This window comes from Dermacentor variabilis, chromosome 3 (assembly GCF_050947875.1).
Source record: "Dermacentor variabilis isolate Ectoservices chromosome 3, ASM5094787v1, whole genome shotgun sequence".
Lineage (NCBI taxonomy): Eukaryota > Metazoa > Arthropoda > Arachnida > Ixodida > Ixodidae > Dermacentor > Dermacentor variabilis.
The window spans coordinates 44,171,536-44,314,250 of NC_134570.1; the positions used below are offsets into that span (position 1 = coordinate 44,171,536).

Below are 142,715 nucleotides of genomic sequence, written 5' to 3' on the forward strand. Positions count from 1 at the left end.
TTTGCGCGAGTTGGTTTTCCTGCAGAAATTCAATCAGATCAGGGCACAGTGTTTACTAGCGCTTTGACGACAACTTTTCTCGAAAGGTGTGGGGTAAAGCTGTTACACAGCTCAGTGTACCACCCACAGTCGAATTCCGTTGAGAAGCTCCACTCCGTCATGAAGCGCGTGTTGAGAGCCTTGTGTTTTGAACATCAAACTGACTGGGAGCTGTGTCTGCCTGGGGTGATGTTTGCGTTAAGAACCGCGCCGCATGCGGCTACGGGGTTTTCGCCAGCTGAACTGGTGTACGGTCGCTCGCTTCGATCTCCGCTTCGCATGCTTCGAGAATCATGGGAAGGTAGGGGCGACGACCCAGTCGTGGTGGAGTACGTGCTTAAGCTCCTCGAACGCTTAAGAAGGGCACAGGAGTTGTCAGGTGAAGCAATGGCAGAGGCCCAGCAGAGGGCCAAGGTTTATTATGATCGGACAGCCAGGGCCCGTCGTTTTGAGGTTGGCGATGAGGTCATGATATTGCGCACATCGCTAAACAACAAACTAGACGTGCAGTGGGAGGGCCCAGCACGAATTGTTCAGAAACTGTCGGACGTTAACTACGTGGTAAGTCTGCCAGGAAAGCGGAAAGCACAGCAAGTTTACCACTGTAATCTGCTCAAACCTTATAGACAAAGGGAAGCAGTGGTGTGCCTGATGGTAAACGTTCCTGAAGAGCTTCCGGTCGAGCTTCCGGGACTAGGCTCAGTGACGAACAGGGAAGACACCGGTCAAGTCATTAGTGACCTTATCAGTAAAGCACCGCTGTCGCCCGAGCAGAAAACCGAACTACACCAGCTATTACAAGAGTTTCAGGGTCTGTTCTCTGAGAGGCCTGGTAGGACTTCTGTACTTACTCATGATATAGAACTTACCTCCACAGAGCCAGTACGATCCAAGGCGTATCGGGTGTCACCCCGCCAGAGCGATATTATGGAGGCTGAGGTAAAGAAAATGCTACAGCTCGGTGTTATTGAGGCAGGTGAGAGTGATTATACCTCCCCTTTGATTTTAGTTGAGGTACCGGGCAAGGAACCTCGTCCTTGCGTCGACTACCGCAGGCTTAATTCCATCACTAAGGATCAAATTTATCCGATCCCTAACATCGAGGAGCGCCTTGAGAAAGTTAGTAGCGCTCAGTTTATTTCCACCCTAGATCTTGTCAGGGGTTATTGGCAGGTTCCACTTACAGAAGAGGCTAGTAGGTATGCGGCGTTCATTTCACCAATGGGAACATTCCGTCCTAAAGTGTTGAGTTTTGGTTTGAAGAACGCGCCATACTGTTTTTCAAGCCTCATGGATAAAGTGTTGCGGGGACAGCAAGAATTCGCTTTACCGTATCTAGACGACGTAGCGATATTCTCCGCATCCTGGTCGGAGCATATGACACACTTGCGGGCAGTGCTAACCCGCCTGCGCGAAGCGGGCTTGACAGTCAAGGCTCCTAAGTGCCAGTTAGCACAGGCCGAGGTTGTCTACCTCGGTCACATGATTGGTCAGGGTCGTCGCCGCCCCTCTGAAATAAAAGTGGCCGCTGTGCGAGACTTTCCGCAACCGCGCACCAAGACCGATATTCGGTCGTTCTTGGGTGTCGCCGGCTACTATCAGAGGTACATCCCTAGGTACTCTGATATCGCGGCTCCCCTGACGGATGCTCTAAGAAAAACAGAGCCTCAAACAGTCGTCTGGGACGAGACAAAGGAAAGAGCTTTTAGCGCCCTAAAGAGTGCCCTAACAAGCCAGCCTGTGCTACGATCGCCAGACTATACAAAAGGGTTCATTGTTCAGTGCGATGCTAGTGAGCGAGGCATGGGCGTTGTACTGTGCCAACGGGAAAATGGAGAAGTAGAACACCCCGTCCTGTATGCTAGTCGTAAGCTGACCAGTCGTGAGCAGGCGTATAGCGCCACCGAGAAAGAGTGTGCATGTCTCGTGTGGGCCGTTCAGAAATTGTCATGCTATCTAGCCGGCTCGAGGTTTATCATTGAGACGGATCACTGCCCTCTCCAATGGCTGCAGACCATCTCTCCCAAAAATGGCCGCCTCCTGCGCTGGAGCCTCGCTTTACAACAATATTCCTTTGAGGTGCGTTACAAAAAGGGGAGTCTCAACGGTAACGCCGATGGCTTAAGTCGAAGCCCCTAACGTAGGAATCAGCCTCAAAATTGTTTGTTACTGATGTTTTCTTCCTGAGGCAGGATTTTTTTTTTAACATATTGCTTTTGTTTAGTGTTTCAAAGTGATGATATGCTTTCTAGTGCAATTTTTCAATTTGTGGACGCGTTCTGAGTGATGCTAGACTACTGTAAGGAACTAGGCAGTGGTATAAAAAGGGGAAAGAGCCTGGCAGGGCTTAGTGAGGGTTGTGCCGTGCTTGCTGACTGAGCGGTTGAGTTTTCAGCGTAGTTCTAACGCTTGCCGGGAACGAGAACAAAAATGTGAACTCTCCCGAAGTCACTTTGCAGTGCCCCGTGCGAACCTGAACAAGAGAACGAGGCTTTCTCTGTGCGCTGCGCTCAAGAAACGTCGAGGGACGCCCGACTTCGGTTATGAGCATCATCGAGCGACATCCCTCCGGACAGCGGATGCAGTCCCCTGTCCATCGGGATCTCCTTCCCCCGGCGGGGCGGTCTGTTGCGTTTCGCCTGCGACACGTGGTTTTGCCGGCGCGTCTGCGGCGGGGCGGCAGACATTTTGGCCCGATCGTCGTCGCCGCAACACTCATCGCCAGGTGTTTCCAGGCGCGTCTGCGGCGATGCGACCGCCTAGGGATCCTCCTCGCATTCCAGTCATTGTGCCCGAAACAGGCGATGCCAAAGCAGGGATCTCATTCCAGTTATTGGGCCCGAAACAGGCGATGCCAAAGCAGGGATCTCGTTCCAGTCATTGTGCCCGAAACAGGCGATGCCAAAGCAGGGATCTCATTCCAGTTATTGGGCCCGAAACAGGCGATGCCAAAGCAGGGATCTCGTTCCAGTCATTGTGTCCGACCGGCAGCGCCACGACAGGGTGCTACGAGATCGTGCGCAGCGCCACGACCAGGTGCTACGAGATCGTGCGCAGCGCCACGACCAGGTGCTACGAGATCGTGCGCAGCGCCACGACAGGGTGCTACGAGATCGTGCGCAGCGCTACGACAGTGTGCGTCACCATTAGCCCATTGTACATTCACGTGCTCGTCTTTTGAGGGGTTCCTTCTTGCCCTCAACTGCGAGAGTATAAAAACAGCTGCCCCCGGACGCCAAAAGGAGGGCTCCGATTTCTTCTGTTGAGTGAAGTGCTCTCCCGTCTCTCTACTTCGGTCAAACCTGACCACCAACTCTTTGCGATGTTAAAATAAACAAGTTGTTTCGTTGTTACCAGTCGACTCATGCTTTGCCGGGACCTTCGGATGCTTGCAGTTGTACCCCAGGCCGCCAGGCCAACGCTACCCTTGGGGCTTGCGACCCAGGTACAACCACGGGCGTCAGCGCCGAGTTCCCAACAGATCGTACCAGCAGTCCGATCCCAAACATCATGTTAACCTGTGCGAGCGTGACACCGTGCTTGTTAATTTAGTTAGTAAGCGAATGTTTACAAGTTTGTGCAGCCGATAAATCTACTATCCTTACTTCGTGTAGCTGCCTACTAATTTGCTATCGCAATCGACGCTTCGTCTTTCGGGCGAAACTGCGACTTTTCCACCGATTATTTAAAGTGGCTCTTGCAAGTTGCTAATCTAGACCGCTGACCAGTTCACGGAGCGTTAACTGGTCAGCAATCCAGATAACCATCAGCTTTAAATCACAGCGCTTCTATACGGGGCTGGCTCGATAAATATATGGGCACTCCATTACAGTTTGCTGAGTTGTCTCGGGACTTTTGTTGCAGCAGGCATATGCTTCGTCCTGTTGCAGAAGTTAGTGTCACCTAGCACCACTCACGGCCATGGCGGCACATGTGGAACATGCAGCACGGCTTCTGAGATTTGCGTGCAATCTTGGAGGCCATGCAGGCAGTGTCACAGAGGCTGCAGCCTCAATAAGCTTCTTTTTTCTATAGTCTTTTACCTATGATAGAGCCATAGGTGTTGGTGTCCTTGAGGTAGAAGATGCACACGAACTGCGGGAAGAGGAGCACGTACACCACGTCCGAGCACAGTGTCCACAGTTCGAACACCGAATGCACCGACAGCGCCAGGTAGGTGGCCGAGGCGCCGATCAAGCAGACCGCGATTCGCAGAATAAAGGCCACCTCCGTCTCGGACGCCTGCACGAAGAAGGAACACCGCAAAGTTCACGACAGGCGTGGGCAAAATACTTCAGATGGCGACCTGCATCAGCTACGCGCACTGGCCAGGTGGCGTCGAGGCTGTTTCAGCTTCCTACGAGTGCTAGCTGTCCACGCCAGCCGCTTGGACTTCGATGGAAATGAGACGACACTAAACGGCAACTGACGCGCGCCCGTTTCATGGTAACCTGGTAAGCGAAGCGTTGCCCTACCCACGGTAGCGTCAGAAAGCATTGTGGGGACTTGGGGAATTCGACGCGCCATTGCGCGGGCGCATTTCACCCATGCTCTGCAATCCTTAAGCCACGCCGTCCTCGCTCCGAACCAGTTGTCAGCGGTGTCGCTCCACTCGCGATGGTTCGCGGTGAGGGCGGAGCTAGTGACGTCACGAAGGGGCCCCTGGTGGCTACTGCCGTGACGGTGGCGGCTCTCTTTCTCCTTGGGACGGCGCCCGGTACGTACATGCTTCCAAGCCCCCCGGCCAGTCAACCCGGGTTGAGGGGGGCAACCGGGGTCAATGTATCGAATGATGCTGGGTTGATGAGTACACGAAAGCTCATGGACGCGGCGCCTTCAAAGGTGCCAAGTCCTCTTCGCATCTGACAACGGCTCCTCTCGTCCGCCAACACCTTTGTGACTAGGACTGAGCTCACGCACGGTGCCTTTGCCCGTGCGGGGAGCGCGTACTGTACCTCGTGTTGATCCTATCCCGACGCTAAGCCGAAGAACGGGTGCCTAGTGCTCGCGCGAGGTCGCACCACGCCGAGCCGCACTTATCGGAGGCCAAAGCCACAGGAGATTGCCCGAGCTCTCGCGAGTTGGCCCATCGGTTATCGTGAGAGCAAGTAGCATAGCCGCCGGGACTTTTCCTAGCGGCGTGTCCCCGCTTGAGCCTGTGCTCTCGCAGCGACGTGCTACAGGCGCCCCTGACTGTATTTTCGCCCTTGGTGCGGGACCCCTTTGGTTCCCCGCCATCCCGGGACCGGACGTTCGTGCACTGTCGGGTGCCGTTGGTGACAATAAACTGTTTCCGTCTACTTACGGCAATACTGTATTCTTGCGTGCGTCGCTCGGTATCCCCTTGTGGCCTGAGCTTGCGCGCGCAGCGGTGCTAGACAGAGAGAAACTTTTATTGACAAACGATTTACGTGCAGTGGTCGGAGACCCTTTAGTCCAAGGCCCCGCTGGCCTCGGCGGCCCGCTTGACCTGTCGGATGAAGGACTGTTGTCCCGCCAGGTCTGAGCTGGTTAGCTGTGCCTCCCATTGCTCCATTGTGTGGTGTGTTTTATCAAACGGGTGCGATTCACAATCCCAAGTAATGTGTTGTAGTGTTGGTATGCCACCGCACCACGGGCAGTCGGGCCTGTAGCGAGTGGGGAACATGGCATTCTGTAATTGAGGCTGACGCGGCCCTGTGGCTTGCCAAGCTCGATCCCGCGGTGGTCGGTACTCCTGTGAGACCCTAAGACCTCACAGCATTCAGCATGCGACAGAGAGTTGATATGACATCAATGTTTGTACCAGAGTCCTTCTAGGCGAAATTTTATAAAGGGAAAATGAGACGTCCACCGAAACGTAGCTAAGTGCTAAAAAAAAAGCCCGACGGGTTCTGTATGGGTTTCCTTTGTCTCAATTTCCCTTTATTAATTACTTTTCTCCACCTTGCGGGTTTCCGCAGAACTGTTAGGTCAAACTCTTGCCTTTACTGCGAGTTGTTGACAAATTCGACTTGGCCCTGCCATCTTCTAGCCGCCTGGTTAGCTCAAATAGTAGAGCGACTGCCCCGGAATGGCGGTGGTCCCGGGTTCGAGTCCCGGACCAGGACGAATTTTTCTTCAACTGCGAGGCTTTTCTTTAGAGGAACCCGTATGGGTTTCCTTTGTATACCAATTGCTATGTCTGGGTGGATGTCTCATTTTGCCTCAATTACTTCTCTCCACCTTGCGGGTTTCCGCAGAACTGTTACGTGCACAGTCTACATTCCACAAATGTGGAATTGTCTGTTGGCTTCGTATGTGCTTGAGTCTGCAGACGAGCGTGACACGGGCGTCAGCAGCTGATCTACGCCTGCGCTGTGAGCTACGTCATGCTCGTCCGCGGCATTCTGTCTGTCGGGTGAATCCAGCTCATTCGCAAGACTCACGTAAAATTGGCTGCATAAAATTGGTTGTGTATCAGTTGTCTCCACGTTGATTTCCTTGCGTTACCACGCAGATTGAGTGGTGACTGTAAGAACCCATCAGCAGCAGTCATTTCTTTAAGCTCACTGCAGGACGAAGGCTTCTGCCTGCGATCTTCAATTACACCTGTCTTGCGCTCGCCCATTCCAACTTTTGCCTGTAAATTTCGTAATTTTATCACCTCACCTAGTTTTCTGCCGTCCTCGACTGCGCTTCCCTTTACTTGGTACCCATTCTGTAACTGTAATAGTCCACCGGTCATCTACCCTACGCACCTACCGGCTATCTACCCTACCCCTGCCTAGCAGTATATTTTTTTCTCCTAATGACAGCTAGGCTATCGACTATTCCCGTTTGCTCCCTGATCCACACCGCTCTTTTTACATCTGTTAATGTTGCCCCTAACATTTCTCGCTCCCTCGCTTTTTGTGCAGTCGTTAACATGTTTTCGGGCTTCATTGTTAACTTCCAAGTTTCTGCCCCATAGGTTAGCACTGGTAGAATGCATTCATTGTACACCTTTCTTCTCAACTATAGTGGTAAGCTTCCAGTCACGATCTGACAATGTCTGTCGTATGCACTACAACCCATTTTACTTCCTCTGTAAATTTTCTTCTCATGATCAGGATCCCCTGCGAGAAATCGACCTAGATAAACGTGCTCCTGTACAGACTCTATAGGGCTGACTGGCGATCCTGAATTCTTGTTCCCTTGCCAGGCTACTGAACATTATCTTTGTCTTCTGCATATTAACCTTCACCCCACTCTTACACTTTCTCAGTTAAGGTCCTCAATCATTTGTTATAATTCGTCCCCAGTGTTTATGAACAGGACAATGTCATCTGCAAACCGAAGGTTGCTGTGATATTCACCGTTGATCCTCACTCCTACGCCTTTCCAGTCTGATAACTTGAATACTTCTTCTATAGCATGAAGAACGTGAATAGCATTCGGGATATTTCGCCTCCTTGCCTGATCCCTTTCATGATAGGCAGATTTCTACTTTGCTTGTGAAACCTAGTTCACTGACGCCCAAGCTCGTGTCCAATCCCCACATATGAGACATACGAGGAAATAATAAATGGTGTCATTACAAAGCATGCTAACCTGTATGAGTACATATTAAAGTCGGTATATTAAAAAGAAAAATACGGATTTCCGTAGCTCTTAAAAGTATATAGATCAAAATAATGTAACGGCTGTTATTTTTTTGCGCTTCATTAGATTACGTACTACAGCCCGCCGCCTACGCTATCACTAGAATTGACTGGTTGTGAGCAGCAGATGATAAGAAATGAAGCAATAGAATCGAGCAAAAGATACGGTAGATTCACATTCTTTAACGTACATGCACTAAATCCACGGTACATAAACGTGTTAGCGTTTATTTTCCTAAACAGACTGGTGGGCTATATTTGTATTGCACGTTAATGTTTTTAGCGCAAAGAAACGCACGACAAGAGAGAAGGCAGACAGGAAGCGGCGCTAGTGACCCGTGCGCCTTCTCTCGTGCCGTGCGTTTCTTTGCGCTAAAAATATTATGATTCTTCTGCATCAGAATGTGACCGCCGCTGTCGGGGAATCGAACCCCTCCAGCTCGTGCCGAGGACGCCATGGCTGCTGTGAGCCACTGGGGTCAGGTAATCGAACGAGAAGAACCGCTACGTTGTTATGGCCCAGCTTTGAATCATTCTTTCTTTTAAGATTTGCTTTTATGGCGGTTTGCATTTTGGCATAGCTTTGGTACCGTGTAATGCATAAACACTGCATGTGATTACACGTTGAATAGGATGAAAATAAACACAACTGCGCAATCACGTTTCGTTGTATAGCATTTAATTAACCGCGTCACGTACATTCTAACATGTGCGCTAGATCTACATATTTTTTGTTGCAATTGTACACGTAATGCCTTGAACTGGCGTATTGCTTTCGGTTGGACAATATATTTTCCGATAAAGCGATTGATTGATTGATTGATTGATTGATTGATTGATTGATTGATTGATTGATTGATTGATTGATTGATTGATTGATTGATCAAAAGATGCGAGCGGGACGTGGCGCAGCCGGAGAATTGAACAACGCACGTCCGGCCGTATGAGCACGTGGTAGACGTTCTTGGTGACCATGGCGGAGGCACTGAACATGGACGAGTCGGCGGACGACATGACGGCCGCCGTGATGCCCAGCATGCCCATGATGGAGACCACGGACGGAGTCAGGTAGCGGATCGACTGCGGCAACACGCTGGACTTGTCGCTCAGCTGCCACGGGCCCGGGTAGCCCACTGCCGTGAAGTCTGCGCCAGAGCATGCGTGCGCGCGCATACCGTCGTGAGTAGGCGTAGAATTTGCTACCTGCAAGCTCCCTAATGGGACACTAAAGGGGAAAGTATATTGGAGCTGCGTTAGTAATTTACTACTCCATCTGTTATACTGAAAAAAGAAAGACCACCCCTTCCCCTACCGGAAAATGGGGGTAAGCGAATCTTGCCCTGCGCACACCTGACCTAGTCAAGTGTTCGACGAAAACTCGTCTGGCGAGGAAACATATTGGTGCCGAGAAAACGAGCACTCGCCAAGAATGAAAGAAAGATAAAGAACAGACATTTCGAGCCCCGTACGGCCGGTTCCCTTGCTTATATGGGCCCGTACGAGTCCCATGCTTATATCTCCATTGTGCTTATATCTTCATTGTGATTATATCTTCATTGTGTTCAAGGGACCCGTATGGGGCCCGAAACGTCTGTTCTTTATTTTTCTAACATTCTTGGCGAGTGCACGTTTTCTTGGCACTAGTACACCTGACCTTCATCACGGGTAAGTAACCCACAGGTAACGGTGACAGATTGCTTCGGTCTCACGCTCCCTTAACTCGGTGTCTTCTTCACGTTGCTGTCGGATTGTCTGGGCTCGGGCGGCTCTAACGGCTGGATCGGCACGACGACGGTGAGCTCTCTCACGGGCGAGTTTTAGCCGCCGCTCGTCGAAGACTGCCTGTTCCTATGAGAACGCATAACCCGAGGCGGTCCCATCCGTTTTCGAAAACTGAACGGAAACGAAGCCGGCGCAGAGCGCGATACCCTTTCCGCCCTTTCCCTCCCCGGCGGAAGCAAAACGGCTGTGATTGCGCGCGTGGCATGGCATTGTGATTGGCTGGTTGCGCGCGTGGCATGAGCGCGCGCCTATGCAGCTAGAAACCTTGCTAATGACTCAGGCTCCGGCGACGGCGCAACTGTCAACTCATCAAACCACCCTTTCTCGCAGCTGCTTTGCTCTGGGAGCAACTGGTTTTTTTTTTGCGTGACCACAACAACGCCAGCGAAACTTGTGAGCCAATACAACCTTCGCTTGGAAAGCCCCTCTTACCCCGAAGTGGGAAAAGACGCAAAAGCGAAGGACAGGTGACGACGCCGCCTTGAAGTTGCCGCACCAACAAATCGTGACGTCACGGATATTGAATGCGTCTGCTGGAGCCTATAGTTAATCCTTCATCGGTAAAAAGGGACATCCATCTTTTTTTTCTAGGAGAGGCAAGGACTGCAGTTTCAGAAAATCTTACAGAGCCACAGCAGCCCAAATGCGGCAGAATACTTGTGAAATCCGTGCTGTCACACCGACATACCGGCATCGAGGTTTCGGCGCGAAATTAACAAAAAGAGAAACGTAACATTGCCCATCATTTTTTCTTCTGATGATGATCGTAAATTGTCGCAAAATTAACGAGAACAGAGTTTTCAAAGAATACTTTATCACAGTCGATAACTGATTTATTCTTCCTTGTTACTGGCTCCTTCAGAGGCGGACTACAACGAAATAGTAGACCGCGTAAAGAATGGTAGTATCGGACAGTTTAGATATGGAACAGCCGCCGTTTGAAATTTTACGCATGCACACTACAAGTGGGCGGGCTGCGAAAATTTCTCACAAATAATCACCAACTCATGGCCGAATGCTAAATGTTGTTGCCGCCTCGTAGATAGAAATCAACATATACTTTATCGGTATGGCAATAAAGCAAAACATCAACATAACAAAAATAGTAACAAAACATCGCTAATACGAGGGGAAAATCCTACCCCCTAAAAAAGAAACTGTTTCCGAAAGAAAATATTTGTATTTAGAAAAAAAGCTAGTTCCTTTCAAAACAATATCGATCGGCGTCAACACACATGTCCGACCATTTCTCCCACTGTTCGAAGCAACTCATGGCGACCCAAGTCAACGCCGCCGCATTCAGACACCCTGCGCGCTGTGGTTATCCCCGCTTCCGCGTCGTGCGCAGTGCTAGCGCCGCCGCATGCGCACACCTTTTAGAATAACGGACTCACCGCATATACTCGCGCCAATAACAGCTCTAAAATAACGCGACAAAGAAGACGAAGCATACACGAAACAGCCACTGCGGTATAATCAGCCCTCTCCATCTGCTATCAGCAATTACTGCGTACTTGTCGTCCTAGCTGCTGCTCCGATGATCAGCGGTGGCAAGGCCATGAAGACGCATCCTAGGGCGGCCGCATAGGAAAGCACCACGGCGTCGAAGTCGCTCTTGCAGCCCAGTATGCATTGAAAATAGACCTGTCCGGGCGAGACCATCATGTCAAAATTGTGAGGCTTGAAGGTGTGCTGAAGAGAGCTGCCAAATCCATATATGTACACTGTCCAGTGCACTTTGATAATTCTGTTTCTGCATTTATTAGACGAGAAAGAATCTCTTGTAAGCGGAAGAAACTATTGTTTCTGTTTCAATGTTGCGCAATGAATTTTTTCGTTAATTCGTTAGCGAATAGGCCAGAGAAAACTTCAAAAGCGGCTCATTTAAAGAAGTCTCAGTTTCGCCCGAAAGGCGAAGCATCGATTGCTATAGAAAATTGGTGGACGGTTATGCGAAATAATTATAGTAGTTTTACCGGCCGTGTAGATTCGTAAGCATTCGCTTACTAACTAAATTCACAAGCATTATGTCACGCGCGCACAGGCCAACATAAACACATCTCCCTCGATGAGCGCGGACACTCGGTGTTAAAATGCTGGCGTGAGGAAGAGCGGCAGCAGCAGCGAGCGAATTGACCTTCGTGCTGCCTCTCGCTTCAACGCGAATTATGCGGCGAGAACACAGCGCACACGAAGGTATCAGCCCTCGGCCCACTTATAGAGTCTGCCCTCATCGCACATTGCTTTCAAGATAGGGCCCGTGTGGCCAGGCTCAGCCGCGCCATATTTAGCCGACGCCGGAGTACACCTCCCTGCTCTCCCTGTGCTTCCCACGCGGTGGAAGACGGCGCGCTTCCTCCCCGCCTTGCTCCTTTGCGAGAGAGAGCAAGTCGCCATTCTGGACTCACTCTCGCACGCTTTCGCTACAATATATGGCGCGCGGCAACGGTGTTATCGCAGTTGGCCTTGACACGGAACATCACGCCGACGCCGACGGCGGAAATGCGCCTTGAGTGTCCATATGATTGCTATCTCAATGAAAGATGATAAAACTGCTTTACTGATTACAAGCAGAGCATATAGTTGGTCTTTCGTACCACTCGCTTGAACGTGCACGACCTTCGCCGTTCGTGCCAAAGAGCCAAACGCAGGCAGCCAAAGGATCGACAGTCGGCTCCGAGGCACAGGTGAGCCCTGCTCCGGAGATCGGCATCACTGACCGAGGGCGCAGGATCCGCGTGTCTCCTCACAACAGAATTCTAGCTAACGGTGTGGCCACACAGTTCTCACATTTTGCCCGGAGCGCCTATGCTGCAATGCTGACAGGAGAACAGTGCCTTTCTTAACGTTCCCTTAGGGGAGACACATCCCTTTCCCTATTCTTTTTCAAGCTTCCCGTTTATATTGCGAGCTGTTTTCCTTGTTCATACAAGCTGGTGATGTTTCCAGTCGGTGGGTATGCTGCATAAGCGCTGCGTGCTCATTCTTCACAATTGTGTAGCTGTTTGAGCGAGTTCTTGCTTTCATATGGTTAGCGTGCGATAAACAAGGACAAATAAAAAAAGGAGAGAGAAATGGAGCATACACGTAACGTTAACTTTCAACTGAACTTTTATTAACGTATACCTCGCTACATATTGTATCTAGGATATACGGTCGCCGCGCATGCTCACCGCATTCCCATTCCTAACCAAAAATTCAAATTTTTCAAGTTCTTGTTCAAGCTCATGTGTCCTTGTTCCTCTCTTCTTTGTTCTTGTTTATCGTGTGCGACGCATATGAAGTACCCATTATTCCTCGACACCTGGTACATCACCCATTCGTGCCTGTTGGATCGGTAAAGTGAACAACACATTTCTTCAGGTGTGGCGAGATGGCTTCTTTTGAGAGACTCCTATTCTGCATTCCTGACTTGCCACTGGCTTTGCAGTCATATTTAGTGCGATTTACCATTTAGCCTCCTCCTTACCCACCTGCCACGGGATGCCTCCGAGAGCGGTCATAAGAAAGGCGTCGAACAGCTGGCCGGCGTCCGCCATCGGAATGTGGACGAGCAATTCGGTCTCAGGACCGGTCACAGTTCCCACGCCGCGGCCTTTCAGGACGTACGGCACGCACGCCCACTGCGGCATCAGTAGACACAACGGCACGCATGTAAAATCATGTCAGTGGTCATTAGATCATTTCTTTTACAGCGAAGCTGTTAGCTTCTATAGTTGGTCAGGATTTTTCGTCGACTCGCGCTCAGCCAAAAACAGTACTGCCACCTAGCGGCTACGACCACTCAAACAAACCTTAAACGGCAGCTGGAAAAAGGGCTTTATCTATGAGTTTCCGCGTAAAAGATTTATGTTTTATAACATATTCGAATTACAATCCGAAGCCATCACGTCTGCAGCTTGTGCGTAAGTCGTACCTCACAAATTTTCTGACGCAATGTACGTTGAAAATTTCAATAAATTCAGTAAGGCACTTGCGCTTGGCGGAGAGCCTATAAGAATGAGGTACACTTCCGCACACGTGCGTGCGCGCGTGACGTACGTGGCGCACAGTGTACATGCCCTTGACGCGTGGGCGCTCTGTACGTTGCATCTGTCGCACAGCGTGCGCTGCCACGGTAATCGACATTATGGCAAACACTGTCCAGAAAGAGTGCCGCCACCTAGCGGCCGCGCCCACTCAGACAGCCCTCGAACGGCAGCTAGAAGCTAGAAAAGGGGGGAGGGGGATGACGCCACTAGACAGCTCACCTGCCGTTGGTGGCGTGTGGATTGACGTCAATCGGAGCAACCCAATGGCAGATAGGTAGGCCTCGTATACGTAACTAGACAGCGCACCTGCCGTTGGTGGCGTGTGGATTGACGTCAATCGGAGCAACCCAATGGCAGATAGGTAGGCCTCGTATACGTAGGTCTGCCGAAGAGCAGCGTGAGCCTTACAAGCAGCGGCGTGCTGCCAGCCCCGAGGAACTACGTGCGCAAGGGGCCGAGCATGTAATCTCGTCCAAGTGGCGGTACTTGTCTAACGTCGGTTGTGCTTGTCTAACGTAGGCAACAGCTTCGCTGTACATCCGCTTTCACGGGGTGAAACGGAGGCGGATTTTTTAAAATCATATTTACGTAAGTAGTTTGAGTATACCGTGCATGAGCATTAAAAATCTCCCTTAACTATGAGTACAAACGCTTCAAATGGCGTATTCTCTGCTTTGCGTGACTTTCGAAGTACTCTTTCAAAGCGAGCCCATTGATTGATTACCGCGAACGACTTGAGCTCAAACGGTCTGCTATGCCTTTGTCACGAACGCACCGTGAAAAAGACATTATTCTTTACCAGGAATACTGCCGTGGTGCATAGCTGGAGGACGTCGGTGTAGGCGATGGAGAAGTGGCCTCCCAGCCCGGTGTAAAAGAATATGGTCGTCGCGGCAATGACGATGAAGAGTTGCGAGTCCACTTCCAACATGGCGTCCGCCGTGTCACCTGCGGCGCCGAACACGCGAGGTTACGTACCGTTACGCAGTGTCACGCACACAGGCGATACTTTAGGGCGTAAACCTCACAATAGTCAGCAATGATCGCTCGAAGACCTAACCTTTGACATTTGTTTTCGTTTTTAGTCTGGCGAATAGCGTCGGTGTTATCCGAAGACTGCGCGAGCATACGCTGCGGTGTTACTGAGTGTTGCATAAAATAGGAGTGGCAGGTATGCGTGACACTTCAAGCTAAACCAACAGCCGATTTGTCACAAAAGGTTGTATTTCGCAGAGGGTTCAGTTTAATACGACCGGTTGCGACCATTCCTTGCGTTCTTGATCGTAATAGAAACTAAGTGTGCGTCGCCTGCGGTGACGCTTTGTAAATAAATTGTTGATTAAAGCCCCATTTCACAAGAGCGGTTACAGATGGCGCCACCTTCTCGTATTCAGTAGAAAGAATTTAATTTATAAAGATAAGGAGGGAAAATATAGAATTCACTAATACATGCCGTTGACATTTCATCGGTAATATACAGGTTAGCAATGCAGGCGATTGCATTAAAGCTGCAGCAAGGGTGGGCTGAAAATAAGTGGCACATTGGGAGAACTTCAGAATGGCTTCAGAATCGGTAGGCGTCCGGATGATTACGTATTTGTTCTTACTCCCTGTATTGAAATATCCGGAGGAGAAATGAGACTCTTAAATGCGAGTTTTTTAGACATTACTGGAGCACATGACAACGTAGACTGCAACATTTTGTGGGAAACTTGAAACAGGGCCGCAACCCACAACATATGATGGGATATTCTCGAAGAAGGCGTGGGAAACGACTGTTACAGCCTTTGAGAGAGATTTAACTAGAAAATACAGTTTGCGTTGAATTGGAAGGGATGAGGAGCGAGAAGAATGCGCTCATATCAACAAAGGACTGAGGCAGGGGTGCCCTTTATCCCCAATGCTATTTATGGTGTCATGGGGAGGAGGAAAAGGGCGCTGGAGGGAATATCGGGTTTAATATCTCAGACAGGCAGGTATAGTAGTACAGCAGCAGCTTCCAGGTTTGTTTTATGCTGACGACACTGTGCTGCTTGGTAACAGGCAAATTTATACGCAACATCTGGATAAGATTCGGGGATAGGAACGTGAGAATTTAGCATCGATATATAGGGTTAGAAAATCAGGTTTTATGACATTCAATAAAAAGTGTGAGTAGGCAGTGTCAACACAGGTCCAGGAAATACCTCAGGTAAAAGAATACAAATACCTTGACATATGAATAAACAAAGGATATAGATATATGGAAACACAGGAAGAAACAATAATAGCAAAGGGGAAGAGAAATGCGGCCATAACGAAACACAGAGCGCTATGGAGCTTCAATACTCGTAAGTATGCGGCGATCCGAGGTACGTGAAAATGTATAATGGTTCCAGGAATTACATTTGAAAATGCGTTTCTTTGCTTGAAGTCAGGGGTGCAATCAGGACTCAATGGCAACCAAAAGTCAGTGGGACGCCTAGCAAAGTGCACTCACGGGAACACTACAAATGAAGCTGTGCAGGGTGATATGGGCTGGACAAGTTTTGAAGTGAGGGAAGCTGCGAGTAAAATTCATTGTGAAGAACGACTGAGGAATATGGAAGAAAGTAAATGGGCTGGGAGAGTGTTCAGGTATATTTATGGGGAAAACATTGACTCACATTACAGGAAAAGAACAACGAAGCTTACCAGCAAGTATGCGACCGGTATAGTAAGCAGCATGGCAACAAAGAATGTCAAACGCAAAGTCAGAGAGGCTGGACGATCTCATGGTTTGTGGCAATTGAAAAGAAACCTGCTATCAGTAACAACCTAAGAGTAATAAAAACTCAGAGAAGCTCGTCACTTTTTGAAGCGAGATAAGGATGCCCTAAAACACGTAGTTATAAAGCGAGGTACACCAAGGAAGAAAAAGCATGTGCTTGCTGTGGTGAAGCTAGGGAAAAGACGGAGCATGTTGTGATTGGAATGTAAAGATATCTGCATAGCGATAGATTTAGGCTCCTCCGGCCTCCTTGAATCCCTTCGGTTCAGGGATAGCAGGGGTAAAGTAAATCTCCGAAATAAAGAGTAGTAAGAGGGGATTCGAGGTTTGATGGCAGAAGAGGAGGGAGACCACAAACAACGGGGGCGTGCAAAAACAAAGTTCCCAATAGTGGTTAAAAAAATTTGGTGCTGGGAATTGCTTGCGTACACAATTCTAGTTCATGAGGTGGTCTGCTCGAAGCGGCGGATATTACTTGCACAAGATATTGAAATACATAATCGACAAATTAACAGACATTCACTAAATAGATTTTTAACTAATTACCTTATGGCCCATGTTACAATTTACATATTGTGGCCATGGAATTCGCAAGGCGGATCCATTTGAAACGAATTCTCAGGAGTACACCAGTTCTGATATATTAATTCCAGAACTTTGCGAAAAAATGCGTAGGCGTTTCAGTTACTTTTGTGCTTAAATGCATACAACGACGTTTTGTTAAGAAGGTAACTGAAATGTCAATGCATTTCTCCGCAAAGTTCGGGAATTACTATCTCGAAACTGGTGTCATACTGAGAATTCGTTCCAAGTGGATCCGCCTTGCGAACTCCACGGCTACAATTTGTAAATTGCAACATGGACCCTATGGTAATTAGATTAAATCTAATTAGTAAATGTTTGTTAATTAGTTGATTATGTATTTCAATTTTTTGTGCAAGTAATGTCCACCTGTTCGAGTAGACCAGCTCATGAACTAGAATTGTGCTGTCAGCAAGCTTTAAAAATTTTTGAAAGTTCGCTGAAACACCCCGTATATACCGAGTGAACGTTTCTGCAGATCCAGTGATTTATAAGGATTCGAAATGAACGGGCTACGTGCGAAACCTCTACTTACTTCGAAAGTTCCGGCAACTGTCCGGCCTTCGGCAGAAGGCAGGACTCCGGGCCGGTTAAAACATCGTCAGAGTGGGTCAAGAAAGAAAAAACCTAACTTATCGTCAGGGAGGGTTAAAAGTTTACAGTTTTATGGAAACAGGGGTCGTACACGGCAGCAGCAGCGCCACATGTTGTAACACAGTACTTTCCTGAATCACAACGCATTAGAAAAGTTTTTGCATTGCGGCATAAATAAAATTATATCTATTATGGGCTAGTAATTTTTCCCATCAACGCCTTCGTGACAGAAGATAGGCAGGACATAACATTTCTGTGCTTGGCCTCCGAGATTGCAAAGGCACGATTCGGGATGTCGCGGTTTTGTGCATGGCCTCTGAGACTGGGCAGCACGCGTTGTCTTGTCTATGCGTCTACGGTGTCCCGATGCTTCGCAACACATGTTTTTGTGCTTATAGCACACATCACTAATAATTACCACACTTGTATTAGATATTTGTCTTACGCATTTTACAGTGACTAAGGTTTTAGTTTTCTTTACCGCCATAATACATCTACTATTAGGAATGTATTACAATGGGTACATTTTCATTTACCCATTCAAAACTCATATGTCTACTTGCACGGCGCTTTTGGGCCATGGGCCATCCCTGACCTTTGCGCAAATAAAAAAAAAAAAAAAGAAACAGCGATTATTACCGATACTCCCTAATGCGAAACATGAGCGCAGCTGTATACGTATTTTCATTTCGCGATATGTTGACTGGCGCGGACAATCTGTCTCGTGCTCCACGTTGCAAACGGAGCGAAGTGTGGCACGACTGCCTCGCTAGTCGGGAAATCGCGAGAAGCAGCGGGTGAGTGACGCGTGCGCGCGATTCACAGCAGCCGCCGTCGACTGACCTCCCAGACCAGTGTATCGGATTGGAACAAAAACGAAAAAAAAAACCCCTATATTTTCGACCGGAAGCAAATCGTAACCAGAACGTTATCTATTATTTTGTTTCACAGGGAAATAAATATTTTTGATCGGTTTTCGGTTCAAGGGGAAAGTCGGCAATCCGAAACAACCGACGTCAGGTAACGTCCGATTTGGCGCGTATCTCAGGGGCCCGCATAAGCGCGTATACCTCGGGCAGGGACAGTGCGAGTGGTAGCCGGGCGAGCACTCCACTAATCTTAGCCTGCCACTCGGTGCAATAGCAGATCGGCATCGTAGCGAAACCCAAGGATAGCGCGCCGAAGAGCCTATAGTTTCGTTTTCTACGGGTGCAACGATTTGTTACCGAAGCTTTATCGTTCGCCTAGGTTCGTTTTATCGGAACAATGGTCTCGCATTTCGGCGAGTACACTCGATGACCCGCTGCTTCTGCGATCATGCTCAGTACCTCGAGTCAAGGCACTGTGCATGACCTCAGAATTAATTATTCACTTATAGTGAAAAATAAATACTGCGTTTTTATCGGTATTTTGCTTCGAAGATTTTTTGCAAGCGAACTAAAACCGTTATGAACCGTTACGGATTATTCTTGTTTTTCGTCCCAGAGCAGGACCGGAGGGAAACATTTTTCAGTGGAACAAATTTAAACAATAACGAAAAACATTTCGTTCTGACACCCTGTCCCAGACGACGCTCGCTACTCTGGCGCCATCTCGTAGCCGTCGTCGCCGCGCAATACGCTTTTCTTCTCACGGTCTCGCCATACCCTCCTCTCCGCTTTTCTCCTCGCGTCTTTCATCCACCGCTACGCTCCGCGCTCGCTTTCATCTTTCGCTGTGCTCGCTCACTCGGTTACGCCACCGCCTCCGACGCCGACGCACGCCGCGAGAACGGGTCGCATAGGAGCTGCGCTCAAAAACCACACGTCGTCATCGTCACGCGTGTTTCGTGAACACGCATACGGAGAAGCTACAGCTGTCGAGCCCAACGATGTCCAACATCGGTGCGTGCAGAGCCCAGACCCTCGATCAACGTTCCTGCTCACCCAGCGCGGCCAACATGGCGGCCGTCCACAATACCTCGCCGCACACGGCCGGCAGGCACAGCAGCAGCCCCATCCAGCGGCCGTACAGCTCCTGGAACGGGTCGAGCATCGTCACCGCGTTCGTCGTCCTCATCTTTTGCGCGAAGAAGAAGCCGCCTGCGATCACAAGGCGCGCATGCGCGGCCTTTGGTATAGACGAAAACTTGGCATCCATATTGCAATATACACGACGGTCACAATTCTTTTTTTTTTTACGTAGCGACCCGTACGTGTTCGTGATGAAAAAAAAAGTAACAAAGAACATTCCAAATTGATGATTTCGTCCTGGTATTGCAGTAGAACTCCGCACTACCGCTTTTGCGGGACGGTCACTCGACCAACTGAGATAATTAGGTGCTTAGCATGAATTGTCTTAGGCAAGTTAGTTGATATTCGGTGAAGCCATTGTATGGAGCAGTTAGAACAAACAAAAAGATCAGAGGACCTGGCACCAAGGCCGCTATGCGTAACACCCGTGGTGTTCGATCCTCTGTTCTTTGTGTTTGTTTTAATTGCGCTACAATACAATGCATGACTTCACCAATTGGGTGTTTAGCAGACTACTAAAAAAACTCGAAGCCCAGGAACGCGCACTGAGTAATCAATTACGTATTTGGTTGCTTATACACACTTTCTCACGATCTTGCGATGTACCTTGCGCTTACAGTCGCTTACATTACTTCGCTCCCTTATTTTTTTCTCCTCAACCGATTATAACAACTTCAGACACTACTGCGCCATACTTCCGATATCCAGGAAGTACGATATATCCCTGGCCGATTGAATTCAATGACAAGGTAGGTGAATGCGAGAGCAGGGCGCGAGTAAGAGCATCAAGAAATGTCAAGGTTTCTGGGCTAAAGCTTCACGCACAGAAAAAAAAAGAAAAAAAAAAAGACATGCTTTTTTTGTCCGGTATTCTTTCACCTTCCTTTCCATTGTCACGTTTCTCTTTCGCTCGAGAATTTCTTTTTCAGACATTTAGTTTTCTTTTCTTTTTTTCCCCTCCCCTTTCTTCCGTTCGCTGTTTCCTTCTTCCTTCCTTCTCTTTTTCATTTCCCCCCCCTCTTTTTTTTACGCTTGAGTACCAGGCCTTCCAACATATACAATGAACGAATTCCCTACTTTTCTTGCGTTATTTCATGCTCCTTTTCTCTCTTGGGTGTCGACAAGAAATGTCACCAGACGGTACGCGATCTACACGCGAAACCTTCGCAAAGCCAGCAGCACGCCGCGATGACGTCTTCGCTTCGCTCCCGACTGACGCCGTCCGAACAGCTGGAAAAGACATGTCGAGTGCGTGACGCATGACGTAAGGCGTCCGTCGTGTGTGTGTGTGTGCGTATATATATATATATATATATATATATATATATATATATATATATATATATATGCGTCAGTAAATCTGCCGAAAGCCTGCGCCGTATGCCTTCTCCGCTCGCAGTTCCGGCGTGGTCTAGTGACTAGGATATCTGGCTTTCACCCAGAAGGCCCGGGTTCGATTCCCGGCGTCGGAAGAGGTTGCGGTCTCATGGTGTAATGGTCAGCACTCTGGACTTTGAATCCAGCGATCCGAGTTCGAGTCTCGGTGAGACCTGCGTGTTCCTTTTTTTTTTTTTGCGTTCACGCGAGCTTTAATTGCGCGGCGTTACCGAAGCATGTGTTTTCAATATTCACGTCTCATTGTGATTCTTTTTCTATGACCTCCTCTTGATCCGTCTCAGATTCGTTCGTTCTGTTGTGACCCTTTTTTTTTTTACTTCTTTGTTTGTAATGATGGGATTGATGCATTCGTGGATGCTATTCTGCACACGGTCGAATTTCGCCATACTGTTGAATTCCGCCATGTTTGCGTTCTGAGCCGATCAGAGGGCGTAGCCGTCCTGTCAACCAATCGAAGCTAAGCAAGATGGTGAATTTGACAATGTGGTGGAATTTCGAGTACAAAATCGCATCCCCGTGGCCTGGTAATAAGATTCGTCTATCTGCTGGGCTTTGTTAAAAAAGAAGCGCACTGCGCTTAAGAGGAAGCTTTAGCTCGGGCACAACTCCAATGTCTCCTATTCAAATACGCATAAAACGCAGAAACGCCTTTTCTGAGATAGAATTTAGGGCGATTTTAAATTTGTTGCAATTTAGAGAGAAAGCTAAATTCTAGTGACTGTCGGAAGCGGAATTTTGATTTAGGGCCTGAGTTTTTTTTTATGGAATTTTCAAATATTGGTAAGATAAAAGAAATAGAAGCGCGAAGTTAACCAATTCATAGATCTGCACCTATAGAACAGAAATTGCAGACCTGTAAAATCCATCCATTAGAATATCCAAAGAGGACAAATTTTACATGTCAAGTCATATCTTACGCGATTTTGTTACAGTATCTACAAGAGTATTGCAAAAATCCTGCTCACAATTTAGTGATCTATTTGAAAGCCATGTATAACATACCGATTTTGTCCGCCTTGGATGTACTATTAGGTGCAATTTACAGAATTGTGATATCATTTTTCACTGCTGAATTAGAGTTGCAAACTTGATAGTTTCGTTTTCTGAAAATTCACGGTTCTAGTCAACTTTTATTTTTAAAGATTGACGACATAAATAAAACATTCGCTACTAACAGTCACTACATTTTGACTTTTTCTTTTATATGCAACAAACCCCATCAAATTTGGTGCAGTGGTCGCCGAGAAAAACGATTTCTCCTTTCCCATGCATTTAGATAAGAAGCTCCGAGCTAAAGCTTCCTCTTAATTTTCAGCTCATAAATACCAGCGTATAAGTAAGTCTCGGCACTATTCATAAGCGGGTCGCTAGATCTGGATGAGCGAAAAATAATACGTTGATCTGAGGGGCTTGATTTTCTGCAAGATGACATTCGGGCGTGCAAAGCACCCCGCTGCGTATCTATTTTTTTTAATTCCGTGGTTAAAGAAACGTGCAAGGCCGTAGTGTTGCTCTCCGATGGCCGCACACGTGACAGTCTTGCTACACCTTCAGCACAGAAGTGTTGGTGCCTCCTCACCACGATGAGTAATTATTTTTTTCACATTCTAAACAATTATATTAATTTGCAATGTCTTGAATATTGTATGATGGTAGAAATCAGAGGACAAAATAACGCTAATCATTGTCGTGCAACAATTTTGCGAAAGAATGCAGATTACGTCAATAAAATATGCTGAATGAAGAGCTGCGTTGGAGGAGGGCGTAGTCCCTCCATATATAGGGTGTCGCAGCTGACGTTAGCGAAGCTGGTCAAAGAAGAAAAAAAAGCTTCAATAAACATGGAGCAAGGTACAATTTTAAGTCTTACGCTGTTCGGTAGTCAGGCTTCTTAAGACCGAACACCGTAAGTCTTATAATCGTTTATTGCACCATGATTTTTCCATCGTTTATATATATATATATATATATATATATATATATTTGTAACTGACTTCGTTAGCTGCGACACACAGCATGCCTCGAAGGGAGCCAGAGTTACGCCTCTGTTTTCCGCGCGCCGCTCGTGCCGGTACTCGCCGACTCTCAACACGTGGTCTAAAATGACGTCAAATGTTCCGCTGTGTTGCAGAGAAGCCAACTTCACGGACGCGATGCCAACTTTCCGTTTCCATCAGTGCCATCAACATCGGAATTCGCCACCTGACACGCATGATATATGTATGAACGACATATGTCATATGCATGATATGATATGCATGACTTGACACTTAGTGACACTTAAAGACATCACATGACATGCATGCATGGCATGACATTAATCACATTTCGTGAAATACATGCTTGAAATGGCACCATGATGCATGACATGACAGGAATGACACGGTTGGTGACATGCATCGCATGACATGAAAGTCTTGACAGGAATAACATGATAAAAATGGAACAGAGTCCATACGCTTCTGGCGCCGAGCAATTTTGGGTGACCCGCCGTGGTTGCTCAGTGGCTATGGTGTTGGGCTGCTGCACACGAGGTCGCGGGATCGAGTCCCGGCCACGGCGGCCGCATTTCGATGGGGCCGAAATGCGAAAACGCCCGTGTACTTCGATTTAGGTGCACGTTAAAGAACCCCAAGTGCTCTAAATTTCCGGCGTCCTCCACTCCGCCGTGCCTCAAAATCAGAAAGTGGTTTTGGCACGTGAAGCCCCATAATTTAATCTTCTTTTTTAATTTTTGGTGGTTTCGTAAAAAAAAAATAAAAGCTTTCAGATCATAAACCGAAGTTCTACATCCTTCTTGCAATTGGCTGAATTGACTTTTCCCTCCCAAATGCCACGATTGTCATAAAGATAAGTTCGATAAGGCAGCTAAATAGGCTTGTTCGTAGGCCACCTTCGAATTTGTTGCAGCGCAGTCACAACGACAAGGACAATTAGAAGGCACGCGGGACAACTAAGACACAGCGCTGTGTGTTGTCTCATGTGTCTTATACATGCCTGCGCTAGAACAAATTCAAACAAAATACGTTTAGTGTGGTCGTCTAATGAGAGCATTTCGGCGTTTCAGCTGTGTTTCAATGACGCAATCAAAGTATCCACACAGTGGCGTAGCTAGGTCGTCTGGCACCCGGGGCCCTTAGCTCTTCTGTCACCTCCCCCCCCCCCCCCCCCCGCACCGGGTGTAGTTGAGGAAGGCGAGGATATCGACAATTTTCGGGTGTCTTCAGACGTATATGACACCCCCCCCCCCCCTTGCTGGCCCCGTGCACCCGGGGCCCACGGCCCCCCGGCCCCCCCTGTTGCTACGCCACTGTATCCACACGTCTTAAGCTGCTTCCGGAAATAGAGCGTTCGGTTTTCCACAAGTTGTTTGTAGTGCGAAGCCTCGTGTCGAGAGGCCTGAAAGTGTTCGTCTTCGCACCTCCAGGAGGAAGAAAATAGAGAAAGAAAAAACAGCAATCCGTGACCTTGGTACGAACGGTTACACAAAGGCATTTATTCACCGCGTCCTTCGCCGAATGAACGAGCATGAAAGGCAGACGGCGGCTGCCGCACCAGCCAGGCAACGGCGCTGCGTCTCGATACCATACGTTCGAGGCGTCAGCGAGGCATTTAATTCGGTTGTAGTACTGTGTCTGCTGTATCCTTGCCATCCTTTTTTCTGTGTCCAGTGTCGGGCTCGTGAGCTTTATCTTGATCAAAAACTTTCTGACTTCGTGGCCACGAGAAGTGGAGTTGCAACCAAGCCGTATTTTCTAACATTCAATTTCATTTTTCCATTGTGTTTAGGCTGCTGAGCACGAGGTCGTGGGATCGAATCCCGGCCACGGCGGCCGCATTTCGATGGGGGCGAAATGCGAAAGCACCTGTGTACTTAGATTTAGGTGCACGCTAAAGAACCCCAGGTGGTCGAAATTTCCTGAGTCCTCCATTACGGCGTGCCTCATAATCAGACAGTGGTTTTGGCACGTAAAACCCCATAATTTATTTTTTATTTTTCCATTGGCATGACTCGTGTAACGCCGCCGCTCCGGCGTTATCGCTGCGATCGGCCAATCGGTGCACCGCGTAATCAGAAGAATGGAAAAATGACACGCGACACAGGAAAGTATGGGTTGCAGGCGCCGTATTTTGGAACGATCCACGTATTTTTCCTTCTCCCTCATTGGCTCGGACGTTTGCTTAAACGTCGCCGCGTCACCGGTATACCGCCGGATCGCTCGGCGCCACGCCTGATAGGATTGGTCAACGAAACCTATCGTATACATACGGAATACACACCATGATGACCAAATAATGGACAGGAAATGGGACGCAAGAAAATACAGGTCCCGATAAGAAAAGAACAATAGAAAATGCGCACAAGCACCGTGTTTTGCGACGTTGCATATCAGGTTATCCTTCTTATCATGGCATAGCACCGAGTGGCCGATACGAATGATAACGGCGGTGCGACTGCACGCGCTCGTTCCACGCCCGAACCCATGGCGAAGGGCGAAAACAATATGAAATGGAGTGGATCGTTACAAGATAAATGGTCCCCAAAGTTAACCACTGCTAACTACTAAGTGCTGTTGCGTTTCGCCTGCGACACGTGGTTTTGCCGGCGCGACTGCGGCGGGGCGGCAGACATTCTGGCCCGATCGTCGTCACCGCAACGCTCATCGGCAGGTGTTTCCAGGCGCGACTGCGGCGATGCGACCGCAACGGATCACCCTCGCATTCCAGTCATTGTGCCAGAACCAGGCGATGCGAAAGCAGGGATCATCCCCTCATTACAGCCATTGTGCCCGACCGGCAGCGCTACAACAGGGTGCTACGAGATCGTGCTCGACATGGTGCTACGGCAGCGCTACAACAGGGTGCTACGAGATCGTGCTCGACATGGTGCTACGGCAGCGCTACGACAGGGTGCTACGAGATCGTGCTCGACATGGTGCTACGGCAGCGCTACGACAGTGTGCGTCACCATTAGCCCATTGTACATTCACGTGCTCGTCTTTTGAGGGGTTCCTTCTTGCCCTCAACTGCGAGAGTATAAAAACAGCTGCCCCCGGACGCCAAAAGGAGGGCTCCGATTTCTTCTGTTGAGTAAAGTGCTCTCCCGTCTCTCTACTTCGGTCAACCTGACCGCCAACTCTTTGCGATGTTAAAATAAACAAGTTGTTTTGTTGTTACCAGTCGACTCATGCTTTGCCGGGACCTTCGGATGCTTCCAGTTGTACCCCAGGCCGCCAGGCCAACGCTACCCTTGGGGCTTGCGACCCAGGTACAACCACGGGCGTCAGCGCCGAGTTCCCAACAGATCGTACCAGCGGTCCGATCCAAACATCTGGTTGGCAGCGGTGAGATCGCCTCCGACTTCAAACAACTGTCTGCCAGCGGTGAGATCGCGACAACGGAGGCCAGCAGCGAAGAGATGCAGTTGACGGTATGCTGAGCAGCTCAACGACGATCCGGGAGCAGTGCAACGAGCCCTGTGTGACGACTGGTTGCCTGCAGCGGAACGACTGCGCGGAATTCCTGCCTGCGAGGTTTGGTGAGTGCGGGACTTTCTTCTTCTGAGCTTTGCCAGGCTTTTGTTAGTGTCAGAAACAGAGCTGGTAATTGTGGTTGTCGTTGCTGCCGGGTTAGTTTGCGGCAAGACAATAGTAAGCAGTAGAGAAAGCAGCATTCAGAGCAGCCATGGATTTGAAGTCGTTGCGCAAACCGAAATTGTTGGAGCTTGCAAGAGAGTTGGGTCTGGATGTCTCAGACAAACTAAGAAAACCTGAACTGCTAAAGGCTATTCTTGAGTTAGAGGCTGAGGATGACGAGCTGTCGGAATGCCTTGAGACCATTGAAGAGAGGGAGACTGCAAAAAGACAGGAGCGCGAACTTAAAGAGCAAAAAGAAAAAGAAGAGCGTGAACGTAAAGAACAGAAAGAAAAAGAAGAGCGTGAACGTAAAGAACAGAAAGAAAAAGAAGAGCGTGAACGTAAAGAACAGAAAGAGCGAGAGCAACAAGAGCGTGACCGTCAACACGCTTTGGAAATGAAGCGTCTTGAGGTAGAGATGGAACGCGCTCGTAATGGAAGTCAGGCACACGGTGCAGGAGAACGAGTATTGTTCAAAATGACTGACCTGATGCGGCCGTTTAAGCTTGGAGAGGACATTGGTTTGTTCCTGGTTAACTTTGAGCGAACATGCGAGAAGCAGGGGTTCTCTCGGGAAACGTGGCCACAGCGCTTGCTCACTTTGTTACCCGGCGAGGCGGCCGACGTAGTCGCTCGCTTGGATAGAGAGGAGGCAGAGGATTTCGACAAAGTAAAATCGAGTCTGCTAAAAAAGTACCGGCTGTCTGCGGAGGCGTTCCGTCGGAAGTTTCGGGAAAATGAGAAAGGCAGAAGTGAGTCATATACAGAGTTTGCGTATAGGCTTATGTCGAACATGCAGGAGTGGCTCAAAGAAGAGAAAGCGTTTGGTGACCACGATAAAGTTCTGCAGTGTTTCGGGCTAGAACAGTTTTATAGTCGGTTACCGGAGAACGTGCGATACTGGGTCTTGGATAGGCCAGACGTTTGTACGGTGGCTAAAGCCGCTGAGCTAGCCGAGGAGTTTGTGACGCGTCGAGCTCGCGGAGCTAAGGACGGTCAAAAGGGTGAATTTGGCTCTAAGTTTGAGAGGCCGAAGTTCACGCCCATGAGATTAAAGGGGGACACGCGTAGTGCGGATGCGAGCGAAAGCAGTCCGACCAAACGTAAAGAGACGGCGGCAGCCAAACGCAGAAAGCGGTTCGAGATGAGGCGAGCGCGCTTGTGTTATACGTGCCAGAAGCCGGGTCACTTTTCGGCGCAGTGTCCGGAAACAACACCAAAAGTTGTGTTTTTTTCAATAGGCAGCACTGACGAGAACATGAAGCTTCTCGAGCCTTACATGCGAGACCTCCTCGTGAACGGGAAAGAGTGCCGAGTGCTTCGCGATTCCGCAGCTACGATGGATGTAGTTCACCCGTCTTACGTAGAACCCCATATGTTCACGGGCGAGTGCGCATGGATCAAGCAAGCCGTGGAAGCTCATAGCGTGTGTCTGCCAGTAGCAAAGGTGCTTATTGAAGGACCTTTCGGAGCGCTTGAGACAGAGGCGGCAGTGTCATCTATGCTGCCACCCCAATACCCGTACCTATTTTCAAACAGGTCCGATCACCTCCTGCGCGAGAAGGGGCTTTTGTTTGGTGAAGCTAGTGTTCAGGCCTTAACCAGATCGAAGGTTCGGGAGCTCGCTGCAAAGGCGGTAGTTGCGGGGCCGACGTTATCAAACAACGAAAAAGGGTCAGAGGCGCAGCAAGCTGATATTCCGAGCACGCCCGAACTGAATAAACTTGAGTCTGTAACGTTAAAGGCGCCGGATACTGGAGAGGAAACGCCCGACGCGGGAAAGTTAGAAGAGCTATCTACTGATTTGCTCATCGCGCCTACGTCAGACGGACTTGATAGGTTGCTAAAAGTCAGCCGGTCGGCTTTGATAGCCGAGCAAAAAAAGGATGGCAGCCTGGAAAACGTGCGCTGCAATGTCAAAGAAGGTATCGCCAGGAAAACTGCGCGTTTTGTGGAAAGAGGTGGAGTCCTGTACCGGAAGTATCTAGACCGCAGAGGAGTGGAGTTCGATCAGCTGATCGTGCCTCAATGCTATCGTCAGGATCTGTTGCGCTTGTCACACGGGGGTTCGTGGTCCGGACACCTAGGAGTTAAGAAAACTAAGGACCGTCTCTTGCAAGAGTACTATTGGCCAGGGTGTTTTCGGGACGCAGACCATTTCGTGAGGTCATGTGACACCTGTCAGCGGGTGGGCAAACCAGGGGACAAATCAAGGGCGCCGTTGAAATTGGTACCTATCATAACGGAGCCTTTTAGACGGCTCGTTATTGATACTGTGGGACCTCTGCCGGTAACAGCCACGGGGTACAGACACATTTTGACTGTGATCTGCCCAGCGACAAAGTTCCCTGAAGCAGTGCCGCTTAAAGAACTCAGCTCAGTTGAGATAGTTAATGCACTACTGTCCATATTTGCGCGAGTTGGTTTCCCTGCGGAAATCCAATCAGATCAGGGCACAGTGTTTACTAGCGCTTTGACGACAACTTTTCTCGAAAGATGTGGGGTAAAGCTGCTACACAGCTCAGTGTACCACCCACAGTCGAATTCCGTTGAGAAGCTCCACTCCGTCATGAAGCGCGTGTTGAGAGCCTTGTGTTTTGAACATCAAACTGACTGGGAGCTGTGTCTGCCTGGGGTGATGTTTGCTTTAAGGACCGCGCCGCATGCAGCTACGGGGTTTTCGCCAGCTGAACTGGTGTACGGTCGCTCGCTTCGGTATCCGCTTCGCATGCTTCGAGAATCATGGGAAGGTAGGGGCGACGACCCAGTCGTGGTGGAGTACGTGCTTAAGCTCCTCGAACGCTTAAGAAGGGCACAGGAGTTGTCAGGTGAAGCAATGACAAAGGCCCAGCAGAGGGCCAAGGTTTATTATGATCAGACAGCCAGGGCCCGTCGTTTTGAGGTTGGCGATGAGGTCATGATATTGCGCACATCGCTAAACAACAAACTAGACGTGCAGTGGGAGGGCCCAGCACGAATTGTTCAGAAACTGTCGGACGTTAACTACGTGGTAAGTCTGCCAGGAAAGCGGAAAGCACAGCAAGTTTACCACTGTAATCTGCTCAAACCTTATAGACAAAGGGAAGCAGTGGTGTGCATGATGGTAAACGTTCCTGAAGAGCTTCCGGTCGAGCTTCCAGGACTAGGCTCAGTGACGAACAGGGAAGACACCGGTCAAGTCATTAGTGACCTTATCAGTAAAGCACCGCTGTCGCCTGAGCAGAAAACCGAACTACACCAGCTATTACAAGAGTTTCAAGGTCTGTTCTCTGAGAGGCCTGGTAGGACTTCTGTACTTACTCATGATATAGAACTTACCTCCCCAGAGCCAGTACGATCCAAGGCGTATCGGGTGTCACCCCGCCAGAGCGATATTATGGAGGCTGAGGTAAAGAAAATGCTACAGCTCGGTGTTATTGAGGCAGGTGAGAGTGATTATACCTCCCCTTTGATTTTAGTTGAGGTACCGGGCAAGGAACCTCGTCCTTGCGTCGACTACCGCAGGCTTAATTCCATCACTAAGGATCAAATTTATCCGATCCCTAACATCGAGGAGCGCCTTGAGAAAGTTAGTAGCGCTCAGTTTATTTCCACCCTAGATCTTGTCAGGGGTTATTGGCAGGTTCCACTTACAGAAGAGGCTAGTAGGTATGCGGCGTTCATTTCACCAATGGGAACATTCCGTCCTAAAGTGTTGAGTTTTGGTTTGAAGAACGCGCCATACTGTTTTTCAAGCCTCATGGATAAAGTGTTGCGGGGACAGCAAGAATTCGCTTTACCGTATCTAGACGACGTAGCGATATTCTCCGCATCCTGGTCTGAGCATATGGCACACTTGCGGGCAGTGCTAACCCGCCTGCGCGAAGCGGGCTTGACAGTAAAGGCTCCTAAGTGCCAGTTAGCACAGGCCGAGGTTGTCTACCTCGGTCACGTGATTGGTCAGGGTCGTCGCCGCCCCTCTGAAATAAAAGTGGCCGCTGTGCGAGACTTTCCGCAACCGCGCACGAAGACCGATATTCGGTCGTTCTTAGGTGTCGCCGGCTACTATCAGAGGTACATTCCCAGGTACTCTGATATCGCGGCTCCCCTGACGGATGCTCTAAGAAAGACAGAGCCTCAAACAGTCGTCTGGGACGAGACAAAGGAAAGAGCTTTTAGCGCCCTAAAGAGTGCCCTAACAAACCAGCCTGTGCTACGATCGCCAGACTATACAAAAGGGTTCATTGTTCAGTGCGATGCTAGTGAGCGAGGCATGGGCGTTGTACTGTGCCAACGGGAAAAGGGAGAAGTAGAACACCCCGTCCTGTATGCTAGTCGTAAGCTGACCAGTCGTGAGCAGGCGTATAGCGCCACCGAGAAAGAGTGTGCATGTCTCGTGTGGGCCGTTCAGAAATTGTCATGCTATCTAGCCGGCTCGAGGTTTATCATTGAGACGGATCACTGCCCTCTCCAATGGCTGCAGACCATCTCTCCCAAAAATGGCCGCCTCCTGCGCTGGAGCCTCGCTTTACAACAATATTCCTTTGAGGTGCGTTACAAAAAGGGGAGTCTCAACGGTAACGCCGATGGCTTAAGTCGAAGCCCCTAACGTAGGAATCAGCCTCAAAATTGTTTGTTACTGATGTTTTTCTTCCTGAGGCAGGATTTTTTTTAACATATTGCTTTTGTTTAGTGTTTCAAAATGATGATATGCTTTCTAGTGCAATTTTTCAATTTGTGGACGCGTTCTGAGTGATGCTAGACTACTGTAAGGAACTAGGCAGTGGTATAAAAAGGGGAAAGAGCCTGGCAGGGCTTAGTGAGGGTTGTGCCGTGCTTGCTGACTGAGCGGTTGAGTTTCAGCGTAGTTCTAACGCTTGCCGGGAACGAGAACAAAAATGTGAACTCTCCCGAAGTCACTTTGCAGTGTCCCGTGCGAACCTGAACTAGAGAACGAGGCCTTCTCTGTGCGCTGCGCTCAAGAAACGTCGAGGGACGCCCGACTTCGGTTATGAGCATCATCGAGCGACATCCCTCCGGACAGCGGATGCAGTCCCCTGTCCATCGGGATCTCCTTCCCCCGGCGGGGCGGTCTGTTGCGTTTCGCCTGCGACACGTGGTTTTGCCGGCGCGACTGCGGCGGGGCGGCAGACATTCTGGCCCGATCGTCGTCACCGCAACGCTCATCGGCAGGTGTTTCCAGGCGCGACTGCGGCGATGCGACCGCAACGGATCACCCTCGCATTCCAGTCATTGTGCCAGAACCAGGCGATGCGAAAGCAGGGATCATCCCCTCATTACAGCCATTGTGCCCGACCGGCAGCGCTACAACAGGGTGCTACGAGATCGTGCTCGACATGGTGCTACGGCAGCGCTACAACAGGGTGCTACGAGATCGTGCTCGACATGGTGCTACGGCAGCGCTACGACAGGGTGCTACGAGATCGTGCTCGACATGGTGCTACGGCAGCGCTACGACAGTGTGCGTCACCATTAGCCCATTGTACATTCACGTGCTCGTCTTTTGAGGGGTTCCTTCTTGCCCTCAACTGCGAGAGTATAAAAACAGCTGCCCCCGGACGCCAAAAGGAGGGCTCCGATTTCTTCTGTTGAGTAAAGTGCTCTCCCGTCTCTCTACTTCGGTCAACCTGACCGCCAACTCTTTGCGATGTTAAAATAAACAAGTTGTTTTGTTGTTACCAGTCGACTCATGCTTTGCCGGGACCTTCGGATGCTTCCAGTTGTACCCCAGGCCGCCAGGCCAACGCTACCCTTGGGGCTTGCGACCCAGGTACAACCACGGGCGTCAGCGCCGAGTTCCCAACAGATCGTACCAGCGGTCCGATCCAAACAGTGCTCGCGTTTGCTGACAGCGCGTCACGACCGTCTGCGTGAGCTGTACTATAACGTCACACGCCGGTGGCGTCTTGTCTCGTCCACCCGGCAGCGATATGCGTGTATGTATATTGTCGCATGCCCAGCAGGAATCTCTTTCACGAACAGCGTCCGCTGAATTAAGTGACGTATAAAGTAGCCTGGCGCGCCTGATCCCAGCGGCAGTCGTGAGGTATGCATCAAATTTCTTTCGGATCGTGCGGACGTATTCCGGCGTGGTCTAGTGGCTAGGACACGTGGCTTTCACCCAGGAGGCCTTGGTTCGATTCCCGCTGTCGGAAGAGGGGTTGCGATCTCATGGTGTAATGGTCAGCACTCTGGACTTTGAATTCAGCGATCCGAGTTCGAGCCTCGGTGAGACCTCTAGTTTTCTTTTTTGTTATTATTTCTTGTAGAGTCAGATTTAAGGGATGTCTGCACTAATCCGGAATAATGATTCGGACTTCTGGAACTACCAACAGGCCGATCTTACCGTGATTGCAAGGCACCAATCACGGGCGGCGGTGACGCCATTTTGAATTCCTTCGCCAGAGCCGGTATTTGGTGGCGCAGTATGACGTAGCGTTTCCATCCGCTCGATTCTAAACCATTCTAATCGCCTACCGTTAACGGTCGGTTGATGATTACGTCGATAAGGCGGGCGGAGCGCCACTCACATCGCTGATGAAGCGCGAAAAGGAACGGCATTGGAATGGAACCACATCACTCCGGCCCATTTATTCGTGATGTCATGAATTTCGACAGCGTTCGGCTGTATACAGTTATTGTTTGTAATTCGTGGTTACGTCGCCATTTAAAGTTGAAGAAGATTCATCCTGGAAGCCTTTTGCGCACAGAAATGGACCAGGGGTGCTATAATGTAAAGCTATTCCAAACTTTTCTGTTCCAATTCTGCAATAAGCCCTCCGCAATTGATCAAAAACTTTTTTCGATCACCTCCACTTCGCCTGTCTGTCACGCGACGTCACGAAAACCGCGATAGCTCCCCATGTGATATGGCCTGTACAGACCGATTATGCATGATTGGACTGAACAAAAGAAAAATAGTTATTTGTCATGCGAAGCCTTTTCGCCATTCGCCCTCGGCTATTGGTCGAAAGTTTTCAGGCTGCAGCCACTTCCCCTGCCTGTCACGCGACGTCACAAAACCGCGAAAACCTACCCCCTCGAAGTGACGTGTACGCGTTAAAGATGCATTAATATGCCGAACAAAATTTTTCTTTCCTGAATGGCAGCAGGCTGCCCCGTTCCGAAATGAATAAAAGATGGCTGCCGCCGATCGCTCAGGCACTGGCTTCTCGCACCTGCCGGAGAGCATCCGTGGGTTTATTTGCCTATAATAAAGCTTTTTGCGTGACCGTGTAACGTTTTTTAGCACTTTCGACTCGTTTACGACCCTGCTAACTCTTCCTTGCTGAGGATCCGTTTTAGCGGCGTTCTTAACCTTCCGTTGCACGCCGCCGCGATTTTCGACCAGCCACCGCAAGCTAAGTATAAGGGGAAGCGAGCCAATTGCAGACGCCAGCGCCACCCTCCTCATCCGGTTATCTATATTCAGTGCGCTGGCTCTGCCCCATCGAAACCCTTTCCACTTGAGCGTGCTCCTCGCCTCTTGTCAGCCAGTTAGATAAGACAAGCCGCTCAGCGTAGGCAATGTTATTCGTTTTGAAACCAAAGAAAAGTGACCTCCTATCAGCTAAGAGGGCGTTTGATTGGGGTATTGAGGCAACGCTGCGGGTCATCGCCCGATGCTTGCGTCGGCGGCTACGCAAGTTTGACGTCAGGAGATTGGAATATGGCCCCAGATTATGCAAAAACGTGTCACGTGATCGAATCCAAGTTTCAGAAGCCTAAAATGCCGTGGTCTTCACTCACCGAGTATGAGGCTTATAGCGTAACCGATCGGAGCGTGGCAGTAGAGGATGCCGTGTGTGTAGACAGCCTCGGCAGTGCCGTTCAGGTAGCCGCCTCCGACCCATATGGCTGTTGACGAAACCGGCGCCACACATTTAACCCTTTCGTAAACAGGACTCGTATTCATAAACGGAAGAAGAAAAGTTATTACGCTAGCACTCTTCGCAAGAGCATGGGGGAGGGGGGCTATTCTGTAAGTGTCCACCTAGTGGACTGTCCATTTCGGTGACCGCTGAGTGGCTGCAGCTGTGCGAGCGAGAAGGTAACTGGCTGGGGACGCCTGTCTCCTTCTCTCTCGTAACTCCAGCCACTCAGCGGCCGTTGAAATGGACTGTCCACTGTACATTGTAGCGCATCTTAAGGACGGATACCGCAATTGGCGCTATATAATGTTAGGATTTATGATAAGTACTCATGACCTCACTGAAGCTTGGCTTCGATTTCGCATTTTCAACACGCGCCCTAAAGGGAATAACCGGTTTAAAGGTAGAATATATAGTATTAATTAGCTACCTGCACATTCGTCGTGCAAGTATAATGCCCGCCTCTTCAGGTAATCCACCTGAACGGGTCGAATTGAACCGTATGCTCCACGGTTATCTTTATTCATTTATCTGTACGAATAAAAAAATTTATGCAGATTCGACGCACGAGATGGAGTCTACGCCAAGCGAAGTTTTAGTGAAGCGGCTAATTAAATGCTATAAAACCAATCGCGATGCGCACAATAGTCCGTATTGTCATCCTATAAACAACACGTAATCTCACGCAATGTCTTTGTTGGTGCCCCGCACAGGTGACTATACTTCAGTGTGGCGCGACATTTGTGCTTGTACAATTCAGCGTTCACAAACTGTGCCGAAATGCAAGGAGCCGTTCCTGCAAATGTATACATTCTATAAGACGTCGACGCGGTAATATGTCGCGGGGAGGAGCGATGATTGATGCTTGTCGAGGGAATAATGACGAATAGGGGCGTATACTCAGCGAGAAGTACCATGCGAAAGACAGGGGGTAAGCTTGACTATTATTCACGCGTTTTACTCCTGCGCCTTGCGCCTCATGTAAACCATAGAGCGCGCGCCACGTGTTCTCGTGCGCGCACGTGACGGGCGCGGATATTCGGCAAGGCAGCATCACCGGCCACGGTCATCCGAAATCCGGCAGGGTCCGGTAAGAAAGCGATTCACTTTAAAAAGCACACGCTATCTGCGTGCAAAAAAAAAAAAAGAAAGCTAAGCTCAGCAATGGGAAGGTGTCAACGTTGCCAGATACCTTCACCTTGCATGTAAGCGCTTCTACTTGTCTAATCAAATATCACAACTCTTCATTAGTCAAGTTAATGCTCGTTCTTTTAATGTTCTCACTCGCTGAGCAAGCATGTCCATGGTTGCAGTGGCACAGCCAGGGGGTAGAACACCGGGCACGCCGCCCCCGCCCTCAAAATTTCTGCGTTAGCATGCTGCCTACCACCCCCTTCCCGTCCCCGGTAAAGTGGGTGCAACCCCCTCAAACACTTCACCCATTTGTGGCTACGCTACTGCTCGCTCGATCTATATAACTATTTTCTATAATTGACTAGCTACTAGCCACATAGACTATCGCATTGGTCCAAGTACATTGCACGCATTTCTTGAATTGTTTAAATAAACCTAATTTCGATTGATTGATCGATTGATTGATTGATTGATCGATTTATTTATTGATTGATTGATTGATTGATTCATTGATTGATTGATTGATTGATTGATTGATTGATTGATTGATTGATTGATTGATTGATTGATTGATTGATTGATTGATTGATTGATTGAAGCTCTCAAGTCTGTCCCTGCTTTGTAGAAGGGCAGACGCGGCTCACCTGTCATGGAGGTGATGCCGAGTGTCAGCGACATGTTCCTGTCGGCCAAGAACAGCCGGTGCAGGAAGCGGCTCTGCTGCGGCCGCCTGCGGCGCAGGTCTGACATTGAGGCCTGGCCATCCTCCTTGAAGATGTGCAGCTTGCGGCCCGACCACACGCCCACGCACACGATGGCGACGAAATACAACAGCATGGCTATCACCGCAGGGATTTGCACCGCCATGGTGCCCCTTCATCTTCTTCATCTCACTAGCCGCGCGTGCTCGGCCTCGATCTTGCGCGAGACGCTTTGCTCACGTAGAGCTATCGCAGCGCCGTGCTCGCCGGCTGATCGGAGGTTCTGCCGCCATTAATTAACACACCCCGCCAGACAGAAAATGGAAGGCAGCGGTGTCCATCTCCGACTCGATTGACCATTTCGAACTGGTCGACCGAGTGAAAAGGACAGCTAAGGTCACTGGACTGCTGTGCTGGACTGAGAGGACCACCTGCCCACTGCAGGGCGGATGAACTTCCCGACGCTCACTTCGACCACGTGCTGTTCTGGATAAATTTCCCTCTCTCTCTCGTTATCCATCAGCGCCAACGATGATCGGTGCTTGGTATAATTTATTGCTCCAGAACAGAGACGCGCTCTAAACTGGTTGCTGTTAGGGTTGGCGTCGGACACCACGGGCGATACATCATCCCCCTACCCTCTACTTGGTGGAGCCCACGGGCGACAGGTCATTCACCCTACCTACTACTAGGCCGGAGCCCAAGGGTGACAGGTCGTTCCCCCTACCCTCTACTTGGTCGGAGCCCACGGGCGACAGGTCATTCACCCTACCTTCTACTAGGCCGGAGCCCACGGGTGACAGGTCGTTCTCCCTACCTTCTACTAGGCCGGAGCCCACGGGTGACAGGTCGTTCCCCCTACCTTCTCCCGGATTCGTCGAAAAGAGGATCGACTTCTCCTGCCCGTGCTCGGTAATGCAGGAGGAGGGGCCCTCTCTCTGTGCCTGTCACGTGTCATCGACGGAAGCAAGATCCCGCCCACACTTATAGAGAGCCTATTTAAGGGGCTCCGAAATGTACTTTTGATATACTTCATACTTCATGCTCTTCTTATTTTCTTTCAACTACCTTTGAATAAACCGTGCAAGTCTCGCCCCTGCTTGGTCGCCATGATCTACCGGATGCCTGCGGTCCGCCGACAACGCCACGCTAACCAATATGTAATGTCGGTCGAGCTTCGATAGGCAGGCGTCGCTACTTCTCGGCAGCAGTACGGTACGCTACCCTGGAGTACGCAACAAACTGGTTGCGAGCGGTGGGATCGCCTCCAAGCGCAACAAACTGGCTGGCAGCGATTGGGATACGGTATCCTGGAGACCCCAAGTTGGACGACAACTACAAGATCGTAGCCTCTTCGTCCTGGCAACAACGTTCGGAAGGAAGGTGTCTGGATCATGACTGCATATGGTGAGTGCACGGCTTTTCTTCACTGAGATATCACTTGGCTTTTACGTATTTTTTGGAAAGTACATAGCAGTGATTTTTCTTTAAACCGTTGACGGAAGTTTGAGTACGTCAAGGTTGTATAGAGTGAAGGTTTAGCAGCACTAAGGGCAGCCATGAACTTGAAGGCACTAAAGAAGCCGGAATTGTTGAGCTTGGCCAAAGAGTTGGGCCTCCAAATTGCCGAATCAAAGAGAAAGCCGGAGATCATTGAGGCAATCGAAGCGACCGGGGCAGACGACGAGGAACTGACGGAATGCCTAGAGGGCATTAAAGAAAGAGAGGAAAAAGAGGAGCGCGAACGGGCAGCACGTGAGGCCAAAGAAGAGCGCGACCTCGAAATGAAGCGCCTAGAGATTGAGCTTCTGAAAGCCCAAAATAGCGAAAGACCTAGCACAGAGCCACGTGAAAGCGAGCGCAGGACGACAGACTTGATGGCACCCTACGCAGTAGGAGGGGACATAGGTCTTTTTCTGGTACAGTTTGAGCGCACGTGTGAGAAGGCAAAATTCGCGAAAAACACGTGGCCGCAACGCTTGCTTACGTTGCTGCCACGTGAGGTAGCTGATATTATCGCCCGCATGGGGAAGGAAGAAGCAGAGGACTTCGATGAAGTCAAAGAAAATCTGCTTAGAAAGTATAGATTATCAGCTGAAGCATTCAGGCGAAAGTTCAGGGAAGTCGAGAAGACCAAAAGTGAGTCATATTCAGATTTTGCATACACCTTGGAGGTAAACCTGAAGGAATGGCTCAGAGAAGAGGGTGCACTCGGCGACGCCGAAAAGACAATGCAGTGCGTTGCTTTAGAACAGTTCTACCGCCGGCTGCCAGTAAACATCAACTATTGGGTTCAGGATAGGCCAGGCGTAGACACTGTTTCGAGAGCGGCCGATCTCGCTGAGGAGTACGTAACTCGCCGTGCGGACGAAGGCAGCGAAGCTCCTAAGGAGGAGATGAATAAATGCAGACCCGACAAGCCAAAACGATGGTCAAAGTCGAGTCGGTGTAAAACAAAGGAAAGATAAGATTCAGGGAAAAGTAGTGACGAGGACAGCGAAGTAGAAAAGGAGTCACCCGAACAGAGGGCAGAAAAGCAAAAGAAAAAGGCTTTTGAGGCCAAGAAACCAGTAGTTTGCTACAACTGCCGGCAAACGGGGCATATCTCCGTGGGAAGCAGAAATCCCAAACTAGTGTTGATGTCACTAATGGCGTTTTTCACTGGTCGATTCGGAGCAGAATTTCTTGCTCCGTGGCAACGAATCCGAATTTCACTGGTCGATCTGGAGCGGGTTCGCGCGTTCCACTGGTCGTTTCGGATCAACTCGCTCCGCGCCGGATCGCTCTCACTTGCTCTTAACTTGCTCCGCCGCCGAGGCGCGGATTCGGGCGGAAATAGCTCGCGTCACTTCCGTTTTTAAGCGAAATCGGTACCCGGTTGCTACGCACAACATTGTGTTGCTTCGCAAAATGGCTGCGTTCGGTGCTGCTGCAGCGCTCGCGTTTAGCGATGAGAGCGCGGACGACAGCGATTACGAAGTGACGCAAGTGCTGTACGAAGACTTCTATGCACGTTGTCCATGCACAATCCTTGCAGGCGCGACATGGAAATCACGGACTATGCGACTGCCACGGTCAAATTACACACGGGGGACGGCGAGTTTGGTTGCCGTGGAAACGTACAGAACGGAAGTAGGGCTGGTTTTCGGAACCGGTTCGTGCGACGTGTACGCAGACTTCCTGTGTGATCCGCCGCGGAGCGTTTTTGCGCTCCGCTGGCCGATTCGGATTTCTGAAACCCGAGCGCTCGCTCGAGGATTTCGGCGGCCGCTCCAGATCGACCAGTGAAAAACGCCATAAGTAGTAACGCAAAGAATCTGAACTTGCTCGAACCGTACATTCGAGACCTCGTGGTAAACGGCAAACCGTGTAGAGTGCTTCGCGACTCGGCAGCAACAATGGACGTAGTGCATCCGTCGTACGTAGAGGCAGGCCAGTTCACGGGGGAATGTGCTTCGATAAGGCAAGCCGTAGAGGCCTCCAGTGTTTGTCTCCCGGTGGCCAAAATTCGTATTGAAGACCCTTTCGGAGTACTGGACACTGACGCCGCCGTCTCGGCACATCTTCCGCCGCAGTATCCGTATTTGTTTTCTAACAAATCAGAGAATTTGCTACGACGCAAGGGAATCGGGTTTAGTGAGGTAACAGTGCAAGCCCTAACTCGTTCCAAGGCAAAGGAGCTCGCGGCTAAAGCAGTGGATGAAAGTCCAGTGGTGAAAGAAACCGGTTTGACAGCTGATTGGTCAACTAGTACTGAACAGGATAGCCCTATAGGGGATGAGGCGGAAAGTACGCCAGCTAATGAAAAAACCAGGAAAGCAGCGGAGCCTGAAATGTCGCGAGAGGCAGAATGTAGGAGAAAGTTGTTAAACGTAAGCCCTGCCACACAGATTGCCGAGCAGGAAATGCGTAAAACACAAAACAATGCTGAGCATTACTATGACAGGACGGCTCGCACGCGACGCTTTGAAGTTGGGGAAAAGCGAATGATCGTGAAACCCTCTTCGATTAACCAACCTGAGGATATGCCTGTCGACTTTCCAGAGTTAACAGCAGTGACGGAGACAAAAGACATTGACGAGACCATTGTTAAGTTAATAGAACAGGCGGAGTTGAATCCCAATCAAAGGGCCGAGCTGAGGGAACTCGTGTTTGAATTTAAAGACGTATTTTCAGATACACCGGGCAGGACAACTGCGATCGTTCACGATATCGAGTTAACCTCGTCGGACCCAGTTCGTTCGAAAGCTTATCGCGTTTCGCCTCGTCAACGTGAAGTCATGGCCGCTGAAATAAACAAGATGTTAGAGCTAGATGTAATCGAGCCAGGAGAGAGTGATTATACCTCGCCTCTTATCTTGGTTGAGGTCCCAGGAAAAGAGCCGCGGCCATGTATCGACTACCGCAGGCTCAATTTGATCACGAAGGACCAGACTTATCCAATACCGCATATCGAGGAAAGGCTTGAAAAGGTGAGCAGTGCTAATTTCATCTCTACGCTCAATTTAGTCAGAGGGTATTGGCAGGTTCCGTTGACCGAGAGGGCAAACCGGCTTGCAGCGTTTATTTCCCCGATGGGAACCTTTCGTCCGAACGTCCTGAGTTTTGGATTGAAGAATGCGCCATATTGCTTCTCTAGCCTTATGGACCAGGTGCTACGAGGAATGGAGGACTTTGCACTTCCCTATCTCGATGACATAGCTATCTTTTCTTCATCATGGGCGGACCACATGCAACACCTGCGAACCGTGTTGTGTCGGCTACGAGAGGCCAACTTAACTGTTAAGGCTCCCAAATGCCAATTAGGGCGCGCGGAGGTAGCTTATCTAGGTCATGTAGTAGGGCAAGGCCATCGTCGTCCTTCCGAGGTTAAACTGACCGCGATAGACAACTTCCCGCAACCATGCACCAAGCGGGACATCAGATCATCCCTTGGCTTGGCGGGTTATTACCAAAGATATATCCCGCGGTATTCCGAGATTGCGAGTCCTTTAACGGATGCTCTCAGAAAAACAGAACCACAAACGGTAACGTGGGATGACGCAAAAGAAAAGGCATTTAGTATGCTGAAGAACGCACTAACGAGTCAGCCAGTGTTGAACGCACCCGACTACTCTAAGCCATTCATTCTTCAGTGTGATGCCAGTGACAGGGGTATGGGGGTGGTGCTCTATCAAAAGAAAGATGACGAGAACGAACACCCTGTACTGTACGCCAGTGGAGAGCTTTCAGTTCGTGAGGAAGCATACAGTGCATCATAAAAGAAATGCGCCTGCGTAGTTTGGGCGGTACAGAAGCTAGCTTGCTATATCGCTGGCTCAAGATTCACCATGGAGACTGATCACTGTCCCCTCACATGGCTGCAGTCCATGTCTACGAAAAACGGTCGTCTTTTGCGCTGGAGCTTGGCTCTTCAACAGTACACCTTCGATATTCGCTACAAGAAGGGTAAGCTTAACGGCAATGCCGACGGTTTAAGTCGTTGCCCCTAGAGTATCGAAAGCCCCATGCTCATCCGGGTTTCCGTGGCATTTTTTTCGTGCATTCATGTTTTTCCGAAGTGAAGCCGATTGTTAGCTGATTGTAATAACCACGTCCTAACGCCTTCAAGAAATGGCTTGTTTTAGTGTTGAGGGGGGGGGACGCGCGTAGGGAATGGGAAAGGTGTAGCGGGTTTTCTTTTTTTGTTAAAAGCCGGGTGTGTCTTGGGGGAGAGTGGCCTTGCGCTCGCTGCTTTGTGGTTGTGGGTGCGGCACTGTTCTGGGGTGATTGCTTGCCCACGCAGGAGACGAAAAGTTGCGAGACCTGCTTGCAAAGACCAATTTCACCGGACCAAGGAGAAAACTGACAACAGCGCCACGAGGACGGATGACCACTCCCCGGAATCTGCCTGCTACTAACGAAGGGTTCGTGACCTCTACGGGGAATCCTGATACCGAAACGCCGATCCCTCGTACAGCGGCTGCTGGCCCCTACACGTCGGGATCTTCCTCCCCGGCCGGAGATGCTGTTAGGGTTGGCGTCGGACACCACGGGCGATACGTCATCCCCCTACCCTCTACTTGGTCGGAGCCCACGGGCGACAGGTCATTGACCCTACCTACTACTAGGCCGGAGCCCACGGGTGACAGGTCGTTCCCCCTACCCTCTACTTGGTCGGAGCCCACGGGCGACAGGTCATTCACCCTACCTTCTACTAGGCCGGAGCCCAAGGGTGACAGGTCGTTCCCCCTACCCTCTAATTGGTCGGAGCCCACGGGCGACAGGTCATTCACCCTACCTACTACTAGGCCGGAGCCCACGGGTGACAGGTCGTTCCCCCTACCCTCTACTTGGTCGGAGCCCACGGGCGACAGGTCATTCACCCTACCTACTGCTAGGCCGGAGCCCACGGGTGACAGGTCGTTCCCCCTACCCTCTACTTGGTCGGAGCCCACGGGCGACAGGTCATTCACCCTACCTACTACTAGGCCGGAGCCCAAGGGTGACAGGTCGTTCCCCCTACCCTCTACTTGGTCGGAGCCCACGGGCGACAGGTCATTCACCCTACCTTCTACTAGGCCGGAGCCCACGGGTGACAGGTCGTTCCCCCTACCTTCTACTAGGCCGGAGCCCACGCGTGACAGGTCGTTCCCCCTACCTTCTCCCGGATTTGTCTAAAAGAGGATCGACTTCTCCTTCCCGTGCTCGGTAATGCAGGAGGAGGGGCCCTCTCTCTGTGCCTGTCACGTGTCATCGACGGAAGCAAGATCCCGCCCACACTTGTAGAGAGCCTATTTAAGGGGCTCCGAAATGTACATTTGATATGCTTCATACTTCATGCTCTTCTTTTCTTTCAACTACCTTTGAATAAACCGTGCAAGTTTCGCACTAGCAAATCGTCTCGCCCCTGCTTGGTCGCCATGATCTACCGGATGCCTGCGGTCCGCCGACAATGCCACGCTACCCAATAAGTAATGTCGGTCGAGCTTCGATAGGCAGGCGTCGCTACTTCTCGGCAGCAGTACGGTACGCCAGCCTGGAGTACGCAACAAACTGGTTGCGAGCGGTGGGATCGCCTCCAAACGCAACATTGCTTTATCCTAGCTGCGCATATCCTTTGCATCAAGGATACGATTAGGAAAACCTACCTCGTCCTCGTTTGAATGGCCGAATGTATTGCCTGCATTCTTGGGGTTGCGGTCTGACTGTCAAACACGTGCACTCCAGGAAATGTGCACCCTTTTGAAAATTATCTTGACCCGCCATGGTCGCGTAGCGACTTTGGCGCTGCGCTGATAAGCACGAGGTCGCGGGATCATATATCCCGGCCGCGGCGGCTGCATTTCGACGAGGGCGAAATGTAAAAAAAAAAGAAAAAAAAACGCCCATGTACGGTGCATTCGGTGCACGTTAAAGAACCCCAGGTGATCAAAATTATTCCGGAGTTCCCCACACGGCGTGCCCCATAATCATACTGGGGTTTTAGCACGTAAAAACCCAGAACTTAATTTAACCTATCTTGTCCCCAAACAATGACACAATCATCTATCGTGCTAAAAGACGGCATCGTACCGCACGTGAAGTAAAGAACACTTAAAAGGAAGCGGAACGCAACGTTTAATTAAAGTTATGTATCGGCATACTCTTACTACGCCTATGTAGAGAGATGACACATTCGTCGCGTGGCTCATTTACGCTCGGTCGGCGATAGTATGCGCCCGCGGCGGGCGTTTTATTCTCACACGACGCGCGGATGGTAGGCCATGACGGCGTTCGCGAGGAACATGAGGCTGTTGAGGATGCCCAGCGCGCCGGCGATGGAGCCCTGGACGTAGACGCCCGTGCGCGTCTCGATGCACAGGTACGCGATGCTGGTGGGCACGTGGATGAAGGTGGCCAGGAAGTAGTTCATCCGGTACACCGTCGAGCCGGGAATCTCCAGGGCGCCTGCGTGCAGACAGGCAGGCGCAGTTCGCAGCCTGTTCGCGCTGACCGGGCAGCCGATCGAGATGGCCGCGTATATACTCGGGAAGGATGCCCAGGGAGCCCAAGCTCAAGCAAGACGTTCTAGAAGGATGTATTATGGATAACGGACAGTCAGCACACTGCCTCAATGCCTGCGTGGCTCAGGGTGTGTGGGGAAAGAAAGTCAGAAGAAGAAAAAGAAGAAGCAGAAAAAAAAAAGCTTATACCTCTTTCGCACAAGGTCGTGAGTGTGAACACAAGCCTGTGGTTGCAGCACTCTGCATAAGAGCTGAAAGAAGAAGCCCGCGAACTGCCGTTTGAGGCCACAGTGGAAGGTTCCGGTGATATATATTTATAATTCCCTACGAACCTTTATGACCGTACATAGGATTATGGTATGGGCCACGAGTATTTCAGTGTAGGGCAGGCTTTAGACGGAAAACTGAAAGGACTTATTTTTCCCTCTCCATATATACTCTTCAAGGCAACAAGGCCCATTTCTGTAGACCTCCTCGTTTCCCACTTGCATTTGATCCGCCGATCCATAGAGCGTCTGAAGCTCCGCGGAAAAGTCACGTTAGCGTCGAAGTGTATGTATATATGAACACGGGAGTGAGGCGCAGCATAATTATGTACGAACGGCCGATCAAATCGGTCGTTGCGTGTCCAGACGAACTTTCCCACGTAAATACATGTATCTACCGCTGGAGGGATGCCCACACAGCAAGAAACACAAAGTGTCACAGGCGGTAACTTCCAACACGTTTATTCAGGACGCAGTTAACCCAGCGTTATGTGCCCTAAACTAAGAGGCAATATGCGAGCGCAACGTCAGAAATAACATGCAATAATCGCCGCTATAATCAATAGGCTATTCAGCGTTCTTCTGCATTGTACAGCATGACGGATATTTCACAGGTGCAGTTTTAATTTTTCTTGTTGAAGAATACGACAGGCTCCATCACAGTTCCTCACAGCCTTCGTATCTTGGAATCGTAATTCACACGAGCAGTCGCTTGCGATGAAAGCGTTCCTCTCGACTTAATCAAGTTAATCTTATTTTCCTTCTTCATAAAGGAACGCTAAGCATGGAAAATCAGTCCTGCGGAAGCCCGTAAGGTGGAGGACGGTTCATGACAGAAACAGTCACGTACCCACCTTACTGTAGCACGAAGCTACCAAGGAAACCAGTACAGATTTCTCGGAAAGCTTCGTAAGTGAAGAAAAACATTTGTTCTGGTCCGGGGATTGAACCCAACACCTTTCTGGAGCAGTCGCGTCTGATCTATACCACCTATCCGAGGATGGTAGACAGTGGCGTAGCAATAGGGGGGGCCGGGGGGCCGTGGGCCCCGGGTGCAAAGGGCCAGTGGGGGGGAGGGGGGGTGTCATATACGTCTGAAGACACCCGGAACTTGTTGATATCCTCGCCTTCCTCGACTACAACCGGGGTAGGGGGGGGTGACAGAAGACCTATGGGCCCCGGGTGCCAGACGACCTAGCTACGCCACTGATGGTAGAGCGATCGCCCGGAAAGGCGTTGGCCCCGGATTCAATCACTGGACTAGGACGAATTTTTCTTCTACTATACGAAGCTTATGTCCGAGAAAGCCGTACGGTTGTCCTCTGTAGCTTCGTGCTACAGTCAGGAGAATGACAATTTTACCTTTCATTAACGCTAAACATGTCCTGCGAGATTGGACAGGTCGGCGCACGCTGTATATCTCGGAGGCTATACACCAACCAAGCACAAGTGCCTTTCCCACTTAACCTTCGAGCGCGTTTGATGGATAAGTGAATGAGACGTTGGTTTTAGTAGTTTTGCGGACGCCTACGAAGGGGGAGCGACTTACCGACCAGCACGCAGACGAGTATGAGTAGCGCGTTGAAGAAGAATACGATAGACGCAATGAAGAGGATGAATGCGTCCAGGCGCATGCTCAGGTAGCAGTTGGCGTCCAGGCGGCCTTCGCTCAGCAGGAACACGATGCCGGCGCCAACGACCATCTGGAACAGCTTCAGGATCCCGCTGGCCGTCAGTACGTACTCGCAGTAGCAAGCCATGGTGGCCGCTTCACCGGAGACCAAGTGCGACGCTTCCAAGACGACCGAAAACACCGCCCCAACGCGACCACTCGCCGGGCTATGTTCTTCACAGCACGTGACAGCTGTTTCGAGAAACCGTCGTTGCGTGGAGGCGCGGGCCACGCGCGATCGAATTGACAGCTTCTTTGTCTTCTGCGACACGATGCTCGGCACAGTGATGTCGACGGAACCAGGTGCAGCGCGTTATTTGAACTTTGAACTTATTTCAACATCTATCTATCTATCTATCTATCTATCTATCTATCTATCTATCTATCTATCTATCTATCTATCTATCTATCTATCTATCTATCTATCTATCTGTCTATCTATCTATCTATCTGCCTGTCTGTCTGTGTGGTTGTGATGCAGTCATCATTTCAGCTCCGTGACTCTCATGTTGCCGTCGTCGTCACGCGTTGCCAGTCGTACCATCGTCATGATTGCAGAAACGTCAACCCGTCGTCGTCACGCAACACTCGACGTTCAGTCCCTGTTGTTACTTCTTCGTCATTTCATCGTAATCGAGCTGTGCTCATCGTACAGTCGTCGTCATGCCGTCATGGTCATGGCTGACCCTGGTAATCGAGGTCATAGCACTGACACGGACAACAAAAACGACAGGGCATGCGCCCTGTCGTTTTTGCGCCCTGTCGACGCAAGAAAGCCCTGCAGGCTTTCTTGCGTCGATTCAGCGCTATGACCTCAATTACTGCAATGAACCAACCAGCCCAAAAATATGTCCTCGTAGCAAAGTGAGCTGACCCATAAGACAGTGTAGAGGGATGTTCGTAATTAGCAACTAAAATCTATTTTAAAAAAAAAGTGCGCTTACCATCGCTCTGCGCTTGCTCAAGCAACGCCGCTCGCACAAGGCCCCTCGTGCAAGTCTCGTGCAAGTTATATAACAAGAAGAAAGGGGGTTAACCGAGGGGCCCGATTTTTCTTAGTCATATCATAAGAAGCCAACAAACACAAGGACAACATAGGGGAAATTACTTGTGCTTAATAAATGAAATAAAGAAACGATAAATAAATGGAAATTAAAGTGGCACTCTGCCTGGCGTGAAATTTGTGCCCCCGAGTCGACCGATTGACTGCCCTGCCGAAGGTAAAACGACGACCAGCATTTTCGTGTCAACTTATTTGATTGGCAAGAAAAAGAATACGACTGTTAACTAATGGTTGTGCTATACCATCTATGTAGTGCCGTGCTCTCGATGTGGCCAGGCCACGGTGTAAGAATACATATATTATTCTTACACTGTGGGCCAGGCATATAAAGAGACGTTCATTTGAGGGATCGCCAGCCGTTTGTGCGCAGGCGCGAATAAGAGCGGGCGTGAGAGAGAAAATCTGGGGGCTTTTTTCTCCTTAATATAATTATGACACTGCCTAGCGCGCGTTGTGCTCGTTTATCCCCGGACATGCCGGCATTGCAGAGTGCGGTCGAGTTTGTTTACGCTCAGCCGCTGGCTGCCAGCGCGGTCAGGCAGAGGGCACGGACGCCCCATTTGATCGCTGTGTATGAATGGGCAATGTTCTGACTGGTGTAGAATAAGTCGCGGGTCGCTTTTTTCGTCGCGACGATAGATTGGATTTTTTACAAGCACTCCTCCAGGAGGGCACATGTAACCGCCAAACGGAAGTCTCAGAAGAGCACCTGAGGTTATAATAAAGCAGGCGCCAATCCGCTCACGCTTGCGTTTACCCGAATACCGGCCACGCTAAAACTCCATTGTGGTAGTAATCCTCCAACGTGAAGTGATGGCCGCAAATGAGAAGACTCTGGCGCCGATCGGATACAGACAGCCCGATGCACTCCGCCTGCATGTTGCCTTGCAGAGCGGCACGGTGTCGCAGCTTGCCATGAACTTCATCTCGAGACCAACACTGACCGCACAGCTCGCGTCAAGGAGAACGTTGCAACACAAGCAGACACGATGTGTGCAGCCAAGAGCAAGGGTGGTGATCGTGAAGTGCCTCGGTGAAACGCATGCAGCATAGGAGAGAGGTTTAGCTTGTCAGGTATTCGGGTAAACGTACGCGGAGCGGCCGTTGGGGCGTAGGTGTAAAGCGTCCTGCGTGGTGCAGGAACTTGGTGGCGCGGAGCTGACTAAAACAGCTAATATTGCAGTAGCCAAGTGTATTTTACTTTGCTGAGGGTGTAAACTTTTTGCTGCAACAAGATTACGCCAGTGCCGAAAATTTACACCAGCAGCAAAGTAGAATGCCCTTGGTTAATGCAATATTAGCGGTCTTCGACCCTTATAGCTCTGCTACAGTGAACTAGAAGGAAAGCCTTCTAGTTCACTATAACTCTGCGCCATCAGGTGGCTGCACCATGCAGGACGCTCACGTTTACGCCTCCGCCCCAATGCCTCGGCGTCCGCCTGCGCTTACCCGAATACTGGACAAGCTAAACCTAATACCAGATTTTTCTCATGCCAGTTCAACTGATTAATCGCGATTAAATCATTAATCGAAAAATTGGATTTAGAATCGCCCCGCACAAAGTATTACACTAAAACGGTCACCTCCAGTGCGTGTCCAATGGATGCCGCAGCACTAGAGTTGACCTGCCGAGGAAAGAAATAGTCCTCGCAGTTCCGCTGTGGTCGTACCAGTCATTCCAGCTTTGTCATCAGATAGCCATCACGACGGTGACGTCACGCTGTCGTTGCACCTACTGTGGTTGCTTAGTGGCTTTGACATACGACTGCTAAGCACGAGGTCGCATAATCAAATCTCGAATGCGACAAGCGCATTTCGATGGGGGCCAAATGCAAGTGTACCGTGCACTGGTTGCACATTGAAGAACCGAAATTAATCCAGAGTCCCCGACTACGGGTGTTCCTTATAATCAGATTGCTATTTTGGCGCGCAGAACCCCAGAATTATTTTTCTCGTACTGTCATCGTTAACCTTTGTCGTCATTTAAGGTTCATCTTGTTATCGCCATACCGCCTTCATCTCTCCATTGAGGCTATTTCTTCGTAATTCAATCAGTCTCTGCATTTGCACCGTGCTAATCAGAGACTTTGGCGAGCGAGTGCCACAGCAAAGTGGGACAATATTGTACTGTCACATGTAGCCAAAGCAAAGGAAGTCTCAGAATGACTACAAATATCAAATAAATGTGACTTCATGGACACAGTGTTGCTACACTGCTTGAATGCTTATTGCATTACGGTCGACAGTCATCGCAAGACTGCTCTGCTGCTGAATACATTCACATTAGACCCACACTGCATGTGCCAACTGCCTGTCAGCCTTTGGGCTCTGCAGTGGCACGGAACTAGGCAGAGCGTGGTTCAGGGACCAAACTCAAAAATTCACATCTTGCCTAAAACAAAGAGGTAATGGAACACAAACATGCCTCATATCATTTTAACATAGAGCACCACACTGCAAAAATCAGGGCTGAAAGTAGGCCAAAGCTGACAAATTGGCAAGTTTGTCTTGCTCTTTCAGTCTCTAGAATGTGTTGATGCAAGAGAATTGTTACTTTAAAATACAACTCTGGAACAATCAAGTAAAATTATTACAACGATCAGAATAGTCATTCCGCCAGTGAAAAATAGGAAATCTGACAAATTTTGGTTAATGTTTGGGGCATTTAAAGCAGTTTTTCTTACTGAAGGTGCCAATAAACAGGGCATATTAAAGAACCTTTGAAGGTAATGTTGCGTGGCATTACACGATAGAGCAATTTTATTTCCGTGCCTCTGCACGTACTTTCATACTTAAGCATATTTCGACAGCACGCCATGGCAAGAAGATCTTTTTTTTTCTTCAATATATTGCAGAATGGCAACCACCAAAGTAGTAAATAATCACAATATTTTAGGAGAAAATCGCAGTCGGTTAAGAAAAGAGTGTCCGACACCTGGCGTCGAAGGAGTTGCTTCTTTCCTAGTTAATGAAAATATTGTTAAAGAGCCCCTCACCAGGTCTGGCCACTTTGAGCTGACAAGCACAGAACATACAATGCATTCTAATAATCGTGTTTGCAAAGTATTACTTCGCTACACGCTGCAGAAAGGTCTAAAATTTCAATTTGAATTCCATTTTCCCTTCGCGGCGCCCACACTCCAAGCCAGACGGTGATGTACTCGTTTTCGCAGTTTCAAGCTGATCATAGAGACACGCGACTTGAAGAATTATTCAAGGTAACATCTGTTGCTTGAATTGACCAATTGAAGTTTAGAGAAATAATAAAACACACAATCGCCTATGTGTTTGTTTTACTCCGCAGCGAAGCAAGAGAGATGTCCTTCCGCTTCATATGCATGTTCCCACGGTCGTGCAGTCATGCGCGTGTTCCAGCATGTGAACATGCTCGGCAATTCGCTCATGTGTGCTTCGATATTTGTGTAGCACTGAATTATACCGCTAGTCATGTGCCCGCGTGAACAGCTTGCGCGTGACGCAGTCAGTGGAAGTGCGCAGCACTGCAAAAAAAACTAAGGGAGAAAAAAATGAAGGCGGGGCCCATGACGTATGTGTCACGCGATCGTGGATGTATGGTACAGGAGAATGCAGGGAAGCAATTTCACTTGTAAAGGCTAGACGGGGCGAGTGGAGAGTGTGTCCCGCTTAGCAGTGGAGCTTGTCTGCTGAAATCATGGGTCCGCGGCACTGAAATATTTTTATCTCTGCTATTAATGAGCTGATTCGAAATTTGTTTTCCGGCAGAACGCTCCCTAGAGGACACAACTTGCAGTGTATAATCAAAATTTGCTATGGGGCCTGCTGAGGGACCCTTTAAAAAATTGCATAGTATTTGATTGAGTGAATCGATTCAGCATATCTATTTAATGTTCCTATAACTTGACAGCTACCTACACAGTTGAAATGCCCCACTTGAATAGCTGGCTTCATACGTCCTGCAGAGCCTCTTCGGAAAATAATCATAACTACTGCCACATTACTAAAATGTCGCAGTACTTACAGGTACAGGTATACTACTTACATACTTACAGGTATACAACATTCAAATACAGAAGGCACTTGCCACGCAATAAGGATGTTACAGGGATTAAGTCTGCTATCTGCTCTTCCCGACTGCATCGCCGAAATTGAGTAGATGCAAGTCAAATTTTCCCAGAACAAGCTCCTACCCACACTTGTTACCAAATTATGGAAGCGATCGCAGCAAAACATCACCCTTTATTGAAATGTGCTGGTACCACTGCTACTTTATTTTGCACAAGCACACTGCTTTCTCGATGCAATGTTTTGTGCCTCATGCAACTCGTGCAGCTATACCAAGACTGCTAGACATTCGAACTGTTCTTCTTTAGATGTTCATGAACATTCCCATCATGCTACTCTATGCCAAGTGACGGTGCTGGTGTTGGGACTTAGGTCTGCAGCATCCTGCAGGAAAGCTATTAGCATTTGACTAGATTTGTGCAACTACCTCCTGAATGCTGTATATGCCTATCATTCTATAGTAATTTAGCAAGCAAATGTGGCAATTGCACCACAGGCAGTTATTAAAGCCTCCCAGTATGCCAAGTAAATCAAGAAGACTTGAAAGGTCACAAGCCCAACGGCTTCAAATATACAAACTTACTTTTTACAAGTTCTGAATATGCCCGCTTATTTATGTCCTGGTCACTTAAAATTCTTTGATTAGAAGTGATTATTGCATATACTGCACACCTAATGGATAGAAGAAGCAGGTACCATTGCTATAAAGCAGACAGCCAATTGTTATAATCTGCACTCCTCTTAGGAAGCATCACATATCCCCAGTTACACTAGATTCAATGCATGTAGCTGGCAAAATTGGAACAGTGCAAGTCAGTTGAATTTTGCTTATGAAATACGGATAACTACAAACAACTCCACAACAATTGCTATATTGAACCGCTGCCTCTTGCCACAGAATTCTGAACACTTCCAAGGTGTGCGTACCCTCTGCCCTTCAACCACTTGCTTAAAGGGACACTAAAGGTTACCAGAAACTCAAGTTAAAGTGGTAGAGCAATGTTCTAGAACGTCTAAGGCGTCAATATAATCGCGAACGGAGCTTTAGTAACCGAGAAATTGAGGTAAATGCATGACACGATTTGAGACCCCCCAGCGACATTCCGGTACTAGCCCGATGACGAAAGGACTCCTCATAATTTGTGTTACTAATACTCAACTACTCGTATTAAAAATATCATTTCATTCGATTATAAGACGGAAAAAAATGCTACTTGTCTACGTCTATTCGATTCTAAGAAAAAATAACATTTTGACGTTACCCTTCAGTAATATGGGTGTTCGAAAGGTTTCGTTTTCGCTCGACTCTGCGCGCTCGACTCTGCGCCGCGCACGCTTTGGAGTTTCAGTAGTTTCGTTATCGCGTCGTGCTGTGAGGGTTCTGCTGGCTCGCGAAACTTTCATTTGGAACAAGCAGCGAGAATGCCACGTCCATGTGATGTCGTGGGAAGCCCTCGTTGCTTTCCCGCTCCGGAGAGCCGGTGTCGAGGCCGCCGTCGTAGTACGCAACGACGCCGGCAGTGCGAGCCCTCAGCAGCAGGTCGCGCTCGTCGGTGCTCAAATCGCTGAAGTTGAGCCCACCATCGCGAGCTAATCTGTCGGTGTCAGGGTCCATTGCGACGAGCGTCGAAGTTAGCGTCATAGAATGAAGTAACAGCTTATGGGCGTCTTGCGCTGGAGTTTGAGGTATAGTAGCGGCGCCTGGTGGCGGTGCGGGAAACGACGTCTGGGTCGTGCCAGCTTGGGTCGTATTGAGCCCTGGCTGTGGCGAAGCACGTTTCTAGGCCGAGTTTTGCGTCGATTCGCACATTTTTATGCCCTGTTGCGAGTGCGAAAACGCTCGTCGCTTCTCATAGACCACGCCGATCACGCTGCGAGCTCGCCGCAGCCTTATAGTTTAACGAAAACCGACTCTCCGTGTGCCGTAATTCGTTTCTCCTTCCGCTAGCCGCCATACTCCCGCTTTCGCTCTGCTGTCGGCTCTGTCTTGGCTCTGTTTCTGGCCGCGCGTTTGCGTTTTGCGCAGAAAAGCCGTAGCGCCGTCTGCGGACGCCGTTCTACTCACCGATGGCGCAAAGTCACCATGATGTCGGTACTCCTCGATCGGAGGGCGGGCGATTTGAACTGCGCTAGAGGTACGCGGACGCATCAGAACGCATTTTCTCTTAAAATAAGTCTCTCCTTGGCACGAAACAAGCGTTTCGAGGTTTCTGTGATGGTATTTCAACAGTTCACGTTGACTTAATAGTAACCTTTAGTGTCCCTTTAAAGTAGCAGAGCTTTAACAGCCATGTTTGCAAGTGCTGCCTTTATTTCTCTATGGCACCTGCTAACTTAAAGCTCCTTCTATACAAAACACTAATATGTCACAAGCTTGAATCTGCCTCTTCTGTATGGGACCCTCACTTGGACAACAAATGCAATAGAATCTAAAAAATCGCAGTGCACATTTCATTCTTGCCAACCATTCTCGGACATCAAGTGCAACATTTATGAAGGCTACTTTAAACCTCCCTCTCCTCTCATCCCATAGGAAGTTAGCACACTTACCACTGCTGCACAAAATGTATTATAATCTGGAATTAAAAAGTGAACTTTTGTCCGAACCTGCATATTATCTCGTACTGACCACCGGCATAAACTGAGCGTTCCACACTGTCGCACGAACCTATTTTTTTTTTTTTTTATTCCTAAAACTACCAATGAATGGAATCATCTGCCCGCCTCGATTGTTAACATAACCATTACATCTGCTATTAGTACTGCTATTGAATACTTTTGTTAATCCGCACTTCCAAATTATTTTAATTATTATACCGTTATCTGTACACTATTTCGTTCCAGTCCCTTCTGCAAGCCTTTGGGCCTTGAAGGTACAATAAATAACCAAAAATAAAATGAACACGTCAATGCATTTTGTGCTCCTGCCTCAATTACACCTTGCACAAGAGCAGCAAACTGTAGCATGTGCCCCACTCAATTGCAGTGCTGGGCACATTGCAAGGCTTTGACAGCAGTGATCCTATCACGTTCGCAAGAACTACAGCACCTTTAAATTGCCTACCTTGGTTATGTTAGGGATTGCTTTGCAAACCCAACTTATTCCCTCGATTCACAGGCATAGAGCGAGGTAGTTTGAAGCAACACGTGTACACGCATACTGAAAACAGCAGGAACCCAATACATTGGGAAATGCAGGAAAGGAGGAAAGGAAGCGTGCCGCCATCTTTCAAACAGTGGAATGTTTATGACAGACTGCAACACTAGTATATCAAGCCGATCCAAATTGTAACAGATGAAGGACGAAATGCAAACTAGAAAATGTGTGATGTGCCGTCATGTTGAGCACAACTTCCAGAATATAAAACCAGCGTTTTCCTCACTATACACATCCACAACAGAAGCAGGGTGTCTATAACAAGTTGAAATTTCCGCATTCCCAGAGTTTTCCTCGAGTGCTTATGCAAAATTTCCAGAGCGAAAACTTTGCTTCATGTCAAGACAGACCGACACCACCTCAACCAATGCAGTCACTCCCTAGTAAACACGCAAGAAAAAAAAGAAGACAATCCAGTTTGAATAGCAAGGCATAGTGTTTATTCAAAAACAAACGAGGGGTTAGTAAAATGCACAGCAAATATCTTCAATAAAAAAAAATGGTAAAACCCTTTCCAAATCGAGTTAATCTTTCTCAAATACAAATAAAAAGGAGATGCATACAGAAGCAACTGACACCGTCATATGTACGAGGCCCGAATTATGTCAAGCGAGATTCTCTCGACAGCTAGTGAGTCAACCTGTGTCCAAACATACTCCAAGCCCCCACACAAGGCCTTAGTGCTGCGTTTCACTGCTTCAGAGTTTATTTTGGTTTGGATGAGGGACACCTGCAGCTCGGCGTTGGCCAACCCTTTGTTTTTGAGCTCAAGCTCCTTTAAAGTGGCGGCACGCTTCCTTTCCTGCTCATTCCTCAATGCGTAGGTCCTTTCTGTTCTCGTCATCCTTGCGCCGTGCGTTCGCCCAAGGATCATTTGTAGAATCCTCTTAGTTGCACAGCCAATGTCCCACTTTTTTTTTACTCTGGGGCAGCGAGAACGGCCAAAAAAATGAATGCACATCTTTTACTGCCCTTAACAGCTCAAACTGCCACAGGCACACCTGAAGAAGCTCTGAAGGCCTGCCAGTCGACTTATTAGGCATATCAGTGCTTGTACTGCGACAGGAGATGGCGAGTGCACGTGCATATAATTAAGAAATACTGTCTCCCGTGAAAATTGCCCCTTCCCATGCTTGTTATGCTTCACGGTTTAACAGTGATGTATTGCGGCGAAGCTGACTTTCCGGAACAGGCATTATACAATGCGTCGTGCTTTCAGAGCTCCGAAGTCAATCGCGAGGACCGCAAAGGCAGAGTCGATGCTATTGCCAACAGTGGCGAATTCTTTCAAGGAAAAACACTGCACCGAACGGCAAGAAACTTAATAGCGAACGTCGAAACAGCTAGGCCGTGTTATCGCGGTGTTGGCTGCGGCTGTCAGTGAAACTGCCTGTGAGAGCGCCTGTTCGAGGTGACAATATAATCAAAATGGCGGATGACTTCGACTAAGGCCGTTTCGGATGTGCGGTCACAGCAAAAAGTCCGGAAAATCCGGCTGCAAAGGGTTCTTGCACCCGAAATTTCAGACGTTCTTATACATTGACTCTATGGGGCACGTTGTGGTGCCGCGAAGCCATCCGAATTATCGGGCGTCCGGAAAGTCTGTCGTTGACTGTACACTGGAAACTGCAGTCGACAACACAGCATAAAAGAGAATTCGTTACCGATTCCTCTTACTCGGGCCACCATTATCCAATTTTATTGAACGGGAACAAAACTCTCGGTGACTCATTCGGGAACGAAAGTCACAGAGAGTTTCGTTCCCGTTCAATAAAATCGGATAATTTTCCCTGATAGAAGCAAGATTCCCTGACCATTTCCGGACTATTAAATATCCCTGAGAATTCCCGTTTGGTGGACACCCCGAGAAGACTGTCAGTAGCAACAAAGCTGGTTTCAAAGATTTTGGTGGGAACTTTGTTGCGTCTTATTCGGTGAAGCACAACCTCTTGCTTCAATGTCTAATCGTGTGAAGAATGATACACACGCATGCAAAGAACAAACCAGGAGCCAAACCAGAGGTCAATTTTAATGCCAACTCAAAATCATGATCTTAACACTGATTACAATGTCTACAGGCTAGCTTGCCCTTCTCTAAGTTGCCACTGCATTGCCACTTTCAGATGCCGTACTGCCCCCAGGTTCATACTCACCTCATCAGACAAGTCCTGAAAAACCATCACCTAAAGCAAGATCTTTGATTGTATAGAAGTTTAAAACTACACCTACAATTGATTGCACAATTCTAAGTGAGAGTATACGATTAAAGCTACGTTTGAGCAGTACATTACAGCTACAGATTGACATTAAAAAAAAGTACTGCATTGCAAACAGCTGCAGAGAGCCCATCACCCCTCCCGAAGCATCTACTAGCCACAATCGCCCACCCCACCATCCAGCCCCAGTTGCGCAACTCTTACGGCACCTGTTTGCATCCTGCCATGTGTGGATCCAATCCTGAATTCCATCCAATCCTATTGATCCAGATTCCACACACGAGTGTAAACAGGTCCTGAACCCCTGCGTGTCAGTCCTCCTCCTCGTCAGGAGTGAGACCTTTGGCAAGAAAACAGGACAGGACGGTTAGCAAAGCAGAGTGGCATGTACGGCTTCCCCCAACCCTTATGATACATTCACAAAATGTTACACATAAGATGCAAATATGAAGGAAGGCCAAGATACATTTTGTCCCTTATTCTTTGGGCAGGGGCAATAGGTTTACTACAGCAAGGCATCGTTCACAATTATGACAAAGCAAATCGCCACAAGACATTTCCCTATGACAGTCACTCAATCCATGTGGGAGACAGCCTAGTCTAGATAGACCACTCTATGGACTATTAAACACAGCACTTGTTAAATGCAGTGTTACAAAGCGTCTGCAAAAATTTTGAAAACAAGATGCAAATCAAGCGACTCCCCTCAAGATAACAAAACACGCATTTGTCTCCGATGGTGACGTGGTACGAGACTTATTCCACGTCTTGGTAGTAAGACGGCCACAGATAAAATGCCCAGCACTAGCAATCTCCTGGCACTCATCTTGAACGGAGTCACCTGTTGTTTGCAAGTCGAGGTGCTTTGCCGGGCTTAAGGCCACCTTTCCCTTTAAGCCATTGGAGCAGGAAAGTGAACCCGCGGTGACTACCAAGAACAAGGCTGGAACCACCTAGCACCTTTATTAATGAACAGCTGCACCTCGATGTTCGTTTCATTTGAAAGGGCATAGAAGAGCCTGTTAGACCAGTGTGGAAATGGCGAAAATGTGAGTGAACACGCAAGGTTAGTGAGTACCCACACCAAGGTCATGTACACTGACATGGTATTGAACCTGCATCCCCCGCACAAAAGCGGCAAAACAGAAGCGGGAAGGAGAGTAGGGGGCCGACAAATTAAAGCCACTAATGCTAACTTAAGCAGCCCTGACCCGGCAAAGCCCCGAGACAAAAAGGGAGCAATCGAGACAGCGGGCGGGCCAGCCCAACGGTGAGCGAGCGACAATGCGGGGTGGTTTGAGGGAGGGGCCTACCCTGAGACGAGGCTCCGAAATCCTGATGACCGATTCCGTCTCCTGTGTGCAGGACGTGTGCCGCTCCTTCCTATGCGCTACGCGGCGTGTTCTCCTCCTCCCTGTGTGTGCAAGCCACTTCTCCCAGCGCTGTCCTCTTGCGCTCCCCGAACCAGCGCTTGCTCTACAGAAAGCATTTTCTTTTTCTCCCCTTCCTGTCGTGTGCGCCTTGCCAAATCCTCGGCGGGGCGACATCACACCTTTCCACATTCCTCCCGCTAAGCTCTTCCGATCCGAATGTGCGTGTCCGCAAACATATCCACTTTAGTGATCCTCAGCGACGTGTGCCATCCTCCCGTTTTGTGGCATCTAGACAGACAAACAGATTGAGACAAGAGATGGGCATCGCCGTTCACAAGACAATCTTTTTTTTGCTCTGACAAAAACACACACATCACACACACACATACTGAAATGTGCTTTTGCTGCAGCTAGTGACAACTCGAGAGTTGAATGCGTGATGTGCCCACATACAAATGGGCAGGCTGAGAAGTGCAGGAGATGTATACGTGTGCTGCATGTGCGCTACTTTGGTGATCAAGAAAAACATGAACTGCCAACACAATCTGTACACATCTTGTTACGATACGGTGGGCCAACAAAAGGTGATGACGGTAATGCAAAAACAATGATGAGCCCACATTACAAAAGCGACACATGATTTAAGCAGACCTATTTGCATCAAGCACTAAATGGTTTACAAAAAAGGAAGCTATGCGTGTGCAATGTAAGGAAAAAAAAAAATATTCTGAACGATCAAGAATCGGCATGACAGGTTCTGCACTTGCTTTTGCACACCTTACTAGACTTAGAAGCCAGCCATTAAAATTAAACCTTTGAAGAATGCCTCTGAGCTGTATTCTGGAGTTGGAAAAAGGAAATCTAACGAGGGCCAGCTGATTTTGTTTTTGCTAAGTTTTGACCAACAATAAGTTTGTAGCTTAAAGTCATGGCCCAAATTGAAACAAAGCAGCATCACTTCACAGGGAATTCTAAACATCCACCAGAATGCAAGGAACAAAAAAAAAAAAAAAAGTAAAGCTACAATGAAGGTTCACCAAAGGAGAAAAATGGGATTCGAAAGGTTGCCTGTCGAGCGCATAGTGCTGTCCACCGTATTTCACACCATCAAAGTTCCCAGCTCAGTTGGAGTGTGAACAGGACCGAGAACGTGAGGGTGTTCGTGACCCAGAGCGCCGGGCTGGTGAGTACGTGGGAGAACCACGAGAGCGACGTGGGGAGTAGCTGCGGCTTCGGCTGCGCGAACGGCTGCTGTAGTCTTCACGCACTCTGATGTACGACACTTCACCCTGAAAAGAATTGAGGGGCTCTTTAGAAAGGCACACTAACAGGCCCATATAGCAGCACAGTACAATCAACTTTGCGTTCCACTCCTATAAAGTGCCATCTTGGGACAGTTCTCATTTTTTCAGGCTTGCCTAGTTTTAAGCAGCAAGTGGCTTTTTTTGCGGGTATTGTAGAAGGGTAATTTACTAAACAGCTCAAATGAAATTTCTGTATTTGTTTACCATCCCTTTAGCCACACTTCTGCTTGTGACACTTAACTACAATGTACTTCACTGAAAAGTGAAGGCCCACTGGCTGCTGCTGGCCTTTACTTTTTCATAAACCTGGGTCAGGATTTAATGGGTGTGGCAACTCTCACACGAGTAAATAAATTTGCATCTGCTTCGAAAAACTAACATGCTCATTGCCACGTGATAGCCACCAACTCTCCAGGTTCCTCTACTTATAATAGCACATGCAACAATCACATACGAGCGTGCTCCACTCTTCAAGTTCTTTTTAAATCTTAACATAATTTTTTACGCATTTTATGCTTCAGGTTTCACCTCTGTTGCACATCCTCACTTTTTGCTTTTTGTTGTGCATCGGTTTTTGTTACTCATATACAGCATATATTGCTGTTTTCAAGAAGTCAGCATTAATGTATGTTGTATTGAACAAAGCAGTACAATACCGTATTTTTGCATGTTTAAACCATACTAAATATTCTAAAAACTTCACAGTAGTCAGAGTGCAGGTTACACACGAATTTCGCCTCGCGGTGCAACTACACAGCAGCAAAGCAAGCGCTGCTGTGAAGCCGCATTTCAAGGCAGCACGGTGCACGCCATTCAAAGTTCCGCTACCTTCTCGGGAACGCCACCTTCTCCAGATTCCTGCGTGCTTCACGGCTGCCCACTCTCCTCCTCTTAATGGGTCGCCATTTTGCACTTGGTAGTTAGCGAAGTGCATGCAGCAGATAGTGCACATGGCACTCACAAACTAGAACTCCGATCACAAACTGTGCTCAATGGCCGTTCTTTCACAGCGCAGCAGATTATCAGCATCGCAGAAGAGGATACGATACGACGTAATCATTCATCCGCAAATGGAGACTGTATTTGCAAAAATGCCAGCGTTGTTGCATGCAGTTACTTTCATGGGTTATGCGGGCGCATTTCTTGCTTGCCAGGTTGTAGTTGGGGGTGTTGAACGTTAGTTGATGCTTTATATGGTGCTACTTTTGGCATTGACAATATATTACCAAGAACAATGCCTTCCACCTTTTTTCTTTAAAACTGCCTCCCCCCAATATACCCAATTGTGGAAATAGATGCTGATGCAACATCAGTCATCAGAACAAAAGTGCTACAAATGATGCAACCTGATCCCACCAAACAAAGTTGCTTTTATAACATCGGTTTGTCTCACCTCATGGGATCGAAAGCGAGAGTCATCCAGCTTCTTGACAGCATACTTCATGTCCTCGTAGCGGAGGAACTCCACTACACCAGTGCCATCCTTGAACACATCAGCATAGCACACATCGCCTGCCTCTCTCATGTGATCTTTCAGGTCCTGCCAACTGCCACTAGGGGGCAAACCTGTAGCAGAAACACAAACATTAGCATCCTCGCAGGTAGGTCAATGGTTAGAACAGTATTTTATCCAAGAGACAGTCTAAGCCTGCTCCCTAAAGTAGTGGCACCTTAAATGCCATACACGACCACAGTCAAACATTAGTAGTTAAATAAAAAAATGTATTACTTTTAAGATTTCCTATTTTGTTCTACTTCGCACCATGCATCTTTCCAAGCAACTTAGTTTTTCAGTCTTTGCTTAACAAAGTAAACATGCACAACCTGGAGAATTTATGACAGAAAATAGAGTAGAGCACTTCATGACAGTAAGTGGTTAAGTGCACCAACCATTAAGCAGAATCAACAAGATAAAGCACAGGAATGCAAACCAAAGCAAAAAATTTATGGCCAAGTCTTTTTGATGTACATGTACGATGCTAATCTTAATGTGATATTTTGCATGTGCTTGACACCACTGGTAGTTCAGAGGCACTGCCATTTTTATTGAGTTGCCGCCCAAAGCAAGTTGACATCGGGTTTCGACTCACCCAACTCAACTTGTTTAACTTGGGTGAGGCTCAATCATGTGGTTGCCCGCTCACTGTTTGCTTGCTACCTTCAAGGATACGGATGAGGTGCTACCATTTCTTATGGCTGCTGCTACCACTTTTCAATTTCTTTGTCTTCGGTTGTGGGTCATGCACTCCCATGCACTGGGGTGTGCACAGTCGTGATATCAGTAGGGCCACACGCAGTGGCTCTTGTCGGGTAAAATGCTGAAGCATTCTTCCGATTAAACATGTTTGTAGAACAACAAATTGATAACCATAATTTTTTTTTACACATCTCTTATTGTATAGTGCATATGTGTGTATACTGTTGGGGGGAGCAAAGCGTCTTCCAGATCAAATATTACTTGCAATAAGTTTGCTTTATTCACGAGTTTTCAATCTACTACTAGAAACAGTAACAAAAGAACGGACCAGTGGGGCACGGTTCCTGTGAAAAAAATTCGGCCCTCACAGTGTTAAACATAAGGGCCAGTTTAGCATTACTAGTCCGAAGGGCACAACCCAACAACACATTGGGTAAAAAATGTGATAAGTTCACAAACCTTCCCATGAACATGCTACACACCCCTCACTCCAGTAAGAATCTCGACACTTTACAAGGAATATTCTGCACGGAAAACAACTTCACTTAAAGTTACCCTGATAAATGAGAGTACCAGCAATTGACTCCACAACTTACCGTATTTACTCGCATAATGATCACACCCCTGAATTTTGTAATCAAAATGCAAATTTTTTTATTTCCCGTGTAATGATCGCACCCTGAACTTGCTGCAGTGATATGTCTTGTGCCAAGTCTAGCTAATAATGATCGCGTTTGCCATCTGTCGAATGCTACGTAAACGACTCTTCAAGACAAGCCAAGCAGTCTGCACGCACCAAACATGCTCAAGTAGATGCCCCATTTCATTACTTTCATCACTTTCCACACTTCCATGAAAAAAAGAGGTACAACCAAACTTGCCTTTATTATGTGTAGGCTTTATAATGGAGGTGCCTTTCGATCTTATCTGCACTTGTGGGCACGCAACAAATCGCGAGCGGCAACGATAGTAGTCACATTTACACTGATACGTTAGAAGTGTACCCTATTCATATGCCGATGCTTGTAACACACCCAAGATATTCGCCCACCCTTAACGGAAACGTGCAGTATTAGGATAGTAGTGAAGACAAATGCCGCAGTTTCCATAGCATGCTGGCCATGTGTTTCTATGTCACTGGCAGCTAAGCGCGGCCATCTGTTTCTGTCCCCTCAAAGTGGACATGGCTACGTTATTGCCGCAAACTTGATATTATTCATTACTGATACAGAAGAAACTGGGGCTGTATTCTGAAACGTTCGCCTTCCGCAAAAGTTTCGCAGCCACGAAAGTCACATTCAATAAGCTAAGTGACTGCTTACCCGTGACGTCGGCGTGCACTACCAACGCGCGCTCTTGAACGCTTCACATCGCATGAGAGACCGCGCCCGACAAGTGCAGAGCGGCTCGGGTGTGTTTTCAAGTGTAGTGGCCACACTACGGGTTCTGCGCACTGACTACATTTGCTTACGGCCTCTTTAGGTAAAATAAATTGAACAAGGTGTGAAATGTTTTATTTTATATGAATCAACAAACATCGCCGCGAAACAACGCGTGTAAAACGCCACCAAGAAGGCTACTATAAACTACCACCTATCTTATCTCTACTACACTCCACCACCAACCAAATGCCAAGAGACGCCAAAAGACGTGTTCATTTATTCAATACATGTCGAGAGCACCAACCCACACCATGACGTTAAAATGACGTAGGCCGGAACTACTAGATGGCGCTGTTTAATTTCCGGTTTTGCTAAAATCTGGCGAAACTTTCGCGGAGGCGAACGTTTCAGAATATGTCCCCTGTTTCAATGCATGTAATGTACTCATGAGAAGAAAAAAAATCGCGTTCGGCATGCTCCGCCGGCCGCCATTTTTGTTTTGGTGTCCCGCACCACACACAGCGGCAGCAGCCTATTTGTTGACCTGTTGTCATCCAGCAGCAAATGTGGGATGAAAAAAAATTTTGTTCTCGCGGGAAATTTAAGCCGCATAATGATCGCATCCCTGAATTTGCGTCAATTTTTTTTTACAAAAAAGTGCGATCATTATGAGAGTAAATACGGTGAATAGACAGTGCAGCAGTCAATTTGTGCTCTTTGTGGTGGCACATGTCAAAATTAAGCGCCCGAGTTGCACCTTTGGGGCCTGCCACCTAAGGCGAGTAGAGTGTTTTAAAGGGACACTAAAGGTTACTATTAAGTCAACGTGGACTGTTGAAATACCATCCCAGAAACCTCGAAACGCTTGTTTCGTGCCAAGGAGAGACTTATTTTAAGAGAAAATGCGTTCTGAAGCGTCCGCGTACCTCTAGCGCAGTTCAAATCGCCCGCCCTCCGATCGAGGAGAACTGACATCATGGTCTCATAGTGACGTTGCGCCATCGGTGAGTAGAACGGCGTCCGCAGACGGCGCTACGGCTTTTCTGCGCAAAACGCGAACGCGCGGCCGGAAACAGAGCCAAGACAGAGCCGACAGCAGAGCGAAAGCGGGAGTATGGTGGCTAGCGGAAGGAGAAACGAATTACGTCCCACGTTACGTCCCACGGCACACGGAGAGTCCGTTTTCGTTAAACTATAGGCTGCAGCGAGCTCGCAGCGTGGTCGGCGTGGTCTATGAGAAGCGACGAGCCTTTTCGCACTCGCAACAGGGCATAAAAATGTGCGAATCGACGCAAAACTCTGCCTAGAAACGTGCTTCGCCACAGCCAGGGCTCAATACGACCCAAGCTGGCACGATCCAGATGTCGTTTCCCGCACCGCCACCAGGCGCCGCTACTATACCTCACACTCCAGCGCAAGACGCCCATAAGCTGGTACTTCATTCTATGACGCTAACTTCGACGCTCGTCGCAATGGACCCTGACACCGACAGATTGGCTCGCGATGGTGGGCTCAACTTCAGCGATTTGAGCACCGACGAGCGCGACCTGCTTCTGAGGGCTCGCACTGCCGGCGTCGTTGCGTACTACGACGGCGGCCTCGACACCGGCTCTCCGGAGCGGGAAAGCAACGAGGGCTTCCCACGACATCACATGGACGTGGCATTCTCGCTGCTTGTTCCAAATGAAAGTTTCGCGAGCAGAACCCTCACAGCACGACGCGATAACGAAACTACTGAAACTCCAAAGCGTGCGCCATAGCGTGCGCGGCGCAGAGTCGAGCGAAAACGAAACCTTTCGAACACCCATATTACTGAAGGGTAACGTCAAAATGTTATTTTTTCCTAGAATCGAATAGGCGTAGACAAGTAGCATTTTTTCCGGCTTATAATCGAATGAAATGATATTTTTAATACGAGTAGTTGAGTATTAGTAACACAAATTATGAGGAGACCTTTCGTCATCGGGCTAGTACCGGAATGTCGCTGGGGGGTCTCAAATCGTGTCATGCATTTACCTCAATTTCTCGGTTACTAAAGCTCTGTTCGCGATTATATTGACGCCTTAGACGTTCTAGAACATTGCTCTACCACTTTAACTTGAATTTCTGGTAACCTTTAGTGTCCCTTTAAGCACAGGATGAAAACCATCTAGCTCAGAGCAGCCTACTGAATTTGCAACAGACGGTCCGTCCTCCCATAATATGAAAACTTCGGTAGGGAATTTTCATGTCTAATATGGTAGCACCAAGTATTTGTTACAATTGTAATGCACAGTCAATACACTTGTCTGAAGTGCTTAAATGCCGTGCTTTGGGCTGGACAGGCACTAGTCCACCAATAACACCGGATGCGAGCTAGCTAACATCTGAGCACACGCAGCTGCACTGAAGGAACTACCTCTTTTTTTGCCTGGCATGCCCAGATGTAGGTTATTTCAAACCAGGCAATAATGGTAGACGGCACCAACGCTGAGCATGTATGGTGCTCTAAACAACCCTGCCAACATTGCAATTAGTGCACACTGAAACAAACTAGCATAGCCCACCTGAAACAAGAACCCTGTACTGAGACCTCCGGGCAGGGGGTCCCCTACCGCGGCCAGGTCCCATGCTACCCCGTCCGGGGGCCGAGCCCCGGGGGAATTCGACACGCAAACGGTAGCCATCGTAGTCATAGCCATCCCGGGCTTGCACTGCATCCTCTGCATCTCTGTAATAAGAAGCAAGGCAATGAGCCTGATACACTCATAAGCCGAAAGTTTGCGACATTGCTTTGAAAGGCCAACCGCAACGAAATTTTGGATGAGTAAAAAGCCTCGATTTAGATGCCACAGACACCAGCTACCATGCTAAATTTTGACCAATAGTCTTCAAAAATAATCTTTTTTGATACCAAAAGTGCAAACTTCATATTAGGCCTCTGTACCAGACGTCCTGTGTTTGAATCCCACTGTCTGGCAATTTTAATGCTGCTTATTTATAAATTAAACACAGGACCTTGATCAAAATTATGGGTGCATAGTCACGAAGCTGTTTGAAGTAAGGACGGAGTTTTGGCAAATCCATGTATGTACTAACCATCATGTCCATGATGGCTGCACATGCACATGCTGTTTGGAAAAATTACTACACCCCCGTAAGTTGGGTGAACTGCCTTGCAGGAAAGCTAGCTTTACAATAATCAAATGGGTCTAATATAGGTCCACGTAAGGTCACTACTCTGGAGCTGCAACGCTTTGCTGTGAACATTTTACTGCCACGCATGTTGTGAACAGGTTTGACCGTACAGCTGCTTGGCTTTGCGACTTTGCAAATGCATAATTTTGAACACTACATAATGGAAATGAGACTTCAGACAAAGATTGGGCAAATCCATTATGCATTATCATATTCACATGGCAGTTGATCGTTTGCAGCACTTGAGTTCTCTCTGGTAATTTTAGTACGGAACTTTCATCTAAGCCAATCAAATGGACCTCAGATACACTGAAGGCCTTAGTCATAGCGTGCCCAACACTGGACACAAAAGCGACACAACGCACACATACACAGTGTTCTGTGCCAGATATTGCAGTGACACCCGAAAGCCCACTTGGATGTGTAAAACAATGCATAAAGGTTAAGTGGCCGAACTTTTAGAATTGTATTAATTTTTGCTTTGCTAGATTTAGTAGACATTATTTTAAAAAATAAATTCTGGGGTCTTACGTGCCAAAGCCAATATGTGATTACGAGGCTCCGCAAGCTAGCTCAGAAGATATGCGTGCACTAAATGTGACCCATCCATAATTCTTGGTCTTCACGTGCTGCTCCTTTTCTCAGCGTAAGCGGCTTCAAACTTTTGTCACACACCAACCAGAGTCGTGGGATCATCGCATCACTCCACACAGCATTACGCTATTTCGTTTCGCCTGCCACGTAGCGCCACACCACAAATGAAAACGAAGCGCAGCTGCTCAGTGCGACAGCTGCAACGCAGCCAGGTCGCGCCCTTATATGCTAAATGGCGCGCCAGTTCGCGTCCTTTGCAATGCTAGATGATTGCCCGGATGTATTTTTCGCTTAAATGCAACAAGCGCACTGACCAGCTCTGCCAGAACCTGCAGCGAAGACGCGATTCCTTTGGGATTAAGCTAGGTGTTAGACTTACGCACTCTTACCCCCGTATTCAGAATTGCATCTTAAATTGAAGCTCCACGCTTGACTCGATTTAAGTGACGCCTGTCGTGAACGCGCCACAAGAAACGCAATGAGCGTCCTGGGCGCGTTCACACCAGGCGCCATTTAGATCAAATGAAGCATTGGGTTCAAGTTAAAGTAGTGATCTATTTTTGTTTTAACTGGTTAAACTCACCGCTCACTGAAGCACGCCTCATTAGGCGCGCTGCGCAACGCTCAACGAAACACGTGCGTTATAGCCTCGAAATACTAAAAACGCTCCGCAGTCAACGGTGCTGCTAATAAAAAAAAATACATGCGTCATAGTGCTTTTTATTAAAGGGTTCTCTCTCTCATGCGCCATAAAACGGATAAACATAGTCGCCTTTGCACGCCCAACTTTTTTTTGCCAGGCTCGACTGTTTCAAAATAATTACGCCCACGGCTCTACATCAGATGTAGATAGTGAGAACCACACGCGCCACAGCACGCAATGCACCGCGGTAAAATAAAATATCTAGGACAGCTGCACAGCCTCTGAACAAAACAAAAGGGCAAGGGTGGTGCCCGGGCAGGAACAACCTTGAAACAAGCACAATGCGCACAATCGTTGCACGTACCACTAACGGCTTGAAATTAGTACTACAAACGTCTCGAAGCACAAATATTAGTTAAAAATTACACGAATGCGCCCACACGCTAACGTGGACACTTACCTTGGGTCGTCGAATTCAACAAAAGCGAATGGCGGACCCCTGCGATTCTTCAAGTCGATGAACGTTATCTTGCCAAATTTGTAAAACAAATCCTCAATATCCTTGCTCCTGATGTCAGGGGGCAAATTCCCAACGTAGATCCTGCATTCGTTTCCTCGGAAAGACATGATGGCGACGGATTACTAACGATTGCACAAAACACACACTAAACGCTGTTTGCGAATCCAAGCGATCGAATATTGTCGCCTCCCTCTCGCTTTATCTCGCGGTAAACGAGAACGCGCGAATTTTGTCAAACGCAAACCATAGGCATTGCGCAAATAAACAAGGAAGTATGTTGGGAACAAATAAACGGAGTATTCCCCTACAGCTTGCACTTTGCCAAAATAAAATATTACAAAAACTAATGTATGAAGAAGTTAGGTTTTTGGTGAAAATAATTTTACAATACATGCAAAATGCGAAGCGGACATTAATTACGTCACAATACATTTTGTGTGCCGCAGTTTGTCTCAGCCAATGGGAACATTTGTTGTCGTTCAGTGGTCGAGCTCGGATCTTCGGGCACGGACAGCGCCTCGGGCGAGTTAGCTTGCTTTCTTTTCGTCTTCACCTGCATTTTCGTTCTCTTGTGCAACGGGTTGTTTCTGCCCGTGCAAAAACTACAAATCCGGAGGTATCTCGTTGTAATGTACCTGCAGGACTTGGCAAACTTCGCATCCATGCATAAAGAAAGCGGCAACGACGTCGATTGCAACGATGACAACAGCGTCGACTGCGACGACTTTCTGGATCACGACGATAGGGATTCGGATGAAGGTGGGAAAACAGTGACCGTCATGTGCATCTATTTTTTTCTTTTCATATCAGAACTGTCCGCCCCGCGATATCAGGGCCGAGCGTAAAAGACCAACACGAAAGTGCTAGCTTTACCAAGCGACGCGTAACTTCAAAACGCATTCCAAACGTGGCCGCATTCCAAGCTGGCAGAAGGCCCGGCTGCGAGCAGCTAGATGTGCAGCGCTGTCCCATCTATCGTCAGCCCGTCCGTCTGTCGAGCGATTTGGTGTAAACATTGATCTAATTTCTGCTGGTGGAATCTCAGACTCTGAGCCGAGAACGCAGTGCGCTCATCGGCGTGTGGTTTAAAACTGTTATGTTCTGGCGCACGCATATGCGCGTGTGCCTGTTGCAGGCAGCGTTGCCGCACGCAGTTATTCCGTCTGAATTGTGTTTTCTTTTTCTTCTTCTCTCTCATCTATCACAGACACTGAAGATGCAAGCGAGACGGACATGGTCAAGCAGCGTGAAGAGGAATGTACCGAGATCAAAGAACAGTGAGTCCGTGTGTACGCCGTTTAGCAACAGCGTAACGTGTATTAAGGTTGCACCGTTTCCCATGTAGTACTTACGCTGCTTATTCTGAAACACGTTCCTACGATAGCGGGAACGCGCTTCATAGCGTCGATTTGTTGCCGGCTCACGCCGCGCGTGGCGCAGCAGTAGCTGCTGGTCAGAAGCAATAAAAAAGATAAACAGGCAGCTAGAAAATTCTGGCAACATCTGAACTCCTTGGGTAATAGGACAAGCCTAGAGCAGAGGTATATAGTAACAGCTCAAGGTACTCGGTTAGAAGGAGAGGCGGCAATGGAGCATATAGGAACCATGATGAGGGAAAAATTTACAGAACAGACAAATGGTACATGCAGTACGTCGGAGAGGGATAGCCCGGTCAACCCACTGCTTTCGCTTGGACAAAAAGAGTGGGAAAGGGCGGAGAAGAGGGTACCAAGTAGCACATCGGCAGGCCCCGATGGTATTCCAATTATGTTAATAAAGAAATTGGGCCCGAAATCTAAGAAAGCATTGAGGGAGGTGGTGAGCAAAATGCTAGTGGATGGTAAAGTACCTGACGAATGGAGGCTAAGTAGGATGAGAATGATATATAAGGGAAAGGGGGACAAAGCTGACATAAATAACTACCGGCCTATAACAGTGACGTCAGTGGTTTACAGGGTGGTTATGCAGATTATAAAGGACAGACTGCAGGCATGGGTAGAGAACGAGGGGGTACTTGGAGAGCTACAAAATGGGTTCCGGAAGCATAGGAGGCTAGAAGACAATCTGTTCTCGCTAACACAGTGCATTGAAATAGCTGAAAAGGAACACAGACCCCTATGGCTGGCTTTTTTGGACATCAAGGGAGCCTATGACAGTGTACTTCAAGAGGGCTTGTGGGGCATTCTGGAAACTTTAGGAGTGCAAGATGGAGTAACCAATTTCTTAAAAGATATCTATAAAGGTAACCGGGTGATTATACAATGGGAAAAGCAGGTTTCGGAGCCTGTGATGATTCGGCGGGGGCTTAGGCAGGGGTGCCCATTGTCACCTCTGATGTTTATGCTGTACCTACAAGGTCTAGAGGCCAAAATACAGCAAAGCGGACTCGGCTTCAACCTATCATTTCTCAAGCAAGGAAAATTGATTGAACAGTCATTACCAGGACTGATGTACGCGGATGATATTGTATTAATGGCTGACAATGCAGAAGATCTGCAGGAATTAATGGACATATGTGGTACAGAAGGAGACAGGTTAGGCTTGAAGTTTAGCAAAGAAAAATCAGCAGTCATGATTTTTAATGATAACAGTTGCGGCGAGCATAAGATACAGGAGGCCACGCTGGAGATAGTCGATAAATACAAGTACCTTGGGGTGTGGATAAATAATGGCATTGAGTATCTGACAGAGTACGAAAAATATCTAACGACTAAAGGTAACAGAAGTGCAGCGATTATGAAGAGTAGGGCACTGTGGAACTACAATAGGTACGAGGTAGTACGAGGGATATGGAAAGGGGTAATGGTACCAGGCCTGACTTTTGCCAATGCAGTTCTATGTATTAGAACAGAGACCCGGCAACAGTTGGAAATTAGGCAACGTGGTGTGGGTAGGCTCGCTCTGGGAGCACATGGCAAGACACCAAATCTTGGAGTGCAGGGGGATCTGGGATGGTCCTCTTTCGAGGGCAGAGAGGCTAGTAGCAAGATAGCATTTGAGGAGCGATTGAGAAAAATGGGGGAAATTCGGTGGGCTAGGAAGGTTTTCAGTTACTTATACACGAGGAATGTTGACACGAGGTGGAGGAAGCGAACTAGAAAATTGACAAGCAAATACTTGGGCAGTAGCGGGGGAACAAGTAAGGAATCATCTGTCAAGAAAAAGGTTAAGGAGGCAGAGAGGGGTATGTGGAGTACAGAGATGCAAACCAAATCGGCATTGGAGACATACAGGACGTTTAAGCAAGAAATAGCCAAAGAAAATATTTACGATAACTCTAAGGGAAGCTCATTGTTGTTCGAAGCCAGGACAGGTGTACTGAGGACTAAAACGTACCGAGCCAGATACCAGGAGATAGATTTGGTGTGCGAGGCGTGTAGAGAGGAGGAGGAAACGGCGGAACATGTGATACTTGCTTGTAAACAACTTCACCCTGCAGTTGAATCTAACGGGGAACTATTCAAAGCCTTGGTTTTTAAAGACAGTGAAAGTAGAATAGACTTTGAACAGGTAGAAGTAACTAAACGGAGGCTATCTGATTGGTGGACAATATCAACGCAAAAGTAAAGGAGTAAATACATAGGTATGCATGCATATAGAACCATTAAAGGCTAGGTGGCGCGCGCCGCCGCCGCCCGATTCAAAGGGTTGAGCCACAATCATCCATCCATCCATCCATCCATCGTCGTAAATTGGGGAAATCTTGCGACGTCAGCCAGTGTTTCACCATGGTTTCACGCAGTAAAGAGCCGTTTCCGTAGACGAAAATGAATTTTGAAAGGGAAAATTGGCATCTACCCGACTTGTAGCACGAAACTACAAAGGAAACCCTCCCGGGTTTCTCAGAAAGAAACCCTCGTCGCTCTTGAAGAAAAATTCGTCCTGGTCCAGTTTTTTTATGATTTTCTTCCACCCCTCTTAAGTTCTGTACTCTGCAGGCGTATCGCAAATCTTTTCAGTTTCTTCTGTTTTTTTTTTTTTTTTGGAATTGAAGCTAGCAAGTATTGCAGTTAATGTAAATTACCGTTTGTATACCCCAGAGAATCTTCTTCGTGTTTGTGGGAAGGCCATAAATGTTTTATTTTAGATTACCCGCACAGTAGGTATTCCTTGGTTGGTGTGCTTTTATCAACAGTTTTTCCATCAACCTGATTTCTGGGTGTATATGTATTTATGGAGTGCACAGTTTCTTTCTTTTTCTTCCTGTTTATTTTTGCATTTGAGTCGTGAAAGGCCATGTTGATGTAACAGGTACTGGTGCACTATTTAATTTTCATCATGAAAACCTGCTTTGTGTTTATTGTACGCTAAGCAGTCTGCATGTGTACTCTTTATTGCTGTGCTGTTCTCCAATGTCATAGGTTCCCAGGGAATATTCGTGCAAACAGTCAGGAAAACTAACTATCAGGGAAATTAAAATGCCAGTGTAGTAACAGACACCCTATTTGGAAGTTGGCGAAAACTCTACCACATGCGTCTCGCCTCGTATATGACATAATTTGATGTCAAAAGTTTGTCACCAAACACCACACCTGCCATTGACAACACTAATGTGACGTCATAACACAGAGCAGAATATGTGTAGCGATAAGGCTAGGTATGATGACGTTAATCACAAAAAAAGCTTGAACAATGGTTACGGGTGTGTTAACACAAATGTTTTAGACGTCAGCTGTGGTACGGGCTAGGCGTTTTCACTCCTGATCTCGAGCTCACAGTATCTCTTAGGAGTCTAAAAGTTCTGCTTCTTCCATAGAAAATGTCCACACCGGCACCGACTCACAAAGAGAAAGGTGAGGCATGATCGTGCTGTGACAAAGCTTCCATGATACTGCATGCACGATTGGTGGGTTCCACCAACTGTGCTGATGCTGATGTGGTTATTCCCTTTGAATCGGGCAGCTATAAAGTCTGTAGCCAGGCCAAGTGATTGAAGAAAAAATAAAAATGAGATCATTGCACATAAGAGAAAAAAAGTTAGCGGGAGACACCGCATGAAAGGGAAGACCAATGCTTGGAGTCACTGCGTCATGCGCTCACTCTTGCAGTCCATGTCTTTACCGCTGTATCTCCTGCCACCAGAACTGGAGCCAGGCATTCACAGGCAATACAACAGCAGTGTTCAACGCACCTGATGCACCCACAAAGCCCAGTATCCAAGGAAATGTAGTGCCATCTGTCGGCACTGGGAAAAGACCTGTTAGATCTCAAGTATTAGATGTTCCGCAGGTCCTGCACTCCGCAGCTTCTGCTGTGGGTGTAGGATCAAAGCAGTGGCGGTAGACCAGCATGCGTAAGGCTCCCACCCGTTCCTTAAAGAGCAGTGCGCTGCCTTTGATGTTGTCATACAGCCACTGTTCTTTGTCTACATTGCTTCTTTGGACACCGTAGAGCTGGAGGGTGGATTTCTTTTCGACAGCTGCCCTGCACCGCGTTGCTGCTGCCTCCAGCACATGTTCCTGTAAGGGCCATGGTTTGCTGCCTCCAAAGACTTCCTACTGCGGGTTCACAAAGAGGTCGAATTTGTGGCGCAGCCAATGCACGTGTGCACACCAACGTGTTTGGATGCCTTTAAACTGTAGGTAGCAAAACAGTCAGCATACCCGCGTTGAGTTATCCACCCGGAGGGCAACGCTATCTGGTGGTATTGCAGGGAACTGAGCTTTGACGGTGCAAGCCCATTAAGCCCCAACCTTTCCTTCGTTCTGAGTGATCAGATCGACATGGGTCACAATGCCACGGTAACATCCGTTACATACCGATCTAGTAATAGTGCTAATGGTTAAAGGGGCCACGACAGGATGCTGCGAAGGGCATGAAACTGGGGAATGAGCTGAGAAAAGCTACTGCTTTAATGTAAACAGAAGAGCTGTGCTCACTTGTGGCAGCTGAAGCTGTTCCAGAAACTGAGTGAGCCAGTTTATTATGACATCATGCCGCATCGACAACACCGATATCGTAACTGAAGCTAGTTCATAGAAAGAAGTATATAATTGTAATTTATTTAGGGTGCTCTGACATTTGCCAATTTCTTGGGTTTAGAGGGATTAGACCTTGTTTAAAGAGAGGGAACAAATGACACAAATGATGAGTCACAAATATCATGTCAGTATACTTCCTTTAATACAGTGTCCAGTTCCTGCAGTTCAAAAACTGAACAGACATTTGACATGGTATGACTTGATTTTCTTTCAGAATGTACAGGGACAAGCTCGCCACTCTGAAGAAGCAGTTGGCACAGCTCAAGGACGACACCCACCCCGAGTACGTCAAGCGGTTGCGCAAGATTGAGCAACTCTACCAAGAGCGGCTTTTCATGAATGAGGTCTTCCAATGTCACGAGGTGTGTTACTGTCTCCTAAGGTTGCCAGATAAATTTAAAGGTAGCCTTATTTCCCCTTTCTCACTTCCCTCCTCCTCCATTTCTTCTCCTACTAGGAGCGCTGCTGGTGCCCCCAAGGTTCCAAACCTCTTAACAAAACTTGTTGTAGAGCTAGTTGGTTCATGACTGAAAAACAAAAGTTACAGTGCTAAGCAGACAAGGCGAGACACAAACAACCCATGTGTGTTGTGTCTCACCTCGTCTTTGTCTGCTTAGCGCCATAACTTTTGCTCTTAACGTGTGCAAAAACAAACAGTTTTTTCATTTGAGTTATGCTAAATTTATTATCAATAATCACTTCAAAACCGCATTCTGTGCCGTAAACCATTATTCATGCATATGTTGGTATAAACCATGCCACGTGAAAAAAACTTTGCAACCTTTTGGGGGCGCTGGTGATCAGCGTGGGCACGTGTAAATGCTTCATTATCGCTCTAATTCAATCACGCATGGGCAGTGGTGAAAGCGCAGCAGGGTGAGGAGGACGGCAGCTAGATGAAAGAATGGCACTACCTTGAAACTTGTTTAACTAGGGACCTTAGATCTACTACTACTGCGCCTTGTTTCAAGCACCAGCATTTCAGAGCACTTATGCATGTTCGTCCTCTAATGCGCTGAGTACCGGCGACAGCGCGTTGAAAATTGTGAGGACGCACCAGACAAGAATGATGGCCAAGCGGCTCATGAGTACTGCAACATCCCATCGCAACTTTTCTCAACTTTGGGACTTTTTTCAGAAGCAACCAATGTTAATTTTCACCAGTGCAAACCAGTGATTGGTGTGCACACATTCTCAAACCAGCTGGAGAGATTACATAAAGCCATGCACAGCCAAAACGCACGGTATTGAAGCATACCACCCTGCACACTTTGTATCTTGTTATTGTCAGATTCGCTGTTTCCATCTCTTCATATCTCATTTTTTTTTTCTCCCATCCTCTAACCCCTCCATTGTAGATTGAGCGTGTGGAGCGAGAATACATCCATGAGAAAAAAGCAGCTGCCCGGGAATTTGAAGAGAAGAAGATAGACCTGCGTGAATCGCTCATAATGGAACTGGAAGAGAAACGACGTATGGTGGAATCGGAGAGGAGCACCATTGAGCTCACCGGAGGTAGGCTTGCACCTTGCGGTCAGTGTCCTTGTCACGTAGACAATCTTAATGTCATGTAGACTGCGCCATTGTCATACAGCCAGAGAGTAATGCAGCCACTTTGGCATGATTTGAAAGACTGTTGCGGAGCATGTTGCACTGAAAAGCCACACCATCGCTGTTAGCATGTAGGCTAATGCCATTCTCATGTGAATGGGTTCTCAGTCTGTGTGCATGCCATAGTTGTTCATTGCCACAGCATGGCGTTCTCATGCACATTTGAGGGAAACATGGTTTTTACCGGAGATCCTCATTATTGCATGCAGAAATAACAGATACTACAGCATTGGCATGCATTTAACACAGTCACTGTTGGATAAAGCATCCCCAAGAGCTGTAGAAAAATCAGGTTTGTTATTGCTGTGTAGTTTCCTACTCACATTAATTCAAACTTGTAAGGACCACAGGTGTCCTGTCTGAAATTAACTAAGGCACAGTCTGAAAGAAAAGTGTGTTGTTGCACACACAGATCAATACTCAGGATCATATTCGAGCAGATATAAGGCCACAGCTGGTGCACAAACAGGTATACAAATGAATTAGTCGCTTTGCAGTGTCCAGGTCACCAGAACTAATTTGTAGTGGCAACTAGCAACACACAGAGCAGCATCAGTGTGAAACATAGGCAGTTTCTGACTGTAAATGGCCCATAAATTTTAATTTGTCAGACATTTCTCACAATTTAATTTTAAATTTAATGAGGTGACTTCAGAATACTACATTGGAAACACTGAAAGCAATTTTTTTTTATTATCCGAATAATTTCGATTTCTGAGTAATCATTATTGTAATGTATTCATACAAATTTGTCTGGCTGCAAATGCAGGTGAATCTCCCACTGTTAATATATATATATATATATATATATATATATTCTAGTATTGGTTTACCTTTACTTTAACAGGAATAGAAGAGAAATCTGGGCCACGATCGGAGGTATTTTGTTCGATACGAGTTCTGTTCAGTTGCTGCAACGTCACAAAGTGGCAGTATGCAAAATTTGTGACAACGAGGCGGAGAGAGCAGCCAATCAGGAAGTGGTGACCTCCCCGGAAGTTTACTTCCATCGTTTGTCGTCTGTTTGCATACAGTACACTACAAAACGAAATGTTTCTCATCTTTCAAATGAATGAAATCTTTATCTAAAAAAATGTATTTTTCTTCTCAAGCCCAAGCACATTTTCAAATAGTAGTACATGTGACTACTGCAATTTATAACTATTAGTTTCTTTGCGTCATCCCTAGGTGGTGTCGCGCACAGCGAGAAGAAAAAAGAAAAGAAACAATGGGAAGAGTGGCGCACTCTTCAAGAGGCAGTGACAACATTCCAGTGGCTCGCTGGCACCGATGATGGGGTCGATTTCGCTGTACAACCAATGAATTATTTGTTTCTAGAAACGGAAACGATGCCGGAATTCACTTTCTGCCATTTCTTCAAAAGCGTTTCGCACCGCCACCCGCTCTCCTCCTTCCTCTAGAAACGCTAGCGCAACAACCTAAGTTCCCAACGGAAGCGCCATTTTCTCGAACTAAACTATGGATTGGATCCAAACATACCATGCCGCAGCTGCCAGTTGAATCCAATCCAATCCACCAGACGCGCCATGCGAAGCCGTATGATCGCTCCAAACTTCCCAGCTCCTGTCGGGTTCGGCGCCTAGCAGACGAAATGCTCGGTGGGAGGATGATTGACAGGAGCGTGTCGTCATTTTGATGTCATCAAAACGTGGCCACACTCCGCGGCTGGCGACGTCGGCGTGGAGTAGGCCAATCGCGCGCTCTGGTAACCAAACGAACGCGCCGAACAACCATCTCCGATCGCACCCCTGATGACCACAAACCCTTAGCTTGTCAGGCACTTGTTGGCACAGCCCGTCACTTCATTAAAATGAGTGACAAACTTGTGCTTATTTCACTGCATTGAAATGACCATGCATGCTTCAATACTTTGCTGAGGGGAAGAAGAACAGGTAAAGGCCATCAGCATGAGACCTGCAATGACTGTTATCAAAATCTAAACGATGAGAGATGTTGGTCTGTTGAGCCATGTTTTGTCATAACAAGTTAGCCTTCGTCGAGACCATTACAAGCTGGCATCATTTGATCATGACCATACATTGCCCTTTCTAGCTTTTTGCGAGGAAATTTCTGGAAGAAAGAATGCCCCAATTTATTTGACTGATTAACAGTGTTACTTGAGTTGATGTATGAAGCAACAGCAGCTGATTGCTTAAAACCTGCCAAAAAGGCGTATGAGTGGGGTTGCTGTACGGGCCTACAAGCAATAAGCTCTGTGCTTTCAGCTCTATACAACTCTACTTATGCATGCCCTTTTAATTGGCGGAAGCTGTGTTTCTAGTTAAAAGAGTTGTTAGTTCAGTGCTGAGGGGGGGGGGGGGGGGCTTTGTTGGCATGTTGACCTTATTGGCTTGTGCTTCTTCAAGAAATATGCTCTTCTTGTTACCATTTCTTCAAGTGCATGTTATCAATATTGTAGTGCATGTGTGTTGGTTTGGTTTCTTTTGCATTTCGAGTTTCCTTCTGTTTGCTTGCTCGCTTGCCTTTTCTTTGCCACCTGCACTGAAGTTGTCTCGTTTAAGGTTCCAGCTTGCCGTGGTGTGCAGATTCCATGGAGGTGAAGTCTGTGACAACAAGAAAACTACGCAGAAGACCAAATGATCCTCTTCCCATGCCCGAAAAGAGGCGAAAGACTTCACCTAATATCTTTTTGATGCTTGTGTTCTGTTCACATTTTTTATGACAACCATGGCATTTGAGCTACAGGTTTCTGCAGGTTGTCATAGCAGCACACTTACCACTACAATATTGTATTGCAGTAGCCTACATCGTAAACACTAGGTCTTTGCATGTTAGATAATAAAGTTAGTAGCTGTTCTAGCTACCAGCTGTAATATTTGTTACAAAAAAAGAAAGCTTAATTGTAAAATAAAATGGAGAAGAGGAAAGAGAGGATAAAGCATAGGAATGGTGCAGCATTTGAACAGCGCCCTGTCATGGCACTAACTGAAGCAAAGGAAAGAACAACAATCAGAAGTGGTGGTTATGTAGAGTTGCACCAGCTTTTGCTATCACCATTTCACACTGTAGATGGAATACACTTGCAGCGTTTACAGCATACCTGTTTAGGGGAGTTTTGCAGTCATGTTGGTGTGGTGAACGCCAACGTGCTTAGTGTCAAACAGCCAGCAATGCACCCGGTGCCGGAATCCAGAAATTGTGCCTTAAAATGTAGTTATGAATGACTACAAAATAAATATTGCTTTTCGTATAGTACCTCAGTCGAATAGACAATTTCTCCGTGCATTTGTTTTTAGGCAGTACTAATCTCATTTTTGTTTCTTACATCATGGAAGTCAGCTAGGAGATTGTGTGGCTACGGCAGTGAAAGTTGATGGCGCCATCCTGCAACGCAGCCTGTGCAGAAGCCCTGAAGTGACTGTATGACCAGGGTATCGGCGAGAACACGCAGGCTACGTTGGTAATGAATCATCACTAAGAGCATCCAGCAAGCAAACCCCTAGTACTTCGAACCAATGGTTCGAGAACTCGCTTGTACAGTTTCAGCGTCTTTGATGTATCAGTTGCTCAGGTTTAACTTGAAGGAAGCAGTGCTAAAAAGACAGGGCTGTGACAAGAGAAGACAAACACATTGCCTTATAGGCCAGATTGACGTATAGCTCCGTGGGATTTTTTTTTTTTTTTTTTTTTTGTGTAGAAACATTGAGTAAATAAATTCTTCAGAAATCTTCGCTGGACTAGGACTTCCTTTTTTTTCAACTGCGAGGGGCTTTGTTTCCAAGAAAAAAGTTTCCTTTGTAATTTCGTGGAAGCTTAGGTGGACAGCAACTTTCATGAGTGTTTGCCGTAAAGAGATTCAGTTTTATCAATGTGTTATGGCCAGACACAACCTTGTAGATCATTGTGTGCTATCTTGAGTGCATTTGCAATGTGCTATTGTGCCTTGACGCCAGCACCCCAGCTAAACTTCCTCTTGGACGATGGTGAAATACTTGACGACCTGAAGATGCTGAACAAGGTATGAGAAATGCCTTTCCGCACTGCCCCCTGTGCTTTTCTTGGCTAGCAAAAGCATGTTTTTATAAAGTGGGGAAGGGCATTTCAATATTGTCAAAGCTACGGTGCATTCAGTTCCCTGCTGCCACTGAGATGGCACCATTGTTGCCTCCAGATTCATATGTAGCCCATTACACACGCACACCCATGCATGCATGTCTGATAGTTTCCCGACAAGTTTCTGTCGTAAAAAGAACCTTTAACTTCTGGAAATGTCTCGGAGACTTTCTTATTGTGACGTGTCTTTCCGTGCATTCATCGTTGCCGCTCTTAGACTGAGCGTACACAGTTTCGATGTAGTACCATTTGTAACTCCTAAGGCACTATCCTTGGGCGATCACATTGAGAGAGTACTGTCACTTTCTCGAGATGTCAGGTGATTCAGCACCGCACTCGTGAGCATATCATTGATAGCATTCCTGGCACTGTGTCTGGCTTGCTATCATTACACAGCGCCAGGAGTGCTGTTGACCGTATAAATTGACGCATCCACTACCGAGTTTTGTGAAATCTCGCAAAAGTGATTGTTGCACTAAAGCTTGATTGCATGATTGCCTGTACGCTTCCTTTTTATTCGTAAGCTAGGTTGCTGGAATGTAACGTTTTGTAAGTGTCTACCTTTCTTGCAAAATGGTTTGGCAAATAAAAAAATTCCTGGGATCAACTTGTTCACAGATTGCTTCTTTTGGTGCTTTTTTTCAGGGGAAGACTCCGTCCCTTAACAAGAGATTGGACTGTGAGTTGTGGAATCGAACAGTTTTTCAGCTGTGCAGTCTTTCAGGACTGTTGTGTCTGAACTTGCTTTGCTGCCTGTTTGTGCAGTTGAAGAATACGGAAATGTGGATCATGGCTCGCATGCAATTGAGGCCCGGATAGAGGATGGCAAGCTGTTCTATGAGCGAAAATGGTAATCATTCGAAGCACAATCTGCAACTTGAAGCTACAGTGCTGTCTATTGTTTTAGTTATCAAAGAGGCCAGTCCGTCTGCGTGGATTCGAAAGACATGGGCCGTTTCTTCGGCGTCATCTCAGCGGTGGGCACATCAGAAGTAAGATGTTGTGCATACTCACTTTTCAGCCTATCTTATTTGCTTGTCCTGTTTTGTACATTGTGCTACAGCTGAGAATCACTTTGATTTGCTATTCAGGGCTGCCTGGTACTGTCCTAGATGTTCCATATGTTAACACTCATTCGCTGAAAGTAGTGCGTCTAGCAGTCCTGGGGAGCACAGGATCACAAATTGAAAAGACTTTAGGTTGTACCATCCTTTCTTTTAAAGCGATACCTCTAAAAGCTGTCACTTTTAAGGAATGGCCTGTATCCACTATGGGTACCGGCCATTCTTAGACTGCAACAAGAAATTTGCTATGCGTCTCTCACCATACTGCTGTGACGTGGCACTTTTCGTGTCGTGTTTTGCGATTGAACATGTTTTAATGCTGACTGAGGGTACTGCTTCTCAGCAAGGTTGACCTTGGTGTCTGAGGGGCACATTCATCACCAAAATCTGCAGCGGGTCTATTGTCAAAATGTGCAACATATTGCTTACACAGACATCAAACCAAGATTTGTTCTACCAGGACTTTTTCTTAATCAGAAGTTTTATTAACTCAAAGTGGATAAACTTCTAAATATTGTCTGGGACAGCGTTATCTTATGCATCTTATGTCTTTTGCTAATGTATAACTGTAAATTTCTGCTTACTGCTAATGTTTGTTTTGTACTAGTTACCGATGGGCAGGCCCTAGCCGTGTGAATAACACCTTTTGCTTGCCTTTCTGTGTTTTTTTTTGTAAACCAATCGAAACAGTAAGTTATTATTGTTATATTTTGTAAGTTGAGCGAATAATGACATAAATGTCTAAACTCACCTGCCTAACTTTGCAAACACATGCATTCATAACACTGATGCATAACCAGTAGTAACAATGAACAAACTAGTAGTACCCATCATTCATATGCGGTGAAGTGCTGTATAGCAATTGAAGCCCGTTGAAAAACAAATTGTCCTTTGATTTACTAAGCTTTGTAGTGCTAGTTTCTTGAGCTCTGCTTTCTTCCCTGCACACCACACTTTTGCTGATGTTGCTATGTGTATTGCGTCACTATACTGTCTGTGTACGCATCTGTCCATGCTGTGAGCTTATTTGTAGGAGAGTGCATATACTAATGTCACTATTTCTAGTGGCTGGTTAAGCACCACAGTGCAGTAAAACATTAATATAGTTGTTGAATTAATCTAAAATGTTTCTGGCCAATATCAACGTATAAAGAATGTATGCTTATAATGGAAATTGGATATAACGAAGGTATTTTCCTGGTGGATGCAACTTCACTATAAAGAGGTTCGACCAAATTATCATAAGTTGGTAAATACAGCATGCAAATCAAGGCAGCAGCACAAATTTCAAACAGCATAAACAGAAAGCTGCTCCCATACAGCATTCAAGGAGTGCACTTCTTCCTTGTGTAAACCTGTGTTCTAGACACACAAGACAAAGGGTGTATTCCATTGCTTATTAACAGTTTATATAAGCTGTGTTTTTCTGCACTGTATTGGCTGCGTGGCTTAGCTTGCTCCAAGCCAAACTGTTTTTATAGTGATACATTTACGTTACTCCAAGTATTTTGCTAGCACTAACACTTGCTGTGACACATAACTCTATGCGCACTGCTTCATTTCTCCTGTGCAGTTGTGGGTTAAGAAAACCAGCGACAGCGGCAAAGTCAAGATCCATCTGTCTCAGCTTCTGAAAGGGAAGGTCATCTTGCGGAGGAAGTCTGCGTGCTGACATCACATTTAGGCCCGGGCAGAACTTCATGTACATAGCACATACCTTTACCAAGTCCAGTAATATTAAAACTCCAGTGTACATTACCATTTTATGTAAACACTGTGTGGCTGTCATTACTTCTTTTCAGAGAGCAACCTTAATGTCAGCTTCTGCACATTTCCTTGCAACACAGGCTTCTGACACATATGTACAGTATATTTGCTGACGTCGAAAACAAATTTAACGCTCACTAATGCAGTCAGCTGCTGCACCATTGAAAACTTGAGCAACTTCAATGCCTACATTATATTACCATACAGGACCTGGCTGCCAAGGGTTGCATGGCCACCGGCAACATGACATTAACGACTTGTCTTGTTAGGTGAAGGTCTGAACTGTAGAAGACAAACGGAATCGGAGCATGCTAAATATTTTACTACAGTATCGACTCCTACGAATTAGTTTCACTTTTGGGACTCTGGAGGTGTAGGCATCATGATACTTTGGCTAGTTTCATTAGTGTGGTCGCTTAGCTGCCATACACCAAGCGCAGTCGGAATAAATACGCACAGCTCTTAATACAATAGCTTTTTTTCAGCGCTTCTCCATACTTTGCAATTTGTATGTTTCTGGCGATATGTACAACCTTGAGGGTGACATCGACAGTTCCCTAGGAATGAAATACATAAACAATTAAAATTTTCAGTGGTTGGTTTCGAACCAGGTCCCTGCAAAACAGGAGCCCAGCGCTTTAACCATTTAACCAGTAGGAAACAATTTTAACTTCCATTGTCGGCGACCTTCAAATGACCTTGAGCCAAAAGCCAGAGCTGTTATCTGGGCACTCAAACGAGAACATCCGGGCAACCAGTCAAAACTTAAGAAAATGCGGTCCCTGGCCCCCAGCCACTTGTACTGGACCGCGTTGCATATGCTAGTTACTGCTCAAACAAGTTAAAAAATTATTACTTCCGAGTTCTTCCTAATGTTTGTTCACAATTAATATCACTAAAGCTGTAACTTTTAGTACTCTGAAGTTTTATTTGTCATTTATAATAGGGTGGGTGTTCAAAAGGCAGATACAGGGTACCATGTCTTGTACACGTGCCTGCGCGTAAAGGTTGGGCGGTTCCTGAAATGACTGTCTCGTGCCACATGAGGTAAGAGTACGAGGTAATACAAGAAAGAGTGCGCACGAGCTAAATACGAGACGCTCGCGGCAATGGAAACAGAAAATAATTTATATTTACTATTAGTGAAATATGAATGGTACAGATCAATAATTCAACAGAAAGCAAGAAGTTCATATGTTTCCACTGTGGGGGTTCCACTCTGCGTGCGGCTAGGGCTGAAGGCGAGCTCCGGATCTAGCCCCACGCAGTCGCTTCGTGGTACTCCCAACCCGTAGCGCGGGAATCGCGGCTACGCCGGGTTCGAACGCATAAGGCAACCAGCGGTGTCAACGGTAACAACGTTTATTGCTTTTAGCAATAGCGAACACTCGCAGAGGGACGTCCGCTCAGTAAAAGTAGGAAAAGGCTTGCCTCGTTGTCTGGGTGGGTCAGACAAACGAGGTCACTCACGGGATGCGGCAGGTGCTGTCGTCCAGGCGGTCCAAGGTGTCGGCGTCCCGAGAGTGACCTCGTTTGTCTGACCCACCCAGACAACGAGGCAAGCCTTTTCCTACTTTTACTGAGCGGACGTCCCTCTGCGAGTGTTCGCTATTGCTAAAAGCAATAAACGTTGTTACCGTTGACACCGCTGGTTGCCTTATTCGTTCGAACCCGGCGTAGCCGCGATTCCCGCGCTACGGGTTGGGAGTACCACGAAGCGACTGCGTGGGGCTAGATCCGGAGCTCGCCTTCAGCCCTAGCCGCACGCAGAGTGGAACCCCCACATCTGGCTGCCCAACGTGGGACTCTTGGGGCATCGGACGATAGTTTTAACAGTTTGCTTCGTTCGAGACCTTTGTTTGAACCGAAGCGTAGGCCTAGCGTGAATTTTGATCGCTAGCGTCGGCGGCGTGCTTTCTTGAGCGAGGTGATGGTGGCGGTAGTGTGTTTGAACATGTCAACATGCTAAGCCTTTTCGCAAGTGTTTTTTCTTAATGGCATTCGTCGGTACGAGAGCCACGTGGTCTGCATCCTGGGAGAGCGAGGCTGAGCGCCCGCAGAGCAGTGGCAAGCCTGAAGCGAGTGAGTACGGAAGCCTCGTGGGTGATCCGAATTTCTTATGTAAATAGCTTCTTCTATCTCTTTGACTCGGATGAAGTCGCGGCTCTGGGAGCCGGGTGGCCGCGGGTCACGGGTGCCACTACGGGCTGACTGGTATTGCGGCCTGGCACCGGGCGCTCCGACACCGTCTGGGACGGTGGGCGCCGTCAACTCGGATGCTTTGTGCACCGAGCGGAGTAGGACCACCTCACAGAGCTAACGTCTCCTCGCGGCTGCCTGTTTTGCGCTCATTTTGGGTGTTGTTTTTTGGATGCCGGTTGTTGTCAGGGTAGCGACGCTTTAGGCCTAAGGCTTTACGAAGCTGCCTGTCGCACGTGGAGGGACACAACCTGGTGGACCGTGGCGTTGAGGTGTTGCAATTCGCTTCCCTCATTCTATTTAGCCTCGCACGAATTGAAATTACTCGTTCGACTCAAGAAAGCGAGCTTCGTTCACGTGAACTTAGCATCTGAGTAGCTGCCCGATCTTTGCTAGCCGAGTTGAACATCGTACCACGTGGGCGATGCGCATGCATAATTCCTCTCCCTTGCACTACTTTAGTGTTTGCCGAGTGTGTTGAGTTTACGCAGCGTGATTGGAGTCACTCCTGGTTTGCTGTCACCTGCACATCGTCTGCGCTGCTGCCCCGGACTACGATCGAGCCACCCCGGGCGATGGTGATGCTGTGGCCAGTTCGGCGCGGCGACTTCGGCGGCCTCCTGCATCCAGCTCACAACCCTCGGTGGCGGACAAAAGAGCCGGCGGTCACCGACAGCTACGGCGGCTCTTCCCAGCAGGGCGCGTCGGCGCGAGCGACGCTTGTTCGTACCGACTACTGCGTCGTCGTCTCCGGAGTCCTGGCCTGGCATCGTGCCGTCGAGTCTGCAAAGCTGCCGCTGTGACCGGCGGACGCCAGCGGTGCACCCAAGGACAATGTCGGCTTGCATGCTATGGACGGCGTGTGGACATTTCCCCGGCGCGGCCACTGTTGCATGTACCACCTTGTTCACGAAGCACGTGTTGATGTTAGACTGTGTGAAATGTTTCGCCGGAATATGTAGTGATTTAAGGTTGGGGGGATGTGGGGATGCGTGACTCTCACGCCTCCCCTGAGATCTAGTTTTCCCGCATGGCTCGTCTCCTGCAGGGCGGCTTCGCCCGCGGCGGTTGGAGTGGTACAAGCGCGGTGCGAGAGATGGCGCGAGCGTCGCGCCGCTGCGGGGTTACTCGGGCGTCGGGAGACAAGGCGCTCGGGCTGTTGGGTTCGAGACAGGAAGCGGGACGGCCGTGCCGCACGTGCAGCGACCCTCTTGCCCGGCGGGTCGGCGCGCGGCGGGGACGTATCCCGCGTGCGCGCCGACCCATGCATCTGCGAGACCGCCTCGCGTGGCCGCCCTCGAACGCGCGCGTGACTGTACGCGCGAACGACCAGGCGTTGGGATCCAGCATGGGGCGAACATATTCGCTCGCTTCCGGTCGCGGTGAGTCAGACTTCTAGATTTGTCGCGCGCCCATCGGCATGTTTTGTGGATAGCAACTCGGCTAGCAGGCACTTATCTATGAAAGGTGCAATAAATGCCCTTGTGATTGTTTTCACTAGTGTGTACTGTCGTTCCTTTGTCCCAAAAGTACGGGTGTGAGAGGACCCCACACCACTCAGGACCATGATCAATCCTTCCCCCCTCGTGGGTACGTGCCGAAATTTGAAGGAACATTATGAAGACGACGCAGATGAAGACGACGCCCAGCGTAGGACGAGAGCCTAAGATACGGTCGAGAATGGCGCGCATGACGGCGCGCTTCCACGCTAGTGACGTTGTCTTCATTAACAGTAGTGTTAACATACATCCCACTCTTCCAGCCCAGCTAAACAGTACGACGCCAGAGCAAGAAAGATGGGCGACAGAACAGAGCTCTCCCAGTCCGGCAAAGAGGTCCAAGAGGTGTCTTGACCACGGTCTTGACATCGTCGTGGAGAGGGGTTCTGCACTGATTACTCAAGCAAGTCAACGGATAGAGTTCACCGCCAACCCAAGCCACAGCTTCCTCTACGTAAACATCACCAATGCAACTGACACCACTAAGGACAGCTCCACACAGACTGAGCTCACGTTCGGCGAGCCTCCCACAACCACGGTGGGTGCACAAAACATCAAGTACGCCCTCAAGATTGGAGGTATGCTTTTCCGTGAGAGGCTTGGAGATCTCATTGGCGCAATGGCCATCCCCAATTCCGCTGTGATAGCCCTGCTGGAATATGCAGACCGAATAACTGCCTCTCTTGCCAATGCAGCCATGTCTGAAAGGACCGAAACTGCTCTGAACAATGTCACTCGTGACTTTTTCTGCTCGCTGCATGACGCGGCCATTGGTTACCTTTCTAAGTGCAGGGCGCTGACCATCCTAGACCGCACTTCATGGGACCTTGTCGTCGAAGCGGTCAAAAATGCAGTGCAATTTGCCGCGACCATGGTCGCGCGCCTCTTTTGATTAATTGAAGGTACCGAGAGGCAACAAATTCGGCTATCGCAGGCTCCACAGCCGACTCCAGCGGTTCCCAAAATTACATAGGCTACGAGCGCCTGCGTTCTGGTCTTGGGAAGCTCATCTGGCCATCTACGAGAGCATGTGCTCTGCAGCGGACTTCACATGTGTTTCTGACTTCACAACTGCAACCCAGTGGTGCTTCATTCCGGGGCGAGATGACACGATGACACTGTGCGCGTGGATATTGTGAGCGACCGCACAACAAACCTTTGGCTGTGGTGCCAGCGCCATTTTCATTTGGCCAAAACAAGGGTGTCTTTCTGAGAGTTAGCCGTAGATAAAGGCAGCAGCTTTTGAACTGCTGAGCTATCGTCGGGCCTCAGAATGCTAACAACAAAAAAATTGCCTTTTTGTTTTGTACTGGTATGTACTGCCTTCATGAATAAATGCATGCGTCCGCCCTCGTTACATATTTTACAGCAAAGCTGTGTATGGCTAGGTTTCTATATTTTCTGCATACGTAGAAGAGGTTCATGTAGACAGAAATCGATATTGCAGTGCTGCCGGCTCGGGAGTCGACGCGCCGATTGCACACCACTCCGGTGTAGCCGCCTGGACGTCGAGCGTTTTCCTCCTTGCGGTATTCGCTGTACCGAGGGGCATCGTGCATTGGTAGCCCGCTCATCGTCGGTGGTCTCCTTCTGCCGCTGCCGTTCCCATTCCCATTTCTGTTCGCGAAGGTGATCTTCACGGGCCCGTGAAGCTAAGTCCCAGAAGTGTGCCTCTTTACTGTGACGTCAACATCGCCCAGCAACCTTATCAGCAGTTGAATTCTGGCTGTGCTATGGGTAGGACGCGTATTCGCACGTATATTAAAATCAACATCGTCATCACTATACACAGCTTCGCTGGTCATGCACCTTACAGAGTGAAATGGCGCTGAATTTTTAAACTAATGAATGCTGGCATTCTCGGTGCAGGATAATGTGTAAAATAGCACAACAAAGTAAATATGCTTTAGCAAGTTCTATTTTTTGTACAGTGCACTTGATTGTGCTAACTCTTACTGCTTCTACCACCACCTTGAAGTGTATTGCAATGTGACAGTGCTCCACACAGCTCGATATTACAATATTGAGCTGCGTGGAGCACTGGACGTGCTTTCTCAACATCTTATTTGGAGGCAATTTATTTTGTATGGTACCTGCACAAACTGAAACCTTTCCACTGATGGCCGGTCAGCACTATTTGTGCGTGTGTATCCTTTTTTTTTTTTGCAGTGTTTTCATTTTGACACACACTGTAGATAGGGAAGGTGTCTGTCTTGTAGTGTTTGCCCCCTCTTGATATGGCTCTGCAATCACGAAGGCAGTAGTGATTGTCTCATCTGTCTGGTGTGTTAGTGTTCCCCAAGCGTCATGCTTGTTTATAGGACATGACTTATAATCATAATAATTTAGCCAGGTGTGCTGCCACTTAAAAGGTGACAGGGCAACCTTTATCGCAGCACAAGCGATAACGGTTGCTGGCGTAAATCACACAGCCAAGCCCTGCATTGCTGCTTCCTTGCCTTTTAAGCGGCAGCACACCCTGGTAAATGCTATGCTCATTTGTATGCAGAATGTTTGGGCGCACTGCAATCACCATGCTCAAGCGAGCATGTCATACTTTTTGTATTTCGTGGGCAACTGCACTAGGCGGAAAAGAACTAATACTTAATAGCTAGAAAATTAGGAACTGTTTAATTGGATGTTTTGTTAACTGCTTCACAACTTTCTAATTTGATTTTTTGCGTAACCCAATTGCATCAGAAGTTGGTTAATTAATCTTGAGTAATTATGCAATTAAGAAGAATACAAAAACAGTGTGACTTACTCCATACAATATAGTCAGCAACTTGCATTTGGTTGTGTCGTCTCGGAGTGCATCGGCATATTTTTAAACTCTGGCTAAAGTTAGCTGGGAAACCCTGCATGTGACTTGTACATTTACCTTAATTTTACCCCCTAAAACTTGTTTTCTCACAATGAGTATTTCATGGCAAAATACCAAATTTTTGCACTTATTCACAGAAACATTTGGCAGTAGCATGAGGACTAAACAATACTGCAGATTAGATTCTACCGGTACCGTTTGCATTTTGAACTGCTTCTCAAAATTAAGCCGTCTCTCATGGGTAATCTTAAGTGGCAGTAGCTTGATGTACAGCTAATTGAGGCTTTAAGTTGTTTGCCGCTCACAAAAAAGCATGGACCAATATTTATTCCCCTTTTGAGTGCTACACGCTCTACTCAATTTTGAAATTTTCACGTGCTTGTTGCTTGGGGAACTGTTGTTGGGGATCTGCTTGGCGAAACCGACACTGCTGCTCGGAGCAACCTTTTCGCCGGAATGTGCCTTTTAGACCGAAGAAGCCGAAGCTTCATTCGTTAGTGGTATGGGACACTGAAGATATCAGCATTCACCGAAGAAGACAAAAATCAAGTGAATTCATATGAGGCTTGTATACAGTGTATTCCTTATTAGGCAGTATGCAAGCCAGTCTTTTATGGACTGACCAAGCGAATAATTCTCAGCTTATATAATTAAACAGCAGTGCAGTTCAACACATCGTGATGCAGACTGTAGTTAAATTTTCCTCTTCCAGTCAGCCTAAGCAGCTCTCTAGTGCCTGTTCCAATTGGTGATGTAAAGAACTGTTCATGCTTTCAATTCGACGTTGTAGTGAACAAATGAGTTTCACCAACAATGCATGCCTCGCCATAACAACTGTTCGTTACTTCCATTGCAGGAGGTGTCCGCCATAATGTTGATAAAGGCCGCAGCAGACCACTGAAACATTCCATCGCTTGTAATGGCTTAGCTCTTTTCTTTTAGGTGATTGCTATGTCACACATGATGTGTAGTCATGTTAACCGCCGTGAACAATGCTTTTTCTGGATGGCTGTTTTGAACATCGAAAGTAGCAACAAAATTTTTATACAAAATACACGCCTAGCTTTTCCTTTTATGCATTAATACAGTGCCCACATTTGAGTAGAACAATCCACCAGAGCAATACAAAGTATGAGGAAAGCTTTGCGGCCAGTATCTTATTCTAACATACTGACTTAATATAAGGTTGACACAACACCATGATTGCTGTTCCATTTAAAACGGAATGTCTGCCATAACTAAATACCATATAAATATGTTTCGAACAAAGCATCATGTAACATTTCCCCACGCAGAACTTGAAGACATCCTTTTTATGCAGAATTTATGGACAGACACGGCACAACTTTGCATTGCAAAAGCACTAGACCCCTGCAACTCTACATAACTTACAATATCCTAGCAGCAAATTTTCACTATTCAGTTAAAAAACAGTTTAAAATATAAAGAAAAAGCTGCATTTTAAGCGCGACAGCAGAAAGCAGCCAAACTACCCTTGAGGAAGTATGGCTGATGTGCCTAATACTCCAAGCATGCATGTAGCGAATGAGCGCGAGTGGCAGCTGAGTAAACCGGAGAGAGCGGTGTCCTGGCCACGACATCCCTCACTGCTAATAGGTTATGCAAGCTGCCAAGATATCGGTCTTAAGCTTCCACTCCCCAGTTTTCTCGTGGTGCTTGACACTCGCAGTGCCTAATAGGATCGTCTGAATCTACCATTTTGCAAAGCAGCTCACATTTTCGTGTCTGGTTACAACATTATGTATGCAAGCGCCTTCGCTTGTATACATAATTAGTCATGCTCGAAATGAGTAGAAACATGCCTTCGAAGTTGAAATGCACTACCTTCAGTCCTCTCAAGCCGTGCACATGAAGTTTGAGCCAATGTTGATCTCGTTTAACAAAGGTTGGGTTAGGCCTAACCCTGTCGAGTTCGTGCACCAGCCACTGGTGGACCTGAACTTAAAACCAAGCAGTTAGGATGAAGTACCCTTATAGTTCAGTTGCGACCCTATAGTGATTTGATATCTACTACTCTTCACTTCGCATGGCAAGTACACAATAAGTGCCAAGCAGCGACACATACCAAACGTATGTACTGCATCACCGTTTCCATAGGTTGCCGGTCGCATTCGCTATATAGATGGGCTGGTCATTACGTGTTTTTATGCTGATAGCATTGTCTACCTCTGCACCAAATGGAAGACAAGAGACAGTGCATTTGGTACAGCAGCATAAACCGCCACCTTGCTCAGTTCCAACGGAGTCAGCGATGGCATCTGTGTTTTTGCGAGAGAATTACACAGCCCATATGTGAGCCCTTATGCCGAGCACAGTTTTCTCTAACGATACCTTATGGCACGTGCCATCTTTAAGTATGATGAAGTTAAAGAAAAGCGAGAATCAGCAATAACAGCCCATAATATGTGTGTCTAGACCCACAGTTGCCGTTGTTTAAGTGGCTCAGCCGCTCATATTGACTTGTCTCAAGGTGGAACAACGCAGCTCATATGTGCAGATATGTGCGTTTTGCTATGTTTTGACATTATTTCATATGAGCGATGCATTGTTTCTACAATATCCAAACAACAATCTGTGGATGTAGATGTCGATGAAAACTAACGCACCACTTTGGCTCATCTGACTTGGAAGGCTGCACTTGAACACTTCTTGAATATGCAAAATGTCTAATGAATGTGTAGAAGGAATACAGAACACACATCGGCAACAACAAACTCTAAGGTAACCGCTTCAGCAGACGGAACTCAGCAGGCTTTTATCAGTGGCACTGTTAGCACAAGAGCGTGCTCAGGCCTACTCACCCAGTAGTTGGTGGGTGCAACGTGGCTACCAGGAATGACATGCTGCCCCAGTGAAGCCATTAATAATTCATCATGACGCACGAAATGCACAACCAACGCACACTCAATCTGAGCGCAGGTACAAAAAGCAACTGGCCGAAGCCCTGGCACCCTTCCAAGACGTTCCCAGCAGCATGCAGCAGAGGAACACGAATAAGGCGGTTTACGTATTAATGGTTCATAGTTATTGTGCGTGAGTGTGGCTTAGAGGCACAGGCATGTAGTGATAGTGTTTTCCCAGCAATTTAGGTCATTCCAGTGTTAAATAACAAGTGTGTTTCAAGTTCAGAATGTGGCACAGGAGATAAAGCACATTGGGTGCACCAAGGTAGATATTTCTTTTCACACTGATAGGTAAACTGATCAAAATATTGGAGGACTGGAAGTTTCCTTTGATGATAACTGTTGTATCCATCCTCATGCTGGCTAGACTACGTCGGAGAGCCAGAGAACCGCGAAGTGAACATCCCCAACACTGGTACATGAAAGCCGTTTATTATTAGTCCGCGATGGGTATGTATACAGGTGCATATAGTGGTTAATCTTGCTCGATGGATGGATGTTATGAGTGTCCCCTTTGTAACGGGGCTGTGGGTTGCGCCACCAAGCTCTTGTTATCATACTGCCTAATGTGCTACCTAGGTTAATAAAAAAAGAAAAAAAGAACATCAACTCCCACAACCAAATTTTCCGATCCCCTATTGTGAACTGTGCTTTTGTACGTCTCCGTTTTTTGTCGTTTCCCTACTTTCCTTCCACCAATCCTCCAATCGCCTCTTATTAATCCCTAGTATGCTGAGGCACCTGCCTAGTGCCATCTAGTTTTGCATAAAATAAGTACTAAATACCACAACAAGCAAACATCTAGCAATTTCGTCAACACATCCAGTTTATTAGCTCCTCTTGACACAGACAGTATGTTTGTTTACATGCGAGGATAAATATGACAAAGTCAACAACATAAAACAGACTGCACAAGCACGTCAGCACATTATTCCACTAGTGCTTGCCAACTATTTTCTAGACGACACATGCTATATCACATTGCTAAACTTGGATAGCTATGCCGTGTTAAGCTGCAATGGCGCATTAAGATAAAAGGCACTAGAAAAAGGCAAATGATGGCACTGCATCTTTAAATTGAAGTAGACACCCTTCATGCTACACAGAACGCACAGTTGCCAGAAAAGTTTATGGACCACAATAGCTGCAAGACAAAGCACACATAACAGCACATTACTGTCACAGACAAAGAAAACGTGAACACAATTGCCTGACTGGAACACATTATTTCATCTCTGCATTTCATCACTTTGCATTGCGCTGTAATGATTTCAGAAGGTAGTCTTAGTATGAGCCTCCTACCATGATAATAAAGGTACAAGATCACACTCATGTTAGCACTTGTAAGAAGTGCTTGATGTTACAATTTCCTGTTTGTGTGTCATTTGTCCATGGTAGTAGTGCCTGTGCCTACAGCAGGGCAGCTCACAGTTCAGAGATTTGCATTCCCTTTATATAGGTCCTTTAGCCCATGAACTTGCTGGCAATATTTTGGATGGGAACATTATTGAAATGAAAGCACAGCAGTAAGAGTCAATGGCAGTAATGCTGCGTGCTCCAGCTTGCAAAGAAATTCAGTTGCCAGGTGTGACTGTAAGCTGTGACTGTGACTATAAGCAGCACTGAAACAATCATTGCTGTAGAGTTTTGTCTTCACACCTCTTCACTTTCCAACACCAAATACCTATGCTGTCAAAGAATCTTCATAATTTATGGATTTCAGGATAGAGATAATGGTTTTGTACGCAAGTAGTGTTCCCTTTCATGTTTTCCCTATTTGTACATGCAATTTGACATAATGAAAACACTGGGTATACTGGGCATGCTTGCTGAAAGGCTTGACTAATGTCAGAGCTAAAGTTAACACCACACATTGGTTATATTTTACAGCATAGCTTCATACAGCAGTTAAAACTACAAATCGGACATTTGATGTTGAATGTGGTTTGCTGTAGAAGAGATGTTGGAATATATCTTAGAGCTTGTAGAAGCTGTTGTACAATTTTTCTTAAAGGGACTGACAACCAATCTTTAAGGACCTAGTTTTTTATGGTGCAATGCAAATGTCAAACACGGTAGTGTTTTACACCTGCAGCGGTTACTTCGAAAAGCGTGTGGATGTTTTGCAAGCAAAATTTTTTCATCTGAGCAGCCTCTAAAACAATAAGAGTCCCTCTTCCAGCAACGCTGAGAAGTGAGAGCAATGTCGATAGCCCGCCTTGTAAATTGTGAAAACATACCATCTTTCTGCTTCCACAGGAATGAGTGTAACTGTGGTTAACTGCCTAAATTTCAACCTTTTCGACCACTTTCGAAAATAAAGGAGCTGGTACAATAAGTTTGTGTTGCTGTACAGACCTTTCTTATATTTGTATAGCGTTTTTCCCCACGTATATGCATACATCATGGTTGGCTGGACCCCGTTGTCGTTCTGTCAATAGACGAGCCAAGCCAACTCATCGAAAATGAAGCCAAAGGCAGTGCCACTTTTCTACTCACTACAAACAAAGGCCTATCTGCACATTGTAAATGAGAAAAAAATTTATAACAGAAAAACATGTAGTGCATTTCAATACTATAAAAAGACTAGGAACTGCTTACACTAATAGAAGGTCACATGATAGGCCTCTTATACATCATGTTATTACCACGTGGGGTGCCAAAGGTAATTTTTTGCGACTTTTAGAGAATAAATGAAAATATAAATCTAAGTTTAATGAGAAAAACATGGCTCGTTTTAGCCTCTAAGATAGACAATCTCTTCATCAGTGTCTGTCCCTTTAAGTGAAGTGTGGCAAAGGAAAAACTCTAGAATATGTTGAACAAAGTGAGAAATCTTGGTTGATAATATAGTGAAGGGAAAGCATGGTTATTATGTGGTTAGCATCATTTGTGCCTTTTAGTTAAAGCAAACCTTTACAGTGAAGCTGAACACTTGTGTATGACACTCCCCATTTTTTTTTGCATTTCAAAGACATATTACAGTCAAGGTTTTGAGACTGGCCTGTGAAGTTTGTTAAAGGGGCCCTGAACCACTCCTCGGGCTTGGTGAAATAACGTAGTCTGCAGGTAGTATATGCTGCTGTGAACATCTCAGCCAAGTTTTGCTGTCGTACGTGGTACGTGGAGCTTGCAAGCGGAGTGCGAAGACTCCTTTGTCTCAAACACTCTCTTTTCAACAGAAGCCCCGGTTCTCATTCTCTTCTAGACGCACTATTTTGTCATCCTGTTAGACGGTTGCTATTGGCCGATAGTTGACATCAAGCTGCAGTCAGCTACATGGCGTAGATACTGTAGCCACCACAGGGTGTAGCAGTGAGTCCACTGTCTAAAGGCACTGTGGCTTGCTGAGGACAACCGCATTTGGCTTACGTTTAGTGCGTTGTAGGCACCAAAGGGTAGAAGTCGTGTTGTCTACGTTAACATCCAAAATGAAATTTGAACTGTGCGCCACGGTGACGTTTATAAGGCGGAGCGTTGTGGGCATGCCCCTCTTCGCTTTAGCCTTCGCAGTTCAAGGCATTGAAGAAGGAACGGAAGCACAGTGGAGGCTCTGTTTGATTGCCAATAATTCTGCGTCTGCAGAATGCATTGAAGTACTTTTTGTGGCAAAGTATTTCTGAAATAGTCTATTTTCACTTCAAATGCCTTTCTCCACTTCGATAAAATGTGGTTCAGGGCCCCTTTAAACTAAGGTTGCAGTTCCTGTAGTATACAAGAGCAACAAAAGTTTGTAAATGGAAAGATAACTGACTGAAGAAGTCTTGAGGGACCTTCATGAACTGCTGCAGCTCACTATAGTAAGGGGCAGTGTCATGACACTGCTGGTACCTACTGTGAATAATTTGTGAGTGGTACGAGAGTATTGAAAAATTAACACAGATGCAAATGCTGCCTTTCTGGCGACAACGTGCTAGCACAGATGATGGGGCACATGAAGATAGCTGAATAAAATCTAAGTCGGATCAATTTTCATATGTCTGCACTGCTGATCCTGAACATAGCACATGCTCTCTTTGTAAAGACAGTCTTGATATAAAGTTAACAAAGCGAACTTATTTTTGTGGTGACAGCCATTTGAGTACACTCAGCATGTGTCGAAAATATATTGTAAGCTAAGAAAAACAAAGATACAAGACTGCCCCTGAGCAGAGTTGGCCATATATTACTTTCAGCAGTCACGAGTACTGCAATTACTTTGGAATGTGCATGGAATGAAAACATGAGAACAGTTGCGAACTGGGTGAGTCAGTTCATTTTAGAAAGGGCACCTAGAACGAGAGACAAGGAAAAGAAGGTCGTCAGGACAGGAACGTGAAAGCATACTTGACTCGACCAATAAAACTGCTGCAACTTTCTTCTCTTTAAGTTTCTAGATGTTAATTTTTCATAGCCACCAGCAGAAACTGTACAACAAACTTAATGAAAATTGTACACTATTCAGTAAGCACTGATGCTTTCTTCCAATCCATTAATGCTTTACGGTAACTTGTCAGCCGTGGCTTGACAATTAAAAAATTTGCTTCAGGTCAATCATCAAGTGCTGCCAAACAATGCACTCATAAATTTCAGCCCAGTTTTTCTCTTTTGCCTTTTCAGATGATCAAATCTTAAAAAGATTTTGCAACAGTGGGAAAGAATACAATAGCACAGTGAACACAGGAGGATTCAGTGTATAGATTACAGTCGAACCACGTAATGAAGTCTCATCTAACACAAAATAGCTTTGTTATAACCAACATTCATAACAACATATATTCATTACATGCCCATACCAACAATTAACATTTTAGATTTACTTCGTGATAATTGATAATTTGTTAGGTATGTGTCCTGCTGTGATTCACATCAACTCGTATACAAAAGAATTCTTATGCAAACAGCCGTGAAGTGTGCAAAAGGTAAGAACAATGTCTAGTCACCACATAAGCACAGTATATAAAATACCAATTTACTGAAGAGTAATAATATCATGAAATTGAGGCACAATCTATATGCAAGTTTTGTTCTCTCTGAGTCAGCAACACAAACAGAGACTAGAAAACACAATTCACAGGTTTAGATCACTGCTAGGCTTGTTGGTCACCTCATACATAGTGTTTCGACCGCTTCATTTTCCCCAGTGCACTGTCGTGGTCTAAGTTCAACAAAGGGTGCGCATGCTACAATATTTTCCATTGCGCACCTCGGAGGAGAGACAGATTTACCCTCCATATTCCAGCACAAGATAGCTGATTCTTGGCCTAGATGGTACTTGCTGAAAGACATATTTATCGCAAAAAGAGTACACAAAAGATAAGGAAGACACATCGACGAAACAAAGGCAGCCTGCACATCGTCAACATGTCACCTTTTAAGTGTGAAGGATTTCTTGGCGAACATTTGCCACCTTAAGTGTATCTATCTAGCTGTCTACGTCTTGATGCTCTCATGGTGGTTTCGTTGACTTGGTATGTACCGAAATTGGCATAGTATGACAAGTGTGCATGACGAACATAAATGATAGGTCATGACATGTGTGTCATAAAGGTCATGAAACAGCCGCCTATGTCCTGGTGTGTACCAAAATTGGCATAATATAGCAGGAGTATATGACGAACATAAATGATAGGTCATGGCATGAATGTCATGACATGCGGGTCAGGTCATGAAGCAGCTGCCTACGTCTTGGTGCTCTCAGGTCATGTCGTTAACTTGGTAGGCTCCCTGGAGCACACTGCTTCGCATGGCATCGATTCCCACAGGGCATGGGATCCACTGTTTTTTTGTGTGCGCTCTTTTTGAGGCAGATATGTCTTTCAGTATTCTAGCGCGTTACTCCACACAACACTTTACCTTGACTGAATTAAGTGGATGGCAGCATCGCCTCTCAGCCGAAGCGGTCGCTGTGCTTCGTTTAAATAAAACATTCAATTCTGGGGTCTTACATGCCAAAACCACTGTCTGATTATGAGGAACACTGTAGCGGGGGACTTCAAATTAATTTTGACCACCTGGGGATCTTTAACGTGCCCCCACTGCATGGGACACGGGCGTTTTTGCATTTTGCCCTCCACTGAAATTCAGCCTGCTGCGGCCGAGATTTAATCCCGCGACCTCGTGCTCAACAGCACAACACCATATAGTTGCCAAGCCACCATGGCGGGTCTCCGCTGCGCTTCAATGACACTCCTTGACAATTCCTGAGCAAGAATTTCGTAACCAAGTCGTCTCAGCCTCCACTAATATGCAAGGAGTGAGGGTGCGTGTCGCAGAAACAAGTTACATAAGAGTGTCACAGAAACAAACAGCACTATAGAATTAAGCAGGCTACCGTTACTGAATGAAACAGCAAATGTGCCTCAGCACATTGAAGGCACAACTATGAAGTTTCATTGAAAACAAATAATGTAGCACAAAGGGGAATGTAACTGCACCATAAAGTGCCAGGAGCAGTCTCACTGCAAGTTTTTGGTGCTCCTGATTCAGTGGGAACTGCAGTTTTGCAGCTATGAGCCAACTGGTGCAATGCAAAACGGAGTTTAATTTCAAATGCATCTAACAGACTGACAAAAAGCTACGCAAGACTTCACCGAGTAACCACTGTCAGAAAGACACAGTAAGTGCATCACAGAATGTCGTAGCTGCAGAGTTCAGACAGCTCCTCGTGATCCATGACATAGCTGTAGGCCAGGGGATCGGTGACGTAACGCTGTTTGACCCACTCCGATATGACTATTCCAGTCTGCAAAGGCAAGGGTAGCATAGCATGACATTACGATTAGTTTTCACTAAGCTGAAGTATGAAGCAAGCTGAAATGTCTGATTATGTAAAGATTAATAATTCAACGTTTCTGTTTTAAATCTAATGAAACTTCTAGGTACTGGTGCATGAAGTACATCTGTGAGGATGTTGCTTCTGTACAATCATACAGTACATGGCAACACACAGCTTAAGAAGAATGTGCAGCGGACGGCACTAAAGTGTGGTCCAGTCATAATAGGAACATCTAACCTGTAATAAAGCATATATGACCGGAACAAAGAGCGATAATCGATGGCAGACTAATAACTGTGAGCTCCGTTAAAAGTGAGTTTCATACAGCTGAACACAAAAGTTGACAGGACAAGAGATTTGCGAAGAAGCTCAAATCCTGCGAAGCGTTAGAATACAGTAGCCTCAAATTTCAAAGTTTCAATCTGTAGTAGTTCTTTCTAGCCTACACAGTAATTCACTAAATCGGAAGCCTTAAAAGAGCGAGGGCACTGGTTCCACCTGTGTCCCGTAAATCTTTGTGGATGACTGTACGCACACCTGCCAAGGCTAGCACAACCAACTAGTACTTAGTAATTGATAGCAGAGAAGCTGCACTAAAGAATACTAATGGCGGGGCAGCAGTTGCCCCGGATGGTATCGGCATGGCAGCACAACTAGAAGTACAGAGGGCCTCTTCTAAATTATGTTTTAGCTATGACACGCGTCGTTTGTGAGGAGCTACTAGTTTCTCATGCCAAGAATGCACTGTGCCGGCCGGTATGCACGAACCTGGAGATTCTTGAGCGAGTCCTCAAGGCTGGGAACGGTGACAAGAATGGCCCCCTTCTTGATGGTACGCCTCAGAAATTGCCACAGGGCCACTTGTTCTGGCTCGGGTGTAAAGAACTCAAACACATTGTTGAGGATCACAACATCGGAGCTGGAGACGAGCTCAGGTACTGTGATGACGTTCGCATTGATGACCTGCATGTGAGGAATGGACATTGAGACCCACGTGTCTACCTACTATCCAAAAAATCGTCACAAAGTATGCGACTATATTATGAGCAAGATGAATAAGGGGAACTGAGGGGCTTGCTGGCTAGTAACAACCGAGTGAAGCCAACAGACAATGAAGTCACTGAGGAAATCAAGTGTCTTATCTCAATTGAAATGAAGAAGTAATAAGAAAACGGGGAATAAAAGTCGTACAAATTTTGCGGTGTTTCATGTCCTGAGACTGCAGAGTAGGTTCATGAGGGACACCGTAGTGAAAGGCTCCAAATTATTTAGGCCATCCGGGGTCCTTTAAAAAGGCTAACTGCAACAAAATTTCATTTTGGATAAATTAGTTATAAATGAGTAGCATATACAATTGAAAGAATTTTGGCTAAGCTCCAGGTTCTTCCATTTTATTCCATCTCGAGGTTGTTCCATCAAGCCCAGTCCCATGCCCTAACGCTCCAGTGCTAGTAATCGTCAAATTTTCTTATTACAGTTGCAACTCGATTTAACGAAGTGATGACCACGCTCGAATTATTTAGTTAAATCTGAAAAATTGTAAAATCGAGAAAGGATTTTTTCGTTTCTTTGAAATCTAAAATTGTAACGTAGTGACACGAAAAAGCTACTACTGTGGCATCGAGGTTGTTCCATCAAGCCCAGTCCCATGCCCTAACGCTCCAGGGCTAGTAATCGTCCAATTTTCTTATTACAGTTGCAACTCGATTTAACAAAGTGATGACCAAGCTCGAATTATTTAGTTAAATCTAGAAAATTGTAAAATCGAGAAAGGAATTTTTCGCTTCTTTGAAATCTAAAATTGTAACGTAGTGACATGAAAACGCTACTACTGTGGCATCGTATTTGTCGCTAATCCAGCCCTCTGTTGCATAAACCGTTAAATAACAAAAGCAACCACCGCCGCCCCTACTGAGGCGGTATTTAGTCCTCAGTTCTGTGCATGGGCGTGGAGTGCAGCCTCATCAAAACAAAGCTAGGGCCGTGACTAGGGCACCTAGATGTTTCAACGCATTGGCTTTAGAGCACACGCTCGAATAAAAAATTGTGTCAAAATTTGAAAGAAATCACCGCTTTTTTCACTCATTTATTTTAGGGAAAACATTGTTAAATCAAGTTCGGCCAAGTTAGTTTTGTTAATTCAGTTTGATGACAACACTGAACCTTATGGGTACCTGCCGAGGAATGGAAATTTCTTCATTAAATTGGGAACTTCATAAAATCTGGTTTCATTAGATCGAGTTTTAACTGTAACAGCATTGAAATTGCACCCAAGCACACATTGCATGCGCTTGGTGGTTAACAGATATGACGCAAATTAGAACATGTTGTCTCCAAGATATTACACACTGTGGGTGCCACCTAATCATTGAGAGCTCACACTAGGGAGCCACCCCCGTTTGTAGTATTTCAGGTGCTATGTTGTTTCTGGCGAGGAGTGAAGGCTGTGTCTTTTTCGGTTTCGTAAATGCCTACTTTAGCAAGTTTTTTATGATGTGTTCACTTGTATTCAAAACGTGAAGCTTTGCACAGAGGCTACTTGACGTCTACACTATCTGAAGCTTTTTACATGGTCCAAAATTTAATTGCAGTTGGCCTTTAATGTGCACTTACATCTAAGTACACAAGCGCACTTTTGCATTTTTTCCACACGAGTTGCAATAGTGAGTAGAATGCGCAGAGGTCGGTTCGGCTCTCACTAGTAGCAAGTTGTAATTTCCTCCTTTCATTTCCGTTTTCCTCCCACTACTACTACTCTTCAGCTAAAAAAAAAAAGGCACAGTTAATTTCCCCTATACTTTTGTTAGCTTCACTGTAAGCTTCATGTGGTTTGACTATGATAGTCATTTACGAAAGATAACAATCAGACCAACATAACCCATAACAAAGCCATGTACGACCATGGGTGGACACTCGAGGTACATTCATACCATAGCTGTTATGCTGTGCCCTGCTATCGACGGCGCATGTACAGCTGCACGCAGAGAAATGGTCAGAAAGTCTCAAAAGACACGATGTGCATTAGGTTGCAAAAACAACAAAGTGAAGTGGGTGCACCGTCATGCACCGTCCCATCGCCTCAGTGGCGGAGAAAGGGCAGCGTTCTGCCTCCCGCTGCTGGCATGAGCGTTGTGTGCCAGCACACTAGTGTTACTAGTGAGCTGCTGTGTGGATGCATGGAACGTAAAGCTAGCATTATCTAGTTTTTATGGGCAGCTGACTAACACCGATGGTTTCCCGTCAGTCTCATCGCGTGCACTGCCGAGGTGCGACGCCTGTGATGCCGCTGCTAGTGTTGAGAGACGCCTCATAGCTGCCAGGTTGTGTGCACGCACACTATAAGCACACTAAGGTTACTGCTGAGCTACTGCGTGTATGCACTTGTCCAACTGGAGTGAATGCAAGTGTAAAGCTAACATTATCCAATTTTCACTAGGAGCTGACTAACGCCGACAGTTTCTTGCCGGTCTCATCTTGTGTGCCGTCGAGGTGCACCACTTGTGACGCCGCTGTCAGCGTTGTGAGATGCCTCGTAGCTGCCAGGGCACTTTTCCTTTTTCCCAGCAGCAGTTGCCTTGCGTGCCGAGTCGTGCCTTCGTGTAAATCCGAGGAGACCAAGTGCAGTGCTAAACCTTATGCAAGCACCGACTTTGTTACCCCTGTCAATGCTTCACCCTTCAAGGGAACCTGGCTTACTTTTTTTTGTTCCAAAACTTGATTGTTGTTGCAATAAGCCAACCTCTTGATCTTAAAAGATTACAAGATTTAGTTACTTTGAATGAACAAGCATAGCCGTGGTGCTGAATCTGGTAGCAAGGCAAAAAGAATTTTCGAAGTGAGAGCCTTAGATCTCTGTTTCAAGTTCGGGTTGTGAGGTACAGAAAATATCACGTGACCCAAGGAAGGCCATAAGCGAACCAAAGCAAGTTCAGCCATGTATAAGAGATGACTAATGATTAGCAAAGTTAATTAATAATTAATTAGTGATTGGATTATGGAGGATTAGGGTGAATTATGATGTATGAAGTATGATTAAGGTGGATTAGCATGGACTAGGGCGGATTAAGGAGCATGAAGGTGAATTAGAGTATGCTTTACAAGGCTCTCGCCTTCGCGTCTCTTAAGCGAAAGCAGAGTCCTTCCATGTTTTTTCTGGTCACGAAACTGCCGCCTCAGTTACATATAGCGCCAGCGCCCGCCGCTAGAGGCGCAACCGTGCATGAGAGGGCATGCGAACGCCGCTACCGCTGTGGTTGTGTGTGGGGCAGCCTCGGTATTCTAGCTTTCTCAACGTCCTCAACGATCGCTTTAGTTTCACGTAACTATTTTTAACATTGAATATAATTAAATTACTGCCTGAGCGTGTCTTCTGCGATGATATGAGCGCACGGGACGAAAAAAAAAAGCCGCTCATAACATGGAGCTTGCGGCGGTCTCAGACCAAAAAGAAGAAAGATCTGGAATTTTAAGAGCCAGAACCGCGATACGATTATGAGGCACGCCGTAGTGGGGGACTCGGGATTAGTTTTGACCACCTGGGATCCTTTAAAATGCACCTAAATTTAAATAAACGGGTGTTTTGCATTTCGCCCCCGTCGAAGTGCGTCCGCTGTACACGGCCGGGCGGTCCCGGTCCGGATTTCTTCGTCATCGCCGTTCGCCTCAACGCTTCGGTGGGCTCCGCTTTTTAATATTTGCCTTAAATTAAACACCGCGCATTCGCAACAAAACGCCAGTGGTCCCACTTATCACCAGAGGAGTAAGCGCCAATTCTCCGTTGCGCATAGCGCCAGATTGTTCGCCGAGCACAGCTGTTCAGTTTCTGTTAAACTGTGGCATAGAAGGACTCTGTGGGCAGTATCTTATAACGAGATCAAAAGAATGAAATTGCTATTGCAAAGGGCTGCTACCGTAGAATACTTAATGACAAAGAAAAGGGAACTGAGCTGCTCCATGCGCTTAAGATTTCTTGCAAAGCGATGTCATTTCTGAATAAGATTTAGGTAGAATTAATGCAAGACGAACTTCGCTACTAAATGTCTTCCTAGACAATCACATGTAAGAAGACAGGACAGACAGACAGACCTGTCCTGTCTTCTTACATGTGATTGTCTATAGAAAGCGCAACCAATGTTTCCTATTACAATGAACCAACTTGCCCAACAACGCATCCTGCTAAATGCCTTCGGTGCGGCTTTTAACAACGGATTAAGGCGAACCTGAAGTGTTAGGACCTGCACAGTTGAAACTAGCTGTAATTAGGCACTTGCCTTAGCAAGCAGTCGTTTAGAAGCGTCAGTAAGCCCAGCACTTCACTGCTCGTGGTTTCGACGCAGAAACGACGAGACTAGGTATTTTGGTTCTTAATTCGCAACTATTTACAATATGTTAAAATGTTGCAATCACCGGTCCTGATATTCTTATCATGGTCGAAAAATGAAAAAAAAAACTTTATAATTCGATTAAGAAAATAAATAAAACGTGTTGGTGCAAAAACAAAATACAAGCACGATCATTTATTTGTCATGTAAAATAAGCGGAGCGAAATACAGATAGCACGGAGGCGTCCGGTCACAAATGGTCCACCATTCACAATGCAAGAAGTTTGTTAAAAGCATGACACTGATATAATACGCATAAAGAAATAAGATCAAACGTGAGAGGTATGCATTGGGAGGCAGGAAACAAACACCAGCAAATGAATGGCAATAAGTACAGAATGCATAGTCGATTGTTTCTATAAACAACAAAGTGTAAAGCATAAGCATTTCATAACACACGGCTAAAGAACTCTCAAACGAACACAAGTAGCCACATCACAAATACAGCAATTTTTTTTAAATGGCTTGTTAGAGACACCACCTTTCTACTTCTTCAGCTGTTACTTAAACATGCAGACAAAACTTGCTCAGCAAATCACAATACAAATGTAGCTAACAGTGTGCTAATAACCTTCTTACTCATAGCAGCTTATAGACTTAAAAGTACGTGCAATTGAAGAATTGTAGCCCATCATTAGCCAAGACTAAAGGACAATGGAAAATAAAACAATGCATATTATTCTGTTTTAACACTTGCATTTAAAGGAATTCTAATGCTATACCTTTCATAGATGGTCGGGGTAAGGGCGCTATTGCTGTGAACTACTCTATCCTGGTATAACACAAATTGAGGTTGCAACAAAGCATAAAGCAAATGTGTTCAGCGTCGGCTTCTCACGCTCCAGGGACACGTCGTCGCCGTTGATGTTGAAATTGTACGCAGTGACGATGTCCGAGGCGTCAAAGTGTTTCGCGCACACACGTGTATACTTCGATTCGAAATTAAAACCGCCACTTTCCTGCGGCCCGCTTCCATTTCTCGCGCTGCTCCTTGTTATTAGGTAAACAGAACAACGACACCTTTTCGGTCGTGCCCTTGTAGCCGGAACGGCACCCAGGCACGCAACACGTGTTCGGCATCGTTGTCCCACCCCACCACTTCAACCAAACAGCCCAACACTCGAAAAATAGCACAGCACATGCACAGAACGTACCCGAAAAGTCAGCTCGCCTCGCACTGCGCACGCATTTCGGTACGCGAACGATGCCCTCTGTGGCACAGTGGCGCCGCGTCGCGGCACCTTTGGGCAGCATATGAACCTCTCCCATAGCGTGACTGCGGAGTTTCGTGACCAGAAAAACATGGAAGGACTCTGGCGAAAGCTAAGGACCACCTGGGATTTATTTCTTAAATTATAAAGTAGTAAAAATGAAAGCTCTCCAACGCTTGCACAATCCTCCTTGGGCAGTGCAAGTAGTGTCAACTTTACTTTTGTGACACCCGAACATTCTGTGTGCAATGTCAGTGTACTGGTTGAATAAATGAAGTTACACTTCATTAGGGCGATATGGGGCGCTCTTGAGGTGAAAAGCACCAATGAAATGCTCCATAAATGCACAAAGGGAAATAATGCTCTTGCAATAGAGATCAACACACTACACACATTTACTTTACACAGAATATGAGTACAACAACCAGAAGAACAAAGTTGAGCTTATGTTCACCTTGATTCTGTCTTCCATGTGAAAATGCTTGACGGCAGCTTCTTGAATTTGGCACAGGTCAGGATTCATCTCAACACCAATAATTGGATTAGCTGGTGTAAATGCATGGGCCTAGAATTACAGAAAAATATTAACTGTGTGCAAATTGCATGTGCAGGTTTAATGCACACACATGCAGATGCAGCACTTGCGGTCAAAAAGAAGAAAGAAAGAAAGAAAGAAAGAAAAAGAAAAAAAGAAGTTGAGACCCTCCGTTAAAAGAGTTCTGATGCATAACTTCAAAGTTGGGGGTACGCTATCACACACTTCCTGCATGTAAAAGGATGACACTTAGCAACTCTAAATGTGGATTTGGTGTCACTGATATTTTTGTGACATCGTAACACACAGAAAAATTTGCTGACATTATGTAGCAATAAGACACCCTCCCTCCCCAACAATAAATTATAAAAACAATATAGAAGAATCAAGCTTTAGTTCCCATTTAGCTATACAGAAGAGTAAAGAACATCCACAAAGAAACGGCTTGAAAAACCCTCAACCCCTCCACAACATACCGTACGACAGCAAGGCAGCGCAGAAAAACATACACACTCAATAAAATAATGAAAAAAAAAAGTTAAAGTAAGGGCATGACATGTAACTGCACAAAGATACACACTGCAGAAACTTGTACTCAACAAATATTTTATCTTTTAAGGTATACTGTGCATATTTATCAACAAGAACCAAGCAATGTCAACCACAAGATAAGATTATAAGTTTGGCAAATGCTTTAACATTTCAAAGTAAACAATTCAGAGGATATCATCACAAAGTATGTACAATATGTACTTAGATATATCACTATAAACATAAGAGAATTAATAAATGCTTCCTGATAAAAAATAATAAATATACAAGAGTGCTTCACACCCTTCTCCTGGCTGCGCTCGAGAACTTAGAGAAACTTAGATCGAATCAAAGCTTAATAAAAAGCGCTTGTCTTCGTCTGTCATTTCTTCTTGTGTCCGTGTTTTGCTGCGCTATCCAGATACCATTCCATGATGACCGACCAATAAGCTCATTATTGCCACCCTCGTTTTCATAAAAGGTTCAGTGGCACACAATGTGCGAGCCCCCGCCTCAATTCATAGAACACACAACTGGCTCGTGTCAATTTAGCACGGTCGTCTCTCGTAGATTGACCAATCGACAACTTTTTACCCTGGTGACACCATGTGCAGCGCCCTGCTGGTGTCACGTAGTATGAAGGGACTGGGAAACGCCAGCATGGAGTTGGTGAGAGTAAAAGTTTAACAGAAAGGAGCAAAAGTACAAAAAGGCTTTTTGTACTCCTGGTTTCCCCTTGGCTCGTAGTGCTGCCATTTCCTTGAAAGATGATCGGCATGGTACACTGTATGCAATGCGCACGTTCACTTAGAATGAGTAAAAAAGTATCGGAGGTGCTTTAGAGGCCTTAGGGCAAGCATAGAAATATGTGAAATGAAAGTGGGTTGTCAGAAATGCCAAGCGAAACTCACAGCATAGAGCATGACACCCAGTCTGGAGCCCACATCAAGTACGGACTTGTCTTTCAAGTATGGCAAGATCTCTCTGAAAATGAATGCTGCTCTGCGAGCTGAGGCAGAGTGTGAAATGAACGCTGCACAAGAGAAAAAGAAAGCAAGGGATTTTAGAACTGAGGCTCAAGCTCCGCCATAATTTTTTCAGAGACCAGCACTTTTTAAACAAACCACAAAAGATAAAAAAAGAATAGAAGCATGCTTGGCGACCTATTGCTTCATTCCTTTTGCTGCCCTTTCTTAACAAAGGAAAAAAGAAAGAAGCACACCTAGTGATTCTTATGGAGATGCTTAGCACGAAGGTTTGATGGCTGTAATTAGAAGCCCTTACTGGCATACATCATTATTTGCATTTTAGTAATTGTTGTGTCCATCCCAGACTATCAGGGCTTTGAATGTACCTTAATCGGGAAAATGCCCTGCCAACATTACAACTACTTTTTGCAATGCAGAGCAACATTAGTGCTCTGTTCATTAGGTTGAGGTAGTGCGCAGTGGCACTTCTTGGGGCATCATTCTTAGCTCATCCTTTTAAGAGTGCATTTCGGCATGAACGTAGAGGAGAAATAGGTTTAACTCAATTTTCATAAAACTTTTTCAAGGTGCAAAAACAGGAAATTATAGCGTTTTACCTGAAAGCGAAGGACACTGAAAATAACCTGTATTCTATTCTATATTCCATTTTCTAGAAAATGGCACATCAAGACATAAAAGCAGTGTTAAATTGTCACATCTACTGTTAAGAGATTCGTTGGACTTTACTCGCTTTAACAAAGACAGCTTTCATATCATGATTAACAATTCCATATTTTTTGTTTAGACTTCACAGAATAATGTAGAAATAAATAAAAAAATGCTATATATAACGTGACCATGTATAACTCACTGTTATGTCACTTACTGAGGGGTGCTGTCTCGTGAGAACCACAAGCTTTACAGTAGTTCCGGCTGAGTTTTCCTTCTTCAACCAACTCATCAATGGCTTGGTCATCATAAAGGAATGCATCAACGTGGACAGTCGTTGCAGGGTCACAGTCTGCATTCTAGAAGATAAAGTCATGTGGTGCCGATTCAGTGGGTAAAAAGATGAGTCTTTCAGTGGGATAACTTGCAAGTGAACTTGTGAAGTAAATGTCCAAGTGAATTACCAGTACCGTGGTGTTTTCTTTCGAGAGATATATTATGCAAACCTACACTGATAGCTTACACTTGTGTTGCCAATAGATCGAGCTTACCACGAGAAAAAGTTTGTAAGCCAGAAAAAAAAAAAAATTAAAGGTAGTTGCGGACACATTGTGTTAATTTTGAGAGCATGTTGATTTGAAAGCGCAACAAGAACAGAGGCAAACACACAAGTAGACAGGATTTGTCCTGTATACTTGTGCTTCTGCCTCTGTTATTCATGTTGTGCTTTCAAGTCAGTGGGCTCTCAAAATTAACATGAAGCAACTAGCTTCATTTACTGCCACAGGCCACCTCCTCATGATGGCATTAATATGCCAATATATGCTCGGTGCCAGTCAAGTGTCTGCCGATAAAGATTATATTCCATACAAAAGAAGCAAATTACTCTGGGACCCTTCGTGGACCTTTCCTGCTTAAAAAGAGCCCAGATACTCGAAAATATCATGTGCGCTGATGTAATATGTGCCACTGATGTCACATGTGCAACAGTTTGCATAAAAAATCTGAAATGAAAGTATCTGCCTCGATGATATGAGCAAAGAATAGAATCGAAGCACCATTACAGAACACAGTGGCACATGGCTTTTTTAGAACTTCTTACCAATTGCACTCAGAATTTGTGCCTTTATCTGCATTTTTTTTCTTATCGCACACTTTTTTGTTTAGCTTTTCTTGCCTCATGCATAGTTTTCTTTGTCTGGCCTTTTTTGCTTGCAGTATGACTTTCTGTCAATTTGTACAAATCATAGCATTTTACAATAAACCTCAGCTGGAAATCTGCGCTTCTCCTTGTCTGGTGTCATCTTGTTTTCTCACGCCGCGCTATGTGCCCTTGCAAAAAACAAAAAAATGATAGAATGCCAACCTAGCCATATCTGCCACCCTTCTAAATTGCACAAATCTTGCACTATTCTCCCATTGCATGGGGTTTGCCATAATGCAATAAATGCTGCTGCATTTAACAGGCGAGGCTACAAGCATAAAGAACATTACTGTACATATACAGATACACAAAATAAAAATAAATATGTAATTCAAATACCTTACCTCTCCCTTTTTTGGCACAATTATGCTTTCAGAAGGAAGAACTGCATTTCCAGGTACAACGGTCCTGAGGTACTCGGAGATTTGGCTCAGCTTGTGATGAGCTTCGGCCACCTGGTGGCCTGCACAGTCTAAATTTTGAGAGGAAGTTAGTCCCTGATACACAAGTCAAGATGCAAACGCTTAACAGTGACTTCTAACTGTAGCGAAACCAAAGGAAGACGAGAGGGTGCACGCAAGGCTACCTATAAACCTTACGAATGTAATAGGGACAACCATCTCAGTGGAGGAAATGGAGAGGCTTGCCAAGTTCTGCTTCCAACGCAACATTTGCTTGCCAAATTTTATGAAAGATTGATTTATGACGGCAGGACGTATATCTGCGCTCTTAGAGACATCGCCATTAACGTAATTTATTCTTCACGGGGCTTAACGTCCCAAAGCAACTTTGGGGCTCTGAGAGACGCCAAAATGGAGGGATCTGGATTAATTTTGACCACCTGTGGTTCTTCAACAATCACTGAAATCTAAGTTCACGACCGTTTTTTTTTTCCTTTTTTTTCCGCATTTCGCCTCCGTTGAAATGCACCCGCCGAGGCCTGAAATCGAATCAGCGACCTCGTGCTCAGCAGCAGAAGGCCAAAGCAACTACATCATCATTCACGAAGTGACTAATGCTGATAAGACACATTTGCTCTTCTGCACACGGGATTGTACAGCTGTCGTTCACATTATGCACACGAATGTACAGCGGGACAGACGCGCACAATTAGAACTACTTGCTCTGAATAATTCACAGTGCGTTAACAAACAGTTACGAGCCCAATAAACGTGGCGCGCTCATTTGGCACTAGTAAAACTAAACTCCGCTAGCGCCTCGTTTCTCGACATTAGAAAGTCAGATATTTGCCAGTCCATTTGACGACTTACTTGCCGTCAGGTATCTCCTCTGTATCCAAAGTATGAACTCTGCCGAGTTTGCAGGATCGATTTGGTCGAGGAGCTGATCAAATTTATCTTGCGCCTGCTCGAGATTCATATTGCTAGTCAGGAGCTGACCCACCCACGACACCACCGATCTACTTAATCGCAATGCGTGCAAGTCACCGAAGTCACGTTCACTTGTGTTTCCTGTGTTCGGCTATTTATGCCGATTAGCGATGTGTAGCACCATAGCGTCATAGGCAAACAGAATGTTTTGTTAGATATCCTGCGCAGTTCTGTTATAGAGGCTAGAAGGTTATCCTAGTGTCGTGAAGGCGCGTGCCGACGTGAAATACTTTGCTATGCTCCGGCAGATGGCGCCAGCGCTCGCTGGCGGGTTGCTCTTGCGGGCTCCGGCGCGCTTTGCAGCGGGCGCTCGCAAGTGACCGGCGCTTTCCGCCGATTTGCAAGTTCAGAAAACAGGCACGCAATAATCTATGAGGGCTAGTCAACCTTACAATATTGGCCAGTACGCTTATCGTGACGAGCGGTGAAATAAAACTTCGTTTTGTGCTAGTTCGCCCATAGCTGGTTATGATGGCAGCGTAAGAGATGTGAAGACACAGAAACTAGACGGTGCACTTGTCATATGTTTCTATGTGCCTTGTCTTCGTCCCTGTTGTGCTGCCATTTTAACCAGAGTGACGGAAGCTACGCAAGCGGCCGTAATAAAATGGGGTCGGTATTTTTTTTTTCTACGGGATAAGCGACACTAATCAGCCCACAAGCATGGAGAGAAAATGGAATGCATTCCGTTTTTCTTGTGCATATAGTTTATTGCAGCTTTACAAAATTGCACACTATGGTCCGCAAAAACGCTGTATGGGGAGCGCTTTCAAAACCTATGTTACAAGTGTTTTTTTTTTCTTTTTTATTGCACAATGAAGGTAGGTATGTACAAAAGCAGGGAGCATTTTCGCGACTGTCATTCTACTGGCATCGCCTCATTTTCAGGAGCTTCTGTTTTTCTCTTTGAGTGCTCCGTTCCATGTTCTTTGCTTTTGCAAAGAAGTGCAGCCTCGTCAGTGCATAGAACTTTATTATGTTTGTTGTCAAACACCGCCCATGCTCACTGCAACCCACTTCTTTAGGCTTCGCTCCCTGAAGGAAATGCAAAAAGCAGACCATGCTTTCAGCATGAAGCTGATTCCTGCTGAAATACACAGTAAATGTGTCCTCAACTTTACAAACAAGCTCCTCAACAGCTTTGGAAGGGTAGATCAAGCCCCCATGATCAAACTGCCTGGTTAGTATAGAATTTACATCAGAATCAGCTTGTAGGGGCAAAATACAAAGGCAAGAGGCACACTCTGGGCATGGAAATTTTTTTAAAGACTTTCTGACAACATAGCCGGCTATATAATATACTAATCTACTGTCACTGTGCTTTTCGACACAGTTGTCATGATCAAACTGCTTGCCTTGTGTTTTCAACACAGATTCTGCACACTCCAATTGCTCATCAATAATTTCTGTTAGGTGGTCAGCCTTTCGTTTTCCAACATCACTCTTTCGTTTTCCAACGTCTCTCTTGATGTTCCTTGCCCAGGCCTTCAAGCGAACAGGGTCGGATGGAGCGCGGAACAACGACACCTTTTCTACAGACGACTTGTAACCGCCCTTACAAAGGGGAACAAAACATGTCCTCTCTTTTTTTGAAGGCATTATCACAGAAGTTCAACGTCGCATCGCACCAAGCCGTGGCACTACGGTCTCAACGAAAATAAAGGCTGCAACAAAGTGAACTACGTCGTTACACGTGCTACCAAAAACTGACGACGACTTGTGTCTGCATTCCTTCGGCTGGCGTCGGTAACCCGCCACAGGAGCGCAGCGCCCTCTTCGAACTACCCCGCCAAGCATCCAAACTGGTTTCTCCGGCGCTTCGGGAAAGGGCGCCCGCTCCCGACACTAGGATAACCTTCTAGCCTCTATAGTTCTGTGACCCGCAGCCCTTCACTATAAATTACCGCTATCTTCTGCCTGCCTGCCTGTCGCGTAGGAAACTCTATGGTCGCGTGCACCGAGGATCAGGTCACGTGAAGGATTTTTGTGCGACCATTGTACGACATATAGGTGTTCAGCGATTTAGAATCACGCGTGTTTTCTACGCTACCTATTACTCTACACCTCTCTACACGTTTGGGCCGAGGACTGTATAGAGCAAGAAAATGGCCTCCCTCCCAAATGGAATAGTCCATCAACATCGGCACCAATCGCGCCGAATCCGCGCGTTTCGGAACCGCATTCAGTGTGTGCTGCTGGTTGTTTCAGCTGTTTCGAATACCAATGCTCCCTACCTTGTGTGCAAAATGACAAGCGTGAGCAACGTTTATAAACGTTGAGCGTGAGTAACGGAAATTGAGGAGAGGCCCTACCCCCTCCGCGGGCTAGGAGAAAGAGAAAATGACGTAGTAGATTCTCCTTTTTTTGCTGTTTTTTTATTTCTTTGCTGTAGCGGCCACGCAGTATAGGTGCTCTGTGGCCACGCCTTTCGGGCCACAATGGCGGCTTTGTCTGTGCGCTCACACGTGTTGCTCCGTAGGTTTCGTACCGTGGCAAAGGCGCCGTGCGGGCAGGTTTGCGTTGGTCTCCGTGTTTTGTTGCGCTGCGTTATCTGGACCGTGCTCTACCGGATGTTGCTGTGGCCAGGTGGGACAGGAGGAACTAAAGTTCGTGAAATGAACGCGCCTGCAACGCTGTACGCAATGTACCCCGCCACGGCAATGGCAACGGACGAAGGAATATCTGCGGGAAATTTTGCCTTCTTTGGCGGAATCATGCTAACGTGCTAACGTTTAGTATTGCTGCGGAGCGCGCAGGTCCGAGCAGCACGGTTGCGCCCAGCGCGGAGTGGTTTCGCGAGAAATGTAAACAAGAGAGGAGAGCTGGCCCGATAGGCGGAGCAACGCCATGAGCAACGCCAACTTCTGGCTTCACTTCAAGACCTGAGTTTCCTTCCTCCGTGATCGGCGCGATATAAAGGACTTCGCCTCTCGTTTCGGGATACCACACAGAGGTCGCTCTCCATGATTGAAGTTCAAACCAAATCATCATTAGAGACATACAGGACGTTTAAGCAAGAAATAACCAAAGAAAATATTTACGGTAACGCTAAGGGAAGCTCATTGTTGTTTGAGGCGAGGACATGTGTACTGCGGACTAAAACGTACCGAGCCAGATACCAGGAGATAGACTTGTTGTGCGGGGCGTGTGGAGAGGAGGAGGAAACGGCTGAACACCTGACATTTGCTTGTGAACAACTTCACCCAGCAGTTGAATGTAACGGGGAACTATTCAAATTTAGGTTTTAAAGACAGTGAAAGTAAAATAGACTTCGAACAGGTAGAAATAACTAAACGGAGGCCATGTGATTGGTGGATAATATCAACGCAAAAGTTAAGGAGTAAATACATAGGCCAGTATAGGTGTTCTGTGCCAATACCCTCAGGTGCTCGCCTGAGGCCTCCGTTTGCCGGTTACATGTGCCCTCCTGGAGCAGTGCTTGTGAAAACATCGTCGCGACGAAAAAAGCGACCCGCGACTTATAAAAGACGTACCAGTCAGAACCTTGCCTCTTCATGCACCGTGATAACCAAATGGGGCGTCCGTACCCACTGGGGACAAACGAATACAACACGGGCTAAGAGGAACCTCCTCCGTAGTGCTTAGGCAGTCATTCAAGAAGCAAGAGACCCCACATTTTCTCTCACGCGCCCGCTCTCATTCGCGCCTGCGCACAAACGACTAGCGATCCCTCAAATGAATGTCTCGCCTTTCTTCTCGTTTCAATGCCTCCTTTACTAGATGCCAGCCGCGTTGCTCGCTTTCCCATTGTAGCGGCGGTTCCCTTAGTTGAAGTTAGTTCAGCATAAATTCCATGAGGCGCCGCTCGTTGCTTTTTCAACTTCCGGCGGATGTGGCAGCGGCGGCTGAATGCATCCGCCGGCGCGTAACTGCGCGGGCGTCTGTTAGCGGGCGTTATCGCGGGCCTCCGAGACGGTAAGAGATGCCACGTTAATCTCAGAGGCCGCCGCACGTGATTGCAAGTTGCAGGCGTTCGCCATGAGAGGCGCTCGTTGCCTTTTCGCGGTAGAGTTACTGTATATGCTACCGTAGGTAGCAGAGTTGCGCGTAGGTCCGCCATCTTGCCTGAGAAGCAACCAAGTCTATGCGGCGAAGCCGCACTCCGTTTTTGCAGGCGACATGCCTAGCGTATCGTCGATCGACCGTGGGCGCTTTTGCATCGCTTGTGCACCGCTTTTCCGCCTAATCGCAAACAAAGCGCATCGAAACAGCTGACTTGATTAGATTGTGAAGAAAAAGGCGCTGCCCTTTTTTAGCGCGCGGCGTAAGATGCAGCGCGTATATTAGCTTTTTTTGGAGTTGCATTCACCTGTGCACTTTCTCCGCCCTAATAACGTGTGGGCACTCGCGTATCTAGAATAGATTGTGTATTCTATATACGCCGATCAGATGCAGCATTCGTGAACCGCGACGGTAACGATTAGATCTCACCGAATAAACTTAGGGAATATGGTGATGTTATTTTGTAGATTCCGGAAATCCTACAAAATTTTCGTGCGAAAAAGCTACTTCACAAGGTAGTATAAGGTTCGAAATAAGATAGCGTATTAAAAACTGGACAAACTTTAATAATTGAGGTAAACAATCAGATACTTTAATAACTTTCCTTCGCTTGAATACTGCTTGGCACTCAGGTTTTGTTTCAACAGAGATAAATACGCTACTAAGAGCAGTGCAGTGCTCTTTTAGGATGTAAACAGTAACAAAAAGCACCGAGCCACAACTACCTCTTTTTTTGGCAATAAAATCACAATGCGAATTTCAGAGAAAAAAACAGACTAGTATATGCGCGTGCAAATATTTTGATATAGTGAGCTTTATCAATTGGCGCTACTAAATATAATGAGGCTCATACTTGCTTATGTGCCATAACTCTCAACATGTAGCCAGTCTAAAATATTACTGGTGAATCAATGACCAACCATTGCTATTTCGACTCTGGTACCCCATTAGATCTTGTGTAGGAACATATCCATCTACCAGCAAGCAATGGATATCAGCTACACCTGCAAGTGTGATTTCATTATGTGCCTTTTCACTGCAGGGATTCCAAAAGTAGCCTTCTGTGGGAGTGTATAGCGAAAGTTTTTCTCACAGGATTGACATAGCTACATTATAGGGAATAATTCAAAACACAGTTAGGCCCTTACCGTATGTTAAAGGGGTGGAGACATCAAAATTTTCGTTCATGCGTTTGTTGATTCAAACGTTGTGTCACGCTTCAGGGAGCACGATACACACAGCGGGATTCATATATATCCGATAAATAATTTAATAATAGCATTATTATACCGAGCGATTTCGGTTTCGGTTTCTGGGCTCAGGGGGATGCTATGACGTCACAGAGGAGGAAACGCAACATGGCTTGGTCACGTGGCCCACAAAAAATAGTGACGTAAAACTATGCTGCGTCGTCTGCTCGCGCATACGCGTGCTCTGCCAGCAGAGGTCAACCACTGGCGATTCGAAGTGCATGTCGCGATTATTATAATTATTGCGAAGAGCGACGACAACGGTAAGAAAATATTGCGGCTTGTGAGAGTCGGTGATTCATTCCGAAGCGCCGTAAGCTTTAGCTTTGAAGTGAACCGGAAAAGGCCTAGCGACGATATCGGCGGCGCCGAACGATCCGAGGCGGTGAAGCTGCCGTCGATGCCAGAGCGACCACTCCTCGGTCGCTGATTGGCCGCTTCGCCGTACGGCTGCCGCACAAATGGGTCCCGGGCCCGTCCTCTCTACGGCAAGGAAATCTCGCCGTTCGCGAGCAAAACCGCCGTCGCACGGGGGCCCGCGAACGGCAAACGGAGTGCGGCGAGTTTCCGTGCCGGTAACGTGGACGGGCCGGTAACGTGGAAAGGCCAAGCGAAGGAGAGTCCGCTCCGAGCTGCCGAACTACGCGACTATGCGAGGAGAGAAGCACACAACACGAACGCCGCATATCCTGGTCCCTTTCGGAGTCGGCCGGCTGGTGTTACACTCAAACGTGTAAATGCCCGTCCGCAGGGCAACTCGCCGCACGCAGTTTGCCGTTCGCGGGCCGGCGTGCGTGTTGTCCACTTCTCTCCTCTTGTGTCCGTGTCTGGACGCCTTACCCCTTCTTTGCATTAAGAAAGGATTTCTATATGCCTGTAGCTCGGTCGTAGTGGAGGCTATGCTCGGTTGCTCGGCTCAGCAGGCTCCGTAATCGGCATTTCATCGCTACTCATCATACGTCACGTTTTTGTGCTGGTGTGCTATGACGTCAATATTTTCGTTCCTCCTCTGTGACGTAGTAACTGCCGCGCTAACGATGGGTCTCGACTACGAGAAGGAGTTTTTAATGACTCTTTGGAGCTCAATTAAAATTATTTTCAAATGTTTGCAGCGTCCAATACCTCGTTCTGGCTGTCCTTGCATACGGAAGCAGCCTACAACATGCTTTTTATAGCCTCAAAATTTGGTGTCTCAACCCCTTTAAATGACGACATTCATTCCTCTTGCATCCTGGTTCACATAAGCTGTAGTAGATTAAATATCTTTACTTAGTAGTAACCTCTTTCATATTCAGAAACAACCCAAGCAGTGCATAATCATGAAAATGTGAGCTGGCTTTTTTACGACACCTCTGTGAAAGCAGTGTGGTGAATCACATGCAAAAAACTGGTAATTCCAGCTAAATCTTCTGTATAACTCTACGTGCTTCCATTATTTAAAAAAATCCAGACTTGCAGTAGCTTTTAGTATTCCAGCTGTGAATTTTTTTAGCACAGCCCAAAAAGCACGTAGCTGTTAGTCAAGCAATTTCATCTCATACACACTTGACGCAATAGGCAGTTGGCTGAAAATTTGTTTGTTCAGGTGTCTTTACCTGAACACCCTTCACTAGTTTTACACAGGAAGAAAAACAATTACTGCAGTAAGGTGTCACGAGGCAGGCCGACGACACAAACGTGAGATGCGCTGCGCACGTTGCGTTGTTGCTACGCAGCTAGCACGCACGTGGACAGCGAACGGCAAGATTGGCCGGATTGGATTTGAATTTGACTGGCGATAACTTGTGTCAATCCAGTTCGCTGCAGCGGCGGCGTCGGGAAATACAAAAATTGGCCCGAACGTCTGCTTCTCCGCAATACACGGTTGCTTGGCTACCACGTGATGACGTTCTGCCAATAGAGGCGCTAGCGGCGTGATAAAACAGACGCGCAACTCTGCTACCTGCGGTAGCACATACAGTAACTCTATTTCGCGGCATATCCTAGACGAAGATGAAAACAGACTGGAAGGAGAAGCAGCAATAAATTACATCCAAAAAGTAACAGCCGAATCTTTCCAAGGCAAGGACGAGGTTGTATTTGAAGAAAAAAAGAGCATGAAAGAGACCCAAGGGGGAAAGGAGCTAGTGCTTACAAATTTAAACTGGAAGAAAGCGGAAGAGAAAATTCCTAAGCGCACAGCCACAGGGCTAGACGAGGTTCCCGTTAGGCTGATGAATGAACTGGGACCAAAAAGTAAGGAAGCTCTCGTGAAAGCAGTTGAAAAAACTTTAAAAGATAGACGAATACCAGACAGTTGGCGACAAAGTAGAATGAATTTAATTTATAAAGGTAAGGGGGAGAAAGACAGAATTCACTCGTATAGACCGTTGACCATTACATCGGTAATATACAGGCTAGCAATGCAGGCAATCAAATTAAAGCTTCAAGCATGGGCAGAAAATAATGGCATTTTGGGAGAGCTTCAGAATGGCTTTAGAATAGGTAGGCGTTTGGATGATAACTTGTTTGTTCTTACTCAGTGTATTGAAATATCAAAAGCAGAAAGCAGACCGTTGTATGTGGCCTTTTTGGACATTACAGGAGCATACGACAACGTAGACCGCAGCATTTTGTGGGATATTCTGGAAGGGGAAGGCTTAGGTAACGATTGTATACAGCTTTTGAGAGAGATTTACCCAGAAAATACTGTTTGCGTTGAATGGGAAGGGATGAGGAGCGCGGAGAAAGTTCATATCAACAAGGGACTGAGGCAGGGGTGCCCTTTATCCCCGCTGCTGTTTATGATGTACATGGTGAGGATGGAGAGGGCGCTAGAAGGAAGTAATATCGGGTTTAATCTCTCATACAAACAGGCAGGTACAGTAATAGAGCAGCAACTCCCAGGTTTATTTTATGCGGACGACATTGTGTTGCTCGCAAACAAGCAAAGTGATTTGCAACGTCTGGCTAATATCTGTGGACAGGAAGGCAACAATTTAGGTTTGAAATTTAGTGTTAGAAAATCCGGTGTTATGGTATTCAATGTAAACAGTGAACAGACAGTGGAGATACAGGGCCAAGAAATACCTCGGGTAACAGAATATAAATACCTTGGTATATGGATAAACGAAGGCAACGGATATATGGAAACACAGGAAAAAACCATAACAGTCAAGGGGAAGAGAAATGCAGCCATAATGAAGCACAGAGCGCTATGGGGATACAATAGGTACGAGGTCCTCCGAGGTATGTGGAAAGGGGTAATGGTTCCAGGACTTACTTTTGGAAATGCGGTTGTTTGCTTTAAATCAGGGGTACAATCAGGACTCGACGGGAACCAAAGGTCAGTGAGTCGCCTCGCATTGGGCGCTCACGGGAAGACTACAAATGAAGCTGTGCAAGGGGATATGGGCTGGACTAGTTTTGAAGTGAGGGAAGCTCGCAGTAAAATTGAGTATGAAGAACGGCTGAGGAATATGGAGGAAAGTAAATGGGCTGGGAGAGTGTTCAGGTATCTGTACAGGCAAAACATTGATTCACAGTGGAGGAAAAGAACTAGGAAGCTTACCAGCAAGTATGCGGCCTGTGGGGTGGGCAACACAGCAACAAAGAAGGTCAAGCGGAAAGTCAGAGAGGCTGAATTAATCTCATGGGTGGCGGCAATGGAAAAGAAACCTGCCCTGAGTAACTACTTAAGGGGAAAAAACGAAATTAGGAAAGAAACCATTTATGATAACTCAAAGGGAAGCTTCTCATTACTTTTCGAAGCGAGATCGGGATGCCTTAGAACACGCACCTATAAAGCGAGATATAAGAAGGAAGAAGAAGCATGTGCTTGCTGTGGTAAAGCTAGGGAAACGACGGAGCATATTTTATTAGAATGTGAAGACGTCTATCCAGCGGTCGATTTAGGCACCACTGGCCTCCTTGAAGCCCTTGGGTTCAGCGGGAGCAGTGGTAAAGCAAACAGGTCCGCAATTACATCAGTAAGAGGCGATTGGAGGATTGGTGGAAGAAAAGTAGGGAAACGACAAAAGACGGAGACGTACAAAAGCACAGTTCGCAATAGGGTATCAGAAAATTTGGATGTGGTAGTTCATAGTGTTTTTTTTTTTTTTTCATTGGTTAACCTAGGTAGGATATTAGGCAGCATAGTAGCAAGAGCTTGGTGGCGCAAGCCACCGCCCCGTTCCAAAGGGGACGCTCATAACATCCATCCATCCATCCGGAGGAGAGAAAAGAGAGAGGGAACCGAGCTACCGGACAACGAGGAGTCATAGCTCGTTTAATGTAATCACGTGGTACAACCGGTGGCTTCGGTGGTTTTTAGTGCTGTGTAGGCGCTGCTGGCTAGTGTGCACTGTACTGCTTACTGCTAGCATATGTATTTTTTTTTGTCGGTGGGCTGTAGATTCGGGCTGCGCTGCTTCGATGCTCTGTATCCAGTGAAATGTTCCGGCGTGTTGTCACAGGCGTGAGCATTTTCGGTGGCGGTGTGGCAGCTTTTGTGGTTTGCAGCGAGCAAGCGAAGAAGCATACTGTGCAAGCCTCTTGGACTACGAACTTCGAGCCGACCGTTCAGTGGGACAGCAACTGGGACAGGTAAGCGCGGACTTGTTGAGATACGCGGTTCATTTTAATAATGATTTCAATACTTTACGCTTCGTCACGCCACGTATCCGTCTAGTTTGCATAGGCACCTGCGCGAAGATCGCAACGTGACAAATACTATTACGAGTGAAATGGATCTCAACCTGCGAAGTGTTCGTTTACTATCCTGGTGCATATTGCTGTTTCCTCAGCAAACCTCCCGTGCTAGTGTGATTGCATTCATTTGTGCGGTTTGTTGAAAAATGCAGTGCTTAGCTGTAGTATATTTGATTCAAGATTCTTTTGTTGTTCCCGCTCATTTCAACGATCAAGATTTGTCGAAACAAACAACCTGCCAGGGCTGTTGGACAATCGACAATTACTCATGTTGAGACGAGCTGTCTACTCTGCTGCACTGTCACACGTTTTTTTAAATTTTATTTCCGCCGAGCATTGTTCGAACGTGCAGCTGTGTTTTTTTGTCTCAGTGCATGGGGCTGTCGCGTACGTGCACTGTTTACTATAAATTTGCTAATGGGAAAGAAGCAACATCATGTCATTAAGTTCTATGTAACGTTTAGTAATTGATGAACTAGTTTTACGACACCAAGTCCTGCTGCAAAATAGTGCTGTCGTACGTCAGTGAATACTGTGGTGAATACTGTCAGTGAATCAGAAAGTGGTTTTGGCACGTAAAACCCCAAATATTATTATTACTACTGTTGTGCTCACGCCGAATGCTGACAAATGTTTGTCGCTGTGTTAATCATAATAAAATTAAGAAATTGAGTTAGAGTAAAGTAATATTCATTAGGCATGTGCTGTATCATAGAGAATAGGATGTTTTGTTTTTAAAAGAATAATAAACTGAAACTGAAAAGCATTTTGAACTGCCTTAATACGACCTTTTTTTTTTTTGGCTGCAGAAGGGAGCCCGAGTGTTGCACAAAACCTCCCAAGAATACATCAGAAAAAGAACAGAATCGTTATAATGAAGAACTACAAAATGCAAAGCCCACAGCAACACGGTACCTTTACATAATTCGACATGGCCAATACAATATGAAAGGGGAGTCAGATAAAGACTTCACTCTGACGGAATTGGGTAAGCATGTTTGGCACGGTATTTCTGCATGCTGTCATAGGCATGAGAGGAGAGAGGCCTTGTGTATAACATTTCATGAATTTGCATTTATTGTTGACATATTAATTATGAGAATTAATGGCACATCATTAGCATAAATAGGTGATATTGCTTAGCTGACATATAAGGATGTGCAAGCTAAAAACTGCAGAGAGATGTCACATTGCACAGCTACTGCTAAGTTTTTGGGTCATGTTGATGATAAACATTTTGATTGTTCTTTATACTGTGCTTGACTAGCCTATAAGTAATATTTTCAGAACACAAGTAAACAGTAAAATTTGCATTTAGTTCACAAATGCACCAAAGGACACATTTTGGTGAATACATGTTACTTTGTCTAGGACCTACCAACATGTAAAATCAGAACTTGCATGTTCATAAAGATAACTGTGCACCATGAGCTGTGCTCTTCAAGCAGAAAGCTGAAATATGCAGTTCTGTGACCACCATTTTCTGTGACAAGAACAAGATTTGCTTAGCTGTAGTTCTAATCAGGAGGCACTTGACAGTGAGTTGCGAGAAATTTTAAAGGCTAGCAGTGTTATATCTTCTCAAAGTATTCGAGGACAGATTTCAAACCTTTGACATCGATCATAGGCACACATTATTAACAAAAAAGGATCTATAAAGCTCTTTACAGTATTACACGGATAAAGAAAGATTAATAAAGATCAATTCCTACAAGCCTCTTGAGAGGGGTGTTTATAGCATCAGCTACAATTACCTAAGTTATTCAACACATCAGTCAAAACAAAACATTTATGCACTCTCTTTCCCAATGTAATTACGTTACCCACCGCACTATCTTAGTGGCTATGGCATTGCACTATTGAGGTCGAGGTCGCGAGTCTAATCCTGACCAATGCGGCCACATTTCAATGGTGGTGAAATGCAAGATTGCTTGTATACTTAGACATAGGTGTATGTTAAAGAACCCCAGGAGGTCAAAATTAATCCACTGCAATGTCCCTTATAATCAGGTCCTGGTTTTGGCACATAAAACCACAGAATTTATTTACTACTGGTTAGTTTAGTCTGTCCATATCCTGCACCACTGCTAATCACTTTCTTCAGTGCAACCTTTCTTCGTGGACACAGGCGCAGCAAATGGTGAGCATTTGCTGCAGACACGAGGGCAAAGCACTTTGGGCAGTTTGCAGGGTCTTCAGGTGCTGGGACCCAGGCACATATTATGAAAGATGTAAGCCCAATCTGCTGTTATAATAATAGTAATCAATCAAGCAATGAGTCAATAAATAAATCAATAATGTATTTAATGTGCCTGGGGACGACACTGAGATCTAAGTGCTAGTGCACAGAAAAAAAAGTAAATGTGTAAAACAACTACGACTAAAAGTTATGGGATAGAAAAATTTAATGAAAAACCAAAAACAAGAAAGCTCATAGCTGCCAACTCCTGATTTGTCTGGGAGACTTCCGAATCATGACCAATTCTCCGATTGTATGAACACGGGCATAAATCTCCTGAAAAGGTGCCCCAGCCCTGCCTGGGAAAAAAAAGAAACTGTCCTGCTGCACAGCCGTATCATAATTGCCTAGACACTACATAGTCAGATGCTGTCTAGTTTAAAGCCAAGCCACTGATTGTTGTAGGCAGTGCAGGCCTAACTCAATTAGCTTCATGTCGAGCTATGCGATGAGGATTACGTGTGAGGATTACGTGTCTGATATGCGTTTCATAATGGCTGGTTTCCTTAGGTCAGCTTCTCTGCAGTCAAAAGTTGTGGTGAATTATATAAAGTGGAAAGATCCCGCTGTCACGAGCATAGTACGTGTTGCTTAATTGTACACATGCTCATGCGCCGTCTCCGGTCACAGTACGAGCACTGAGGCATCTGATAACTGCACTGGAAGTCATGGAAGTCACTCAGCGCAGTTTCTGTCATTGCTGAGTCCCATAATAAAAAAGATTATTTACTTTTCTTGTCTCCCCCCCCCTTGTCCAGGCAAATATCCCGAATTTTGCGATCCTCAGGTTGGCAGGTATGAAGAACTGGATAAACAGCTACATGATGAACAACAATACAGGAGTAACGCAATTTAGAGATGCAGAACACGTATAGAAGGATACGGAAACTACGGGAAGCCAAGTGAGGGGTGCAGCGAGAAAGGGGTGAGGGGTGCGAGAGCCCATGTACTCTGGTAGTGTTCTGCGAACGTGCAGTGGAACAGAAGCTAGTCGATCCGAACATGTGGTAATTTCACGAATGATTTTTTACAAAATGAGGACGTCGGTACGAATGCATCTGCAGCTAAGTGATTGAAGTGTAGGATGATTATTCAGACTTGAAAGGTTGTTGGTGTATGAGGTCAGAAAACAATGTTTGTATATACTCGTGAACGTCTTGTGCCTGTGTTCACTTAAGATGCTATTTGAACTGCTTGGGCCATTCCACACCACTGAGGCATGCAAGCAATTTGAGGAACAGAGGTGAGGTACAGAAATAACTTGTAAGTCTGCAGGTAGAATTGTGCACACGCAAGCAACACACCTTTTTGACCTCTGCTTCACATGGACGGCACCTCCAGACTGACCCACCTGGAGAAAATCGGCAGTCGCCTTTTCCTGTCCTCCTCTCCAATCTTCGTCTTTTTCTTTTGCCTTTTCACCTTTACTGTCTTCTTTTCGCTTCTTATCACTTCTTGTCACTTCCAAATTTCCTGCTGGCAAGGGTTAACCGTGTGTAATATATCGTCTTGGGTATATATATTAGGTTACAGCGTTGATGCATGGCTGGCGTTTGCAGGCATTAAAGGGAAACTGAAGAGTCTGTCGAATTCAATAAGACACTCATATACGGATGCGGGAACCTTGTAAACCATGCAGGTAATATTTTGGGGGGGATTTTTCACTTATGAGCGACGTAATCGTCGGTTAAAACTGCGCTGTCGCTCCGCCCCCCGTCGAGTGCCATGCGCTGCTGCTGATGCTGACGATGCGAGCGGAGACCGGAAACCGCGGCATAGTGACGTCAGCACTGGTGTTCTGCTCCTCCACAGTCTCCGCGACTGTGCTAGACCGTGCTTGTTTCTGCGTACGTGCCGTCATAATCTGCTTTGCTCGGCCTTGCATTCCTTTGTTCGTGTGTATGTAGAGTGGTAGTTGATGTGCGCAGCATCACTTGAAGTGGTGGGCCGTTCATGCCGGCGTTCTGTGCAGCCTACGGTTGCACGAACACCAGCGGCCGTGACGATGTTCCGATGTTCCATTACTTCCCGCAAGACAAGAAGCTTTCAGCGAAGTGGGAGGCTGCTGTGAATTGAATTTCAAGCACTCAAGAACAACAGTGCTGTGCTCTAACCACTTTCGTGACGACGATTACTGCCATAGTTTATCAATAATGCGTGAATGAGTGAGAGTAGGACTTGCTGCTAGCAGGCTTTCTAAACGCAGTGCGAAAAGGTCGCGGCAACGAACACATAAAGACGGGACGGGTGCGGGCGGACGGATGGTAACTGGTCTTGGAAGACCTCACGAATACATGAACTCGTCCAAACCTGGATTTTGATTTACTGCTACTTCCTTCGTGTTAGCATGCTGAACGGAAGGTGCATGTTTATCTCCCAGCCTTGATGCAGGTTTTGTCGCATACCACCGTTAATTTTCTATTCGCACATGTGTTGTGAAACAGCCTACATGCAGCTACCATAACCCAGAGCAAGTGTAAAATTCGCATGTGTTTGAAAGCCAGTGCACGCCAGGACGCTGTGCTCCCCCTTCTCTTGTGCACACCCTGCAGGGGCGTCTGCGTCAGCAGGCGTTTGGTGCGTTACGACACCACGTGCCCGAGCACACGAGGGTTGGACCCTCCCGCGTGTAGCCGTGCGCAGCTTAGCCGTGTCCGGGGAAAGGGGGATCCTGGCGGTTGAGCCGATGCCAGGTGTTCGGACCTTTAAGGCCCCCTGGCGGAGGCAACACACCTCTTTGGCCTTTGCTTCACGTAGACGGCACCCTTAGGCTGACCCACCCGAGGGAAATCGGCAGTCGCCTCTTCCTGTCTCTCTCTCTTCAAACCTTCGTCTTTATCTCTCACTTTTTGATCTTTCCTGTCTTCTTCTCTCTTCCATTTACTTCCTTTCTCCACGGCGGCAAGGGCTGACCTTGTGTGGCTATCCTACCTTGAGTACACCATATTTGGTTATAGTGACGGCGTACGGCTGGCGTCGTGCAGGCTTGAACACAAGCTCTGCCGCGTCCCCTCGTTGGGCTCCATGGTGGGCGGTCGGTCCTGTTGCTGAACATACACATTTTCCTATGGCAGTGCAAGCCTCTGTTGTTTATGATCGACGTCTGAAAAGATGCCACATCGAAGTACCATTCCAATTTTGCTTTCGAAGCAATGCTCCATCTTTCCCCAAGTACTATGTAGTCCACAGCGAAACCAACATGTCAGTAAAAAAGCTATCGCCATTCCTTGTAGCCAAATGCCTGAAAGATAAAATCGGACCGACATACAAAGCCTACAAAATGTCTAGCGGGGACCTCCTCCTAGAACTGAATGATAAAGATCAAACGACAGTGACACGCGACAGTGACAGTTTCAGCTCACAGAACACTTAATACAAGCAGGGGAGTAATAGCTGAAGAAGACTTTATTAGCTTAAGCGATGAGGAACTGCTGGAAGGTTTCCAGTAACAAAATGTTACTGAGGTACAAAGAATAGTAATCCACAGAAATGGCCAAGAAATCCCCACCAAACATGTTATACTCACCTTCGGAACAAGCGTAATGCCTACTTCACTCGATGCAGGTTATGTTAAAGTCAATGTGAGACCATATATCCCGAACCCCAGACGATGTTTCTAGTGCCAAAGGTTTGGACATGCTTCACATGCATGCCGAGGACAAACAACTTGTGCTAAATGCAGCTCCAACGATCACCAATCTGAGAATTGCACCTGTTCCCCACATTGTGTTAACTGCAAAGGAGATCATCGTGCTTACTCGCGGTCTTGCCCTTGCCGGAAAAAAGAAAAAGAAGTAATTGCACTAACTGCAAAAAAAGAAAATCTCGTTCTATGAAGCCAGAAAGCGGCTATCGTACCTTCCGCGAAGAAGTTACGCCGATGTGACGCAGATGGGGGCAGCGTCACAGAGGTCTCAGGAGTCCTCCGAGACCACGCATAGTGGTCCCGCAGTGACCCCTCCCGCCCCCGTGGTGGAAGCAGCCGGTGCTTCTCCATCCTCTTCAGAGGCCCTGCAGACACCAGTCCCGAGGCGGGGCCCTAAGATCAAGCGAACACCAAGGCCCGAGACACGTGTCTCGGCGCCAAACTCTCGGTCCTCCAGCGCCTCAGAGAGAGCGATGGAGGTCGACACAAAAACACCGGTGTCATTGACACCGAAGGACAAGCGCTCGCTCGAGCGCGGTAAGAGGGACAAAATCCCAATATCCACTCAAAATAAGAAAGTGATAACTTGAAGGTTATCGCTCATTTGTATTAGCTTTTTTAAATCCATGTCACCTAACATCCCACCTCTTAGTTTTTTCGTAGTGTCATTTCTGACCTTTCAATTTCAAGGTGGCTTTTATTATCCATTGGAATTGTAGAGGGCTTTTACACAACTTAGGTGACCTCAAAGACATGTTAAGTAACTTCTCTCCTGTGGCCTTGTGCTTACAAGAAACAAACTTAGGCGAAAAGCACAAAAACATTTTAAAAGGCTTCACTGTTGCGTGGCGCGACCATACTCAGGCGAACCGGTTTTCAGGTGGTGTAGCTATTGTTCTACAGAGCGGCATTGCAGCTAGAGAAGTTGCCATTAATACTCGCTTAGAAGCCGTTGCTGTCATGGTTTTAGCACATAAAAAAATTACCATTTGTTCAATGTACATTCCACCACATTCACATTTTACTGTAAGAGATCTGGAGTTAATTTTAAACCAGCTACCTAAACCTTTTTTAATAGTAGGTGATTTTAACGCTCGTAACATATTATGGTGTAGCAAAACAACTGGCACGAGGGGACAAACACTTGAAGATTTATCCTGACAAACGAAATATGCCTTTTAGACACTGGTGCGGCAACCTACTGCTGCCCAAGCACAGGAGCTATGAGCTGTCTAGATCTGGCGCTGTGCACTCCATCTCTCTTGACCGATTTTAAATGGAGTGTTGTTAACAATCCCTATGGTAGTGATCATATGCCTGGCATTATTAGAAAATCATCTCCTTTCCCTACAGTACCATTAAGATCACCCTGTTGGAAACGCCATCTAGCAGACTGGCCTCTCTTCAGCGAGAAGGCCAGTCTGGATGACATATCAGATGATAAAATGATAGATGAAATGAATGAAAAGATTATTGCCTCTATACTTGCTGCAGCACAAAAGACGATCCCGTAATCCTCCGGCTTCTTAAGGAAAAAACTAAAACCTGGTGGACGAATGAATGTACTCAAACTAAAAAAAGCACAAAACAAAGCGTGGGGTATCTTTCGGCGATACCCAACACAAGATAACCTCCTGTATTTCAAAAAAGCAAAGTCGAAAGCCAGGTACATGCGTAGGCAAGCTGAAAGACAGCCTTGGCAAACGTATGTATCCTCCATCAGTAGCTCAACAACATCCAAAAGAATGTGGGATCAGCTTCGTAAGTTTAGAAGTGAGTAGGCTCCTTATACGATTCCCATGCTCTCACCTCCAACTACACAAACGAATTTAAAAGAACAAGCAGACATATTAGGGCAGCATTTCCGTAGCATATCAAGATCAATAAACTATTCCACTGAATTTCAAAAATTTAAACAATCAGCAGAAAAACAAAAGCTTCTGACAACAGGAAGTTCCAAGAGATCATATAATGCCCCCTTAACACTTCCGGAAATCAACAGAGTACTCACTACAGGCAAAAAAACAGCACCAGGTCCGGACAGAGTACATTACACAATGCTCGCACGCCCATCTCTAAAAGCAGTTAAGACATTGCTCTGCTTTTTCAACATAATCTGTGAAACAGGAAAAATGCCGAATGAGTGGAAAAAAGCCATTATAATCCCTTTCTTGAAAGCTGGAAAGCATCCTACAACAGCTACCAGCTACCGACCTATAGCACTCACAAGCTGTCTTGCCAAGTCCTATGAATCCATTATAAACATCAGATTGGCATCATCATCATCATCATCATCATCATCATCATCATCCTGGTTATGCCCACTGCAGGGCAAAGGCCTCTCCCATACTTCTGCCATACTCCAGATTGGCATACATCCTCGAAACTGAGAACCCGCTCGATAATCATCAGTGTGGGTATAAGAAAGGCTGCTCTACAACAGATCATCTAGTTCGGTTAGAACACGAGATACGTGCGGCCTTTCTACACAAGCAATATTGTCTCACATGTTTTCTTTGATCTAGAAAAGGCGTATGACACAACATGGAGGTTTGGTACTTTAAGAGACTTAGCGGATTTAGGGATCCGCGGCAGAATGCTTAAATGTCTAGCTGATTTGATGTCCGATTGAACATTCCAAGTGCGTTTAGGAACGGTGCTGTCCTGCGTATTTATTAAAAAAACGGAGTACCTCAGGGATGCGTATTAAGCACAACATTGTTTGTGGTGAAAATGAAATTGCTCAATAATGTAATTACCTCCTCTATAATGCATTCACTATATGTGGATGATCTACAAATTGCATGTCGTGCATCGAACATGGCAACCTGTGAATGACAAATTCAAATTACATTAAACAAACTAACGCAGTGGGCATCTGAAAACGGCTTTTGCTTCTCAAGTGAAAAAACTATTAGTTTTGTCTTTACAAAAAAAGAGGCCTACAACCAGATCCCATCCTTAAACTACCGGATGCCACACTACCTGTAAAACAAGAACACAAGTTTATGGGTGTTCTGTTTGATAAAAAGTTGAACTTTCTCGCGCACATAAATAATATTAAAATCAAAGTGAACAATGAACTTAAAATCCTAAAAATCCTCTCCCGGAAATGGTAGGGCTATGACCGTAAATGCCTGCTATGCATCTACCGCATGTTAGTGCGTAGCATATTAGACTGCGGTAGCATCACATATGGTTCAGCCAGACTATCTTACGTCCGACGACTTGATCCAGTTCATAACCTAGGACTATGACTGGCATGCGGTGCTTACAGAACATCATCTATCCAAAGCTTGCATATTGAATGTAATGAGCCTCCTTTACAGCATTGCAGAGCGCTACTAACTTTTTCCTACATACTCAGAATCTGATCCTCACCACAACACATATGCTACAACATTGTCACACAGTGTGCAGCTCACACTTACATTATGCAAATAAACCAAACATGATTAGGCCGCTTATCCTGCAATACGAGGAATACTTTCGGGATTATGACATCCCTCGGGAAGTCCTCCAGGTTGCCAGAAAGCCAGAACGTTTACCCCCGTGGTGTGATTTCATAGCGTTATGTGACTGGACACTATATAAAGAAAAGAGACACCACATGAACACATTATACAAGAATTCCGCGCTCTTCAAGACAAATATATAAATTACATGGAATTTTATACTGATGGCTCTAAAACGAAAAAACACGTGGGTGTTGGGGCTGTAACAGAAAATTGGGAAACAAGTATTCGACTGCCTCAGCATGCCTCAGTCTACACAGCCGAAGTGTACGCAATATGGAGGATAGTTCAAAAGATCATTGCTGACAAACTTGAAAACACTATCATATACACAGATTCATTAAGCGTACTGAAGGCTCTACACATGAAATCCCAAAGTGAACCCTTGTTAGGCAATATTTTGAACGCATTATCGTCAAACAAATATGGCAGATCAATTAGGTTTTGCAGGGTGCCAAGCCATGTTGGGATATTGGGAAACGAAGCAGCAGATAGATGCGTATCAATGGCAGCGTACAAAAACATTCAAAATACAGCACTTCCATATAAAGACAGTGTCAATGCAATTCGGAAGGCCTTGACGTCAAAATGGCAACGCGATTAGGACAATTGTTTAAGCAACAAGCTACATCTAATTAAACCTGTAATTGGTGAGTAGAAATCAAGCAGTCACCAGCAACGGTTCTACGAGGTGATCTTGTGTCGACTTGAACACACACATCTGACGCACAATTTCCTTCTCCGAAAAGAAAACCCACCAGCTTGCGAAAAATGCAGTGAAGCTCTTACAGTCATGCACATCCTAATAACATGTCCACACATCGACACACTGAGACGGAGGTTTTTACACAGCCTGTATAATTTGCACACTCCATTACACCCTGCCCTATTACTAGCAGATGACCCCCTAGTGCCATTTGCTAACCTGTTCGACTTTTTAGAAAAAACTGGTTATTTACACCAACTATAATGTAATGCAGGTTTACCTGCTCTAACGTGCCGTTTTATTTTTTCTTGTGACTGGCGCAGCATCGCCTTAGTTGCCTTTGTGCCAAATAACCCAAACTAACTAACTTCTCTCGTGCACAGAGAGAAATCGGCCGTCTCAAGTAGCCGACGGAATTTTCCGCCTTTACGGCTCCGGTTATGAGTAGCGTGTGGATGGCGCGCTGATGCAGGTCCCTACACGTGCTGCAAGAGCTGGAGAACTTTTCCCGCATGTAAACCCTCTGTTTTGATTGCCAACCACTTTGGGGCAGTGCACAAATGTCGACAATCGCATCCCCACTTATGTTCCACGAGGAGGCATGTAGGAACATAAATAACGGTTGTTTGCCCGGAAACGAACTCACTGGATCGCTGAATGCAGCTTTGCAAAAAACATACTCACCAAAGAACATTTCTAACACGAGGAGATGCTAACACTTCGCTTTCGTTCCCGTCGAAACCACTGGTTGCTACCAGCATCTTTTGCTTCTTCGCGAAGCTGGCTCCTCGCAATCGGCTCGTACATGTAGGGAGCAACGCCGAACGCCTCAGAGAAATGCAAACTCTCTCAATTTTCTATTACCGTCTCAGGAAAACAACAGGGACAAATCACCTTGCACCGTACTTCACGTGTAGCGGCAGCGGTCGGGCCAGACAAACACCATTGTTGACGTCACGAGGCTCCCGACCAATCACAGGCGCAAACGAGGCACGTGAGCTGCGCCGTGTCTACTGCTACACTTTTCGTCGAAATAAAGTCTGTTTGCGCTTGTCAAAGATTGGTGGTAAGCTATTTGCACTCTCCGAGTCGGAGGGGATGGGCCGACAACAAACCCACCCCACGTGCATTTATTGATGGTTCGACTGCTGACCGGCAATAAGGTCCACGCCTGATCGACTGTGAACCAGAGGCATGAGACGGGAGGCGACGTACAAACATACACTCAATTTAATAAAGTAAACGCATGCCCAAGGCATAATGAAAAAAGAAATATACGAAATACAAGCAGTTGGCCCTAGCTTCGCGGAAGGCATGGAGGTCACACACAACACACGCCCTGATGCCACGCGCGACACAAAGCCCACCACGTGGGAACTCCTAACACTCGCTAAATAAATAAATTTTAAAAAATATGCGACACAAATGAAAAATACATGCGACAATAAACGCGGCAAACACTAAACTAACAGAACATACAAGAATTAACATGCGATGAATAATTAAACGACATGCAATAAACATGCAACAGCTCCTGTGATGGCACGTTTCACTTTCATGTTGTACCGATTCCTATGAAAGAGGGATCAACCATATTTCTCTTCCTCACATTTTTGTCTTTTTTTTTTAACTGTGTGTTGCAGGCCGCAAGCAGGCAGATCTGACAGGCCAGCGGCTGAAACACTTGGGAGTCCCTTTCTCGCGACTTGTTCACTCAAGCATGACACGAGCCATCGAAACGGCCGAGATCATTCACAAGCACTTGGAAGCGCTTCCCATGGAATCGTGCGAGTTAATCCGGGAAGGGGCACCTGTGCCTCCCCAACCTCCGTTTGGAACCTGGAAGCCTGAAGCCAAGGTGGTTGCAGGAGTTCTCAATATGCATTAGTACGAGGGTTTGAAAGTTGACTAGTTAACCTGTGAATAACCCAGCAAATAGGGCAGACAACAGGACAAGGAAAACTTAACATATAGGCTTCTTATACACATACAGCAAGAAAAATTTGTATAATTCACTTTGTATACTCTAGTTTATTGCTCTCACATATCTTGCAAGTCTCCCAAATTTTTCGTAAAGTCTGCAATTTGAGCTCACTTTTAAGATTTTGCAAATGTAGCATCAATTCAATATTTATGAAAAGTAAGTTCCCTTCTCAAAAAGTTTCGCCAATGGTATTCGAACCTTAGTCAACAGTGAAAGTCTTGTGATAGTGAAAGGACACAAAAGGGTTACCTGCTTCAAGCAAAAAGTCTATACAGACAAGCTCCTGAACAACGCAAAATTGGCAATACCAAAGTAGCTGAAAAAGTCGCTGTGATCTAACAACAGTGTGTTGCTTGCCAATCCTTGTTCCAAGTTTGGTGCTGCTTGTGCACTGCCTGTTGTGACTCACTGTTAACCCTTTAAAAATGACGCATATAAATACCTGAAAAAATGGTTTATTTTCTTCTAAATCTGAAAAACACATTGAGAATAAGCATAATCAATGAAAAGAAAAACAATGTTTTGTAGAAACATTTTCAGCAATAGAAGGGAGATCTTGCATCGGTCTGCCTCCTCAGACCATGCTTTCAAAAGAATGCCAGCCACATGTCTAACTTCTTCCTTGTCCTGTGTTCCTGCTCTAAACCAACAAATGACATTTACTGCCTGTCCTTCAGTGTTGGCCGATGACATGCAGCGTCAAACTTCCTACTCATACCGAAACTTGGCTAGGAAATAAATTTTTTCTGCTATGTTGCCTGTGGGCTATACTCGACCACAAAAGGTTAATAAAGTGTGGGTATATTCCTAAAAAAAGTGAAAAGGCATGTACCCAAGGAAAGCTTAAAAAAAAAAAACGCATGTGTAATGAAGCAGATGCACCTTGTGTATCCGAGAGCGACTCAGAGACGACGACGGTGACCCGTGCTGATGTTTATCTGCTGCTCCTCGCTGTTAATTAAACATCCTTACACATGCTATTCACTCATCCCCTCCTACTTCTCTCTGGTTCTAGGTCTGCCTGATTTTTTTCTAATATTAAGGTTCATAGCTTGGCAAGTTTACTGCGACATTTACGAAGTTTATTAGTGATTCATTATCAATGAATCATTTCGCTTTTTGTTATTTTTTTCTTTCAGTTTTGGTGTGTTTCCAAAAAAAGTTTTCCCAATTCCATTTTTCCAATAGTGTCGGCGCTCCTCACTTATGCATTCCTAGGAAGAAGGGAAGCTTTGCTGTTAACTGCTTCTTTGCTGGCCTTGCAGCAGCAGTAGTAGTGATGAAGCCTGTTAATTAGCACTTTGCTTTTTCAGCATCAGTTGCTTCTTTAAGCATTTGATTAAAGTATGCAGCATATTTTCCTGACACATTTTATATGCAATGACTGCATTTAGTCTTTCTTTCTTGTCCTCTATGTGCTGTTTGCCATGCTATTCATTAGCCCCATGCAGGGGGCCTCCATTTTGCCTGCTTGGGAGCTAAGCGAAAGTGGTTGCTTCGTGCTTGAGAAGATTGAGGTCACATTCCAAGTTACAATTTTGCTAGCCAAAGTGTAAATGGAACTGGTTGAAAAAGTCCTTTAGCCTGCTATTGAAGTCTTGTAGCAGTAGTTCAAGTGGCAGTAGTGGTAGCAATTAGTAAACGCATGGTACTTTTGGCTTACTGATTTCAGACCCAAAGTGCTATAACAAAACATGCAAAAGTTTGTGCTGACTACAATAACTCACAACCAACCTCAGAAGAGCCTTGTCATAGAAATATTTAGCAAAAATACTAAAGAGCCTCTTGCTCTGCTACCATTCCAAAAAGCAGTCGCCATTTTCAGCTTTCAAAAGTTTTATTCAATGGGTGATGGGAGATATTTTTATGGTACCTTCAGTGTCACAATATCAATCGACTGAGCAGAAAATGTTGAGCTGTATGTATATTTTCGTAAATAGTGCATTTCAGCTACATTAACCTAGATATGTCTTTATTCCGCTAGAGTTTGTGTGACCCTGTACCATTTGTGTCGAGATTTCTGTTATTGTGACCTGAAAATTTTTAAACTCTGAAGCTTTCTTTTTTGAGAAACTTGCATGAGTTTTCTTGGTAGCTTTGTGCTAGCTCTGTGCTACTTTTAGGCGGATGACAATTTTTCCCTTTCATGAAGTATCCTCTGTCTTATGGATTCCTGCAGAGCTGGGCCAATGGGATGTAATGATTCCTTTTTCTTAATTCTATTCTTTTCTTATCATCTTCCATTCAAGGCTGGCTGATCTTCGCTTTAATGTGGGCGCAGGGTGGCTCAGACCCGTGGCAGAGTGTAACAAGCAATGGCATTGAAATATACTTGCTACATTATCCAGATCCCGATTTGTCATGTAATGCAAAACATGTGAGGTTCCAGATTTCCCCCCAAGCAATCTACCATACAAGGTTGGCAAGGGATTCCCTGCCATTTTTCACTACAATTGTGCATGCAGAGGTCGTGCTGGTTTGTCGTTTCCACTGTGATGGCCACCGCTGTAACCTGTGCTCCATAGTTGTAACCTCACAAACTGCCACAATACTTGGAGGATTGTGCACAATGCCAGCAAAAGGCTGTTTGACAACTGGCTTGAGTAGGTGCACCTGTATTTATTCTATCATGGCTGGATCAGCCCATTGGCACAATGACATGTTCTTCACAAATGTGGAGATAGCCCTCTTTGGTTTTCAGTTCTAAGATAAAGAAAAGGGCCTGTTTTGCTCTTTCTTTGTGCTGTTCATTGTGCACGTCATGCAGATATATTTTTCGTTATACTACTGCAGTCCTTTATTGCATCTCAACCTTGTGCACTTACCTCTTCTCATCCCATGTCTCCCCTTTTTGCATAAAAACATGTTGGAGCTACTGGAGCTGACTAAGGGGGTTGACCTTTGTTACCAGTTTTTTACAGATGGTGCCCGGATAGAAGCCAGCTTTCGCAAGTATTTCTACCGTGCAGCTCCCAGTCAAAAGGAGGACTCCCACGAGATCATCGTTTGCCATGCCAATGTCATTCGATACTGGATATGCAGGTGTGTGTGTGTGATGCTTCCCTGAAGCATGTGATTGTTTAGCGTCGATTTTCAGATATATTTTGGTTACCTGTAATTCCATGCAGTGACTCAAGGGCTGTAGCAGTCTGTTGCTGACCACAGCCTCTTCATTTCTGTGGAGCCATAAATCCAGTCACTCAGTCAGCCGTTCACTGGTAGCTGTGTGCTTAAGACTGCTTGTAATGATCCCAGATATAACCATCTGCTAATTACAATGACCGGTCTTTATTACCCTACACTAGGGGTTCTCCTCAAGCATGTTGGTCCCAGGAAACCCTGCTAAGCTCCATGAAGTGCCAGGGAACCCTTCTGCTTCCAAGCGCGTTTTTTACTGTAGTTCGTGTTACATTTACATGCAAGAAATTTGGAAGCAAGGGCATTAAACAAATGTATGTTCACTGACATGATAAATTTGTTTCAAAATGCAATCGAACTCACTTTGCTTCCATGAATAAATTGATGTGAGGCTCAGTCCCACACACTAGGCCAGCCTCACATGAGCTGCTGGATTTTTGCCGATTCCTATGCTTATTTTTCAGATAAGTTAGTATCGAGAATGCCTGTTCACAGACATATGTTGTTGCAAATGGCAGGAGCACGTCCACTGCCTTACCAAACAGATGTGGGAACAATAGAGCAGCCTACATCCAAAAGGCAACATTCTGGTAGCCAAATTTATCTCTAAGGGGTGGACCTTGGTCCAGGATAAAAACAGTTTTGTTCTTGGCTTTAGAGACACGAGATTTTCAGGACATGTTCAATCTTGTGTGCCGATTCCAAATACTATGCAATTAGATTTTTCTAAGTCGATCCAAAGAAAGTTGCAATTATTTTTGTGTTATAAATATGGGATGTGACGTGCAAAAAAAAAAAAAAAAAGTGCTGAGCCAAGAGAGCTAATATTAAGCAAGTATCTTCCTGAATGTTCAAAGAGTGCAAATTTGCATATTAATGTTTATACGTGTACTTTAGCTAAAGTTATGAAATCCCAAAGTTGTAACTTTGCAAATGTTCATTTTTATTGTTGATTTCTGCGAGATTTTCAAAGTGTTGCAATGTTCTAAAACACAATATCGTAGCTTTTATGAACTCTCTGACTCTCTAGCATTAAGGCAAAAAAGAAACCAAAGAGAAAGATAGAAAGGGAAAGGCAGGGAGGTTAACCAGAAAGGAAGATCCGGTTTGCTACCCTTTGCTGGGGAAAAAAATCAAGAGGTTTAAATGAGTAGCAGGGACACAGTGCTACTCCCAAAATTTTAAGACTTGGAAAAATAATTTTTGAGAAACATGCAAGAATGGGTCTGCGAATATCTGAAAGTTTCGAATAACCAAATGAATAGTGCCCTATTCGATTCAGTCTTCGAATCGAACAGTCACTATTCGTAAGTGCGAATATTTTTCAAATACTTTTCGAATATTTAAAAACGTCAACCACGCCCCCTTGAACATAAAATTGAAGCAAAAGTACAGTAAATTTTCACCCCGGCGGGGAAAGTATAGACATAAAACGTGAGAACTTGTGTAGTGGGGCTGGCTTATGTCCCTTAGGCAGCCATATGCGAAAGGCTGTAAAGTCATTGTCCATGCTCTCTCGAGAGTCATGTGCATGTGAAGAAACTACTTGTTTGCTCTTTATTCTCCATTTCTGTTTAATGCCTTATTTTAATTTTTGTTTTTTAATTCTTTGGCGAGTACCCCAGCAAAAACTGGCTGTCATGTGAAAAGTGTAATGCTTTGTATTTGCACAAAAAAGCATAATTTGTGAAGTTAGGATATGTAATCGTTATAATAGTCTAAATGTGTGATTGGTACCTGTATGAGCAATAAGGAAGAATTGAAACTGAGAAAAAAAATCTCGCAGAAACTCCTCTGGGAGTTTTCTAAGTAAGCGTAAGCATTGTGCCATTTGCTCATCTCCAGGTAGCCTGGTGTCATTATCAATGTTATAAAACTTGATCTGTCCAGTATGAATGACAGTGTTGCAGCGATACCAACTGGCGCGGACAGCAGCGCAAGGTGCACTGGTGACTTTCCGATCATTATAAGCCGTTATCGCTCTTTAGTGCCTTGCCCATCTGCATCGAACCATTATCAACCGTGGCAAACCGTACTCTTGCACTGGTTGCGTATGCCGCAGCCACGCAGGCCCCCAACTTTAAAGCGATCTGCGATGCTGAAAAAGAGTTCTGGCTGCTGACAGCTTCCCATGCTGTGTTCTCGCCGCTAACTTAGCCTTGAAGAGAGGCCGTGCGCCTAAATCTTGAAAGCGATCTGCGAAAGTGGCAAAGTGAGGCGTGTGCTGAGAGCTCCGCGTGTGCTGTCTTCTCACCACTTTGTTGGCGTTGAAGCAAGAGGCTGCACGAAGGTGAATCCGCTTGCTGCTGCAGTCGCTAGCTCGAAAGCGATTCTCTTACGGGACTGACGGAGGGATGGTTTTCTTGTTGGGTAAGCACAGAAATGCTTACGCATTTAAGAAACTGATCAGACAGAATTTCGTTCGCAAATCATGTCTGTAATATGAAAAGCGTGACACATTACCCATAGGGATACATAGGCCTCCATACAAGATGCATGGTGAAGCCTATGGTAGGGATACGTCGACTAAAATTTGCGGGGTGGGCGAACGATGCTTCATAACATACTATGCAATGACAGAAACTTGCTAAACATTAAGAATACTAAGATGTGAACATTTTATAATTACTGTGATAACACCTGTTCATTATCCGAAAACTATTCTGTATTTGATTCAATTCTCTTTTGGCACTATTTGGGTTCGATTCGGTCTCAAAAATCACTATTCGCATACCCCAAAACACGCCTTAAATAATCAGAAGAATAAGAAGGGGCTGGGGTGCGTTTGGCAGGAATTCTCAGATCATGAACAGCAGGTTACCATTATCCCTCAAAAGAAAAGTGTATAACAGCTGCGTCTTACCAGTACTCACCTACAGGGCAGAAACCTGGAGGCTTACAAAAAGGGTTCTACATAAATTGAGGATGACGCAACAAGCTATGGAAAGAAGAATGATGGGTGTAACGTTAAGAGATAAGAGAAGAGCAGGTTAGGTGAGGGAACAAATGCACATTAATGACATCTTAGTTGAAATCAAGAAAAGGAAATGGGCATGGGCAGGACATGTAATGAGGAGGGAAAATAGCCGATGCTCATTAAGGGTTACGGACTCGATTCCAAGAGAAGGTAAGCGTAGCAGGGGGCAGCAGAGTTAGGTGGGCGGATGAGATCAAGAAGTTTGCAGTCAACATGGCCACAATTAGCACCGGGGTATTTGGAGAAGTATGGGAGAGGCCTTTGCCCTGCAGTGGGCGTAGCCAGGCTGATGATGATGATGATGATGATGATGCGGATGAAGTATTAGTGAGTGGAATATGGTGAGTGGTCTGAATTTGAGGCTTTGAAGAGTCTTCGCTTTTCAAGTTTAAAATGCACCATTTTCATCCCTATTATTAACACTTTTCTCTCATTCCAGCTTAAGAATGGCGCAACATGTTTATAGTACAGAAATGATGGACAGGGTCATGTCTGTGTTATAGAACCTTTCCTGTCCATCATGTTTGTGCTATAAATTTTTTGCATCATTCTTAAGCTCGAATGATATACCAAATAGCCAAGCAGTGAGTTTTCTTTCTCTTCTTACTCCCATTTCTCTTAGCCAGTGTGGTGCCATAGTGGCTGTGGCGTGGTGCTACGAAGCCAGAACGCGCAGGAGCAAAACCTTTCTGCGGCGGCTACATTTCGATGGAGGTGAAATGCGAAAACAACCATGTACAGTACATTGAGCGCACATTAAGGAACCCCAGGTGGTCAAAAGTAGTCCGGATTTCCTCACTACGGCATGCCTCACAATCAAATCTTGGTTTTGGCATGTAAAACCCCAGAAATCAATTTCTCTTTACCAGTGTTAGTCAGATGTTTGATTCAGGCTGACGCCTAATACCGGTATTACATGATGCACTTTTGATCATGATGAAGCCTGATCTGGATCAAATTTTTCGGTCGCAGCTGGTTCCTTTGCGCAGCTGTGCAAGGGAGGCAATCGCGACCGAGAAATTTGATCCGGATTGGGCTTGATCACGATCAATAGTGCGCCGTGTGACACCGTTATAAGCTTTCTCTCTCTCTCACTACGACCACCAGTGCCAAAGATACGTGCATCTTTGCTTTTGTGCGCAGGGCACTGCAATTTCCTCCTGAGGCATGGTCACGCATCTCTCTGGCCAACTGCAGCATCTCTGTTGTGAGGATACCTCCCTCGGGGCGGGTGTCCCTGCGGTCACTTGGCGACACAGGCCACTTCCCTAGGGAAATGATTACGACCAGCTAGCCTCTTGGGGCCCAGTTAGGACCATAGTTGTTTGCGCTTATGTTTTTCAGGCTCCGGTGGTTTTGCACCTGATATATACGTATACAAAGCGGACCCATAGTTTTTATACATTATCATTTTTTTCGGACCGCCAAATCGCTATTGCAATTTACGCACATCTTAGTGATGACGCTTGGCTGTATAATTATGTGGGAAATGCATTTTCCACTATAAAGTAGAATCGAATACGAAGGAGTAGTCTTGTGATTTTTGATGACGTTGGCCCGTTTCCTGATGGACGTGCAAAGACTGTCAATAGAGCTTGAAAAGATTTATTAGAGTGAAAGCTCTGCTACATCATGTCTCGCAAGGTGACATTCATCACGTCGCAATGACCTTGAGTTGCCAGAGCGCAAGTGTGGCAGGTCTGACTAAAGGTGCATTTATGGCCCAACATTCTTGGCGTGTGGGCGAGCATCGCTCGATGCCAGACACGTCCGAGCGCATTGGCCGCTTGCGGTTACGTTGGCTGCACCAGTGCATTGAATCATCGGTCGAACTATTATAGATGCTGTTGTTCTCGCCATCGTGAAATAACATGTGAGCACGCACACGCCACGTAGGACTATACTGGCCCTTTAATGGCTGATTCGCTGGCGCTTGGTCGCTCAGTCTCGCCATGGATGACGCGCCAGCTGGGCGGTCTGTGTGTGCTTCAGCGCAAGTGAGAGGATGAATCCAATCATCTAGTAAATATAGCCAGACAGCGTGCTGCACAATCTCAAGCAAAAGTGAAGTTGCCTGCTGAAACACCGGAGCAAAGGGAGGCCAGATAAGCACATTATAGAGAAGCTTACCAAACACTGAAGCTTGCGAATATTGAAGCTAGGGCAACCGCCGCCGTCGTTCAGCAACACGAACTACAAGGATGAGGAGACGAAGCCGTGGATACCAGCAATGGCACCCACAATGAACGTTCCACGAACCACACCCTTCGGTTTATGGCAGTCTGCAATGGCTTGGTTTCACCACGACTTCACAGACGACCCGTTCAGCAGCGTGTGTAACGTGTGTGAAATAATGAAACACTGTGTGCATAGTCATTGCAAAACTAAGTCAAGGAGACTTTTCGCTCATGATAACTAGGTTTACGAGAGTTAAACCTCGGCCAATTTTTTTTACTTAGGTCACCTAGGACAAGTACCAGAATGTGCAAATATGGTTTTATAAAAAAAGAGTTGCATGCTTTGCTTGCAAATTGTCTTCAAAACAGCATTCCTCATATAAACGCTAGTGAATGCTTAGCTTAAACCAATTCACAAATTGCGCAAAGCAGAATTTTTAAAATGTAAATTGAAGAGGAAATTATTTGCTGTGTCATGCATTCGTGGAAGTGTGTGCGCCCAGTCTTATCAGACTTGAAAATTAGTGACGTCCTTGGGCTGTCTTCGAGATTGAGGTTAAAGGAAGCAGAGGGGATGTGACAAACATGTCTTAGCAAAAAATGGTACAACAGCCCGCATTTATGCTTAAAAACCATCTAGAGGCACATCGGTCTTCAGTCAGAGCCAAAGGTGCAAGGCGACTATGTTGTCAAGTGTACAGAAAAATGGTTGCTTCATGCACGCTGCCTCAAGAAGTTTTTTACAATGGCAGGTAAAGCAAGCTTCACATTTCAGAATTTATGCAGCTGGTCATTTGTAAGCACGACAGTGCTGTTGCGGTGATGAGAGCACTGGAGAAAGAAACAGTGCCACGTGTGGAATTGGTGCAATCAGCATTTGTCTAGCAGATCAAGAGACCCGAAGACTGCTCAGCAACGTTATTGCTTTTCAAGTCTGTCCTTAATAGCAACGGGTATGTTATGAATGTTAAAAGTGCAGTTTCTGTTTTAACACCCTGGTTGGATGAAAGCATCTCTGTGCAAGTGGACAAAGTAACCGTCTCCTCATGTTACTTGTAAAAACAATTTTAGCCTGTTGGCTACAAGCATTGTGTGCGCTGCATGATCCTCCATTTCAATTAGATTTAGAGTGTCGCTCTTAGGCACCTGTTCTTGTGTTGAGCATCGGTGTCCTCGGTGTAGCCGAGCGAACCAGCGCAGCGAAGTTTAGACTGCGATAGCAAAGAGAGCACAAGGAGGAAAGTGGAGGAGGGTGCAGCAGAACCATGAGGTAGAAAGCAGAAGAGGTAGTGAAAGCGTGAGAGAAAAAGTGGTGTCACACAAGAAGCAGATGAGCACACCGAAGGAGGAAAAAGCAAATGTGGCGTGCAGCGGTAATGAAAGACTGCGTTAGTGAAGAGAGTACGAGGAAGAGGGCAGAGGAGGTGGGTGCAGCGGAACCTTGAGGTGGAAAGCAGAGGAGGAGGGCATGGCGAAAGCGTGAGAAGTGCAGTGTCGCGCAAGAAGCGAACAAGCACACTGAAGGATAAAAAGCAAATGCGGCGTGCAGCGGGAATGAAAGACTACAATAGCGAAGAAAGCGCGAGGAGGAAAGCAGGAGAAGGGGGTGCAGCGGAACTATGAGGTGGAAAGCGGAAGAGGAGGGTGTGGTGAAAGCATGAGAAGTGTAGTGTCACGCAAGGAGCGTACGAGCACAGCGAAGGATAAAAACGCAAATGTGGAGTGCAGCGGGGATGAAAGACTGCGATAGCAAAGAGAACACGAGGAGGAAAGTGGGGGAGGAGGGTTTGGCAAAAGCGTGAGAAGTGTAGTGTCACACAAGACGGGCTGTGCGGTGGTGACTGCTACAAGATGGCGCCAGAGTAGTGCGCCATTGTCTGTTCGCCAATGACACCTTCAATGAGGCATGCGGCGAGCACCGATACATTATATAGAAACAAAACGCTGCATGAGTGGAGGTCTGTGCGATGGCTACTGTGAATCGCACCCACGCGTCGCGAGCAAGGCAATCCCGCCACACTTCGCTTCGTTTGTAAT

General features: G+C 46.5%; 6 protein-coding genes and 3 non-coding genes across 17 annotated transcripts; 5 read left to right on the forward strand and 4 right to left on the reverse strand.

Annotated features, from left to right (window-relative positions):
* Positions 1 to 3,742: 3,742 nt before the first annotated feature.
* Positions 3,743 to 19,477, reverse strand: LOC142575478 (high-affinity choline transporter 1-like). The gene is made up of 6 exons (XM_075684875.1): positions 19,304 to 19,477; positions 14,253 to 14,401; positions 12,896 to 13,045; positions 10,937 to 11,066; positions 8,574 to 8,785; positions 3,743 to 4,281 (listed from the first exon to the last, which is right to left on the reverse strand). Exons 1-6 carry the CDS (start codon positions 19,434 to 19,436, stop codon positions 4,069 to 4,071), a joined length of 987 nt encoding a protein of 328 aa, XP_075540990.1. The 5' UTR covers positions 19,437 to 19,477; the 3' UTR covers positions 3,743 to 4,068.
* A 1,313-nt stretch (positions 19,478 to 20,790) lies between these two features.
* Positions 20,791 to 20,862, forward strand: TRNAE-UUC (transfer RNA glutamic acid (anticodon UUC)). The gene has a single exon. It is a non-coding gene; the product is annotated as a tRNA-Glu (tRNA).
* An 8-nt stretch (positions 20,863 to 20,870) lies between these two features.
* TRNAQ-UUG (transfer RNA glutamine (anticodon UUG)) lies at positions 20,871 to 20,942 on the forward strand. Its single transcript has one exon. It is a non-coding gene; the product is annotated as a tRNA-Gln (tRNA).
* Positions 20,943 to 32,589: 11,647 nt separating this feature from the next.
* On the forward strand, positions 32,590 to 32,661 carry TRNAQ-UUG (transfer RNA glutamine (anticodon UUG)). Its single transcript has one exon. It is a non-coding gene; the product is annotated as a tRNA-Gln (tRNA).
* Positions 32,662 to 42,602: 9,941 nt separating this feature from the next.
* Positions 42,603 to 47,501, reverse strand: LOC142575479 (uncharacterized). The gene is made up of 2 exons (XM_075684876.1): positions 45,931 to 47,501; positions 42,603 to 44,059 (listed from the first exon to the last, which is right to left on the reverse strand). The coding sequence occupies exons 1-2, from the start codon at positions 46,139 to 46,141 to the stop codon at positions 43,851 to 43,853; spliced, it is 420 nt and encodes a 139-aa protein (XP_075540991.1). The 5' UTR covers positions 46,142 to 47,501; the 3' UTR covers positions 42,603 to 43,850.
* An 8,825-nt stretch (positions 47,502 to 56,326) lies between these two features.
* SF2 (splicing factor 2) lies at positions 56,327 to 67,942 on the reverse strand. 2 transcript variants are annotated; one of them, XR_012826652.1, is made up of 5 exons: positions 67,664 to 67,942; positions 65,336 to 65,499; positions 60,604 to 60,776; positions 57,847 to 59,195; positions 56,327 to 56,873 (listed from the first exon to the last, which is right to left on the reverse strand). XR_012826652.1 is itself a non-coding variant. In XM_075684885.1 (4 exons), the coding sequence occupies exons 1-4, from the start codon at positions 67,828 to 67,830 to the stop codon at positions 59,028 to 59,030; spliced, it is 672 nt and encodes a 223-aa protein (XP_075541000.1). In that variant the 5' UTR covers positions 67,831 to 67,942; the 3' UTR covers positions 56,327 to 59,027. The 2 variants fall into 2 exon arrangements, 1 of the variants encoding a protein (XP_075541000.1); XM_075684885.1 differs by having other exon boundaries at positions 56,327 to 59,195.
* Positions 67,943 to 68,182: 240 nt separating this feature from the next.
* LOC142575480 (sin3 histone deacetylase corepressor complex component SDS3) lies at positions 68,183 to 82,246 on the forward strand. Of its 7 annotated transcripts, none has more exons than XM_075684879.1 (10): positions 68,183 to 68,482; positions 68,931 to 69,000; positions 73,919 to 74,066; positions 75,063 to 75,237; positions 77,883 to 77,978; positions 79,254 to 79,315; positions 80,056 to 80,089; positions 80,176 to 80,260; positions 80,318 to 80,402; positions 82,048 to 82,246. In XM_075684879.1, the coding sequence occupies exons 1-10, from the start codon at positions 68,353 to 68,355 to the stop codon at positions 82,144 to 82,146; spliced, it is 984 nt and encodes a 327-aa protein (XP_075540994.1). In that variant the 5' UTR covers positions 68,183 to 68,352; the 3' UTR covers positions 82,147 to 82,246. The 7 variants fall into 7 exon arrangements, with proteins under 7 accessions (XP_075540994.1, XP_075540992.1, XP_075540995.1 ...); XM_075684877.1 differs by having other exon boundaries at positions 75,063 to 75,219; positions 77,859 to 77,978; XM_075684880.1 differs by having other exon boundaries at positions 75,063 to 75,219.
* A 14,371-nt stretch (positions 82,247 to 96,617) lies between these two features.
* Positions 96,618 to 110,502, reverse strand: LOC142575482 (uncharacterized). Its single transcript, XM_075684886.1, has 7 exons — positions 110,215 to 110,502; positions 109,288 to 109,415; positions 107,957 to 108,098; positions 107,014 to 107,135; positions 105,491 to 105,601; positions 99,213 to 99,407; positions 96,618 to 98,411 (listed from the first exon to the last, which is right to left on the reverse strand). The coding sequence occupies exons 1-7, from the start codon at positions 110,321 to 110,323 to the stop codon at positions 98,295 to 98,297; spliced, it is 924 nt and encodes a 307-aa protein (XP_075541001.1). The 5' UTR covers positions 110,324 to 110,502; the 3' UTR covers positions 96,618 to 98,294.
* Positions 110,503 to 119,856: 9,354 nt separating this feature from the next.
* On the forward strand, positions 119,857 to 140,026 carry LOC142575485 (serine/threonine-protein phosphatase PGAM5, mitochondrial-like). 2 transcript variants are annotated; one of them, XM_075684892.1, is made up of 5 exons: positions 119,857 to 120,191; positions 121,106 to 121,284; positions 132,046 to 132,260; positions 135,298 to 135,428; positions 139,645 to 140,026. In XM_075684892.1, exons 1-5 carry the CDS (start codon positions 120,040 to 120,042, stop codon positions 139,793 to 139,795), a joined length of 828 nt encoding a protein of 275 aa, XP_075541007.1. In that variant the 5' UTR covers positions 119,857 to 120,039; the 3' UTR covers positions 139,796 to 140,026. The 2 variants fall into 2 exon arrangements, with proteins under 2 accessions (XP_075541007.1, XP_075541005.1); XM_075684890.1 differs by having other exon boundaries at positions 119,859 to 120,191; positions 132,046 to 132,263.
* Positions 140,027 to 142,715: the final 2,689 nt, after the last annotated feature.

Coding starts and splice junctions, on each gene's coding strand:
- LOC142575478 (XM_075684875.1), bottom strand. CDS start 19,436: ATGAGGACGACGAACGCGGTGACGATGCTCGACCCGTTCCAGGAGCTG. Junction 13,046..14,252: donor GCACCACGGCAGTATTCCTG/GTAAAGAATAAT, acceptor CTGATGCCGCAG/TGGGCGTGCGTGCCGTACGT. Junction 11,067..12,895: donor TCGGAGGCATCCCGTGGCAG/GTGGGTAAGGAG, acceptor TCGCCCGGACAG/GTCTATTTTCAATGCATACT.
- LOC142575479 (XM_075684876.1), bottom strand. CDS start 46,141: ATGGCTTGCTACTGCGAGTACGTACTGACGGCCAGCGGGATCCTGAAG. Junction 44,060..45,930: donor ACTCGTCTGCGTGCTGGTCG/GTAAGTCGCTCC, acceptor GTCTGCACGCAG/GCGCCCTGGAGATTCCCGGC.
- SF2 (XM_075684885.1), bottom strand. CDS start 67,830: ATGTCTTTCCGAGGAAACGAATGCAGGATCTACGTTGGGAATTTGCCC. Junction 65,500..67,663: donor GTTGAATTCGACGACCCAAG/GTAAGTGTCCAC, acceptor TTCTTATTACAG/AGATGCAGAGGATGCAGTGC. Junction 60,777..65,335: donor GTACAGGGTTCTTGTTTCAG/GTGGGCTATGCT, acceptor TTTCTGCTACAG/GTTTGCCCCCTAGTGGCAGT.
- LOC142575480 (XM_075684877.1), top strand. CDS start 68,353: ATGTACCTGCAGGACTTGGCAAACTTCGCATCCATGCATAAAGAAAGC. Junction 68,483..68,930: donor CGATAGGGATTCGGATGAAG/GTGGGAAAACAG, acceptor CATCTATCACAG/ACACTGAAGATGCAAGCGAG. Junction 80,090..80,175: donor CCTTAACAAGAGATTGGACT/GTGAGTTGTGGA, acceptor CTGTTTGTGCAG/TTGAAGAATACGGAAATGTG.
- LOC142575482 (XM_075684886.1), bottom strand. CDS start 110,323: ATGAATCTCGAGCAGGCGCAAGATAAATTTGATCAGCTCCTCGACCAA. Junction 108,099..109,287: donor TTGTGCCAAAAAAGGGAGAG/GTAAGGTATTTG, acceptor TTTATCTTCTAG/AATGCAGACTGTGACCCTGC. Junction 105,602..107,013: donor TGGGTGTCATGCTCTATGCT/GTGAGTTTCGCT, acceptor CTGTAATTCTAG/GCCCATGCATTTACACCAGC.
- LOC142575485 (XM_075684890.1), top strand. CDS start 120,040: ATGTTCCGGCGTGTTGTCACAGGCGTGAGCATTTTCGGTGGCGGTGTG. Junction 120,192..121,105: donor TGGGACAGCAACTGGGACAG/GTAAGCGCGGAC, acceptor TTTTGGCTGCAG/AAGGGAGCCCGAGTGTTGCA. Junction 121,285..132,045: donor CTTCACTCTGACGGAATTGG/GTAAGCATGTTT, acceptor TGTGTGTTGCAG/GCCGCAAGCAGGCAGATCTG.